At 41.3% G+C, this 143,691-nt stretch overlaps 9 protein-coding genes, 1 long non-coding RNA gene and 3 other non-coding genes across 16 annotated transcripts in view; 5 read left to right on the forward strand and 8 right to left on the reverse strand.

Annotated features, from left to right (window-relative positions):
• Positions 1-11,733: 11,733 nt before the first annotated feature.
• On the reverse strand, positions 11,734-18,358 carry rhoub (ras homolog family member Ub). The gene is made up of 3 exons (XM_086216254.1): positions 17,915-18,358; positions 16,037-16,095; positions 11,734-13,752 (listed from the first exon to the last, which is right to left on the reverse strand). Exons 1-3 carry the CDS (start codon positions 18,132-18,134, stop codon positions 13,297-13,299), a joined length of 735 nt encoding a protein of 244 aa, XP_086072380.1. The 5' UTR covers positions 18,135-18,358; the 3' UTR covers positions 11,734-13,296.
• Positions 18,359-19,398: 1,040 nt separating this feature from the next.
• On the reverse strand, positions 19,399-37,501 carry rtn2a (reticulon 2a). Of its 3 annotated transcripts, none has more exons than XM_086216251.1 (10): positions 34,698-34,834; positions 33,766-33,819; positions 32,777-33,370; positions 31,078-31,293; positions 26,672-26,879; positions 25,810-25,948; positions 23,678-23,747; positions 23,536-23,582; positions 23,391-23,449; positions 19,399-21,160 (listed from the first exon to the last, which is right to left on the reverse strand). In XM_086216251.1, the coding sequence occupies exons 1-10, from the start codon at positions 34,726-34,728 to the stop codon at positions 21,085-21,087; spliced, it is 1,494 nt and encodes a 497-aa protein (XP_086072377.1). In that variant the 5' UTR covers positions 34,729-34,834; the 3' UTR covers positions 19,399-21,084. The 3 variants fall into 3 exon arrangements, with proteins under 3 accessions (XP_086072377.1, XP_086072376.1, XP_086072378.1); XM_086216250.1 differs by having other exon boundaries at positions 31,078-31,296; XM_086216252.1 differs by lacking the exon at positions 34,698-34,834 and adding an exon at positions 36,997-37,501 and having other exon boundaries at positions 19,400-21,160; positions 31,078-31,296.
• On the forward strand, positions 37,455-45,100 carry ppm1na (protein phosphatase, Mg2+/Mn2+ dependent, 1Na (putative)). Its single transcript, XM_086216253.1, has 6 exons — positions 37,455-37,974; positions 38,997-39,568; positions 42,050-42,167; positions 42,259-42,373; positions 42,469-42,532; positions 43,150-45,100. The coding sequence occupies exons 1-6, from the start codon at positions 37,566-37,568 to the stop codon at positions 43,180-43,182; spliced, it is 1,311 nt and encodes a 436-aa protein (XP_086072379.1). The 5' UTR covers positions 37,455-37,565; the 3' UTR covers positions 43,183-45,100.
• Positions 45,101-47,426: 2,326 nt separating this feature from the next.
• On the forward strand, positions 47,427-52,232 carry LOC147254594 (amino acid transporter heavy chain SLC3A2). Its single transcript, XM_086216249.1, has 10 exons — positions 47,427-47,509; positions 47,589-47,955; positions 48,411-48,572; positions 48,667-48,767; positions 48,854-48,931; positions 49,011-49,069; positions 50,579-50,771; positions 51,341-51,448; positions 51,539-51,604; positions 51,715-52,232. Exons 1-10 carry the CDS (start codon positions 47,462-47,464, stop codon positions 52,102-52,104), a joined length of 1,572 nt encoding a protein of 523 aa, XP_086072375.1. The 5' UTR covers positions 47,427-47,461; the 3' UTR covers positions 52,105-52,232.
• A 1,056-nt stretch (positions 52,233-53,288) lies between these two features.
• Positions 53,289-73,186, reverse strand: ptgir (prostaglandin I2 receptor). The gene is made up of 3 exons (XM_086216255.1): positions 73,021-73,186; positions 71,810-72,849; positions 53,289-55,364 (listed from the first exon to the last, which is right to left on the reverse strand). Exons 2-3 carry the CDS (start codon positions 72,644-72,646, stop codon positions 55,077-55,079), a joined length of 1,125 nt encoding a protein of 374 aa, XP_086072381.1. The 5' UTR covers positions 72,647-72,849; positions 73,021-73,186; the 3' UTR covers positions 53,289-55,076.
• LOC147254596 (uncharacterized) lies at positions 59,391-60,335 on the forward strand. 2 transcript variants are annotated; one of them, XR_015118178.1, is made up of 3 exons: positions 59,391-59,456; positions 59,909-60,029; positions 60,190-60,335. It is a non-coding gene; the product is annotated as an uncharacterized LOC147254596 (long non-coding RNA). The 2 variants fall into 2 exon arrangements; XR_015118179.1 differs by having other exon boundaries at positions 59,403-59,487.
• Positions 73,187-86,330: 13,144 nt separating the features above from the next.
• Positions 86,331-95,093, reverse strand: calm3a (calmodulin 3a (phosphorylase kinase, delta)). Its single transcript, XM_086216256.1, has 6 exons — positions 94,870-95,093; positions 92,028-92,058; positions 90,777-90,920; positions 90,067-90,173; positions 88,314-88,449; positions 86,331-88,095 (listed from the first exon to the last, which is right to left on the reverse strand). The coding sequence occupies exons 1-6, from the start codon at positions 94,870-94,872 to the stop codon at positions 88,067-88,069; spliced, it is 450 nt and encodes a 149-aa protein (XP_086072382.1). The 5' UTR covers positions 94,873-95,093; the 3' UTR covers positions 86,331-88,066.
• A 2,876-nt stretch (positions 95,094-97,969) lies between these two features.
• kcnk20 (potassium channel, subfamily K, member 20) lies at positions 97,970-103,425 on the reverse strand. The gene is made up of 2 exons (XM_086215016.1): positions 103,083-103,425; positions 97,970-98,808 (listed from the first exon to the last, which is right to left on the reverse strand). Exons 1-2 carry the CDS (start codon positions 103,423-103,425, stop codon positions 97,970-97,972), a joined length of 1,182 nt encoding a protein of 393 aa, XP_086071142.1.
• On the reverse strand, positions 100,328-100,446 carry LOC147254599 (5S ribosomal RNA). Its single transcript, XR_015118339.1, has one exon. It is a non-coding gene; the product is annotated as a 5S ribosomal RNA (ribosomal RNA).
• Positions 100,843-100,961, reverse strand: LOC147254600 (5S ribosomal RNA). Its single transcript, XR_015118323.1, has one exon. It is a non-coding gene; the product is annotated as a 5S ribosomal RNA (ribosomal RNA).
• On the reverse strand, positions 101,281-101,399 carry LOC147254601 (5S ribosomal RNA). The gene has a single exon (XR_015118338.1). It is a non-coding gene; the product is annotated as a 5S ribosomal RNA (ribosomal RNA).
• A 2,013-nt stretch (positions 103,426-105,438) lies between the features above and the next one.
• gemin7 (gem (nuclear organelle) associated protein 7) lies at positions 105,439-108,341 on the forward strand. Its single transcript, XM_086215187.1, has 2 exons — positions 105,439-105,591; positions 106,990-108,341. Exon 2 carries the CDS (start codon positions 107,003-107,005, stop codon positions 107,384-107,386), a length of 384 nt encoding a protein of 127 aa, XP_086071313.1. The 5' UTR covers positions 105,439-105,591; positions 106,990-107,002; the 3' UTR covers positions 107,387-108,341.
• A 34,343-nt stretch (positions 108,342-142,684) lies between these two features.
• Positions 142,685-143,691, forward strand: part of bmp16 (bone morphogenetic protein 16) — a 9,434-nt gene continuing 8,427 nt past the window's right edge. The window contains exon 1 of the mRNA XM_086216257.1: positions 142,685-143,275. The gene's annotated coding sequence lies outside the window, so the exon portion shown is untranslated. The remainder of the gene's footprint in view (positions 143,276-143,691) is intronic.

A 143,691-nucleotide genomic window follows, 5' to 3' on the forward strand; every position in this document is an offset into this window, starting at 1 on the left:
TCTCTGCTGTAATGAGGCAGAGAAATGGAGCATTGTGTAGGTGTTATCTCAGTTACTGATAAAGAGATTTAAGCGTAGTGTGGCGTGAGACAAGGAGATGGGTTGCTTAGGAAGAGAGAGGAAAACACTTACATAACTGGCCTCGGAACTGCTTACATCTGGCCCAGTTTTAGATTTTGTGGGTCCAGTTCCAGATGTCATGTGTCTTTCAGTAAGTACTTTAGAAGAGGGAGAGTGACTGAGAGTCTCAGGACATGATTGGTTCTGTTTTCCATCAGGATGCATCTCTTGTTGATTAAGAGCCAAGAAGTGAGAAAGAAACCAGAGTCACCTCAATACACCCATCCACTTATTCATTTCAAACAGTCTGGATCAAACTGATGATGAGGGAATTTAACACCTCCCAGCTTCAGGCAATGAACTGTTCTTAACATTTATCAACATGAGGTAAACTGCATATCTTTGATGCCATTGCAACATGAGAAGAGGAAGATGTGAAGAAACCTGCAGGATGGAAATACGAGTCTACCGAAACCTACAAATTTTGATATCGTCACCTTCTTAAAATAATCATTAAAAGTCAGAATAAGTCGTTTGTTTGTTTTTTTTTCCAGTTTTTCAGAAAACACAAAATCTGGAGACAAAACATCATACGGAGTTGATTCAAGCAAAAAAAAAAAAAATCGTGGTCAAAAAATAACTCCGGCAATTATTTAAAGAAGGTGACGATATGCATTTTCATCACAAGAAAAGTTCCAACTACAAACAGCTTAAAATAGCTGACTTTCCATTAAACTTTCTGAAAAGCTCATATACGTGTTTTCTTTTGTTTTTGACTGTTTGTCTTCCAAAAATTTTCACATATTCAAGGGAATTCAGGGCTTAAAGGGCGAAGTTTGTCCAGGGACGCACTCACACTGGTTGCCTTGTACCATTCTGAAGCACGATTGTCCCCCTCCTCCTCCTCCTCCTCCTCCTCCTACTCCTCCTCCTCCTCCTCCACTGGCCTGAGCTCACAATGCTCCAGACCTGACCCAGCTTGAACATCATGGCTGAAATGTACACACCGATCCTCGGGGTTCCGATGGAAGAGATTTGCCTTCCCGAATTGAATTCCGAAACTGTAGGTTCACGATTTGCTTGAAGGCCGATCATTTTGTTAACAGTGTCATAAGACCAGCACTTATTCTTTCCAGTGAACTGTTCGATTGTCTCATGCCTGTGCTCATACATATGCGCTGTCCTGAAACCCACCTCTTTAAACCATGCCAGGGCCCATTATGGGCCAAATGAATTGGACTTTGTTGGACAAGCGTCCTAGATTACAATACTATTGTTCATGTGAGTAGGCCTTCGGGCACAATAATTAGAATAAGATAAAAGGAGCATTACGAGTAAAGGATCAAATACTGAATTCTTAAGGCTAAGATTGTCATGTGGTTAAAATATCATCATGATTGATAATAGGAACCATCACAAATTGGAGCGGTGGACTGCTCAAAAAAAGGTCTCTTTCTTTTGTCTGTGTGTCAATAACAACATCTCACTATGTCCATCTTTGGTGTTGGGGAATGGAGTCATCATTCCACCAGCTGTTCAACCATTTTCCACTTGAACATAAACCAATGAGTTTAACACATTTTCTGAGAACCGATGCTGCTGATTTTCCTGAAAGGGGGATGTTGTCGCTGCTTAGAAGCGATAGCCGCAAGCTCAGTCAATCATGTCATCAGTATTTACTTTCCCAATGAGGAACATTTTAGTCCTCCGGTCCTGTTGAGCTGGTCAGGCCACTTAATGAGTCAAATGGGTGGGTAAATAATCAGCTTCCAGGGCTGGTATTATCTGTGATTTCACTATTTCCATGAGTTTGTTTTTACTGCGAATAAAATTGCACTTTTTTTGATTGTGTCAGTCACGGGGTGCGATGGACATTAAAACCTGTGTGTCACTTGAATTATCTGAGGTCTTTGTCCTGTGGAAATTAAACTGAAGGCTACTGGATTTACAGTCCAAACAGTGACAAAATCAAGGACGGGTTATAAATGTGTGCGCATGCATATGGATACAAGAGTACAAACACACGCACACACTGGCCTTATCTGTCCCACATGAGAGATCAAAGCACCACAGGCTGTCAGCAATCAAACAGAGAATGAGGGAACGCCAACAAAATACACTGATAAAAAGAGAGCAAGTGATAGAGGCAATGGAAAGAAAGAGGAAGAACAAGGTAAAGAGATATAAACAAGAGCAGAGCAGAGAGAAAATATTCCCATGTGTTCAGACTGAAAGGAGGTCATGATGAGCCATTTCTACATGGAGAACATGTCTCTGGAGGCTAATCAGGCATAAACTAAATGTGCTGCAGCTGCATGGCTGTCACTAACATTACACATGCAGCTGGATTCAAACCAGGAAATATGATCCATTTAAAAAAAGATGGATAAATTAAAAAGGCGGTTCCATTTGTTGAATAAAGCCTTACTGAATCTGTACCTAAAGTTTAAAGTTTACTGCTCCAGTTTCGCCAACAATACCAGAGAGAAGGAAGGACTATACTTTTCATCCCCTAAATACATTTTGGCTCTTAACACCAAAACCAAGCAGAGTGACATGCAACTTGAGAAGCTCTGCAAACAGCTCTCTTATCTAGAAACCCGGAGCGTCTGGTGAATATAAAACCAAAGATTTTTCCACTGAACCCTTAACAACATGTGAAATTCTGACATAACTCAAGTTAGTTATTAACTTCAATCCTCAATGGAGAGGAGTTTCTATTGTGGCAGAGTTGGAGATAAGGAAGATGTGGAGCAGTGCAGTTCTGTTTCCTCAAACTGTTTCATGATATTTTCAGTTGTCTGCTCAACCAGAGTGAATTACAGAACCTTTCATCTTGTGTATGTCTCAAAATACCAAAGGACACGTGTGACAAGTGTACACATGCTGGTCTGTGTGCATGTGAATGAAGTTATAAACTGCATGTACTGCCAGCAATGGCAGGTTTTAAGGCTGTCACACCTAACAACTGTGCTATATTACTGACTGTTTCCTCTATTTCAATCCCTGAGATTATACTAGGTGGGGAAGAGCAGGCTGGTGTAGCTTAAAGATGCCTTAAGGCGGTAACCCTAACCTCATCACAAGGTAGAGCACAGAGGCAAAGCGGAGGGATACATTAGCAAAGCTGCACAAAGTTTCAAGACAACAAAAAAAACAGATAACTTAAACTAAATTACCTTCAGTTTTAGATGTGCCCAACTTCATAAACTATCTATTCATAGCCCATTGATGCATTTTACATTTCATGCCAAGATCATATAGTGTCAGGACACCCTGATGCACTAAGACTTAGCTTTCATCCCAATGCTTGTGTCACTACATCAAATGCAGATGACATCTCATTGTTTGTGTTTTAAAGGTCAGTAGTAAATTAGAGGTCAAAATTGAAATAATTTGAACTGTGAGCACAGTGAAAATTTCAGTTGCGCTTCCCCCATAGGAAAACAACAGCACAGCCAGTGAGAAGTGGTTTTATCATTGATTATGTGGGGGTTTCGAACGGTGGTAGGTTCAGAGGTAGTTGGGCTGCATTGCAAGACTGCAGCTGATACATGGTAGAAGAACAAAGATGTTGAGATCAGGACTGGCTGGTGACTGTCTGAACGTACTTTAGTATCTACAGCTACACAAGTGGCTCTGATAGGCGATATGGCTTTCATGGAATAATTATACGATGTAATTATTCTTAATCCAAGGTTAGACATGGTGTTGGTTTTATGAGAAATTCCACCAATCATTCGTTGTAGACAATATGAATTGTTTTGCATGAATAGTTGCATGAAATTGTATGGCAATTCAGCAAAAGGTGTTGACATTTCACCTATGGGGACTATTTTACTTTACTGTTGTGGCATGTAAGGTCATTTGATCAGAAAATTAAAATCATCCAGTAACTGAAATAGGGTGGCACAGTGGTGCAGTGGTCAGCACTGTCACCTCACAGCAAGAAGGTTCCAGGTTTGAGCCCCGGCTCGGGCACGGGATCGTTCTGTGTGGAGTCTCCATGTTCTCCCCGTGTCTGTGTGGGTTTTCTCTGGTACTCCAGCTTCCTCCCACAGTCCAAAGACATCAAGAGGGGACGAGGCTGATTGATACTCTAAATTGACCGTAGGTGTGACTGTGAGTGTGAATGGTTGTCTGTCTCTATGTGTAGGCCCTGCGATGGACTGGCGACCCGTCCAGGGTGAACCCTGCCTCACGCCTGAAAGCTGCTGGGATAGGCTCCAGCCCCCCACGACCCTTAACAGGATAAGCGGAAGAAAACGGATGGATGGATGGTGCTGCCCCTTGACCATCAGCAGGAACAGTGGCATCTCTCATCATTTTTGCGCTGATGATATCCATTGGTATTGTTCCTTTGAAACTGGTGAGCATGATCGATTCTTTATAAACTTTTGAATAAATAACACATTCCTCCTGTCAAAAGAAAATAAGACAGAAACTCTTTTAATCACTCTGGACAGTGTGGTTCCTGCCATTAAGCAGAATTAAGGTTTTGTAGATGATCATGTACTGCACAGCCTTCGTAATTTAGCTGTGTTCCTAGACCAGGTTCTGTCTCTTGAGAATCAGTCAACTTATCTGTTCATGTTTCTTCCAGTTGAGGAAAATTGCTAAGTTAAGATCAGTTACAACTAAGGTTTAGATGGGAATGATCATTCACGCCTTCATTTCCTCCCACCTGGATTATTGCAATGCTCTGTTTACATGCCCGAATCAAACTTCTCTTAACTAACTCCAATCTGTCCAAAAAGCAGCTGCAAGTCATAAAGTAAATAACAAGATATCACACATCATACTTACTTTATCTTCCCTTGACTGACTCCCACTTAACTCTGTTTTCATTTTAAAATACTGGTACTGATTTTCAGGGCCCTACATGGTCAATATATTGCAGACCTCCTCCTTCCATATTAGGTAAATCAACCTTTTACCGTAGGTGTCTGTTGCACCCATTTTAAAAGCAGAGCTGACTGCCTTTTAGGCAGTTGCACCTGAACTCTGGAGTGTTCTCCCTTTACCTTTAATGCCCTTAGACACCTGTGATGCTTTTAGGAAGCAGCTTAAAACATTCTAATTTGGACAGGCTTTTGGTTCAGACAGGCTCCAAACCGCTGCTCCATGTTAGTTATGGCACTCTGCCTCAAAATTGACTGCCGCTGCTGTTGTCTGCCTGGCAAGTGCCAGCAGTTATGCTGTTATCCTGTTTATATCATTCTCTTTTTGGGGGGTTCTAATTATTGCTGTAAATCACTTTGTGATTTTGTATCAGTGAAAGGTGTGATACAAATACATTTTACTTACTTACTTTTCTCAAAGACGGTGAATCAGAGAATTAGATATCGTACACATAGAATAAAATAAAAGCAAGCTAAATAGGTAAAACACTTGGGCAATCAGACATGGGAAAAAATTAGAATATCGTACTTTGATTGCTCTGAAACCTGTCCAGGGTGTACGCCGCCTCTCGCCCGTTGATGCTGGGATAGGCTCCAGCCCCCCGCGACCCTTACTAGTAAGGAATAAGCGGAAGACGACGATGGATGGATGGACGATTGCTCTGAAGATGTGACTGTAAATCAGTGCTACAGTTGAGGTATCAACATAATTACATTGACAGAGAATTTGCATTTAAAAGTGCAAAGATGTGGACATCCAAGCTGTCTCCCTGAAGGAAAGACACATGTTCCACAGACTGTAGGACAGATGTTCTGAAGGCAGAGATGGGCCTCTTTATTGCAAAACATGGAGCTGTTCAAAGAGGCCTGGCTGACCCCGGGACAGAGTGACTCAATTAGCTTCCCATAATGAGAGCGAGCTAAGGGGGGTGTTTATATAAGCTTATTAAAACATAATCCTGCCAGCCGGGCCATACTGCAGCAAGCCAGACAGGCCACTCCTGCCACCATAGTGTTAGCTAAGAAGCAAGCTAGTAGTTTTGCTTCAAACAATAGTCTTGATTCTCATTTAATGTTGTTTTTATTCATGTATTAATCAACATCTCAGTAGACACTGTACCAACAAAAAAAGATCACAATATGTTCTTTTAATTTGAGATGATTTCCAGCATGCCCTTCATTGGACTGAGTGTGTTACTGAGCCTGCTGTGAGTCAATGTTTATACCAGGGCCTGGGCAAGTAAATGTGATGAGTGTGGCTGTTGGGTGTAAATTAATTCCTGATAACTGGACACCTACTGAGTAGTTCCCATCCTGTTAACCCTCTAAATTAATGTGCTGGGATTTGTTTTAAACCAAGCTAAGCTTTTTCATTCATAACTTTTGTAAGATTTGACCTTTTTTTCAAGCAAGAATATTTGGATGCTCAAAATGTGGTTGATATATCCAACTGGCAGCAGCTTTTAAATGAGAGCTGGTCTCAGATTGACCTGCACCCTGACTTTGGGGAATGAGGTGGCAGACACAGCAGCTGTATCTAACTGGCAGCCTCAGTTCATTAGCTAGCAAGCAGCCAGTCTCCAAAAACTCTACAAAATAGCTAAAAAGTTGACATATTGCAATAAAATGAACGACTACAACATTTCTTTAAACTGAACAGGCTACTCCAAGACCAGAAACTGGCATCTTTCCACCTATACTTGGACTCTGCAGGAGTCACGTCTCTTGAAAACGATGGCATTTGTTAACTACAACTTGTGGGTTGGGTTTGAACGAGGGACCTAAGAATAACACAATCCCTCCAAAAATGATAAGGACATTTGAAGGACGCAGAGCAAGAAAAAATCAGCACACAACCATACAGCATAGAGGATGCAGGAGATTTAAACTGTATCCCTCTTCTATTATTGCAAACAATATAAGGTTACTGGATGATGAACAAACTTCTGAGAAATCTGAGACTTCCATGAATGCAGCAGGATGAGGATTTAGACTCCAAGCTATCCTACCCTAACTACTATCCCTGTAATCCTGTAACCACCATCAACAGCTTTCATAAACAAATCAGAAAGCAGACTTCCTACTTCACAGATGGTGCCATCCTGGTCACATTAGCATCAAGGAACACTTCTGCAGGCCAGACATACATCTGTTAGTTCTGGGGCTACATTCATACTACATATTGATGGACCTGTTGATGTCTGCATCCCCCCTTGGCTAAAATGGTAACCATGTGTGATGGTGATCCATTCTGTGACATCTATCATATGAGACTGGATCATTATTTTATATTTCCAAAGTGTGTATGAGCAATAGCAAACAAAGTAAATTCCCTTGTGGGCATTCAATTTTTATTTTTTGTGATGCTGGTTTGTAATAAGTGGTCGCGGGTGTTGGCTAACCCAGGTTTTTGAACATTTGAGAACACAAATAAAGGGAAACAGGTGAGGTGAGGGTTTGCGGTCTGCGCCATCTTTACTGGATGTCACACTGGGGCTTTTATCTCAGAATTAAAGCAACGAATATTCTTTCAATTAACTTAATTCATAACCTTATTCATTTCAAGCAAACTATAATCCATTTACGCCATTTGTAGCCAACAGTAAACCTGTCTCATAATAATCACATACCACTTAATGATTATCAGACCAAATCACTCCAGTGGAAACGACTTTCTTATAGGAGGCCTTCAATGGAGGCTGAGGCCTAAAACATACTTTGAAAGCTGATTTATGTTAAGAATACTGAACTGTACTCAATGACAGGTTAAGTTGTATGTGTGGGTGCCTTTTAATCGGGGCCCCAGACATATTGCATCGCATTACAAGAGCTTGGGCAACAGTTAATCCTAAAGACAATGTACAAAGTGGACCACAGTCCACTGGTTGGATACCTTCCCACCCAGCAGAGCTGACTTGTGCAGTTAATGTCCATCTGTAATCCCACCCAGCAGGCTCAGCTCCACTTATTATGGCAGGCGGCAATTATCTGACCAGAGCGGGAGAAGTCCACCAACTTTCAGACATCCACACTGATTACAGAACTGGTCTTTCATGTGGAGTCAGGGTTCAGTTGTTACCTAAATCATTCTCAGAAATTACGTAAGAAAATGGGTTTACAGGAGGAAGAAGTTCAGTGACCCTTTTTTTTTCCCCCAGCTAGAACAGGTTACAGCTGACTGGGTCACCCCTTTCACACAATGATCTCCTCCTGCTTTAGTGTATGTATATCAGATCCCACCCAGGTAATAACTGTTTGAGGACACTGAGGTCGTGTCCATGGTAACACATGGAATATTGGGGGGGAAGGGGGGGTTGATGATATGATGCTAGATTACACGTTTCATTTTTAATGAGATGCACTGATATGTTAAAAGCATAGTTTTAAGATTTTGGAACTAAATTCATCAACCAGAGTCTCTCCAGCTTTTAACATTTGATAAATTGTGACTCGTTACGCCTCCACGCTGGCGAAGCTGTCGCCCAGAGGCTTTAGGTTTTTGGGTTGTCTGTGTTATTCTGTCAGTGTGATATCTTTGGAAGACCTTGGGGATTTTTTTCAAATTTGGCTCAAATGTCCACAGGGCCTGAAGGATGAACAGAAAAGATTTAGGTGGTAAAAGGTCAAAGGGCAAGGGCAAGGTCACTGTCACGTCACTTGTCTATGATACCTTTGCCATTAACACAATATCTCAGGAACGTCTTTAGGGAATTCTTCAAATTTGCTGCAAACATCCACTGGGACTTGGAGATGACCTCAAAAAACATTGCAGATCAAAGGTCACTCTGACAGACACATATCTTGGAGATATTTCTAGTTTATTTCAGGATTTAAAAAAACTTAAGTGTAACAGACAATTTATGGGGAGTTCTGCTGAGCCAGCTAAGCTGTCTTTGGATATACTAATAGCGCATTACCTGAATCATTAAAACATTTTAGTTGTTATTTGTGTTATAATTTGTTTTGTTTTTTTCCTGGAATAGAAAATTTTGAAGTTTGGACTCATGACATCATGCATCATCAACAGACACAAGAGAACTGCCCTAACAATAACTGAAACTAATACCTCCCTAAGTGGAAGCCATTTGGATGAACCGCAAAAAATTATTTTAATGTCGGTTTCACCCGATGACCCTGTGACCACATTATGGCTCCAAGTCAGATCACCACTGAATGATAATATTTTGTCAGTTTCACTGTCTTCAAAGCTTTGGTGATGTTGGCTCTTCAACATATTTGTTTTAACGTAGAGTCACATAAATACTGCAAGCTATGCTTGAACATTTATGTTATATAAAACTGATTATTTATTCTTGTTTCCACGGAAAAGACAGTTTTAGTGTTTGGAGTCTAATTTGACAAAGTTTAGACCCGTTCCGGCTCTGTCAACGATGTTTATGACTCTTGGTTTTATGACTGACAGCTGAAGATTCTTACAACAAACAATAACCTGTATTTCTAGCAGGAGCTTTCAAAATAAAGATACACAAGAGACAACAATGGAGCTTCTTGCAGAAATATTGGTGGATAGTGGAGCCTCACTGACTATCATAATTAGGCTGCTTGGCATTGCTTCTATTTCAGCCTCACCCACAATAAGGCTGGGCAGTATAATCATCTGCAGTCTGCCAGACAACACAGACTCTCTTTAACCCAATCATTAGCGTGTCTAAACAAGGAGACGATGCCTAGCTAACTGTCATTCCTGGCCTATTGTTGTATGTTGTGGTGTAGACACATCGCTATGAATAGGAGGAAAAAACCTATTTTAGACAATTATAATCATACGATCCTACATAGTTAAACATCTTGGTGCCAACAGAATCTCTTGAGGCAAAACTTTTGGCTAAAGATTTAACTGTTTCTCAGCTCTGAACTGTTGTGTACTGTAGCTCTAAGTGCATTTTAGTAATTGGCTTTATCTGATGTTTCACAGGTCATTATTAACTGTATGGAGAACAATAATAAAAAAGTGTGCAGCATTTGCAATGGATGGTCAAATATTGATCCTACTGTGTTTACATAGTGAATGGTTTTGTAATTTTCGATATGCATCTAGGTTTTGATTAAATGTCCGCAGTCATTAATCGTGCATCGCCAATAAAAAAAAAATTATGTGTGTTTCTCTTTAAAAGCAGGACAAAGTTTTCTCAGGCGCATACTTTTCAAAAATTTATTAGTCAGCGTTGTTTTTTTTTAATTCTCAGACAGTGGCAGCTTGCGAATCTGTCATCAAACATATCCCTACACTAATAACAGCAAACTTAACCAGGTGCAGTTAATTAAAAAAAAAAAAAAGCAACTTTTTTTCACAATGTGAAATGGATCTGCCCCCAAATTTAACAGGTTCTTCCCTGGCTGGTAATCCTGCTAAAAGACAGACAGAGGAACAAACACCACCCAAATGTATTCATTACTCTTAGTAATAGTGAGATGAAGTAACTTTCATAAAGGCGTAGCCCTCCGAGAGCTGTCACTATGGGGTTCACCCCTTGAATGCATGCACAGTCATGAAGATTTTCTTTCACGCTCTCCAGTATCCTGCACAGGCTCCTGCTCGGTACTGCCTCTGTGGTATTTAGTGAGCTTCAATTTAATCTTCAGCATCAAGCAGTCAATCCTGATGTTTTATCAATATTTCCAACAGGATGCCATTAATCCCATATTTATGGTTTGGTGGGCACACGGCGTGATTCCGTACATAATCGCAAATCCCTGTCTCTGATACAGAACAGGGCTGTGTAGAGCATTTAGTCCTACTTTTGGACGCTCAGGGCTCGTGTGGTGTTTATCATGTTGCAGCCATACCTCTCTCCGTCCTTAGAGCAAGATCTGATGTATCTTAACTGTATGCGGGCCACGGGGTCATAGTGGGTGCCTGATGTAGTGACGCAACGTTACGTAACTAATGTTTTATTTCACACAGCTGTATGAGATAAAAATGTGGTTTATTGAGTTAGTGCTGTTGTTATGACATATTCTATGAGAATTAGGGATAGAGCAGTTCATTAAATCCATAGATTGGTTGTTATGACAGTTTTAGAATTATGGTTTTGGTTATGTAAAATTTGAACATGTATATGGTGTTTCCCTTTACAATTTACTAAATAAAAGCCACACATTACTACACCTGCTTAGAAAAAAAAAGAAAAAAAAAAAAGGAAATGTAAGCGGCTGAATGGTGGTGCAGTGGTTAGCGCTGTCACCTCACAGCAAGAAGGTTCCGGGTTCGAGTCCTGGCTTAAGCATGGGATCTTTCTGTGTGGAGTTTCCATGTTCTGTCTGTGTGGGTTCTCTCCAGGTACTCCCGCTTCTTCCCACAGTCCAAAGACATGCAATTGGGGACGAGGCTGATTGGATACTTTACTTGAGTGTGAGTGGTTCTCTGTCTCTGTGATGGACTGGTGACCTGTCCATGGTGAATCCTGCCTCTTGCCCGTAGCCGCTGGGATAGGCTCCAGCCCCCCCCCCCCCTCCCCCCCCCCCCCCCACGACCCTTAACAGGAATAAGTGGAAGAAAATGGATGGACGGATGGATGAAAATGGCAGAAGAAAAATCATAAAAGTCTTATTTCTTTAAAAAAAAAAGATTTATAAAAGTCAGTCCTAATCTTTGAAAGACAGAGGGGATTTGCTGTAGAGGCTGATGATCGGATCCAAAACAGACCATCACAACACTCTTATTGTCTAATAATGTTCTCCCTAGAGTCAAAGAGAAGATACAGTACCTACATGGAAGAGTCATCAGACAAAAAAAGGTTAAATATTTCACATTTTATTTCATTCCACCCATACAGCTCAACAAAATTGCTCTGTTAAGTACCATTCATGTACTGGGCATGACTGAGTCATGTATATATGTACACAGATTTATCCTGATGACATTACAAACATCATAAAATGAGTACTATGTAACATACATAATGACATACCGCATTCATACATCTGCTCTGTATTGCTTTTTGATCAGTTATTGGCCCAGAAGGAACAGATAAACAGAATGACAGGCTTCTGAAAAATAAGAAGCAAACATATAATCAGTCTCTTTGGTGATTTCACCTCATTTACTGTGTAATTTCAGAAGAGAAGAGAGCCCCGATATAATGAGTGAAAAGGTGGACAATTATCTGTTTAAGGCCTCCACAACAATGACATAGAGAGAGAGAGATAGAGAGAGATAGAGACCCTGTGATCACCTAAACCGCTGGTGTGGTGCCGGGAACACACGGGACAGCCTCTTCAGCTGCCTTATCTGCTGCTTAAAGGACAGTTCAGGAGGTACACCCAATGTTTTCACACCACTGGTCCAAAGACCATTGCATGGCAGGACTTGTGTTTAACTGTGTGTAATAAGTGCAATTTACAGTGGCACCACCCAATTTATCGCAACAACCTTGTAACAGTAATGGAAAGTTCTAGAACACATTGTCTTTCTTTTGGATTTTTCGGTTAAATTTACAGCAGCTATAAAGCTCTGGCCCTTTAATAGTTTTGATTCTAGTTTTGTAGCATCAGTGTGGTAGGTGTGTTTTGGCAGAAAAGGCTTACAGACCTCTAACTGCGTGGTCGACTGAGTGTGTGTGACAGCTGAATCAACACTTCAGAATGTGGAACAGACACAGAACCCCCGACACAATTGAATTAAAGTGAATGGCCATGCTTATGCGGCCTCTTAAACCAGCTGCACACACATGCTTAATAAAATTCAAAACTGTATACATTTGATTGCAATCCAGATTCAATCTGATCATCCGCAAATTTTCTCAAGAAGTTGTCACTGGAGAAAAAAAAAAAGGTGCTTTGATTTTGAACAGTCTGGAATCTTAAACTTGAAGACTTAAAATGATTAGTTTATAGGTCTTGACACTTTCAGTGAGATTACCAAAAAGAGGTGGCAGGGCTGAATTTCAGTGTAGATACTTAGAGAAGGGTACCAAATCAGAAAAGAGAGCTCAGTTCATATCAAAATCGCCTCCACATCAGCTCACATTTCTTTGGACAAGTCCAGTATGACGTGCAGTCCATGTGCCATAAAACTTTACTAGCTCCATAATTTTTGGTTGAATGCTGGTCACAGTCATATTAACAGTTCAAATTGGCTCTGAGGAGCAGACAGTGGTTACAGCTTCGCGCTCTCGGTCCTTAAGGCATAAAAACATCAGGAGGGGAAACTCTGCCCAACGTTCAACCACCACTGATGAGCGCTGCCTCTGCTGAACTGTTGATCCACTGATTCAGTCATTTGGACACACGTGAGTGTGAAATATATCCAACTCAATCTCCTCACACCAGTTCCAGTTCTATTGTTAATCATGGAAGATCGTGTCCTCCTCCCCTACTGGACGCAGACATACTTTTTCCACCAAGACTTGGAGAGCATCTTCATCTTATCAGCTGTGCTGCGAACTTTCCTCTCACGCCGCGCTCTTCTGTCAGAGTGGCGCAGCCCCACGGCAATAGCTGCATCAAACACCTCCTTCAGATTCTTTTGTGTCAGTGCCGAGCATTCAACATAAGTCACTGCCCCGATTTTGTCTGCCAGGGTTCTGGCATCTTCCTCAGCTACTGGTCTCTCCTTTCGCCTTGCCAGCTCGATTAGCACCTTGACGTCCTGCCGCAGGTCACACTGCGTGCCTACAAGGAGGATGGGTGTGAGAGGGCAGCGGCGACGGATTTCTGGGACCCACTTCTCCCAGACATTTTGAAAGGAGGCCGGGCTGACAACACTGAAGCAGAGCAGCAGGGCATCAGTCCGACTGTAACAGAAGTGGCGGAGTTTGTCGAATTCATCCTGATAAAGAGAGAAACAAATGCTGAGTGATATGGTTTTGTGCTTGAAAAGGTTCAGCAAATAATGTTCATATTGTGTTAACGTATACATGAGCCCCGTAATTGAAATCATCTGAAGTGAACCTCGTAAGACTCTAGAGCATCGTAACATGCTTCAGAGCACAGATTACACTGATGCTTCTTTGCTTTAACCATCTCCACCTATTTGTGAATCTCCCTGTTCCTGAATCGATGTTCAGTGATAGCCAATTTTGATTTCAAACCCAAATCTGCAGAAATCACCAGCACATGAGTGTTCAAGGTTCAGCAAATACACTGGACACTTTATCAGCTGGAGACTTTGCTACACAAGTTTTGGCGTTGCTGTGAGATGACGTCAGTCCATTTGCACAGTATACACACATATCAACATCTCTGACTAAAGAGCAACTTTGTTTATCAGTTTGAGCAGCAGCTGTTATCATTTTTCCTCAGACCTCCCCTGTCTTGCTCTCTCTCTTTATCTCTCTGTCATCTTTTTTGGCACAGCCCAACCTGTTTCTGGCACAAGTTCCCCTCTTATGAAATTGCATCAGTGTTTGCAGACATTTATCTGCCCATATTTGCCCAGGCTTGTCTGAGTGTGTGTGTGTGTGTGTGTGTGTGTGTGTGTGTGTGTGTGCGTGCGCGCGTGTGCATGTATGCAATTGTAGCGCTGTGTGTAGCTTGCAATATGAGGGTTTACGTGTATTATGGGCTCAAACTGTGGAACTGGCAGTTCCCTCGCAGGGTTTGTGACTATCAAATATGCTGCACCCAGGGCAGGTTTCCACTGAGTTCGATTATGAAACAACCAACCATGCCCCAGAGAAATAAAAACAGTTTCACAAACAGTTCTCCGAAAGACCGCCTTAGCAATACAATAATGAGCCTGTAACTTCACCTATTAAACTTCCTGGAGCAGAGAGACACACGCAGAGAAAAAAAAAAAAAGTTCTATTTTGTTCTGTTGTCTTTCATTTGTTACAGCACACCCATAAACTACAGAATGGCGTTAATTCTATTGTCAGATGACTGACAGGAGACAGACACCAGGAATTCAACTAAATCTACACATTCTGAAATAAGAGCATGAGACCTGTATGACACGCTAAGGAGAGAAATCTAATAACTTAGTTCAATAATTGGCCTCTTTTTTTTTTTTAATCTGTTGAATTCCAAAAGAATGTTCGACATTTTTTTTTTCCAGGAAAGATCGGCAATCCAAAAGGTGTTTGATCGAAGGATTTTTAAATGAACAAATGGCGTTGGGAACAAGCTTGTGCCAGTTTGTCATAACAGGCTAGAGCTTTGTGATAATGAGTCACAGTAGAGGGAGTGAGCACTTGCCCAGGCTAGCTACCCTATTAAGGAATCTCATTTCGCCCACTTACGTTCAAACGTAATTTTTTCCATCACGAGTGAAAAGTTGTGGCCATAGGTGAGTGTTTGAATGCAGATTTACTTTTTCTTAACTTAGAGTTTCCCTCTCTGGCTCATTCTGAGGAAGTAAGAATTACCTCGTTTCTTACAAAGTGTACCTTTAAACAATAATTTGAAAATTCTACACGAAGACATATTCTTTAGTCATACTAGGGGCTCAGGGAGGCTGTAGTGCACAATGGCACACTGATTTTAGCAGATAAACATGCTAGCTAACTCAGTTTAGCCTCTCAAATAGCCGAGTAACACTACATACTATTAACAAACGAGGACAGATACAGATAAACAAAAGTAATTGTTAAGTAAAAAGCTGACAATGTGATCACCTAAGTGATTATAGCTTGTGCTACGGGGAACACCAGTAACCATCTAGTAGCTGTCAAGACATGTTGCAAAAATGTTAACCTCATAGTGGCAGCAGATGAAACACAGAGCGCTAAAATTTTATCGCAGTCCATCCAACTGATTTAAGATAGTTCGGCCTAGATCAAAGTGGTGGACCAGTTTGACGGGCTAGCTTACCTTTTAGCTACTAGCACAGGTGAAATGTGAAATTGAGTCAGATCGGTTGCCAAGACGGTAGGCTGCTAGAAATACAGCTCACTGTTTGTGGTACGACTCTTCAGCTGTCAATCGTGTAATCAACAGACAGGAAACATAACTGGCGAAGCTGGAACGTGTCTCAACTACCAGCGAGCCTGTTTGATTGTGTGTAAATGCCTTCCGGTTAATGGTGACAAATCCAAATACCAAATTAGGCCTTTCAATGGAAACTTGAAAATATAATGTGCTTTATAAAACATAAATGTGTGTGTAAAACTCACCTGTCCTGCGGTGTCACACAGCTGCAGTCGGACTGGGTTTCCGTCCACCTGAACCACAGCTGTGGGAACACAGACAGACAGCTGTCAGCTTCAAGGCCCCTCCTGACACACAACTGCCCACCAGCATACTATTCTTCAGAATAAACAAAAAAACCTGCCAGTTGAAAACACAAAGACCCCCTACTCTGCTCTTCCAGCTCAGACCGCCTGCTCTGTCTCGCCCACCCACTCTGCCAGTTACCGTTGGGACCACAAGGCTTTACTGTCGCTCAGACCACTCAGAGAGCTTTGTTCCCTGTTCTGTTTTGACAGAGGCCATTCCAAGGTTGTCTAATGAGGGGGGTAAAGACAAAGAAGATTTTTGGTTTGGTCAGCTACTATCATTCAATCGGCCTATTTCCAGTTTGGAAAAGTGGATGAGTCATCTTACAGCCAGTTTCATTATGGGGTCATTTATTCTTTTCAGAAGAGTGAGCACAATGCAGAGCACCAGGCACATGGAAACATTTACAATACGCCTGGAGTGTGTGGTCGGTCAAAGCACCTGATCAAAGAGTTAACTGGGACTTTTCATGTAATAGGACAGGCGTCATAGCGCTCTGCTTTAACAAAAGCCTTGAAAAAGAGGGGGTAAAGAAAGTGGGGGAGAGCTGCCATTGTGTAATCATTCCCTAATCCCTGACATATGATAGGTCTTTGATATTTTTTTTCTCTTTCCAAACTCCCTCTAATCATCCCCTCTCCCAGCCTGCATTTGTGCCACCTGTGGCATTGCATAACTCCTCAGAAGTCAGTTTTCAAGGGGGACGCTGTGATTCCGGGCAGAAAGAAATGACATCACCAGCGAGGGCCCCAAGTGCACAATCCTTCTCTGTCAGGCAGGGCGAAAGACAATCTTTGCCTCAGAGCCACTGCAACAGATGTGCCCATTCCAATACAGAGGAGAGGGCTCGCAGGTCAAGGCTGACAACAATAGGCACAGTTGTGCAATGTAAAACCTGCAAACCGGAGACTCTCTTTGCCTCGTAGACGAGGGTTGGACCAGCGCTTGTCGGATGGCAGAGCGTGCTTTATACGGTTATTGTTAAGGTTTACTGCCGGGAGAGGATTACTGACACAATGCTTAAATTTACAAGTAAGTTTGCAGGATAACGAAATTTCCTTCATCCTTAAAAAAAAAAAGGATACATGATTTTAATGTTTCACTACTATTAGTTTACAGCTGTTATTGAAAGCTCCGGCAGAGATACAGTGAAACAACTAACAGAGTTCCAATTTTCTCAAAATAAAGTAAATGACTGTGGTTGGGAAGATGAGATGGTGAAACAATGAAGGTGGCTTTGAGGTCACATTAATCAGTTTCCTCTTAAGTTGCAGTAAACAAAGTTGCAGTAAACAAATCTTGCAGAGACAATGAGTTTGGAAAGAGTTACCATACCAAATGGAAACCTGGCTACATCATGGAGGAGAACAAATGTGCATTAACCCTGATGGAAGACCGTTAAGAGGAAACATAAACATGACTATGACTGCACGGGCAGGTGCTGTCTGGATGGGAAGTTGAAGAAGAGCAATAAGTAAAAGCGTACAAGAGCACAAGTGGGACTGTCAAGCAGGAAGGAACACATGAATTATCTTTAGAACTTTGAATGTAATGAACGGATTTCATCGACACTCACATTTAAACACTCACGTATCTTAGACCTGTACAGTTGTGCAATTCAGAGTTTTCTCTATATGATCCATTCAAAAATTGCACCGAGTTGGTTTAAAAAAAAAAAAAAGACTAATCTGAGGTAATATGCTGTTATAACACGTCACGTGTCAATATTTCCTGGGACTGTTTCTGCACTGTAAGTCAAACAAGTCTCCACTTACCCGAGAAGTCATCAAAAGCGGTCGGGACATATTTTGTCGGGTAGCCGTTCGTTGTGTAGCTGACCACCAGGCTGGTTTTGCCCACCGCTCCGTCGCCTAACAAGACGCACTTCAGCAGCTTCTCCTGTGCCAGGCCGGGTCGGTGGCCGGGTTGAGGATTGTGCGGAGGCACCGGGGGAGCCATGGTCCGTCCGTAATCCATGGTGACTGGAGGTGACATTCAATCAGCCAGCCAGCACTTCACCGCGGGCTCCTCGACAGAGCGATCGGACCCACCATGAGAACAGGTTTCTCCTCCAGTAACAGTTCTTCAAATTTCCAACGATCGCAAGCAATATTCTGGCGTAAAACCTCCCCACCTGGGCTGAGCGCTCCCAAACCCTCTGGGCCAGTTTACCATCACGACCTCAGCCTCGCTAGGACTCGGCAGTTTACTATGCGAAGGCGGGTCTGAGGCGTTTATATGTCCAGATCGATTTGACTAATCCCACCCACTTCACCTCTCTGGAGTTCTGAAGACAGTTAGGAGAAATCAAAGCATTTTTTTTCTTAGAAAATTCTTGAGGAAAAATACGATAAAATAGCACAGCGCATACATCGCGAATAGCTCTCAAGCCTTCCTCGAGGCACAATTTATTATATTTGATATAATAAGCCCCCCCCCCCCCCCAACCATCCCTCTACCGTTTCCTAAGGCCAATTGATTCTGAAGTTGTGAGTTCAGTGAGTTTGCGCCCGTGTAGACAGGTTCAGATTTGTCTGCTCCAGTCACAGGACAACTTAATGTCACTTTTGAACATGACACCTAAAGTATTGAAATTTTAAACCGTCTGCTGACCTATTTCAACAGCTGAGCCGAGACGGAGAAGCCAGAGGCCACAAACTGCTGCTGCAAGTATTAAAACATCAGCCAGCTACGTGACATTAGTAGAGTTAACGGTTCCTCTGACGGTTTGCTTTTCGAACGATCCAGTGTCTGATTAGCTGAACCTAGTTTCTTGTCCTAAATTGACAGACACGTCGGATGGGAATAGTAATTTCTTAGCGCCACCTCGTGGCGTAAAGCATGAGCAGAGAACATTGATGGGGGTTCGTCATAACAAATATGTTAGTCGCGTTTCATCTTGTCTCTTATGGGAATGCATTTGCAACATATTTACTTTTAAAAAAATTCAAGAAACACTGGACAGTAAACAAACAAGGTTCTGGGAACATAAATGACTTTCTTACATTTGAATTTATCATGCAAGATGGCAAATGGAGAAGAACTTGTCTTGTTTGAGAGAGTAGAGAAAAAGTCATGGTTATCATTTTTGTGACGGTTAAAACATGAATCCAATTATTTTCTGTCAATTTGATGAATCTCTTTTGACACGAGGGAGACTGAAGATCCACGCTGGTAAACATGGAGCCCATAACTTCCTCTACTTTTGATATAATTGGTGTAAAAGGCAAACATACTTGAGCTATATTGGAGAAAAAAATCACGCTATGCTCATGTTGTCTTTTCAGTGTATTTATTTTGTCAAGATTAAAACTCTAGTTATTTTCAGGAATACAAAATAATCATTTTACAACTATAATGTATGTAATGTCTGATTGTAAAGGAACTAAATCTTCTGGGTAATTTCCTCACAGCCAATCTGTCATCCACACAACACATATACAAAAACAGAAGCACATCATAGTCAAGACTTAGTGAGGCAGCTCAAAAATGAGGACTACACTGGCAGCAGGTTTATTTCAGTGTTATTTGGGGAGAGAGATCTTAGCCAACAAGCTTTTCGTAAGTGACAGCTGTTCAGCAGGATGAGGAGAGAATCACTGAGGAAGTCTAAGGCTAATGTGTTTCATGGATCACGTCTGTTAACGTAAAGCTTTCAGAGCAGGAGACATTAAAAAAAAAAAAAAAAAAAGGCCCATAAGAACTTATTTGGTGTCAGTTAAAAGCCACAGCGGGAAAGGAAATGTGACATTGCTGCACAAATCATTTTATTATTCCTTTTCTACTTACAATTTTGTAAGAGATACCTTGTCATGTCATCATCAAAGAATTCTACAACACCTCATTCTTAGGAAGGCAATGCTCGGGTAAGTACTTGAAGTTACGGGAGGAGAAGAAAGCTATTGTCAGCAGTAAGTAATGAATGAGATCATGCACTATATTATAACCTGCAATTAGAAAGGCACCTGCTGTGTTTCCCTCTCCCAAACCTCTGAAAATACATTAGAAGCTCAGAGCTCAGCACTTTTTTTTTCTACATCCATCATTGAACTTGTTGAGAAGTTATTTCGCTCTCTGAATATCGGGGCTACGTTTCAAGTTATGGCATTGATGAATGATGGCTGAACTGGTGAGAGAAAATAAGGACAAAACCCAACTGCATGAATGGTAATGACTGTGCAAATTAAAAGAAAGAGGAAGTTTGGAAAATAAAGAAGAAATGTGAATTTAATTGCTTGTAGGTAAGTTTCATTTCCACGAAGCTGTACGTCAGGATTTTTACACACACAAATACACACTTGTCTCATACTTTCTCACACGCGCGCGCACACACACGCCCACACACATCCATATACCCACATACACACGTAAAACAGTCATGAGAATGAATATGCATCCAAAAATGTACATGTGCTGTCACATAGACTCATGCATCCTACTTATCAGTTATATGCTGCCATGAATAAAAAAGACCTGTTCTCTGTTCTCTATTATAAATCACCTGAACACTCACTTCCTCTTTCTCAGGAGTGTAGTTGTTGGTGTGGGAACTCCAGATGATCTTATTTGGACAACAGCTTCCAACTCACACACCATGAGACATTTTCAAATATTAAAAACAGTGAATATATCCCAAACGTAGTCACATGTCATCGATACGTACGTTCCGTCTCCAGTGCGAGCAGCAATAGTCTCATCCAGGAGTCGCACCTTGATATCACCTTGATTAAGAATGAACCCAACCCCAAACCTCTAAACCAATACAGTTAGCGGTACCATGCACGACCCCCAACATCTTCATGTGTTTTTAGTAACGTCCCATCCCTTCCCTAGTCTCTGGAGCTCTGTTCTGTTGAGCTCCTGAGTGCAGACTGTAGGGTAAGACATCTGAGTGACAGTCTGGAACTCCGGTAGCTTCTCTTTTAAGTTCTTGTCCATGAGTGTTTTAATGGATTTTAGGTTTGGCACCACCAGGGGTTGGGTCGGGAGGAAGGCCACCACCGTGGACAAGTCTTCGTAGACTGCAGGAGGGAGACAGAAGAGGATGTTACAGAGGTACTACTGCAGGGAAGCAAATGTAGGGTCAGTATCGGGTCGGGGGGGGGGGGTAACTTCTTGGTTTTATTGCAATCTCTAACCCTGAACGAATGTTGAATTACAACCCAAACACCCTGCAGTGACAATATAACCCTCCATCAATGTCCCGTCATACCATATTGACCCACTTTTACAGATGAAAATAGACAATTAATGAGATTATGAACCTGTGAAAAAAAATGTTTATGTTTTCACTGGAATTTTAATCTTTAAATCAAAATTTTAGTAAAAATGTGTAGCCTCTTTATTTGCGATTTTGCAGCATTTGATGCTGGGCAGTATTAAGCGTTTTTTTGGGGGTTTTTTTTCAACAAATGTTTGTTTCTTCTCACCTCAAGTCTTGGCACTGCTGTTTCCATACTGTAAATGATATCATTACTGCAAAAAAAATCCCTGAAATAGTGTGATATCGCCCCACCCCAACTAAGCTGCTTAAAGACACTCTACCCCTAGTTAGCACCTCTCTCTTGGACGTGATCAATGTGGTTTCTGGTATCTGGTTACGTCCCACAGTCTTTTAAAGTAGCAGTAATTAAACCCCTTCTCAAAAAAAGCAACCCCGGATCCAGAAGTTTTGGTCAACTGCAGACCGACGTCGTCACCTTATTAAAACAATGGCCTAAGTCATAATCTCAAGTTTTTGGGAAAACACAAAAAATGTAACCAAATGCAGGGCGTATGATATTTATGAATCATTTCGAACAAAAAGGCCTTGGCAGTGGACACAGAACGTTGTGTGTCAATTATGTAACATTAAAGAAAAAAGTGACTTGGGCCAATTTCGAAACATTCGAGTGTGATTTAGGCAACTTTAAACTACTCTTTCGTTCGATAGTGCAAACTCAAAACTGAAATCACCCTGAATTAAATTAAACTTACGTCAGGTATTCCCTTTCCTCACTTCTCCACTTCTTCTTTGTTGGGATTATATTATATTGAATTTAAGCCATTTCTAACATCCAGTTTTGACAACTTTTTGAAACCTGACTATTAACTGTCCTTTAATTCCATAAAGCAAACTCCAAAATTAAATAACTCTAACCTAAACTGAACACACATCAGGTAAATCAAACGCTGAGGAGGCATGTCTCTCTCCTCACTTGTCCAGCTCTTCTTTTTACTGGGTTTGTGTAACTATCCCAGTTCCATTCAGTTTATTCCCTGAATCTTCATTCTCAGCCATCTTGATTTGCCCAACTATGTGGCATCATCACATCACCAGTAGAAACTGACTCAACAATCATGTTTAGAGCTCCTTCTGCACTGTAGATTCTGTTGCTTCTTGAAGCAGCCGCCATCATGAAAGCTTGTTAAATTGCCCAAGTCAGACGTTTTGTCCTAAAAATCAAAAATATTGACTATAAATAAGACTAAAAATAAGATGGCCTACGTAAGTCACCCTCTTGACATTGGCCATTGTCCTATAGGGCATCAAGAGCATGATCCTTTCAACTAAGGATTTAGGCGATTTTACCAGAGTTGGCCAGCATTTATCAAGAGATGATTTAGGCCAAAAACTCATTTTCGTCAAAAAATGACTCAGGCTATTATTTTAATAGGGTGACGACATATTCTGTCTCTTCTCTCTCCTCCTCTCTTTCCTCTCTGTCCTCCTATATGTGTCATATATAAATCATACTCATATGTGTTACTAATTCTTCTTCTCCGGAGCCTTCAGGCTCCCCTCATCCCAGATCCTGGGTGCTGCTGGAGGAGGCTGCAGACCTGAAGAGGCTCAAGCTGCCACCCGTAGCACCACCTGCTCACGTCCCCGTCTGTCTCTGCCCTTTTTCTCTCTCTTTATCTCTGTCCCTCTCTTTCCTTCTGCATATCTGTTGTCCTCCATGATCTGTCTTTGTCTCTGCCCCAAAGCAAAAGGCCGCCCCCATTGAGCCTGGATCTGCTCGACGTTCCTGCCCATTTAAAGGAAGTTTTTCATCACCGCTGTTGCAGGATGTGCTTGCTGATGGACAATTGTTGGGTGTAAATTCATTGGAGGAGTGTGGTACTGGACCTGCTCTACTTGTAAAGTGTCATGAGATAACTTTTGTTGTGATTTGGAGCGATACAAATAAAACTGACTTGACTTAAAACTGACTTATCAGTCCAGGGAACCTATGCTCTCATGGAGCCAGAAGATGGCGCCATACTCACATGTCCTTGACATTATCAACTTTGGCCTGGGCATTTGCGAAGAAGCCATCCACCTGCTCCTGAGGTACAACAGAAATGCCAAAAATATAATAATTTTTTTTTAATTTAAAGTGACAGCATAAAGAATGAATGTAAAATGCGTTACCTGATGTTGTCTGTAGAAAAGTGGCAAAGAAAAGAGAGCAATCACACCTGGGGAAGGAAGAAGATTGAAAAGTAAAGATTGATTCACACAACAACCAAATAGTACGTCAGCGGAGTCAATATTTCTAGTGTGGTTATCGTACCGACGATGAGCAGAGTAAGGCCATTGCACAGTTCTCCCAGGTACGTCACAAGGTACATCAGGAACAGAAACTAAGACAAAAAGAGTGGAAGATCCACTGTGAGTTACTCTAACTTCCATGAAAAAAAAAAAAAACCTGAACATACTTAACATACAAATGCACGGATCAATTAAATGATCTGCGGGGAATAAAAAGGAATCCAATGGCAAACACATACTGGAATAAAAATAAAGGTGTGGGTGTTTCCCCTTATATCTCACAGTGTCACTGGGACTGTGTTGGGGATCCAGTGTTGCCCTGATATGGGACACTGTCTCAGATGGAAGGAGACTCCATCGTATCCTCCGGCATCTCCTGTGTGTCATGTCACATACCAGCCAGGTCAGGGTTGACACTGGGAGGTCCTGGGACTTGAGAGGCTCAGTTAGCTCACACTCACTCGCCATTTACTGTAAATGTCTCCAAGCACCCCTAATTATATAACAGATGCATTTTTGCTTGAATCACAACACATTTTCAAGAAAAATGAATTCAGGGCTAAACACATCTGCCAAATAAATATGAACAAAAGCCTCGTATTTTTCTTCAAGTTTTTTTTTTTTTTTAGATAATTATGAAATATTGCTAAACGTTTAGTTTTTGGACAGAGCACGTTGCTTTGTGATTAGGATTTTAAAAATGTTTATTAAATATGAACTATCAAAAAAACATCTTCATAATAAAATTGATTACAGTGTTAAAACAACCTAAGTTAAATCGATATTCCAACGAATGCACACAGCACTTGAAATAGATGTGATACCTGCCCTTAAACAGGATGAGAAGACTATTGATGCTGTTAAAATAAAAACTATTAACTATTAACAAAAGGGTAAAACATGGGCCATGAAAGAATGGAAATGTTACGGAGAATCAAGAATTTATTTTCATTTTCTTTAACAAGACAAGATAGAGTATTACGAAAATCCTTAATTTCTCCGGAAATCCTTCATGGACTTTTGTGAAAAAGGCCAGGTGTGTTTACACTTATATTTACTCATAGGCGGGATTCATTGCGGATCGTGATAGAGGTTCAGATCCAGTAGAGGACGATCTACATTCATTTGGGGATGATCTTGACTCAGTTACTGTACATATCAGGCTGCAAACCTGCAACTTTCACCAATGTGCCTCTGAAATATTTCTAATAGTTTTGAAAATATATCCAGAAACAGTTGATGGTTTCAGCTGAGGGTTTGCATGTTATATAAAAGCAGGTTACTGACAGTGGTGGAAACTCAGGGGAACACAGGGTCGCGCGGGGACACAGGGGAACACGATCCCTGGAGTAAAACTCATGAAAGAACGGCGTTCCCTATTTTATTTTGAAAATCTATTCCGTGTGTTTTGTAGAGTAAAACACTATTGCAGTCTCACACTATTTCTAAAGCGTGTTCATTATGCTCGACCAATGGAGGCCGGGATATTGCTGGGAAGTCAGTGCACAGCATTCTGAGGGAAAATCTAGCCAGCCAAGTACAGGTTGTGTTTTTAGTGATTATTTTGATTTTACTGAAACATCTGAGGCCCAGCGACACCAACTGAGTAAAACCTGACCATTTGACCGCATGGAGACTGTATCAACATACGTCTTAGGTGATAATACAGATGTACAAATGTGATGAATAATAACATAATTCTAATGTTGAACTGGAACAGTAGGAAGAGAAAAATAGCACAGATAAGACAATGAAGACATACTGCCTTCTATTTGTCCTCTGAGTACCAATTCAAGTTCGTTTGAAGGGGTATCTTCTGGATGTTGTCCCTTCCAACATAAATATGTCACTGGAGATGACAGTTGCCGCCAGTTATAGTGGCCTTATTTTGGAGCTGATTATTCAGCTTCGAGCTAGCATAATGAGAGAGGCAGTTGGCAGAGCAATGCTGTTATTTCCACTGATGGAGGGCGATGAGATGAAGGAGTGAGGAGGATGACAGATGAAGGAAATGAGTAAATGTAGAGATGGACTCGAGCTGTACGCTGAAGAGAAGGCAGGGAGGTAAATCCTTCAGGACATGTCATTTACAGACTAAAGATACACACACACACACACACACACACACACACACACACACACACACACACACACCTTGAGGGATTCAAAGAGGGATCCGACAAAGAAGAGTCTCTTCAGACTGTCTGCAGCGGACAGACTCATAACGATGGCTCTCTGCATGTAGATGTCTGCCTGTTCGCCACTAAAACTGATGTCCAGGTCCAAGTATGATCTGAGAGGAAGATATAGAGAACAGATAATATTACAATAATGACAAATATTTAAATTTGCCTCTTGGCAGCATCCTTCGGGCCTTAATATAAATGTCCTTCAGTCACTTCAGTGGTGGTACAGGGGTCAAATGCTTGTCAATTCACCAAGACGCTGTTAGAATTATTTATGTCTATGATACTGCCCTTGTAGGAGACACTGCGCAATACTTCACATATTAAGAGGACATATTATGCCTTTCCTCAATTCTGTCATACATCTAATGTTAGTATGCCATGAGACATGACTTTTCAGGCATTCCATATAAAAAAGTTAACACAGCTTCATTAAGAGCCGGTGTAGCATAGATGAGGATTTCCTGAACTATGAAACAAATTTAAAAACACATTTAAACTGACAAAGCATGTTGTTTACTTGCAAGGAGCTTTATTTTACCAAAATATCAGTGACAGTTAACAATTAAAGTTGTTGAAAGTTATCAATTAACAACAAAAACACCATACATTATTGTTGGTCGCAAGCAGAACAAAAACAAATGGTGATACTACAATGCAGAAACTCTGCTTTAAGAAAAAGAAATAGAAAATGAGAGAGGCTTTTACTGTAATGAATAGTACTTTTATATACTGCGAATGTTTACGGTGAATCCAGCCAACTGTACCCTTCCCCTGTTGACATTCTCTTTTTTTATATAAAAAATGTAAAACTAAATGTTACAACTCACTTGAAGGGGTGTTGTCCATCACCCCAGTTGAGGATGTAGAGGACTTGGTAGTACATGCGCACTGAGATGGTGAAGCACATGACCGCCAGTGAGACTGTGGAGATCACGGTGATGATGCTGAGCTGGAACAGGCACAGTAGGGCCACCACTATCCCTGTTAGCACCATGCCCGTTCGCTCCGTGTCCTTCCAGTAGATCAGGTCCATCACTGAGGGACAGAGAGGGTAGACGACAGGGACGGGGACAATGGCAAGAGCAAAGTAATAATATATGTTATTATCATAGTGCATAGACACATTAAATAAAGCTGGAACTATCAAGTACCATAAGGGGAAAGATAATAAATTGGAGCAGGAAGAGAATAAATGATCAAGGACAATAAAGATAATGCTCTTAGCAATTACACAGTCTAAAGACCAGAAGGGAATCTGTACAAGGAGCTTACGAGACAGTAAAGTTATATTCTGGATGAACTGCCATTTCATTTCTACTTTTGGGCAGTGTTTCAGAAAACTGGAAGCAGGAAATGTGAACGGTGAGTCAGACATTTGTAGTAAAAATGTAAACAAATGTGTTGCCTCCAAATATTCAAGCAGAATCTGAACCAGCTGGAAACAAAGGAAGATGCTGATTGTAGATGTTGCATCCTTCCTGAGCAGTCCCCAAAACAGCAGCCTCCTCAGCTGACTAAGAGGTCTTTTTTTTTGGGGGGGGGGATTATGAAGAGAACGAGTGGCAGGGAAATGCAGTCGTCCTGACACAATAATAACAGTAATGTCAGGGAGCAGCGGCCTGAAGCAGAAGGGGTTGTTACCCTCCAGCATGGTAAGACACACAGCAGCCATGAGGATACGTCAGAATCCAGCTTGGGCTAAATTTAGTTCTCGGATGAAAGAGGGAAGCAAGCGGTCGAAGAGAATTTAAATACGGCCTTTCACAGCACCTGCTGACAGGCGTCAGCTTCTTTTCTGCACCCTACTGGTTTCCCTCTCTGTCACCCAGCAACAGCTGCCGCGGAGATGTCTGCTGTATCAAGTCGTGCTGTACTAGGTCTAACTTCAGCATATACAGTAGAAGATACCATTCTTTCATCTCCATTTTTATTTCTGTATTGACAACTTATGAACTTTATGGATGACCATGTTGTATTACTATGCAAGATCAAATCGGATCATCTGATTGACAAATTGAACACTGTGTTTTCTTACTCAGGGTTTGTTGTATGTTGATGAACCATTAGTACCATTGGTACTTGTTATTTATTGAAAGTCTAATCCTCAATATTATAATAAATGAAAGTCTCTTTGAATAGAATGAACTGGTAGTAGATGAGCTATTTATAAATATCACTGAACACAATTAATACCAAATAATACCCCGGTCACACACCTGTCCACCGTGTTTGTATTCTGTCACTCAGAGACGTAGTTACTATACACACAGGCTCAGAGAATAATACAATAACCCAATAATGCAGTACAATATAATATATAACAAACATGCAGATGACACTATCAAAAATTTACATTTATCTTTCATTTTTTTGGTTTTCCTGGTGTTGTTGGAAAAACACAATAAATATGAAGTTACATCAAGTAACCAATTAGCTTAGATAAGCATAAAGACTAGAAAACATTGGGAAAGAGCTAGCCCAGCTGTCCCAAGGTAATACAGAGAATACAAGTGACTTCCTGGATCGCTATTCATGTAATACACACTTTTCACAGTAGCCATCATCAGTTATGGCCCTGGTCCAAGTACCAGGGTCAGGACCTGGGCTGGTTCACTTGAATGGCTGGAACACATTAAGGAAGGGGCGGGCCCATGATTGATTTAATCTGTGACACCTTTGTTTACCCTGCTATGACGTATCAAAATGGCTGCTGTTAACAGGCCTTATTTCAATCTCTTCAAGGAAGATCCAACTACTTGTTTCCTCCTGTGGCTGAATTACACAGTAAACTAAGCTACCGGGCTAGCTTAGCATATAAAAGTGAAGCCAATGCCGAAGTGCCTTAAATGTGCATCCTTTTAATGGCCAACAGGGGGTGACTCCACTTTTAGCAAACAGTTCTGATTTAATTAACATTTATGAGAAAATTACCCACTATTTTCATTTCGTAACTCGGTAAAATGCGGTCACATTATAAACTGGCTCAACCCACGACAAGCAGGGTAACAGGCAGCCCAAATACCTGCAGTGTGAGAAAGGTTTTTAGCACTTTTGGGATAGGTGTAAAAATACTACATGTACATTTAAGGCGGCATCAGCTTCACAAACTTAACTTGCTTCAACTGTTTATTGCTGCACACGTGCAACTGTATCATAAGATACGAAGCATCAAATGACAGTAATAATGTGGCAGCAGTTATCAACCCCACTACCCAGGTTTCTATATCTTCTGTACCATCGTAATGTAATTAAAATCAGCAACATACATTTTACCGACTAATCGTATTAACAATCCATGAACCAATCAAGAAATGAACTGATAATGCAGTCATCTGTCCAGTTTCCCAATAAATGGTAAAATCCCACTTTCTGCCATCGCTTACATCATCTCAACATTCATTTATTCCAGTATAGGGCAATCATGTGACTTGGAGATCTTATAGTACTACAGTGAAAATATCTCTGCTCATGCCAGCTCTTCAGCTTGATGAGGAAACACTAAAATGTAAGAGAATCCAGCTGGCTAGGTTATCACACACACACACACACACACACACACACACACATGCGCGCACATACGCGCGCTCTGTCAGCATACCTCAGCAGAACTGCTTTGTGATGCTTGTTTGAATGGAAGGTGTTATTTTAGATCAAAATTATCTGATACAGGGACTTGAATGAGGAAAAAAGTCAAACAACAATAGAAAAAAAATGCTGAATTCACCCCTGACAGACATAGATTTTCCCCAAAAAGTCTCAAGGCTAAAATAACCACTACTTTGTGACTCAACTCACACTCACAACAAATATGAGCAAATGTCCATCTGCCCAGGTGGAAACTGCTGTCCCGTATTGCCCTTTTATCACATTCTTACCTTTGCTGGCCATTTTGGTTGCCGCTTCAGTGGTTCCTCTCACACCCTCTGTCCCTCTCCCTGTTCCACTCTGTTCCCCTCGCCCGTCTGAGCCGTTTTTGGCCACCCCCTGCTCACTCAGCAGTCCAAAGGCCTGGCAGCCCAAAATAATCACGTCCACAGCACCGCCCACCCCCACTTCAACACCCTGAGAGGTTTACACATAAAGAGATGATTCATGCTCATTCACAATCATGAAATACTCCTTAAATATATATAAATATTCCATAAATCAAAAATCCACTGGAAAGCAGAATACAATAGTAGTATTTGAACGTAGTCCTCTGGTTATAGAGGTTAATGTTCTTACGTCATCTGGCACCTGAATCAAGAGAACCAGGTTTACTTTTGGTTATTTCACCATGTCCAGCCTTTGAAGTACTGTACATGAGTGTAATGTTTACAGTACTTAAGGTATGTCTGGTTTCGGGTTGTGGCAGGAAAATAAAGCTTACTTGCATTCCACAGATGTGGTGCTCTTTAAGTGTTATTAAATAATCACTATAATCTATTTTCTCAAATTGCTTAAAAATGGAACTAGGATAAGATCTAGGTCTTGTGCATTCTCTGCATTTACAAAACAGTAACTGTAAAGCAAATTAAAGGGCTGAAACACACTGCACCAGCTTTTTGTTCTCTTCGATATTAGCAAATCAAAGCACTGAGGTTTGATACCCAGCCACAAAAGCAAGTAATAAAACCAGCAGAAATATGACACTCCAATAGATTACTGTGTGCTATTTATTCAGGACACCCTAAACTCTGTCATCGGCCTGACCACACATCTATCATCCATCTGAGGGTCTGCTGCCCCCACACATCCCCTAAAATAAGACTGAGCTCTGTTCTGAGCGATAGTCCACTTAAAGCGCCATTGAGCAGGAAGACAGGACATAATCTCATGCTCACTCTTCTTCTCGCCTTCTTTCACTCTCACCCCCCTAAACCTGCATGTAGATACACGCCCACATCTACTTCCCTCTGTGTCAAACAGTGATGACATCAGCTGTGATGGTGTCTATCACCGAACCGTCAGCCAATGCCAGGAATGCTTTCTGCACAATTAGACAATCATTCCTGAAACCCAGAGAGAAAGGGTTACTATGGAGACACAATGAACGGGCAGGACAGGCTGGGGTGGTTGTCTATCTTTGTCTGACTGCTCTTTAAGGTTCACAGTGAAATCGGATATTTTTTTCCTTTATTCAAAGTATCGATTAACAAGCTAAATGAAAGCATCGCACTAAGGCTGACAGAGACAAAAAAGGCAGGACAGAGGTCAGAGGGGTACGTTTCACATACAAATGTGGCTCTTGTACCTGCTATGTGGCTGCATACTGTGAAGTCCTCTGATAGGTTGAGGGCTGAAAACCAGTTATCGCTGACCAGTTGTTCCTGAGAGTTTTGGCCAATCGCAGCCGACGGTGTAGATGTGGGTCGCACAGATGTGAGAAGTTTGACTGATATGGTTTCTCCAGTGACAACAGATTCTGGCTCAGGGGTCCATGGGGATGATACTACTGCTTCTGCTGCTGCTGCTGGGAAACAGAAAATGATGTCATTTTCACGACAGCATCATCATCACCACAATCTTTTATGTTAAGCTTGACTTAAATAAAACTAAAAGCCACGTTAAATTAGACCCCAGTTCTTTTCATAAGTGTGTGCACTGCAGCATTTTTGGCTCCACGTTGTGAATCCTTATTCATAGATATTAATTTCTTGCACAAACATGTACTAAAATTAAGCTTCAGGGATAGACTAAAAAAGCTGTTTTTAACCAAGCCATACTTAAATTATCAAAAATGTGATGATTAAAGGCCAGTGTGACACTACAAACCTATAAGATGGAAGACGTTTGATGATGGTTCAGCAATGTTTTGTTGCTACACTCTTAAAGCTGCAATTTTGGAATGAAACAACCAGGACAATAAGCTCTTTAAACACTACAGTAACAGAGCTTTGACTTCCTCTAATATCAATACTTTAATTTGAGCTAAAAACAAATGGGTTCTAACACTGTTGTTGCCATTAGCTTGAAGCTACATAGGTGTGGCTCCTGCATTTGAGAGTCACAGGAGGGAAATTTTTATAATTCATTTTGAGGGATGGAAAAAAATCACCTCTTTGTGAGCACTAGAGAGGCAAAGTACACTTTTTGGCACGAAGCAGCTGCATAACACCATCTTTAGATGATCTGACAAATAAATCGTCATCTTCCGCTTATTCCTACACATTAAGGGTCGCGGGGGGGCTGGAGCCTATCCCAGCGTCAACGGGCGAGAGGCGGGGTTCACCCTGGACAGGTCACCAGTCCATCGCAGGGCCAACATAGAGAGACGAACAACCATTCACACTCACACTCATACCTACGGTCAATTTAGAGAATCCAATCAGCCTCGTCCCCAATTGCATGTTTTTGAATGGTGGGAACCCACGCAGACATGGGGAGAACATGGAGACTCCACACAGAAAGATCCCGTGCCCGAGCCGGGACTTGAACCCAGAACCTTATTGCTGTGAGGCCACAGTGCTAACCACTGCACCACCGTGCAGCCCCTGACAAATAAATATCTCTCATATTCAAACCATATTCCTGGGTCCTCCTCCTAACCTAGGACTAATTTTTTTGGCGCAACTGACTTGTCATCATGATTCATCACATGAAAGTCTTTGTGACACATCACATTAGGTCTGCCTCAGGCAAAGACATTTAATTAAGATCACTGTAAATGAGATTATATAATCCTCCCGTCATTTGACACACACTGCCTCACTATTTTAGAAAGACTGAGCTTCACATTCACGGCAGATAACCATGTTGACACATCTCTTACTGTATCGAACAGCCATTTGACCCAACTGACAAGACAGAAAAATGATTTTAGTTTGATTATAAGAAGTGTTGTTATCACACAAAGCTAATATTTCTATTAAAATACTATTTGTGTTAAGGCAACATGATCTGTTGCAGACTCAACATTCATTAGTCATCCAGAAATGTAACAATGTCCTCACATCTCTCTGTCTTTCTGTCACCCTGAAGTATCTGTGAGGGACCCTGTTGCTGGGGCGACGGAGAGGGAGGCTGGACAGTCATACTGCCCTCCTCTCTTTGGATTCCTGAATCCTCCCCCTGAGTCCCTGGGTCTGGCCTGTGGGGAGAGGGCTGGATTGTAATAGTCTCAGTTTGTCTGTGCAGCTCCCTGTCGCTCCTACTTGCAGCACTCGCTGTCCTTCCCTCCATTTGCTCTTGCTCGCTCCTTTCTGATGTGTCCTCCTCTTCCTCCTGACTTAGAAAAGCTTGGGGGTCCCAGTCTACATCAGGGGAGTCCAACAGTGTCTCCAGAGTGTCTGTGTGAACTAGAGGGGTGCGACTTCCGCGTGGGCCAACCCGCCGCCTGTCACGAAGGGTTCGCGAGGCTCCCACAGCCTCAGGCTCTGCAATGGCGATGTAAGAGAAAGTAAGCTCGAAGGAGTTCTGGCGTGGTGTGCCCCAGATGGATGGGGATGAAGCCAGTCCATCATCATCATCTGGACCACCTCCCTCCTCATCCTCGGACCACTCCCTAGCTGTTTGCAGCTCATACATCTCAGACTCCTCATTTCCACCTGGAAGGAGATGAGAGCAAAGAAAAGTACGTGAACATACAAGACAGGGCAAAGGAGCAACTTTCATTAAGCAGTTTAGCAAATAGCACAAACTGCTTCAAACGTGAATATTAGTGTCATGAAAGGCATGTGATGCAATAAAAAGATTTGAGAGTTGTAAGCACCCTGAAGTGTCTTTGTGTGATGTCTCAGAAAAGAAGGTGTCACCATCTAAAGAGGAAACACTCTTTGATAAATATCTCTTCCTCTGAAACGTAGAAGAGATCAAAATGCATGTTTGTGTTCACCTGTGGATCTTAGCGTGAGAGTATTTAGACATCAGAAAGCAGAGCGTTTTTTTTGTTTTATCAGTGCTGTGTGTCAAAATGCTTCAGTCTCGTATTCCTGCTTCGTACCATCGGTGCATGGAGGCGTTGAATCTGGAGTGGACGCCACGGAGCCATATTCCTCTGTAAGGAAAACAAAGTCAGAAAATGCAGTACTTGCAGTAGAAACCCTGTCTGAACAAAACAGACTGGTGGAGACAAAGCTAAATATGTTGTTGCTCCTTTCACATGCCTGCTAACTTACAAGTTATATGAGGTCATTAATAACGTGAAATCAACAACGTGCACAGCAATATCTTCTGTTAGATGTTTTCTTTTGATATTTTCTGTGTTTCAGGACAGACCAATATTTCACAATGAAATAATGGTTATCAATGTAATCAACGAGCAAAATATCACTGAATGCAAGACTGTGTTCACATTCTAAGATTAAATGAATGTGGTAGCTGTGTAGGTCATTGAATATGTGTGTGTGTGTGTGTGTGTGTGTGTGTGTGTGTGTGTGTGTGTGTGTGTGTGTGTGTGTGTCCTCTCAGGTCTTAACCAGCAGCAGAGGCCTTTACTCCATTAGGTTGCCAGAATGACATTAGCTAATAAATCAGGCTGAGCAATGACAGCAGTATGTATATCATCTTGTGTCCATGAGACCATGTTGGTTTAACAGTAGAAAATATCAAGCGGATGCTAAGAAAAGAGACATATTGCCTTCAAGGATCTTGCATTTGTGACACGCCTGCCCGCAAAGCGTGAGCAAACACAGCAACGTAAACATCTGCAAACAAAACGGGTCTGCTTCTGCACTGCATCCACCCATTCAGCCATGAGGTTATTAAAGGTAGAGAGAGGAACAGAGAACAGGCAGGGAGAGGAGGATGGGATAATACAACATAACGATCGTAGCCCTTAGCAGGGAAAGATGCTGAGCTGGAATATACATATGAGACGATGATCTGATGTGATAACACACACAGATGGAAAAAGCAGAAGAAAGACAGACTCACGGCAGTGGGAGAATCCAAAAACCTGGCCCATACTCCATCAAGGCATCGCTGAGCCCATCCAGTCTGGAAGCCCCCCCCCTTCATCTGCTGCCGGCACTCATGTCCTCTTGATCTACTCTCTCTTCTTCCTCCTGCCTGTGTTTCTCAGTGGTCTGCTGAGCAGCTTCCTCCTTCTAGCTCCTGCCCCCTCCTGCTCAGTCACTCAGCAGCCCCGCCCTGCCTCACATCCTCCCCTCTGCACTCCCTACCACCACCACCACCACCTCTTTTCGTCTCCTCTTGCATCATGATGACTGCATGCAGTGGCAGTAGAGTATGCTACAGTGAAGCATGAGTGTGTGTGCTTCTGTCTGTCAGAGCCTGTCGTCATCTCCCCATTCATTGTTAGCTGGATCGTCTTGGGATCTCATACATGACTGCTGCAGGGAACCAGTAGTCAGTCTACACAGAAAACTGTCATGTGTCAATTAATTTATTATAAAATCATACAAAAAAATAGACTAAAATTAATCATGATGGTGAATAGAGAATAAATAATTTAAAGACTTTTTTATGACGAGAGGTACAGCAGGGGGCAGTGTGGGCCAGACACTGCTACAAGATGTAGGCATTCAGTTGATAGAGCAGAAAGCAGGTCGTGTGAAACAATATTTAGGCATAAAGGATAATAAATACAGAAAAAAATCAATAGATTTATGTCTCAAGGAAGTCCAATAGATTACAAAAGAAGAAAAATGGAGAGCAGGATTCTCTCTCTGGAATTGCTTTAATGGATTGATGCTATCAAAGAACAGAAATGCTTACAATGTCTTCTTTTCATATTGCTACTGTATGTAGAGAACTTGTATGTGAACGTCCCCACAGCTCAGTGCTTGGCAGCTGTTTTAGCTAAACCTACATGAATGCAGAAGGGCTTTCAGACAACACAAGCACAGCTAAAAAGTGAGAAAATATTGGGTATCGGAAAAATATTGGCCAGTTGGTCAAAATGTGACTCTAAATGCGCCAGTAAGAGGATGCTCTATACCTGATGGATGTGTTAAGAAGCTGGTATTTACTTGTGTTGTTTGTCAGAAACGGTTAGATTTTGTGATTACAGCCATTATGTTCTCTCGAAAAAAAAATAACGGACACATTGAAGTTCATTCAGTCTAAATAAATCTAATTACAATGTTTGTTTGTTTTTTTCCCCAAATTTTAGCCTGTTTGACAGGCTGATTGGGTTTATGTTTTTTCCATTATAAAACTGTGAGAACACATTGATCATCAAATAGCTTGGAGGGTTTCACAATGGCGAAGAGAGAAAAGACGTAAGAGATAGACATTAAGGATGAGCGGGTTCTTTCCTCATTTTGAGAAGCAAAACCTTAATATCTCTAAAAGCGGTCGGACAAAGAGGCCAAAATTCAGACAGACAAATGATTCATTTAATATTTGTACCCCGACATTTAAAACTGCTGCAGGACAGTCACAGGGATCCTGTTTCCTGTGTACTCAGTCTTAAAAGGATCATTGCAGGTAAGACACACCTCAAACACTGCCAGCATCCAGCAGAGACACACATCAGCTGATAAAAGGTTTAGTCCTCCTAATAGCCAGATAAGAATCACACACAGTTCTTCCACCACAAATGTCTCTCCAAGTAAACCAGGTCAGGGTCCTCAAATAAACAGAAGCTAATGAGTTTAACAAACTCAGTTATCATGACTTGGGGCGACAATCAGCACAGTCACCTCAGGGGCCAAAAAACACTCTGCTTTGAGTAACAGTGTGAATACAGCTACCATCGCCTGAGCACGCAACATTCAGCACAATGCCTTACACTTACATAAGAACTGGTCCATCTGCAATCAAAGCTCCAAACCAGTTGTGAATGGGATCTTTCACACCTTTCTATCTGGGTTCCAACTCCTCCCAAACACTGAAAATGCAATCCAGGTTTTCTAAGTGATAGATACCCTTGACCACAATATTCTTTTGTTTGTGTTTTATTCATCACAGTTTTAAGGATACGGCACTAAATACCCTGATAGCAACTCTGGCATGGATGTGGGTCTGATAAACAGTGAAGATGTGGTGACACTTGGAGTTAAATGATGGGTCAGATATGGTGACATTTTGCTACACCCACAACCTGTAGCCCCGAGCCTCATCTTTGTAGTTTATTTAGCCCATGTTCATGCAAAAGGACATGTATACAATCTTCATCACTGGAGTGTGGAAAAACTACAAGAAGGACCTTGATGTACAGCTGACCCCTATTTCCATTCTGTTTTCCCACAATGGTAGAGTTCCTTACCCAGACGATGGAAACAACTCAAGATTATTTAGGTCAGCAAAACTAGAGTTGTTTGGGTGGATTTGGTCATGTAGGACAGGTTGTGGTTCCCTCTGTGTTGTGTAAAGTGTCGTGCTCGTAATCCATGTGTGCAGACACACGTCATCCTGGTTTCCTTCAGGCCCAGTGATTATCCAGACTGAGAGCAGAGGGATAAATCAACAGAAATAGATGGGCCAATAGAGGCTCAAGGATAATACAGGAGGAGAGGAAGGGTGACAGATTCAGTACACAAACGGACCAAGAGAGAGTCGTTGTCAAATGAGAAGGACAGAGGAGATATTATCAACAGGATGGCAAAGGATGCAAAATGGATTTGATAATATTTAGTACAAAACCAGCTCCATTTTTCATTTAAGACAGATATTTTCAATTAAATAAGGAATTTTGTGTTTACCTGGCTGGAGTGACACTGTTCAGCTGTTGCCCTGGACCTGTTGCGGAAAACACAGGGCCGGAGGAGGGGCACCAGGAGGAGACGGGCTGCAGCCAAGTCCAGCAGGAAGCTTGAGCACAGGCTCCGAGGAGTGATGAGGACAGCCAGGAGGGCGAGTAATGTGGAGGTGCCCTCCTTCCTCCGCCAGCTGGTCAAAGAAACAGAGAAGATGGTCACCTTCTTCTTCAAAGGGGGGACCAGGGAAAGAGGCCAAGAGGAGGAGGAGGAGAATTTGGATGAAGAGGACACAATGCCAAGCCCATACCTGGAGCGGCCCATCCTGGAGAAGAATGTGTCAGAGGGGGGCTCTCAGTCAGGGATGAACTACGCTGTGGCGAGCATGCAGGGCTGGAGGGCTCAGATGGAGGATGCCCACACCTGCAAAACTCAGCTGAGAGGAGAGCTGATGGACTGGGCTTACTTTGCTGTGTTTGACGGACACGCAGGCACCACGGTGGCCCAGTACTGCTCTCAAAATCTGCTAGACCACATCCTGGCAACAGGTACTGAAAACCTCATCACTCATTGAAGTTAACATGCTTTTCAGAAGTGAACACTTTTTTAGCCTACTTGAAATTTTTAATTATTGGGTTTTTGTTTTAAACTGCAGCAATTCCATGTTCCAATTTAGTGTGATCAGCTACTGCAAATTATAAAAAAAAAAGTTCAGTGCTCAGCAAAAAGATGCAATTTGGATGTCATGGAAAGCGAGTAGGAAATTCCAGATTTTTTTTTTCTCGACAACAGCATTTTTGTCCAAACTTTGACTTTTAAACATCAGTTTGTCTCTTGAGCCATTTTATTTACATCTCAATGTTGCCTGGATGAAGTAAGTACTATTTTGTCTTGATAACTGAATTTCTGACCCTAGTTTGAAATCTGCCTTTCTACGGTGATGGCCAGAGTCATTGTGTGAAGCTGTTTTTGATTCCTCATGGGTCGGACTGCTCAACAAGATCATGACTCGCCTTTGGTGTTCAAATATATGAGTTCCTGTTCTTTATACAGTCCTATCAAATTTTCCCATCTTCCTCATCAAAATGCCCAGCTGTGACACTCAATTCTGCAGCAGCTACAACTGACATTTAAAACTGTGGTTTGTCATCTAAGACAGGATTAAAAATCACAGCCATAATTCCATGAACTGCTCTGACTCTTAGTCAGTAACTGTTATTGCTACTTACCACTGAGACTCCAGGAAAGGTGATTTGTTATGTCAGTGGCTTTCCTGCATAAATATAGATAAGAAAACAACCCATAAACTGAATTCAACAGGTAAACAGCCATTCACGTTGTGTTATTGCTCTGACCTGCAATGAACACTGCAACCAAATTATGTCCTAGCAGCCATGAATGTTGGGGGGGGGGGGTCTTTTACAAACAAAAACACACCTGACCCAGGTCATATGGTTCATTAATCCATGTGTATCAACATCTACACAAATGAGAAGATCTCAAACTAAACCACAGTAGTACAAAGTGTATACTATCATCTAAATCTGAATGCCCCCCCCATTTCTTACAGATGGAGTCAAAGCAAGTGAAGACCCCGAGCAGGTGAAGGAGGGGATCCGTCAGGGTTTCCTGGACATAGACACTCACATGCACAAACTAGCGCGCCAGGACAACTGGGATCGCAGCGGCTCAACTGCAGCAGTTGTCATGATTTCACCACGTCACATTTACTTTGTAAACTGTGGGGACTCTCGCACTCTGCTCTGCCGTAGCAGCCAGGTGGTCTTCTACACAGAAGATCACAAGCCGTTTAACCCCAGAGAGAGAGAGCGCATCCAAAACGCTGGCGGCTCGGTGACCCTGCAGAGGGTGAACGGATCCCTGGCTGTCTCTCGAGCTCTTGGAGACTTTGACTTCAAGGAGGTGGACTGGAGGCCTCAGACTGAACAGCTAGTGTCTCCAGAGCCAGAAGTGTATCACCTGGAGAGGACACCCGAGGATGAGTTCCTCATTCTGGCATGTGACGGCGTTTGGGATGCCATTGGCAATGAGGAACTGTGCGCTTTTGTGCGCAGCCGTCTGCAGGTGTGCGATGACCTCAGGGAGATTTGCACTCAAGTCATCGACCTCTGTCTCTACAAGGTGAGAGGGCGTTCAATTACACCGGCAAGCACCTTAAATAAGAAAACATTTACAAAAGAAAGAATTTAATCTATATATCAATATTTAATGAGATGGTAGATAATGATCCTCCACTTGCACCTCTGAATGAAGGGGGTTACAGGGGTAACCATTTAATGACACCAATGATTTTATCATACGTCAGTTGGTAAACCCTGTTGCTCCTTCTGTGATATCTTGCTTTGAAGTTAATTCTTGACCTTCAAAATAGTCATAATTGCAACTTCATCACGGGTCATTAGCTGTTAGCGATCTTCCTGTCTGTTAAAAGGGAAGATCAAACACTCCAGAGCAGCTAAATAAATCTGACTCCAAGGTCAAAAATTAACTTTCCATCACACATTCTAATCAACATGGATGAGAACACTTTTAAGTGCTCAAAATAATGAAGCCGTGACAGCTGGAGAAGAGTGTGATTCAGTCTCTTTTTGGAGAGATTTTTGAAACACAAAAAAGCATTAAGATTTTTTTTTTTTTTAAACTACAACAATAAAACTGTTCCATGAATAAATGCTTGACAGCTTTCCTGAGCCACTTATGCATTGAGGGTCAATAACCAGCATTAATTATGAAAGTCATCAATCTACATTGTTTTGTTTTTTTCTTGTATGTGGCTATTGTACAATATGCTCAGTGCAATATAAAAGCACAGTAGATTCAAAAAAGAGGGCCAGCCAATATGCAATGGATTAATAAAGATGGAAAAGACCATGTGGTGACTATAAATAAAACATTTAGATTCAAAATGTGTCCTCAAAAAAAAAAAAAAACACTTTGTTATTCTGCAAGTGATCCGTCTCCTCATATTTGCTAGAAGCTCGTAAAAATGTTACTCGGCAGCAAAACAAAAACTGAGCTTCTAAATTTACTGCCACACGCAGCAGCGCACCCTTTCTCCCGACTCAGCTCATCGGATTCCCACGGCAGGTGGATTTATGAATGGAGAGCTTTACGTTAAATAAGGAGGTGTGGTGGTCACGGTGTGTGAAGACCAATTACTGTGATGATATGTAAGTAGATTTGCCCTGTGGGTCTTCCAAATGCTTGCTTGTAACTGTGAACGCTGACGTGCCCTGAGCTGGCGCTATAAATAGGTGTATTAAGGCATCCTGGGACACTGGAGAGGAGGGAAGAAAGGCCACACATGGCTCGGATTAAGATTGAATGTGAGAGTGTTGGCGGGGGGGCTCAGTGTTCGAGCTCAATATACACCGGCTCAGAGCCTTTATCCTGGTCGACATGGGCTTCTATTTATTTCACTTGAAAAGCTTACAGTTTCTTCTGAAACACTGTACCAGTACACGCTGATCCTCTCTCCTCAGCCCTGTGACGTCACAACCTCCATGGTTATGACAATAAAATGATGTCAAGTTGTTCAAAAGGTGTAAACTAAAGTCAAGTGTTTACAAAGAATTATCAACAGACAGAAAAGATTAACACAACATAATCAATGTCATAATACATATTTAAGTGAGACTTGTTAATAAGATATTGCATTTATATCCAGGCATTGATTTTAAGATCAAAATATTTTTCAGAATTTTTCCAATCAGCCAATCAATTTCCAATTAACTCCAATAAATCAACAAATAAAAATAAATAAATAAATAAATCAACACAACATGAAAAAAAGATCTTTCTGTGTGGAGTCTCCATGTTCTCCCTGTTCCTGCGTGGGTTCTCTCTGGTACTCCTGCTTCCTCCCACAGTCCAAAGACATCAAGAGGGGACGAGGCTGATTGATACTCTAAATTGACCGTAGGTGTGACTGTGAGTGTGAATGGTTGTTTGTCTCTATGTGTTGGCCCTGTGATGGACTGGTGACCTGTCCAGGGTGAACCCTGCCTCTCGTCATAGCAGCTGGCATAGACTCTACCCCCCCCCCCCCCCCCCCCCGCGACCCTTAATAGGAATAAGCGGAAGAAAATGGATGGAGGGATGAACAAGCAAAGTATTGGCAGTAAATATGGGATATCTAACTTTGTTAGTACTTGATCATATGTAGGCAGGTGGATAGTTGCAAAAAATAAACGGATCTCACAAGATAAAAATGACTGAAGGGAAGTGGCTTCAAAATAATTTAAAGTCAAATTTAAATCAAAATGTAATTTTTATTAAAAAAAATAATAAATTGAATTAAATTTGGAACAGATACCAAAAACCAATTAAACTAATTACGAAGTGCAAATCAACAGTCCAAAATGGACAGTGGCATTTCATTGTTATATCCGCTTGCATTAGAATCCATTTGTTTCACTGAAGTACTTGAGCTGTTGATTAAATCTAAAGTATAAAACACATAGCAATATGTATGCTCAATATGTTTGTTTCAAAAGTACAATAATCCCAAATGTGTTGGTGAGAGCATTAGTTGTACTCTACCGTCACAAACCTTTCATTGAAACTCATCTGTAATGTCACGTGCTCTGTCTCCCTCTACAGGGCAGCTTGGACAACATGAGCATCATCATCGTCTGCTTCCCTGGCGCCCCCCAGGTGTCACAAGAGGCACTGCAGCAGGAAGCGGAGCTGGAGCAGCAGATAGATTTGAAAGTGGAAGGTAATTTTCCCAGAGCTGCAGAGTTAAACCAAACATAAAACTAATCTTCGTGATAACCTCATTTCCTACCATAATCTCTTTCTGTTTACAGAGATTATCCAGATGATGAGGTCCAAAGATGAGGACCCTGATCTTTTATATATCATCAAATATCTGGCTGCAGAGGAAATGCCAGGACTTCCACCAGGAGGAGGCATCACCAGCAAGTGAGAACAAGTGCTTGCCACACACGCACCCACGTACGCACCCATGCATGCACGCAGGCAATAAATGTCAGTGTTTTTTGTCTACGTACCTGCAGGCGAGACTGTATCATCTCTGCTTATCAGAAGCACATCATGACTCTCAGGAATCAGGAGCCTATGGTAAAACACACAAGTCATCACATTACATTTAATACATACTAGGGCTGGAACAATTATTTGATTTGTTCTTTTTCTCCAGGTTCTCTTGAGATTTTGCTGCATTCCTTTGTTATGAGTCCCTAAAGTACTGAACTCATCCAAAATTGGATAATTTTCCTCATACTGGTCAAACAAATTTCAAAATGCCACCTTGGACTTATGAGTTTCTTAATTCATCATGAGTTCAGTCGTCAGTGAAAAAGATTTGTTTTTACAGTGTTCTTGATCCCATGTTGGACTTATTCAAATCAAAACGAAAAGATAATTGATTTGCCATTATGGAAAACGAGGGCCAACGGCAAAGTCTTAGATTGATCATAGTACATTTTTATCTTAACAGATTTAGGATCAAACTAATTATCATTTATTCTTTGTTTATCACACAATTAACATTTTAGAGCAGCTCAGTTTTAAAAGCAAATAAAAATGTAACGAACATATCAGTAAGTAACGAAAATACCAGTCCAAGTTTCTGGAATGGTGAGAGTAAGTCATGACCCTTGATTGTTTGAGGCACACAAAAGTACTTTGTATCACAGTTATTCAGAGTTGGAATATTATGGTTTTATGTCTTTCAGGACATTGAAGGGTCTGAAGAGGACTCAAGCTAAACCTGTTCCCATGGAAACAGAATCTGCAACAGCTTCTTCATCTCCTTAGAGACCAGTTTAAATGAGAAACTTGACTTTTAGATGAGCACAAAGCGAATTACAGCTCTTTCTGTAACATATTCTCTTTGATATTTGGTCTCCGGTCGATTTAAGTGAACCAGTTCAGACACGCCACTGGGCTGTTTGCTGAATTATGGAACCAGAGCAATCCTGTATTACTGGCAAGACAGTTCATATCTTAACAATCCACATACTCTATAGTTTCCTGCATAAGGAAGCTAATTTTATATTACTGTGTTACTGTATACAGACTCTACATTGTTAAAATAATTAATCTGGCACTTCTTATTCTCGTCATATAGTCTCAAAATAACACTGCTGCCCTCTTCAAACAAAAACAACCTGGGCATAAGGAATATATGTTCTCTGCACGTGTGCTGCATAGATCATGAGGGACTGCAGCATCACAGTAAATAATTAGTTTGCACAATGCTGTCAGGGAGCAAAGGGTGCGGATGTGTATAGCAATGACTTGTTATAGCAAGAACATAAACGTATACAGTATTGTACCATAGGAAGCCAGAGGGGGAGACACAAATGAATTTGTAAGAATGTTATGAGAGTGCTGGAAAAGGGGTGAATTGTTTCCAGGAATTAGCACACACGCCTAATTAAACGGCCACTCTTTGGCACGTTGAAGGGGTGTGTGAGGAGAAACAACACTGTGTTTTAAAAGTTCCTCTGCAAAACATTTCTGTTCAAGATTCGTGCAATATGATTAAGCCCAATGATGATGTATGTTAGTAAAACACATTAATGAAGTATGGACAGAGGCTATTAAATGACAGTAAAGTAGCGTTTGTTGCATCGGTATGTGTGAGTGTGAGTGTGTGTGGGCGCGCCTGTGTGTCTTGGTGTTTTATGGTGTTGGCACCAAAGAGCTAAATTGTAAACATTCAATCTCAAAGTTCAGTTAGCAAAAAAAACAAAACACACAAAAGGTTTTTTCTTTTCCCTTGACAATGAACGACCTGCTTGATTAATTTCCTTAATTCTAAAAGGAAAAGTTTCATTTATTGTCAGTTTCTAAACTGACTACTAACAAAAAACACACACGCGAGAGGCTAAATACTGTAAATGTTTGTGCTTTTGGATGACAAAAAGTTTTGATATTGAACACACATTATGGTTGGGAGATTTGGCTGGAACTATAACAGATTAAAACTGTAATCTAAAATCATGTCTTGACTCTTAAAAATCTGGAGGTGAATTATAGCAGCAGCCTTTCAATGTCTTTTGTTTAGATTCTGTGGACCTAAATTTAGCCATAAATAATAAAAGCTGCACGTAAAATCTTGCATGAGTTAAACAACATGATCACAAGTCTTATGAACACCTTTGCAAAGAATAACAGGACAAAAGTTCAAGTCAAATTTCAAATGAGGATCATAAGAGGGCTCCCGGTGGAAATCACGTGTCTTTCAGAATGTGTTGGGAGGGTGCGGTGAGCATCAGCACCTCTGTATTAATTGACTCAGCAGAGCTATTAAGGAACGGAGGGTCCTTCTCACCTCCTCACTCCTGTCAGGATCACTCAAATACTCAACTTCACCAAGATCACCCGCAGACAAAGTGAGACAGGAGGAGAAGAAAAGGACTTCACGGAGACAAAAGTAAGTCCTGAATGTGTGTGAATGGTATTTAAAGGTGTATGTTGCTGCGGCTTTTTGGTCGGCCAGTTAACTGTTACTGAGTCATACACAGCGGGAGCTGCCAGGAAAAACTGCAAAGAATCAACAGGTTTAACATGCCAAGTGAATAAAAACAGTCTAAATCTACATCTTAAAAATCTCTTACAGGTGTGTACAAGATAACATGTCAGCAGCATTTAAGAAAAAACAAGGGAACCAAAAGAGTTAACATAATTAGAGTGAATGAATGGAAATTAAATGAAATTATTAGTAATGGTTTAACATTGCAGTGTATTTGAACATCATTGAGATCGTTTTTACAGATACCGCAACTGTGACATGTGATCATTTTCAATGAAATAATATCACATTTATGTCATTTTTGCTGGGGTACAAACAAGCAGGTCCTCTTATAGCTGAAGAATAAAATTACAGTCTTCAGTTGGTTTGTTATATTTTACTTTAATCAAAAAAAATTGCAGTTGTAATTCAGATATTGCACTTGGTCATATTTTAATAACAGCTTCCTACTGTGCAGCTACATGATTAATCAAATCACAATTGCAAATATAACCTCAATACCCCCATTTTACTCTATGCTTTTTAATAGCTATCAATTCAATGTGGTAAACTATTTTATTATTGTTATTTTGATGCTAGTGTAAGTTTATACTAGGGATGCACCGATTGCCCGGTATTCCGCGAGCCTGACCGGTAACCGGTGTTTCTGATTCCTTACCGGTCACCCGCCACAGCGTTACTTTGCAGCGACTGTATTCTGGACGGCGCGTCAATCTCCATAGAGCACATCAAGACAGACAGGAAGGCTTCACGGGAATGGCAGTATATCCGGTCACATTTCAAAATAAAACGCCAAACGCACGCCATTAATCGAAAAAACAGACCTGAAAGGACACAAAATAAATGAAAGGACACAAACTAAACACGATAGCACCCGATAGAAACGGATAAACCAAGAGGAAACGACCAACTCAGCAGAATATGACCAAATTAACAAAGCAGCCGGAAAATGCCCCTGTGTGAAGGACCGACGTGATCCGGCTGGCAACCGGAACATTGAGGAAATTCGGGGTTAAGCGCGTTACATGTAAAACATATTTGGCCAAAATATTTTGTTGGAGAGCAACAACTAACACGTCCCGAGCTGTAACCCCAATCAGACGCTTCTTCAACTCCATCAGCCCAGTTTCGGAAACGAACAAAGGGACAGCAGCTAAGGCGAAGCAGCCTGCAGCCTCCTGTCTTTCACTGGCTGCTGCATTCAGCTGAGAGCAGAGCCAGCCCTAGGACTTTGGTGGCCCTAGACAAGATTCTGTTTGTGGCCCTAAAACACATCCAGCACAGCCATCGAATTACACGCACTGCTCATAACTGTAGGAATACCAACAAACACACACACACAAAAGAGACAAATGAATTAACAACAAATATCTTACTTTATTCTAATGTAAGCCTGCGCTGAAAATAAAAGCAAAAATCTGACAAAGAACAAAAATAAAAAACATTAACAATCAACTGGAGTGCAATAATTAAGCGCAGTATTCAGAATGATAAATAATTAAGTGAACGATCAACTTCAGTGCAAAATATTCAAAATAAAATGAAAACTACAAAAGTGTGAACTATACGCAAGATACTACTGTAGCCTGTGGCTTTTCATCATTTCACCTTCCAATATCAGATATTTTCCTCCTTGATTTTCTTGAGGCAAAATCATCAATGACATCATCCAAAGTTCCAAAGAGTTGTTCCAAAGATGGGCTGGATGAACAGAAACTCATTTTCAGAAGAATGTAAATTGTGTCCATTTGCCGTAAGAGAGCACTTTTTTTTTGAGTTAGAAAAAAAAATCCAGTAGCCTAGCGATGTCTGGGAGAAACTGTAAGAGAAATATTTTTCTGTAATTATGAAAATGAACATTTTCATTGAAGAAAAGCTGTTTCTTATTATGTATTCACTAAGGTTTTATAGACAGAAAAAATGGAATCGGCAACAATCGATATCGGAAGATTCCATCGACAAGAAAAACAACAGTAATGTCCAAGAAGAAACCCAACTGGTGCATCTCCGTGTCTGATTTAAGAAGTGAACCATCACTAGTCAGTAATTTGTGTGTGTTATTCTTAACAGCCAAGCAGGTAGATTCATGATACCACTGGTTTTCTGTAACTCTCCATCCATCCATTTTCTACCGCTTCTCCTGTTGGGGTATGGTGGGTTGCTGTAGCCTATCCCTGCTGCCTTCGGTGAGGCGCGGTTCACCCTGGACGGATCGTTTTCTGTAACTATTTACATAAAATAATTTCTTTAAAAGTTTTTTTTTTTGGAAAGTGGAATAATCGGCCTAACGAAGCAAAAGTGAATAATCGTACTTACCTGGTTCAGCGATAAAATAAAGTTAAGAAGATGAGAAGATAAATCAGCCAAGCTGGAAGATGAATTAGCCAATCAGACGGCGGTAAAGCTGGTACGTCATTGATTTCCAGTGAGTCGAAGCAGTGGCGTCATTAAAACACCTGTGTGTGGGGGGGGGGGGGGGGCAGTAGAAGGTAGAGGTTCGAATTCGTATGGAGCAAAGTGACGGAGAGGCAACGGGGGTGACAGGCAGTAACACGGTACGAAAACTAAACCGAACAACGGCATGTCACAATGCGCCGATGTTAAATGGCTAACCTGCGTGTCACTCACCTGCAGCCTCGCATCATGCCCCTGAACGCCGGAGACGCCGGTTATGGCAGCGTGGCCAGTCCGGGTCTGTCGGGCAATGTAGGCGCCACTGAGACGGCCCCCCTTCTTATACCTGAACTGGAACCAGTACAGCCATGGCGGCCCATGAACAAGGAGGAGCTGGAGTCGATAGCGGGGGGCCCCGGATGGAGGAAGGCACGCTGCTACCTGGTGCTGCTCTTCTGGTTGGCCTGGGTGTCGATTCTCGCCACCGCCATCGTCATCATCGTGAAGAGCCCTCGGCCGGTTGTTGCCTCGCTCAAGTGGTGGCAGAAGTCGCTGTTCTATCAGTTGCAGCCCGACTTGACGGAGGCCCAGACCCGGGGGTCAGAGGGTGAGAGCCCGTGCATATATAATTTATTTATATATATATATATATATATATATATATACACACACACACACACACACAGTACAGACATTTTGTTAATCAATACAGACGTAATTATCTTAAAGGCCTTTAATCAGACAATTAAGTGGTAAAATAAGTAATCGCACACTCACTGGAATGCTTCTCCAGCTTGTCAAACTAAATATGAGGAAAATGTCTTGATCTATCTGCCATTATGGGCTGCAAATTGTAGAGCTAAAAAAGCTTTTAGTGCAAATGAATTGTGTTTAGTAGATTTGTAGGCTTAAATAGAGACGTAGAGGTATGGAGGAAGAAAAGCACCAATTTATACTCAAATGTAACAAGGGCAAAGTTGAGTCAATATACACGTGGAAGTTCATGGAATTGACAAAGTGATGAAATACACTCTTGCTCCTCATGTTGGATCTTTTTTGAAGAGTTGTGCCAGCAACTTCCCTACCTCAAGTCCTTGGGTATAGAGGCTCTAATTCTGGAGGGCTTGTTTGCGAAAGATGGTTCTCCGTCAAACGCCACTGTGACGGGAAGCTCGGGGACGTTGCCTCAGATCCAGCATCTGCTCAGAGAGAGCAACAAAGCAGGTGAGGAAGGGCCCCAGTTTGTTCCATTGCACTGCTATGTGAATGTTTCCCAGCGTGATGTGATGTTTGCTGTGTTCATGGCTGGTCCTCAAAGGTCTCAAAGTGGTGTTAGACTTCTGTGATGTGGAGCTGTTTGAACCGCAAAATGTTACAGGGGCCACAAATGAGCCATCAGAACCCTCAGCTGCAGCACAGGTTCAGTAACTCCTACTGTCTGAGTAAGTTACTAAAGTTCTCAGTGATACTGGACGTCTTAAATCTTGAGATCTGCATTTCCCCAGCATGCCCTCCGGTTCTGGTTGGAGCAGAATGTGGCGGGTTTTGCCATCTGCGACACGGATGCAGCCTACTCTGAACAGGTAAATTGGTCGCGAATGTCGGGCTTTCCGCTTGTGGAACTGATTTAAACATGGTTCTAATGAGACATTTAAATTTCAGACTCTGCTGATGTGGAGAAGTGTGTTAAAGGAGTTCAGCAATCAAGAAGAGGAGGAAAGGTATTGTTTGAGCAGTTACAGACAGATGGCTTCCTGCTGTCGTAAATCTGTTTCCACGGAATGATTTCATAATAACTCAGGATAGCATCACAAATCTTTTAAAGAGAGACGATTCTCGCAGGGCTGCTGGCCTTGACTCCGTATGTGGATGCGCTCTGCGCTGACCAGCTCAGCGAGGCTCTCGCAACACTTTTCCAGATGTGTGTCCAGTGGTCAGATACCTGCTTAATGGTAAAAATCCACCATAATACCTGTCCAGCAATCCAATGATGCGTGAGAACTGAGCAAATTCAGAGCAGTTGCTTTAAAGTCATGGTAAGGAAAAACTCAAGAACACAGAAGGGGAAAAAAAAGGGTCTCCCTGATTGCTGGAAAATTAGATCCACGACAGTTTGCTTATCAAGTTGGAAAAGGTGTGGACGACGCCGAGATTCTTATTTTAGACCGATTATATGAGCGACTTGGGGATTTTTTTTCCCATTTGAGACTTTTATTGAAGCACTTCTATTTTAGCACTTGTTTAGTTGCTTTTAAACTTTTTATCAGACAGAAATCGCCAAGATTTTGTAAATGGTCGCATATAAGCATGTTTTCATTAAAAAAAAAATGGAGTGAATTGTTGTGGACAAAAATGGATCATTTGTGGGCGGCATGGCTCGGGTGGAGTGGCCGTCTAGCAACCAAAGGGTCGCTGGTTCGATCCCCGATCCCGGTGACCATGTCAAAGTGTCCTTGAGCAAGATACTGAACCCATAATTGCTCCTGATAAGTAGGTTGGCGCCTTGCATGGTAGCCTCCACCATCAGTGTGTGAATGTGTGTGTGAATGGGTGAATGAGATGACACTGTAAAGCGCTTTGAGTACCGCTAAGGTAGAAAAGCGCTATATAAAATTGAGTCCATTTACCATCATTTAATGAGGAAGCTGAATTCTGTTAATCTCTCAAAGACCAACTTATGTGGCTTTTGTCATTCGTTCATGAAATTCTTCTTTTTAAAATGCCCGTTTTGTGGAATGTCTGTGAAGGACAAGAAGAACCTCAGCAGCGTCGTCAAAGTCTCCAGCATCATTTGAGTCCAGCTGACAGACCTGAGCTCCCTCTGGGAAAAACTGTGTGGTCCAGAAAGCCGGACTGGTCATGAGTTGTTCTGACCACGTTTTGAGTCAGGAACTCTGTTTAATGTCCTCAGCTTGGCGCTACCTCACCCCCCAAGGAAAGTCAACAGATATCCAAAATCTTTCATTCCTTCTGATGATGGTGGCGACCAAACAGGCCATCCGCTGTAAACTGAAAACCACTGCATGTGTTCATCGATCATCGATCAATATGTGTGTTCGCTGCTTTCATCTTGTGTCAAGTGCTGATCTGTTGCCACTGACGAGCTGTTGACTGATCGCATTCACTCTTTGTCTTTTTCTAACTGCAATAGAATAAACCTGCAGGAATGAATCAGTTGAATTGAAAGCTACATTGTGTCTGTCTGTCTGTCCATCCGTGTTTTTCTTCAGGATCCTCATGGTAATACAGACGAGAGAGGTTCTGCCCCCACCTAACAACTCCAGCCAGACCAACGTTACTTTGGTGGATGTGGTTATGAGGTCACTACTGCCAAACTCCTCTCACATCCTGTCTGCCCAGGAAGTGACTGACGCTGTCGAGACACATCTGCAAACCACAGAAAACATATGGCCCAGCTGGACAGTAAGGCCCCATTAAAACCACTGAACTGTTACAGACACAAGGAGATAATGTTTTCACCTGCACGCGTTTGATTTTCATGACACTTGGGGGAGGGGTTGTACCCCACACCGGGGCAGGCAGTACAAAAGTAGTATTTTTTGTACAGTAACCTAAGTAGCGAGGTACTGCATCTGCTCAAGAGAGCCCTTCCACTTCCAGTAAATTTGGATGTACATGATGGATTTTGACAAGTTGCCTTACACATGCAGGTGATTTTTAAATGCATCCTCGCATACATAATTTGATATAGGTGATCTATAAAGAGAACTACATGCACATGTTAACATAATTCTAATTCATGATTTCAATATATTTTATAGTGTGGAAATGATGCACAGACAAAACAAGGCTAAAATTGTAATAAAGCTTCAGATGTTATAACACACATTCCTGAGGTTTGGCAGCCACAAAACTTACATAGGTCAAGTATACATGATGTCATCAGTTATTTACTACGTAATCTCAGGGGCCTTTGGTGAAGTTTTTTTGTTTTTTTTTCTTAATGATGCAGTTGTTTTCTGTTGTGGCAGGTTGGAGGTGAAGCCTCTCCCGAGCTGAAGAAGTTACTGCTGGTGCTGATCATGACTCTGCCGGGGTCACCTGCAGTCCGCGATGACCAAGAGTTTTACAAAACTCGGGTGGAGTCCAAGATTTCTACTCAGTTTATTCAATCCATTTGAAAGTTGTTTTTTTTCCCCTGTTAAACAAATTCTGTTTTTGTCCCACAGAATAATTTTCGACACGACGCCTCATCACAAAGAGGGCAGAGCAGCGAACCACCAGACTCCCCTGCAGTGAGTAACAAAGGCTGCAGAAAACAGAGATGTCATGAACTCCAACTAAATATGCAGGTCACGTGAAGTGTTGGTTTGGAATATAACATTTATCTCCATCTCCGCTGTAGGACAAAGACAAGAAAAGACATTTAGCTGTAGCGCTCTTTACCTCTCTTGGTCACTCCAGAGCCAGAGAGGAAGCTCTCCTCTACGGCAGCTTCACCTTCCTCCCATTCAATACCTCCTCCAGCTCCAACTCCTCTCTTTCCACTCCCTCATCTCCCCCCATCTTGGCCTTCCTGCGCTCCTGGGGTTGTGTCCACTTCCTTGTTCTGCTCAATATTGGGCCTGTGCCACACACCCTTGACCCCGCCTGGGCCCCCAGCCTGCCTGAGGCTGGAGTGTTTGTGACCAGTACAGGAATGGACCGACTGGGATCAACATCTCTTTACGCGCTCACACTGCAACCCCATGAAGCCATTGTGATCAAACTGTTTGAGGCAGGAAGCTACTCATAGAGCTTTTGTATCAAAAATTGTGTCTATCTTTTTCTTTTCTAAAAGACTGTAAAAATCTCTGACACAAATGAATTGTTTTTATGAAGTACGACTTCAGAGGTCAGTGAAAATAAAAAGATGCTCCTGTTTTCTCTAACTACGGTGTCAGCATGTTAATTCATGGAATGTTAGTGAAGCTCTTTGTAACATGATGGGAATTCTTACCAAAATGTAGCTCACATTATGACCAAATGAAAACCTGGTGTCATGAAGTTGTAATCAGTCTTTTATCTTTGCTGCAGATAAGCCACAACCTACTCTGGAATGTTCCCTCAACTTGTCTGAAACCTTTACATGATCTGTTGAGTAACTCAAGCTTATGAAATTTTGGCAGGAAAGTGATATTGCATAATTTAAAACTAAGTGCTTCACCCACTATTCAGAGTCACAGCATTTGTGCCAGAGAGACTTATTACCAGAGAGCACGACCCGTTTTGGACCTGAACTTGCTGAGAATGTAGTTCACTAGGCAACCACAAGGTGGAATCAAAGCATTTATTGTCAATGAGGTTTGTGTGCGGCTTTGTTTTCGTGAACTAAATCCTTGAGGTCCAAAGATGGTCGCATCAAAGTTTAATCCACCCCTCTAGAGCTGAATTAAAGTTGTTGTTTTTTTTTAACAGGTTTGTTACCCCACATCAATTAGATGTTTCAAATGCACGATCAGTATCCGTGATACTAAAGACAGTTTAAACTCTTATCTGTTTCAGTTCACTCTGCAACTGATGAAATTACTTTCACATCAGCCTTTTTCCTCGCACTGGCAGTTTACATCCTGTACCTTCATCTCAGATTTTCTGCTGACATGATCTTACAATTTCCTGTTTCAATCCAACCTGAAATTGAAATAACGTGTCTTCAGAATTCACTGTAACCTCTCATAGCTTGACAGCATGTAAAACCCTTTAATTTTTCCTGCAAAATTATCTGTACACAGGAAGACGTAACAGTTATTTGACTATTGCTGTAACATCTCCAAATACCTCAAAGTAAGACGTTAAAATTTTTTGAGGAAGTTGCTTAAACTGATGCGTATACCAAGAAATCTAACAACAACTACTCAAGTGAGTACATGTGTACAGTAGCTTAATGGAATATGAATAATTTTTTTTTATCTACAATCCAAACCCACACAATTCACATTTTAGAGCATCTTTTTTCTTTAATATCTTATTCCACATAAACAAGAGTGCCACAGAATGTCTACATTCTTTTAACAATCGCTCACTTTAAAGTACAATGTGAATACCCTCAGAAGTGTCTCTTAAGTTAGGCAATGCAGGGAAGAACATCAGTCCAATGTAAGTGAATGTGCACCACAGCCACAAAAAAAAAAAAAAAAAACACTAATGTATATCTGCACCCCACAGCAAAAATCAATACAATTTTTCATAATATACATCAGAGGCATAAATACACCACATTTTAAATGCAGTTAAGGCATCAAAGTCACAACAACAGTAGAGGACACATTGCAGTGCATTTTGCAGCAAACGCAGAAGTCATCAAAAGCAAAAGTGGACCTGACGGAGAGGCTCTTAAAACATTCAGACATTTATAGGTAGTTTAGACTTAGTGGGTAAGAGGAAAACACATGGACTCCAATGTTCATGCAATGAAATTATGTAATGGGCTGGATAGAAGCATGGATCAATCCTTTAGCTGCAGACTGCAAGTTAAATTCTTTTAAACCTGACAGATTTTTTTATTTATTTGTGTTGCGAATGTGTGTTTGTTCATCTGGTTGGTACATGAGGTAAACTCATACTGCAAGCCACATAAACTAACTGGACGTAGCTAGCATGACCCATTTGAGTTTGGCACTGCCGTCTTGTCTTCTTACAACTGAAGGTGACCATATTTGGACTCGGAGGCTGGAGATTAGGAACTGAAAGAGAAGGCATCCTGCTTTATAGCCTATTTTACTGTAAAATTAGTCTTCCTTTGGCCATCTGTTGCTGCTTCACCGGCTGGCCATTAGAAAGAATGCAAGTTTAATAGATTTAGACTCTTGTTTGAGACCAAGAGGCTTTGTCCACTTACTTTATCCAGCCTAAGATTAAATGACAATTTTCTTACCTTAAAGGTTAAGTTTGAGGATTCCTTAATATTTCATACGCCATCATATGTTAAAAAAAAACATGTATTTGACCACTGCCTCCAAAGCATGCTGACTAACATGCTACACAGGTAAACCCAACTACTACATACATGAATCTTCCTGTTACTATAGTGTTTAGTTGAATGTACAGTTGTGCACAGGCAAACAAAGCCGTAGTCCTGTCTTTTGTTGTTGTGTAACTCATCGATCAAGACCTATGGTGGTACTTGTATGCATAATGTACCATGTTTGAAAAATACACCCCTTTCAAATGCATTATCAGCTGAACAGAGTGGGAAAAACTCTCTTCTCTTGACAATGATATCTTTCTTTTGCATTTTGTCAGAGGTCCAGTCAGGTGGATAAACATGTTATTGACACGAGCAACAGTTACTGGAATGAATTAGCATAAACTGCAACAAATGTCATACAGGATCTCGACAAGCTTCAAGAGTTACCCGGATTCCTTTTATAGAGAAGGTTGAATGATAAGTTGGAGAAAAAGAAGAGCATACATTCAAGCATTTTGTTTTTACTCACGTAGCATTGCTCGAGAGCACATTCTTATTTGTAATATATTATTCATAAAATGATTTGATATGTTGCTTTGAACTACATTGCAGGGTTGTGTTTTTTGTAATGAAAGATTAGTGAATGGAAGTTTAAGACCTCGCCCAACTTTTATAAAGAGGTTAGTTCATGGAGACGCTTTGAAATATTTCCATTTTCACTTTTCTCCAAAAGTCTCTGTGCATTTTGTTGGTCAGAAAAACCAAGGAAAGTGTTCCCTTTCGCCAGCTCACCACTCACACATAAGAGAGTTCCTGGCAGGTCACTGGGGTAAAGTGGCATACATATTATTTTGTGGTACTGTCCCATCTGGAGGGTTCCGCTGTATATGGCCGTCCAGGGGTAAAGATAGAGCACAATGTGCCGTAGTCTTCACGGCTTGTTTGCTGAAGCAGCAGCTGAGCAGGGAGCACAGGTGGCGAAACACAGATTTACGGCATATGATGAAGACCAAGGGATCCACGATTGGATTGAGAGCGTAGAAACGGAACGCCGTCAGGTTCTCCTTGTCACCACAGAACGGTTGGATGGCATTAATGAAGCCTGCAATCTGAAAAGACAGAGAAAACTGAGGTTAGACAATGGATTTACTGTTCTTTTCTTAGAATTAATGAAATATAAGAAAATGCTGGTCCTGCCTTCAATAAAATCATTCATCTTGATCTGAAGGAAGAAAAGAGAAAACCAGCAGAGACAAACATTTGTGTCAAGCTTCTGTCACAGTCACACCCTATGGTGCTGAAATGTTTTCCTCTTTTTTTTAAATTCTCATAAAGAAATTCCAGAAATTCTTCTCGGCTCAGGTAAGATCCCACTAAACTCTGGAACGATGCCAGTTTGAAATGCAGATTCATGATTTTTTTTTTTCTTCATTTTTCATTTTGGGTACTTTCATTTATTTGTCATGATCCGACTCTTACTTCCAGATACCGATTTATGATCAGAATGTAGTAAAAGAGTGAGCAGCGAGCCTTCACTTTCAGCAACACCAGATAAAAGACTGTTTTAACAGTTACAATTTTGAGCATCTGGTTTTATTAAAATAGTTCACATTTGAAAGTCACAGAGTGACTCTAATTCTCCTATTTTTTTTTCTACTTTCTACAAGACAAAATATTGCAAGGTTGATTATACTTTGGTGTGGATTGTTTGTTATATAAAAGAACAAACTGAAGACATCGGGCAGTGGGAGGTGGTGATAGAGCCAAATGATGAAACCCTGATTAAAGCCACACCACAGCCAAACACGACGGAGCGTTTATGCATTAAGACCAGATGAGAACGTAAGTGTTTAACATTAATGTCCACTGAGACTGTGATACATGTTATTATGCTAGGGTTACCCACATGTTGTCAAGATCTCTCTTTAAAACTCTCACAGTGCGAATGTACCTTGAATGAAGTATAAAGTATCCTGAATTTAGGCGTGCAGAAAAAACATTATTTCCCCGCAGTGGTTTTAAAAGTATGACAGATGATCCTCTAGCAGGCAGCAGCCGGCTGCTTACTCATCCTGGACACAGACGCAGGCAGCAGCTGGCCCAGGAAGCATTTTTGACACCTCACTCTTCTTCTCTATCAACAGTTCTCCATTTCCTCCATGAAATATCCAACAAACAGTGGCCTAATTAATGGCTTGTGTTGATTGGGTGTTTTTGTACATTGGTGTAAATGTTTCCCTGTTGCTAAGGCCTGGACTGACAAGAAATGAGCCAGAGACAGAGAGGGGCCAAGCCAGACTATCGGCAAGACCAGACACTGGGTTCACAAAGTGCTTTCAAAACCCATTAACTGCCTAATCCCAAACAGATGTGGTCACTCACGTATTGATCGACGGATACACCAACAAGAGGTGAAGAGGATAGATGTAAAACCCAAAACAATGATGATGCATCTCAGATGATATTGAGCTCACTGTCTTGTTTTCAAAAACCACATCGTCATCTTCAGTGTGTCAGAGGTGGTTACAGCACAAATGCTGCACAAAACAGCATCCAGATGTTCTGGAATTTTTAGGAAGTTCTCATACCTCCTGAGGTTGTGAGAAATTTCTTGAATTTCACAACTTGTGTTGTCAGACTGTTGTCAGGTACTGCTGGGCTCTGACGAATTTAACAAATTCATTAAAATTCTTGCAAAAACAAAAACAGAATTTCATCTGGGAAACTTCAGTTGCATAAAGCCTTTAGTGGTGAAAGTTACATGCTTGAACAGAGGTTTTTGACAAGAAACACAACATACAAGGTCTCTGCCTCTGCATGTAATTTGAGCTTTTTAACAAGTTGTACCTCTATCATAATAAACTCACACAACCACACTACTAAAAAGGAGAAGGAAGGTTTTTTTTTTTTTCCCCAAGTGTCAAAAGAAAACATTTCACCATTCAAGCAAATGCAACATGTTCCCCACAGCTATTTTTTTGGCACAATATCACAAAATAAAAGTGATAGATTTGAAAAACAACCATAAAATGAATCTACTTTTCATATTTTGACGAGAATCAAAACAGAAATTACTGCACTGGCTCGAGAACAAACAGCTTTATTTTGACAATAACTTATTTGAATTCAGACTAATGAACCCTACAGGCATAAACACACTAACAAACACAGTGAGAAATTTCTCTTGTCCTCCACACAAAGTATTCATGCACTTCATCTTCCAGCGCTGCCAGAAACATTTCAAACAGACAAGCATCCTCATGTGCTCTGCCATCACCCTCACCCTCTTCATCTCCCCCCTTGTTACCACCCACAACCGCTGCTTCTGTTCCTGCATGCCACCCTGCCTCTTATGGTCCTTGCAGCAGACTTCAGGCCCCGCATAGAGGGACACAAATCAGCAGCTGTCTGCTTCAAGAACCGCAGGCTGTGGGGCCAAAACAGATGAGATGCCAAGCTCTCCTTAAACAGGAGCATATTAATGAATCAGTCTGCGGTTAAGAGCAGGGCAAAAATGGTAAACAGAAATTGCGAGAGAACAAACACTAATTTTTCAATGCAGAGAGGGATATAGCAAGAGTACACTCTTATGTTCCAAAGGAAATACTGTATGTTCACGTGTTCTTTATAAAATATTCACAAGGATGGATGGTTGTACACATGCCAACTCGCTGTTTTTGAGGTGAGGCTGTTCAGCTTTTGATGAAGTCTGAGACTAGATATCCTTCCATCCATCCGTCTACTTTCTTCCGCTTATCCTGTTAATGGTCGTGGGGGGCTGGAGCCTATCCCAACAGCTTTTGGGGGAGAGGCAGGGTTCACCCTGGACGGGCTGCCAGTCCATCACAGGACCAACACATAGAGACAAACAACCATTCACTCTCACAGTCACACCTACAGTCAATTTAGAGTATCAATCAGCCTCGTCCCCTCTTGATGTCTTTGGACTGTGGGAAGAAGCCGGAATATCCAGAGAGAACCCCAAATTGCTCCTGATGGCCCTGGAACAGACTTGGATCAGTCCAGGGTGAACCCGCCTCTCGGCCAATGTCAGCTGGCTCCAGCCCCGCCCCGACTCTTAACAGATAAGCAGTATAGAAAATGGATGGATGGATGGATGGATGGATGGATGTATTGCCATGTGACTCACTGATCCCTTGATGCCTTTAACACCTGGAAACAGTTATGTATGCAAGGAAAATGTCAAAAAGATAAAACCTAAAACCAAAGATATGTAATGTAATTTTCATTTTTTAATAAAATGCTTTTTAGTTGTTAACAAGAAACAAAAGGATGGTTTGGGAGTCAGTATTGAAGATAAGGTATTGCTCATGAAAGTTTTTGAATGACAACAATGCCCCAATGAAGGCGAACTTGATCATTCAGTCATCCAAGCAACTTCTGTAGTAAATGAATGCAAGAGTTCCATCCATCCATTCTCTATTCCACTTCTCATTGAGGGCCACAGGGGGAGCCTATCCCAGCTGACACTGGGTGAGAGGCGGGGTTCACCCTGGGTGTGTCGCCAGTCCATCGCAGGGCCATCAGGATAAATTCTTGATCAAGGATACTTCAATGTGGTCACTGGGGATCGAACCAGCAACCCTTCGGTTGCCACTCTACCTCTGAGCCATGCCGCCCTAATGCAAGAGTTGCAATCAACAATTGTGTGTATGATCAATTTATCAGCAGATTTATTGATTTAAAAAAAATACATTAAAATGTATGGAAATAGTACAATACTTGAAATAACATAAAAAAAAATCTTAGTATATGTATTTTATTGTATATGTAATTTAATAACAAAAAAGAGACAAAACCCTGCAAATTCTAACAAGAAGCTAGAGCAAGGAAATGTTTGGCAATTGCCTTGGAAAAAAATCTCTTTACTTCCTGCTTCCTTAGTGATGGAGAACATTCAAACACCTGGACCCAGGCTGTCTGTTGTACAGTGGTTTTGTTTTTTGTTTTTTTTTCAGAGACACATCAGATGCTATTTGGGCAGATGAATGCTGAGACTTTCAGGAAACAGACCACGTAATGGATGTCTACACTGAACGACCCAATTATTTTCCATCTTGGGTCCTGGAGGACTCTTCAGCCCTCCCTTCCTGCTCCTGTTTCACTGCAGGATTATTACACAAGGATGAGAAGAGGCAGCACGGATGTTACGGGCCTTTCAGAGACGACTGTTTACAGTGGTGAGCAGGGAGAGAAGATGCAGTCTTACAAGTATTATAAAATTCTATGATTAAGATGAATTAATTACTCACTATTTTGAAATGTGAAATTTTGAGGATTAGACTCATGTCTTTGTGTTAGGTTAGAATTTTGGCAGACGTTACGGACTTCACAGTTTATTTACCCGTGCTTAGCTGTGTCCTTCCATTCTAACCTAATATGGCCAGTCCCGTTTTTTTCAGTTGGTCCATTTCCGCTTTGTGTCCTTCACTTCTAGTTTCTTTGACTGGTTACAGTTCACAAAAGTAAAAGGCCCTCAGCCATTTCACAAACTTACATGAATTGTTTACTCTTTGTTGATGTTATTTGTCTTGCAGAAGTAATTCTGCAAGACGTGTAATGAGTTTTATGTTATGAGCATAACATTATTCCAATTAAAATGTGTCACTCTCATATGAAATATCCACCTCAGTTATTTACCAGGTGCAACAAAAACAATATTGTTTCCTTAACTCGTGGAGTTGTGGAAGTTGGGGATCTAATGAGTGAATGGACAGACCAACAGCCAATCATTTCCTGCTTTCACAAGACAGGTGAGTACTGCTGCTTTCTCCTGATATGTTGCCCCCCTACTCATTTGGAATGAACTATGAAGCACTAACTTGTCCTGGCAGGGACGTGTATAACACCAGTGAGTCACATACCAGTGAGTCACATCCATCCATCAATTTTCTATACTGCTTATCTGTTAAGGGCCGGGGGGCTGGAGCCTATCCAAGCTGACACTGAGCGAGAGGCGGGGTTCACCCTGGATGTGTTGCCTGTCTGTCCCAGGGCCATCAGGAGCAGTTAGGGGTTCAGTATCTTGATCAAGGTACTTCGACATGGTCACCAGGGGAGGTGAGGTTCAAACCAGTGACCCTTTGGTTGCCAGTCACTCCACCTCTGAGCCATGTTGCCCCACCATGGCAATCCAACTATTGCAGAAATTTGAATCCATAGGTGTTTTTCTGACAAACGTGATACATATCGTTCATTCAGCTCTGCTTAACTCACAAACCAAGATTCAGTTCCTGGAAGATGTTAGGCAAGCCACAATTTAGACATATGTAGAGGTTAACACAACATTTCACTGCAAGGAAGCATGTGTGTGTGTGTGTGTGTGTGTGTATGTGTGTGTGTGTGGCGGGGGGGCAATGTAATGTTTAGTATGTTTGCACACATTTGGTGCAAGTAAATCCTTTCTTGTTTAATTGTTTCACATCAGATGATTCATCTTTGGCTGCATGAACATTCTTCTACATCAATGTAGATATATTATAGATCTTAGACCTGAAAACTCCCTTTGTCTTTGTCTTCAGACTCGATCCACCGGAAGAACAATTCTGAACGTACTTTGGTGCATTTCATCTCTAAGGCAGTGCTGAAGCTGTGGACAGTTACCTGAAGCCATCAGCCCAGCAACTGACAAAATCATTGAGTGACAAGAGAAGAGAAGTTGCTGCAATCAAGCAGACCGTTGTTTCCTGGTGCGATTAATGCATGCCAGGTTGATAAAACATGTCAGCCAAAATCCAATCTGTAGATCACAAAAACATTTACCTGTTTACACACCATATCACACAACATCAGCAAGACTGAGGAAGTGGAAATGCCTGGTCTGAGTGAAACATGATGTTGGTCCCGATGTTTTAATAATATACGATAAGAATAACTTGTTGCTGCTGCAACAGAGAGATTAAACAGGCATTAAGTGCAGTTCCTCCTCTATACACACCGAGTTACAAAAGCCTTATGTTGCCACTGAAACACTAACATTTCTGGTGTCTGGCCATTTTTCCTGAGTGATAAATTATTTTTTGATCGTGTTTAGTTCTGACTCATGGAAAAATCACCTAGTCTGTGTTGCAACATGGTGGACTGCAATCTACTTTTATTGTAATTAAAAGGCATACAACACAGCACAGTAACTTTTTCAATATCCAACACACACACACACACACACACGCATGCATGCACAAACACACACAGAAACTGTAACTACTACTTCTAGTATAATAATCATAACAACAACAACAACAATAATAATAATAATAATACATTTGTTTGTGTTTAAGCAGCTTTAAGTGAGAATGAGAGACAGAAACGTGCACGTTTTTATTGAGTCCTACTTGACATTAACATAAAAAATCGTTGTGATTAAGAAAGCCAAGTGCAAACAAGTATTTGCTGCTCTTGGCAGTTGACTCCATCACCTATGCCAGACACCACCAGTTAGCTTGCAGGAATTTCCTTTTGAATAAATAAATCAAAGAGATGTAGTTGGTCTCAGGAATTACAGACCTGTTTTTAATTTTTCAGACACCTCCTGAGACAGCTGAGCTGAGCAACCACCACCTTCTCATTCTACCTTCCAGATGTGGGCTTACGCCATCATATAGTCCGTCAACAGTTCAGCACAAATAAACATCAGAAATGATATCTTTTTATTTCCACTGAGAAAACAAGCACATACATCATTTTGTTGTCTTAACTCAAGGTCTACTTTCATAAATTAATCCATCATTTAGTCATGGCAACAGCATTTGTACAAGATGTGATAACATCTGTGATAATTGTGTTCACTGAGCAAGCAAAGCAGACAGCCAAAAATCTGGAGTTTATCCCTATTTTCCATTCAACAGGAGGTGAGTGAAAGTCCATATATTCCTCTATAATGAAACAGATGTGCAAAATTCACTATCCGTTTATTGTGAAAAGTTCTCTTTTAAGTCCACATCAGTAGCCTTGCAAATTGGAACTAAACCACATGAGACGAGCTGTTTCCTGATCATGTTATTGATCATTTGACTGATTATTGCTCGTTGCTGTATCTTGAACTTTGAGGTGGTAATGTCACTGTAACGCCAATGAAAAAATGGCTCTGAATTAGATCTGCTCTGTTTGTAAAGTGTCGTGTGATAAGATTAGCGGTGATATGAGTGTTATATAGATAAAACTGACCTGAAATAAAGTATCGATTACACATACTATTTATTTATTTATTTATGGGGCTCCCTGTGTTCTGGGGGTTTCTTGGTGCCCTGGTGGCTTGGTCCTGACCTGCCTGCTATCCTGGACCAGGGGTGTGTTGTTCTGGTCGCCCACATCAGCTACAGTCAGCTACCCACAGCATCCAAGACAAACCGTAGCATACACATTCACACACATTCACACACGCGGTGCTCAACTGATACATAATCACACACTCAGACATTTATTTTAAATTATATTCAACCAAATGGTAAATTTGCACTGGAAATTCTGCAAAACTGTTGTTGTTGTTGTTGTTTTTGCTATTGTTGTTTTTGTGTCATTGGAGATATTTTAAGGAAAGGGAGTGTCTGTCAGGTCTGGGCGCTGGTTACAAAGGAGGAAATTGTTATTCTGCGTACAGCTACTGATCATAAAGGGTTCACATCAGGCCCTATGATCCCAAACTCCAAAATCTGCTTTAACAGCCTGGTTGTAATTATCTTGTTGAAAACGTCACGTCCCTGTTGCCTACATACTTTGGTTCTTTGAAGGCTAAACCATTATGCTTGACCAAAAAAAAAAATTTTTTTTTAAATAGTTGGAACAGAAATAAAGAAGATTTCATGACTCTTTGTTCCAAATACAAAAACAAACAAACATTGTGTTTGCGATTGTCTTCACATGCAGGAACAATCACTGACTGAAATGAGTGATTCATACATATAAAATCAGTTTTTCTTAATAAATTTGTTGTCTGGTTATGACAGAGAAGTGAACGCCCAGCACGGCTCGATTGCTCATCCAGTGTTTTAAAAGTGAATACCAGGAAAAATAATCAAGCTGGTGCCAGCAGAAGTTGACTTCATGGAACTGAAGTCAAGCCCAAGAACACTCGTAACGTCTTCACTCCGTTATCCTGTTACAACGTATAAAAGGCAATTTTATGCATGAAAGCAAGAGGCTGAATTCTTATTACCCCTGTCTGCCAGGGAGGTCGTATTTCTGGGCTTTAGGATTATACAAAAAAATAAAATACTGGGTCAATTGTCACCAAACTTGGTGGATGGGCGAAGCAAGGGCCACCAAAGAAATCATTACATTTTAGGGTAGATCTGTTAAACACACAGAAATGAACTAAAACATACGTCCACCTGGTAATTCATTAGATACACCTACATGAAATGAGCGCAAAACAATACAACAGCCCTAACAGCCATAAGCCCTCCCCTCGTGAGGATTATGATGTCACAATATATGGAATCTGTTTGAGAAAACTACTGATTTCATTTTTAAGGAACTACACAATGTTCCTCATGTCTTTGGCCATCTAATCTATATGAATCCACATTGTCAACTTAATCATGTTTGTTCTCAATAACCCTTCCTTCATTTTATTGAACTGGATGTCAGCTGATTGCTATCACATGTCCCTCCGCATAACAGATGATGACCCTCAGCTGCGCCGATGGTTTATTTGATGGCAGGGTGTTGTATTTCGCCGCTACGTGTTTTATTGGCTCGTATATCTCCTGAGAGTATTAGCAAGGTGGAGGATGAAACAAAAATCTTACTGTCCCATGTTGCTATATTTTCTAGAGGATGTCATGTTTTCATTCAAAAATGAAAAAAAAAAGATACTTTTAAAAGATTTTTGATTCCGCATATATTCACCAATGAAAATATTCAAAGGATTATACAGTGCTACCTGTTATTTCTTTGTCAAAAATACTACATTACCTAATAATTATACACTCTAACGTTCACCAAGGCGAGGAAACATAATACGTGGGTGTGGAATACATGTGAACAATGAAAGTGCTGCTAGACAAGTAACTGTGGACATGCATGGCAAGAAACCAAAAAGATAAATACAAAGAGGTATTTCTGCGGAATAGCAAAGTAAATGAGCGCATGAGAAAATGTGCTGATCTTTAGCTGCACGTCTTAGCAAGAAGTGTGGATTTCAAATACTAAAAGGAAAAACGTGATAAAATCTATCTAATGGGCGGCATGACTCAAATGTAGAGTGGCCATTTAGCGATCAAAGGGTCGCTGGTTCAATCCTCATTTCCGCTGGTGACCATGTTGAAGTACCCTTGAGCAAGATACTGGACCCCTAATTGCACCTGACGGCCCTGCAACGGACTGGTGACCCGTCAAGTGTGAATCCCACTTCTCGCCCCAATGTCAGATGGGATAGGTTCCAAAACCTAGTTTTATATCCTAAACAACAGAAGAATAATGGAAAAGGACAAAACAAGACCTTTCCGAGTCACAAAACAATATCAATAAGCAGGTTATAAATTGTCAACTTCAATACAACACTGAAGCCTGATCCATTGCGTAGGGGAGCGATATGAAGATTCTGGCTGACACCAATGACCGTTAACAGGAAGAAAAACAAATTAAGTAAAAACAAAATTTGGTGCGGTGGTGCAGTGGTTTGCACTGTCGCCTCACAGCAAGAAGGTTCTGGGTTTGAGTCCCGGCTCGAGCGCGGGATCTTTCTGTGTGGAGTTTCTCTCTGGTACTCCACTACACTGCCAGTGTGAATGGTTGTCTGTCTATATGTGTTGGCCCTGTGATGGACTGGTGACCTGTCCAGGGTGAAACTCTCGCGCAAAACTTATGGTTACAGGAAGTGTGTCAATAAGAAACACAGACATGTTATGTTATGAATGACTCTGTTTCAGAGAGGTTTATTTTGGTGAGCAGGTCTTAAGATAACTTGAGGCCAACAATATACTGGCTGTTATGATCTATGTTAGTTGGCATGACTTGCAGCAAACTATCCAATAAAACTTTGTTGACAGAACAAACACAGATCAGGGAGAGGTCACACAGAGCAGATATCAAATGTTGACCTAAAACTCCCGTCCTACTTGTCAGATCCATGCATCATTCTTGTATTGAAGGAATAACACTGATTATGATCTTGCTCAGAGCCTGCAGATCCAGAGTTCAGAGGGAAAAAGTTAGAAAATATCAAGTCACACATTCTGTTTAACTGAAAAATGTGAACATCATCAAAATTGAAAACAGATTCAGCCCAATGAGAAAAATAATTTCTTGAACTGATGATGTTCTGTCTAAAGTAGATCTTCTGTTGGTGTGTGCTTTAATTCTAAGAACAAGTCAGAACACTACGCCTTCGTCACTGCAGCCAGACATCTGATCTGTATCTTGGAAGTTCAGGCGTTGAAATAATTTCGTCCTAAGAGTTGACACCATGTTGAGAACAAGATTCTCAAAGTGACTAAGTGTTTAGTATCATCATTTAACTTGAAACAGCAGAAAAATGTAAAAACTTTTGTTTTTTAAAGAGGCCATAAATACGATTACAAAATAGCTGAATTTAATCCAACACTGGTTGTATGTCTTCAATAACATCTCCTCCTGAACAAAATGTAAAACCCAATAAGAGCTCGTGGAAATAAATCTGTCTGGAAACAGAATCATTCGCAGAAGACAAATTGACAGTTCCTTGTCCCCTGAAGAAGCAAGCTAGCCCACAGCTAATATAATTCCTTTAAGATCAATAAGATTTTATTATCTTTTCAACGTGATAAACAGAACGGGAAGATGGATTCTATGGGTATACATTGAATGTGTTGCCATACAATAGTAACTTTGATTATCTGTCACAGATCATCAGGAATCACCTCGTTAAAGGGAAACCACAGTATTGTAAGTCACTTCATGTTTAGCAACATGAAGTAGGAAAGCAAGCAAAACTTAAGGTTATGCGGTAAAACTGTATGCCATGCTTCCTGCGAATAAACAATCTCTTCGAATATGATGGATGAGCCGCGAAAAGCTTAGAAAACCAGCAAATGGAGACAAAACCACACATTCGAGAGCGTTGCCACGTATTCCTAGCAGTCAGCCAGTCTCCACGGGTCTCAGTTCCACTCTGCACACATAGAAGAGAGAGGGGCATCCATCTTCTTGTCTGAATCTCAGTAAGACTTCTCCTCTAAAGTTGGCGTTTTCCTTTAAGTAATCACTAAATGTAAGTGAATGTATATTTTCGCCCTCACTGTAAGGTTTCACCGACGTTTCCTCTCAGTTACTCTGCTTTGAAGAGGGTGATGATGGCCAAGCCACAGAGTGAGAATCAAAAATGCATGAGACAGGAACTCTTGACCACTCTAACAGGGCATTCTTAACTGTTGCAGCGTCAGCATTCAGTTAACGTTGAATTGATTTTGAATATTCAATGATTTCATTTGGCCACAGGGTGAACATTATAAATAATCTCCCAAAAAGAGCTTCATTCATACCTTTCAATTCTAGAGCACAAAGGAGCTAAAATGTAATACCAAGTGAGGGGATGAGTCCAATTTTGAAAGGTTTAAGTTTTAAAGAATCCATGATATATCTTTGAAAATAGATGACTAAATTACAGTAAAAGGGGATGTTTATGGGAAAGAGCTCATAGTTACCACCTGACTAACTGACTACACTGACTGACTAGTAAATGAACATGAAGAGCATTTATCCAAATCTCAAAGTTTCACAAAAGGACAACGACAGAGCACGACTACTGTGCTTATTTCCAGAAATGTGATTAAAAAAATAAATGTTTTTTTTTTATTCCTTTCCATTGGTGATTTTATTTTCAATTGATTCTTTTTATTTCTCTTGCCAGCCTTTGCTACCTTTTCTAGATGTTCGTGATGCACGATATTTGAAAATTTAACTCAACTCAAGACTCAACTTTTTTTTTGAAAAGGATGGAAAGATTCATTGAATGTATATTTACCACTACATTATGATGAGCAGAGAAGGAAAGACTCCTGGCTGATACGAAAATCAGCAACTGGCATGACAGATATATAATAAAAAATAGTCCATTTAAATTGATACCTCTGGTGTGCTGATATTTTAATGCAGCCTTTATCCTGGTTTAAAGATAAATGAGGTTTAGTTAATAGGGCCAGATATAAGATCTATTTAAGACTGAAGAGATTTAAATGGATGCAAACTACAGCATGCAGAAAGGTCCACCATAGTTCGCATGGTGAAGTCCATGACCCGGACAACTGGGTCCACAAGGACAACTCAGCTCCTGCTTCTATATGTTTTATATCTGCTTTCCACATCTGTCCTTTAAAACCATCCCAGCTCCTGCTCACCTCCTGCCCTCTGTAACTGAAGCCTGGGGCTATGTTTCCTTCACACATTAAAGCGGGACAAACTTTATTACATCAAGCATCATCATCTGTTGTCCAGTTTTCTGTGTCACGCGGATCAAAATTGAGTAAAAGGTGACTACGTACATCAAACCTGGACAAAACTAGCTTTCCGATCTTTGTATAAAGAGCAAACGTATTTAAATGCGCGTTTAATTGCTGCTGTTCATGTCTATGCAGCTGCAACGTGTTGTGTGTGTATGTTGAATGGAGGATTAACTATCAGTCCTCTGAGAAAGGGATCCCTAATTGTTCCATCCACAAAGGCAGCTGTTGACCATGAAGCATCATCTTTCCTTCTGGAAACCTTTATGAAGCTGACACGTGGTTTTATCTCCCAACAGCACCTGCAGCATAATAACAGTACAGGACTCGAAGCAGCCTTTTAAACTAAACTCTGTCATAGGATGAGGATCTCTACCTGTGCTCAATGTGCTCCCACCATGTGGATTTGTCTGATACTAATGTAAAGGTCATGGTACACTGGAAAAATTTAACCAGTGTCCACATTTTGTGTGAGAAAACATCTGAGTTAGATGACAGCTCTGAGTCATCCTGAATACATCTGTAAGTGGGGGGGTTCCCCCTCCTCATCTACACACACTCCCACTCCAAATGGACCTGGATCCATTTGGAGTGGGAGTGTGTCTGACTAATGATCACACTGCAAATTTTCACTGATATCCAAGCCTGGGGCCTGACTGGGCCTGTCAAAGCACTGAAGTGCTCCAGGCTGTTTTGAAGCCATTTTGCTAAAGGAAATAGTGCTGTGGGGAAATGAGCTGTCACATCTTTCTTAATGTTCTTTTTCTTTCTTAATGTTTTAAAGAAGAAAATATCTTCAAATGACTCCGTTCTCTGTTCCCACAGACCTCATTTAACATTTAAATCCTGAATATTTTTGCAAAAGTCCAATTTCCTACCTTCATACTTTCCTTTGACGTCATTTTGCTTAATTGCTCATGGACTCAATTGAACAGAGTGCTGCAGGAGTGATGTGATTTTGGTCAACCCAGAAACGATCTTTACCATGAGTTCTCTCAGCGAAAACCCAATGGGAGAACTACATTAGACTTTATATTATTGCCAAATAATATAAAGTCTAATGTGCATAATCTCATCAGCGCAGCTCCTCTTGTGTTCTAATGCTGTCTGTAAGTCAGTGAATCATATTTCTGGAAAAGATGTTAGTGCTCCATGTCATCTAATCCTAAATACTGAAAGTCAATACAAGACCCGGACGTAGTAGCTCCTCCTCCACTAATGGAACCGTCTCCCTTGCTCAAATGTGTTCTGTAGTGCTGCTCCATTCTAAAATCTTCTTTTAGGGGCCGCGTAAAAAACACAAGATTGCAAGACATTGTTGTCTAAAACAATGATTGATATACTGGTGGTGGTGCTGGTGGAGGGGGGGGGGGTACATACGTAATCATGTGAATGGCTGAAGTGCGGCACTTTATCGACCAAGGTATTGATCAGTTTAAAAAAAAAAACTGGCCTCTGGCACTACTGCAACAACACTAATGAAGGGATATTGGTATACCTGCCCCCCCCGGGATGACAGCTCAGACCATTTAGGAGCTGGAAGTGGGAGCACAAAGAGGAGCGAAGAAGAAGAAGAGGGAGGGGTGATTTCCCTCTCTTGTCCAAACAAATGAATTTCTAATCCTAAATACTCCCACAGTCAGCTGACAGAACAAGAAATGATGATTTTAATTCCTAATTAATCTGTCGATTTTTCTGATTAACTGATTCCCCCTGCAAGTCTAAAATCCCCTTTACATTCTCTTATCCTTGAACAATTATTTGGCATTTGTACTTGACATTTAAGCAATGAAGTCCTTTTTTAAATGCTGATTCATTTTCACCACTGAGACAGCACAATCGGTGTGAGGAACATTCAGTGCTCAGGTCAAATTTAATGTTTGGTGATAACACCCAGGGTGTTTTATGATATTGGAAGAGGAGGCTTTGCATCACACAGCCAGCAATAACCATATATTCTATATAGCACTAAAGTGGCGTGTCAGCAGTCCTGTTTGATCATGACACAAATCAAATGTTCTTTCGTGATAACAATCATGACATCAGATTCTGTTGGTTAATGGCACTGCACCTTTGTCAGCTGTCCGCTGTAACAGCACCCTAAGTACATAATTTCATCCATGTCCTGTTGGTTTTGTGAGGTGATCGATAACAGAGGCCAAGGCTGTGGAGTGACAAGCACGGGAAGCAGGGGAAACTTTCTCAGCCTATGGCTTTCTCTTGCAAACAACAGTGAAATAGAACTTTAAACTGATGGGATTTTCCGACATATCTTCACATCTCTACCACTTCCCCCACAGGCAACCACAAAAAAATGAACTCATAGAATGAGACTGTTGTTGAGGCGATACAGTCACATCATGGGAAATGTAAAACACAAATGCACCCATCTATTTTTTTTCCCCACAAGCCTGACCACAGAATACAAAGTCTGATTTTTCTTGACGATTTTTTTTTCTGCCCTGCTAAATATACATTTTCTTTTAGAAGGGGCATTAATTGTTAAGCGATCCATGAACCACATTAACCACAATGCACATGAGAGAAATTGCTGAAAATACAATGCCCACTACGGTACAATTACAAGAAACGGCTTTGTGTAAACAAAGACTAACTGGAAACACATGTAAGACAGTTTGGGTTGGCAGATCATTGTGTGTGTGTGTGTGTGTGTGTGTGTGTGTGTGTGTGTGTGTGTGTGTGTGTGTGTGTGTGTGTGTTTATCAACCAGTGATATATGTGTGTGCAAAAAAAGAGTTGCAATGAACAGTTTCAGTCCTACCAGCTGCATCAACCTCCAACATCTGCTGCGCCTGGGGTGAGTTGTTCATTGTTAATCATGAAGTCACAGCTAGAGCGAGGCATTTCGTCTCACAAATTTTGGTTGCAACCACACGGATATGCATGCACATGAGGAAACAAGCTCTCGAGATTCTCCGACACCCTCACAGTCGTGTATTCATCTGAAGAGATGACACATTCATTATTCATTCCTTAATAACCAGTTTTCAATTTATCGGCATCATAAAAAAGAGGGATCAAGCTTGAAAGGTTGGGCTTGTTTGGCAGAAAAGATTTATCTCAACTTTGGGTTATAAAATAATCAGTCTTGGATTAAAAATATTCATTTCATAATTGCCAACTGGGGGCGGCGTTGCTCAGTGGTAGAGGGGCCGTCTCTCGCCCAGTGTCAGCTTGGATAGGCCCCAGCCCCCCCCCCCCCCCCCCCCCACGGATAAGTGGTATAGAAAATTGATGAATGGATGGATGGATGGATAATTGCCAACTATAAGACCTGCAGTACACTTCAACAAATGCTCTGTAACAGCTGGACTTAAATTCCCTCTGGTGTTAATCAGGCGCACTGACACGTATACAGCATCATCACAATGCTTTTGACACATCGCTCGGCAGATATCAACGCGTGTACTGCGGCTTAGTCAAATCTTGAGGCCAAGTTTTACCACCAAATTATCCACATGCAGACTGTGAGTGACTGGTGCATGAACAAACAGATTTTATGTCTTCCTGTAACCTACTTGAGCACCAGACTACGTGGGTAAAACATACCTCATATAAATCATGTCCTCCAACATTTCTAGCTGTTAATGTTCAGGGAGACAGGAGTATAATCCTCTGCTTAAGGCAGGGCCAGACCAGTCCTCCGAGGCTGTCAGGTTTGGCAAATGCCATTAAATAAGGTTAACTCAGTGCCTTGTGTAGTGAGGACTACACCCTCAGGCACACCTTTAAGTAAAAAAGCCAAGTTGGAGACTCCAGTGCCAACACATACCCCAGCAACAAAAACAAAAGCCACCATTCCAGCTAGGCATGTATTTGACTTTTTACAGAATAATGGGACAGATTATTTTTAAATTGTGACACACTGCAGGTCAGGAAATGCTTGAAACTCCCCCGTTTGACATCTTAGAGAAAAGAGAATCCCTTTGAATCTCCCTTTTACTGTTCCCTATCACAAACTCTGTTTGGCTTAAAATCTGAAAATAGTTTGAAATGATTACACAGATACACAAAAGATGGGCAGCAGGGGAAACACGCATCCCGGCGACAGACAGCCTGACATATACACAGGTAGAGAAGGTCAAATATGGACTCACAGTGAGTGGCAGGGAGCAGACTACAAAGATAACAGTGATGAGCGCGAGCAGCACCAGGTGGTCCATCTCCTCTTCTCCCTGTAGGAACCAAGCCAGGCTCAGCTTCCTCCTTCTCCCCGCTGAACCAATGGAGCTCCGCCGCATCACATGGTTCCGGTGCATCTGGCATAGGCTCACTATCACTGACCCATTGCACACGAACACAGCCAAAATGAGCAGTGCCATAAGTGAGGAGTAGGACAGAGAGAAGGCCAACACCAATTTGCTATTTTGGTCCCCTGCTGAATCCATGTCAATGAAACACCATGTCCCAGGACAGTACTGTTTGAACTGGCCATAGCCGCTGTACGGCAGGAGGCAGAAAGCCAAAGAAAAAAGGTATATAAATAAAAGTGCCAGCTTGGCAAAGCTGCGTCGGATGTGTACAGAGTAAAAGTAAGGATGGCTGATGGCCAGGCAACGTTCCACGGCCATGGCGCACAGGATGAGTGTAGGTGCCAAACCAAAGAAGCTCATGGCAAAGCCAAAGAGGTTGCACAGGCTCTTTTCACCCAGAGCAATGAGGGACATGTTGCGCGCGTAGCAGATGAACACAGGGGGACTGAGGAGGCAGGTGCCCAGCAGGTCAGTGAGAGCCAGCCCAGTCACAAGGATGCTGAAGACAGATGACCTGGAACGATGCTCCTTCTGGTGCACGCCGAGGATGAAGAGAGCCAGGAGGTTTCCCACCACTCCAGCCAGAAACATAATGATGCTCGTGGCTGGTTTGCCATCCCCCTTCACAGTCAGACTGTCATTGCAGGTGATGTTGTGGCATAACTCATCTGACACCATCATGTTTATTGAATAAAAAGCCTCAGTTCACAGTGACAAGAATAAAAAGGTCCCGGTAAACAAAAGAATCCTTGAAAAAATTCTTGATATCATCATTTGGGAACGCTTAGCGCAGGAATGTGAGGAAAGAGCCATAATGCCACTCAGAACATTGTGTGCAGCTGTTCCCCTGGTTGTCTTTCATGCAGACAGTTGTTAAAAGTTTTCTATGGAACCAGAAACAAAACAAAAACAGCTTAGTGATCAAATAGACAGACTTTCATCAAAGCAGAGGAATCTTTAAAAGCATGTTCAACATATTTGATGTATCATAATCTTCTTAAATCTAGTAATAGGAGTGTTCTCACGTCTTATCACAGTAATCAGAGATCACTCACCTTTCCTTGCTCTGCGTGTGACCGAGTGCCCCTCTTTCAGTAAACACTTGTACTTCTTTCTCCACGGATTCAAATGTTTAACGCTCTGGAATAATTGTTGAAATATTCGTAGTTTAAGCCACGAGCTCAGATTCATGACCACACACACAAGTTCTCCCCTGCTCACTTGGACTGTCTGACGCTCTCAGGCAGCATCGGATCGAGCTATAGAAAAAGTCCCACCCACCACACTGAAGCGCTTTAAGACGCACCCACACACACGCCAAATAAACACGAGGTAGAAACTATTTTCAATGTTAACTTTGTCTTGTTCTTCCTGGTTTAATTATCGACGTTTATGCCAGGAAAGAGGAAGCGCTGCAATATGTGAAACTGGTTATCCTATAATGTTTTATTCTTAAAAAAAAAACTCCGAACGTGATTTTTAGACACATCGAACGACTTTATTGCAGCTTACGAATTGAAATAAATATAAAGATTTAGGTCCCACTGCATGACATTACGTTATCAGGGGCCCATGAGGACTTGTCTGTGCTTGGATTGTTTGCCCTGTCAGTTTAGAAATATGCAATCCCTCTTTTTGGAAGTATTTGGTTTGGCAGTGTCCATTCCTGGTCTCTAAAATGGTGTTCTGGACAGTGCTTATATTGTCTAATTTACATGTTATGCAGCCTTTTGTCAACCTTTGTGGACCAGCCCACTTCTTCAAGATAAAAGACAAGAAAACAAGTTGTTCTTCCTCCATGCACACAGCATTATTTAAGCAGCCTTTGGCAAAATACCTGCATGGTAAATGCTTGAACAGCGTGTGTATTTATGAGCTTTGGAAAGGACTAGGCTCCAAGACATCTGAATATTCCTGAATATGCTGGGGAGAGTGTGATGAACAAAAATGGAGCGAAAAGATGTCAAGGACACCATCAGGGAACCTAAAACAGCAGGTGCGACAAAATGAAATTGATCTCCGGCTAAAAGAAATACTACAACGAAAAACGTATTTTGACAAAAGAGGGAGAGTGTTATTGTAATTAGTCATGCAGAATGTCGACATCCACAGTGCTGTCGATCATTGGATTCATGTTAGGCCGGTGGAAAGGATGCTACTTCATATTGATTAGGAATCATAAACAGATTTTAAATATGTAAAGAATTGATTACCTGGGTTTAGGTAGTCATATTGCTCTCTAACTCTTGCTCCAGACACCTCACATCACTACACGAATTCATTTACCAAAAAAATTGGATAAAAAAGACACAGTAGCCCAATATTGTAATGCTTGTGTTTTCCAGTTTTTAGTGACAGTTTCATTTTGAATTTTTTTTCTTTTTTGTCCCACCTGCCTTAATTCCTGCCTTTGTCAGTTTCCTATCTTCTGTTCTACAATCTCAATCTCTTCCTGCTCTCTTGTTAGTTGTAGGTTCTTCCCCGCCCTCCTGTTCTCTTACCTCTTTGTTGTGTGATGGGTTTAGCCTGTAATTTAATTTGGTTTCATCTCTATGTGTTTTGCTCCCCCTGTGCCTGCGTGGGTTCTCTCTGGTACTCCAGCTTCCTCCCACAGTCCAAAGACATCAAGAGGGTACGAGGCTGATTGATACTCTAAATTGACTGTAGGTGTGACTGTGAGTGTGAATGGTTGTCTGTCTCTATGTGTTGGCCCTGTGATGGACTGGTGACCTGTCCAGGGTGAACCCTGCCTCTCGCCTGAAGGCTGCTGGGATAGGCTCCAGCCCCCCCTCCCCCCCCCACACACACACTTTTGCTAGATGTTTATCAAGATCCTTTATTTGATTCTGACTGAAAAATTCTGATTTCACATCTACTAGTCATACTGTCTATATTATTGTAATGTGATAAGGGATTTACGTGGTGTATTTATTTAACATTCCTTGTGACATCAGACTGTGCCTAAACAGTTTCGCAAACTTCCAGTAAGTCATCGGTGCGTGTTATTTCACGGTCATCATCATAGTTCAAATCAGGGAAAGCAAAAATCAATCATCTGTATCCGTCATCTGAGATGAAATACATTTTTTCGACACTGTCACCAAACAGGCATATTCATGACACCGGCCTATCAGTGGCAATATTTGTCTGTTCTGTACATCTCAAATAGAAATCACGAGCACCACAACTCTGCCAAAAAAAGCCACAGCTGATTTGTGGCTTTTCAGAAATAAGTTGGTCCAACAATTTGATGAACTTGTGGGAACAAGTGTGGGGGTGACTTATGGCTTTCCTCCATGGCCACTCTGTTGCTCTGTGGCAGCTGTAGCAAGGAAGTGATGGCACATAGTGTGTTTATAGTGGTACTGCCCATAAAACAAGCCAGGCTGGCAGCTTAAACACAACACACAAATGTTCAAACACCAACATGACAGCACACATTCCTATTACTGTTTGTGAACTACCAACTGAGGCACAAACACTTGGTACATTAACACACATCGATTGGATACACAAGCACGTTGCAGTGGCAGCACACTCTCAAATTACAATGCAACCTGCTTTATTGTTTGTATTCATGTGTTATTACATTTTTTTAAAGAAATAAAAAGGTGTAAAGTATTCTGAAGGGATTTGTAAAACACACTAATCTGGGCCTCGTGGCACCAGCCAGGACTTAGAAAAGCAAAACAAAAAATGAAAATGTAACACAATCTAAAATATAAATGAATCAGCAACCAGATAATCCAAACACACACACACACACACACACACACACACACACACACACACACACACACACACACACAGGTTACATAATGTGACATAATATTGGAAATATTCTGACCTGTGTTTTATCTTTTAGCTCCCAAACAAAAGTTTGGATCTAAACATCTTACTGGAGATGTCTGGATCCAAACTTTTGTTCGGAAGCTGATATATTTCCTGCGTAAATATAACAAAGGCCTTGCTTTGACAGAATGAGTGAACACGATTCAACTGTATGATAAATGGAATAAAAGTGTGTGTGTGTGTGTGTGTGTGTGTGTGTGTGTGTGTGTGTGTGAGTGTGTGTGTGAGTGTGTGTGTGTGTGTGTGTGTGTGTGTGTGTGTGAGTGTGTGTGGGCGTGTCTCATGTCATCATCTCCTTCCTTCAGTTGAATTCCAGAAGAAAATGAGGTTTCTACTGACTCACTGTAATTATTGTGGGTGTCTCATGCTAACCTCTGGTGGTTTTCCGTCAGTAAAAACATCTGCGTTTAATTCCTGGATTGAATTTGAATGGTGTCTTTTAATTGGGAGCAATTGAAGTAATTTTCAAAAACAGCATCCAAATCATTGTAAGAAATAAAATTGAATCTAACTCCTCTTCAAGAAAATTTAAAAACAAAAAAAAAGCTGAGACAAAATTCTGTCTTGACTGTTTTTGTCTGATTCTGTCAATCCTTTATGAAAGAAGAATGTTACCAAGGACACAAACTTGAAATTCAGATGATTGCAATCAAAAATTTGGAAACGTCCTGGTACATATTTATTCATTGCCAGGGAGGTTTATGTTTTCAAGAGTGTTCCATCGTCTGTCTTTTGGCAGGATTACTCAAAAAGCAAAGGACGAATGTGTCAAATGTGACCCATGAGTCCAAAGATGAATGTGTCAAACTCTGGAGCAGATCTGAGTCATTGGGCAGATCCAGGATGGACCACTTTCACTGATGTTTTGATGAAGCCAATTGGGAAATTTACAAAATGAGGTTTGAGTAAGCGGCATTACATCCAGAGAACGAGAAGGATGTGACAGTCAGTGGTATAAACGTACTATTTACACTCAATTACTGTCAAGATATGTACAGGTATTTGCATTTTGGAGGACTTTGTAATTTTAGATGCTGGAATCATTAGTCCGCAACATGTATCTGATTACTTAGCGGCATGGCTCAGGGGTGGAGTGGCTGTCAACCGGAGGGTCGCTGGTTTGATCCTCAACCCCAGTGACCATGTCAAAGCGTCCTTGAGCACGATACTGGACCCATAATTGCTCCTGATGAGTAGGTTGGTGCCTTGCATGGCAGCCTCCACCATCAGTGTGTGGGTGTGTGTGTGAATGGGTGAATGAGATGACACTGTAAAGTGCTTTGAGTGCCGCTAAGGTAGAAAAGCGCGATATAAAATTGAGTCCATTTACTTTCAACACCAATTTGCTTGCGTCATAAAACCCTTTTTACTTTCAAATTTGAAGTCTAGGTGGCACGGTGGTGCAGTGATCAGCACTGTGACCTCACAGCAAGAAGGTTCTGGGTTTGACTCCTGGCTTGGGCACAGGATCTTTCTGTGTGGAGTCTCCATGTTTTCCCTGTGCCTATGTGGGTTCTCTCTGGTACTCCAGCTTCCTCCCACAGTCCAAAGACATCAAGAGAGGACGAGGCTGATTGATACTCTAAATTGACTGTAGGTGTGACTGTGAGTGTGAATGGTTGTCTGTCTCTATGTCTTGGCCCTGCGATGGACTGGTGACCTGTCCAGGGTGAACCGCACTTCTTTCCCAAAAAGCCACTGGGATAGGCTGGGTGAATGACATGACACCTTAAAGCTCTTTGAGTTCCGCTAAGGTAGAAAGGAGCTACATAAAAATGAGACCATTTACCTTCTTTTCTTTTTTTTATTTATGCCCAAGAATTTGAGAATTCCTATGATTCATTTAAGCATCAATTTAACCACCCTGACACACTTGCTTTTACTAAAACACTTATTCTGAATTCCATCAGAATTTCAGGTGGAAACTACAGGTGGAAAACTCTTTTTATGCACACAAATAGAAGCATGAGAGGGTTCCCTTTCACTTTGTACCCTTTCTGTTAGTCAGAAGCGGACATCTGACCTCATGAAGACCAAAACTGTCCCACTGAGACAACAAATATACCTTAACTTATAAGTAGTCAAACTGTGCAGTGTTGCATTTTGAAGTCTGACAAAGGCATGAAATCTATACTGTATCAAAACATTTTTAAAAGGGTAACATTATTCGTTCAACTGTGACATTTTAGCAAGACTTTGTACATCAAGACCTTTGCAATATGATTAAAAAAAATGATACATTTAAAAGTAAAATCCATTATAAAAAACACATTTTCTCGGTTAGGACAAAACATGTCAACAGATTTGAAAAAATGTTAGGTAAATCTTTGTCTTTCCAATAACAACGATGCATGCATTGCATTTTATTGCATTGTATTTTTGAAAACGTGAAAAGAACATTCAGTAACACACCCACATATTACAGGAATGGAACATTGGAAAACAAACTGGCCTTCCCAATTGTGCAGCCAGTACACCAGTACATATGAGCCATGCAATGATCCAGGCCTGGGTTGGTTTATTGTGACATGATGTAACTTGATTCATCATGGAAATCTTTGCTAACATCTCTGTTTTTGAGGCATTTTGCTTGCAAAAAAGTGAGAAAAAAAACTCAGCCAACATTAGGCAAGGATGTTTTTCATTCTAGTCTGATTCCAACAAATCACAGGAAAAAAACTAATTAAATGAATGGAGAGACAGTGTGACAATGCCCCCATCGATGAGGGGGCCGCTGCTTTGAGTATGAAAAGGAATGCGATCTCTGTTATTGCTGATATGGTCTTCACATCTCAAGTCAATGAAACAACTATTGCAGAATAGGGACGTCAGACAGCACCATTATAATCCATATTAGAGTGTGGTGGGGATACATAAATGGAGCTATGAACTAACTGGTGGGAAATTGCTGCAAAGGTAAAATCACTATTAGCCAACATCCATCCCTCCATTTTTAAACGCTCATCCTGTTAGGTCCATCACAGGGCCAACACATAGAGACAGACAACCATTCACACTCACAGTCACACCTACGGTCAATTTAGAGTATCAATCAGCCTCGTCCCCTCTTGATGTCTTTGGATGGTGGGAGAAGCTGGAGTACCAGAGAGAACCCACACAGGAACAGGAAGAACAAGCAGACTCACACAGAAAGCCCCCGTGCTCGAGCCTGGAACCTTCTTGCTGTGAGGCGCTAACCACTGCACCACCGTGTCGCCTACTATTAGTCACATCTAATTAAAATATTTTAATATTCCAAGAAGCTATATACAATTGGCAAACCGCTTCAAAAACAATAACACAACAAAAAGCTGATGTGGGTCATTTATGAAGTAGCATTCAAGGAAACCATCTCAGTCTGACAACAGTACACAAATGCATCACGTACGTCTCCTTTCATCTGTTTTCTGTTATTACATACATAACTTTTCCCATCAAGTTGGACAACTAAGTGTGAAACCACATTTATACAGTTTGTTGTATCGAGCTGTGCCAGTGAGCTTTCACATTTGACCCTAAGAATGAACCAACACATGAACTGTGAGCATTTAAAAAAAAAGACGTACATCTGCTGCATTCTGAGGGAAATGTTAGTTATGTGTCACAAGGTGAAACCACCAAAGTGAAATATCACTTCAACTGTTCTCTTGTCTTAAAGAAATAGTTGTTGTAGATCCCCTCCCTGCTCGTGCTGAAAGGAAGTTCTCACTTCTCTTTCCATTCTGTTTGCTTTTTCCTACGAAATGCTAAAGTTCAAGACACGATCAAGGGAAGTTCCCTGGTGTCTGCTCTCAGGAAACATCAATATTCTTGTCTGACTCACAATATGTAGAAGTCATGGTATCTGAAAACGGTTATTTCCAAGACAGAAAAAGTTTATGGAGATAAATAAAGCCACAGGTTTTCTGATAAAGTATTGAAATTTGCTTCATGTGGTTCGATTAAATGACAAAAATCCTCCTTTGGTTAATGTTAGTTTAGGTTTGTAAATGGTAACGTGGTATAAAACCACATAGCTTGTCACTAATTTGAGGTTAATTCATGCATTTAGATTTTAGAAGATTTCTCTCATTATTGTTTATGTGCTAATAGATTTTTGAAAATGTGGTCGTGAGATTTCTTTACAAAACAATGAAAACTTTGGGGTTGGAAAGAAAGTGATTAACTCGGGGACTTACAGTATCATACACAATACGAACAATAACAAACATTTAATGCAGCGACCATTGAAGTTATTGTACATATTATATGTTCCATAAACTTAGCAGTTCATTAATGACCTCAGAAACAACATGGATTTGTTTTCTCACTTATATGTCACAGTCCTCATCAGCAGATGGAACTGAGTTGTCATGAAGGCTGTTAACTTCATATTATTGTGGGAACTTTTATGTTGACCACTTTGACTTGAAGTTTGATCTTGAAGACTCAGACTTGAGACTGCAGAGCTTGAATTGAATTCACTTTACTAACATTTAAACATGAACTGCACTCAACCAGTACATGTTTTTGACAGTTCTCAAAGTGTTGCTATAACTTCAGGATCTTGTATTCTTAAAAAATATGTAATTGAGAAATGATATGGTGGTATGAAAGTGGGGCGGCATGGTGGTGCAGTGGTTAGCACTGTCGCCTCACAGCAAGAAGGTTCTGGGTTCAAGCCCTGGGTCATCTTTCTTTGTGGAGTCTCCATGTTCTCCCTGTTCCTGTGTGGGTTCTCTCTGGTACTCCAGCTTCCTCCCACAGTCCAAAGACATCAAGAGGGGACGAGGCTGATTGATACTCTAAATTGACTGTAGGTGTGACTGTGAGTGTGAATGGTTGTCTGTCTCTATGTGTTGACCCTGCGATGGACTGGCGACCTGTCCAGGGTGAACACCGCCTCACGCCCGAAAGCTGGCCCCCCCGCAACCCGTAACAGGATAAGCAGAAGAAAATGGATGGATGGCATTAAAGTGCACCCTGGCCAGTTCGATCAAGAAAATTTGGAAACCATTGTGGTCTGCAATTCTAAAAATCCCCAGAGGAACTTTCTCCCAATCAAAAATAATAACATTTGTAGAACAGATTAAGGCCACTGGAGGATTTGCTGTATCACCATTGTTCTTCTCTTCCAGCTCATCAATTCCTTTTATTGATCTAAGAAAATGGTTTTCAGGGGATGACTTATCTACCTTTACTAAGTTAATTTTAATGTAGAAATGTCTGTGCAAAACACTCACAAGTAATCTCACAAGAATGCCTGAAACACTGCAAAGACAGTTTATAAAATGTAATAATTTTATTCTGACAGAATACAAATCTTCTAACTCAAGATGTGGAATTAACTCATGACTGATGACTCAGGAAGACAATGATTTTTATCAGGCATCAAGAAGGTCTTTATGTCTTAATCTCTAAACTGACTCAGAAGAGATAACAAAAAACAGAATCTTTGTAACCAGAAATAGAAATAGCCATCATCAACTGGAAATCGGTTTCAAACTATACTGAGGAAGTGAAACAATGAGTTGCTCAGCTGAAGTGAGATAAAATCACCTCACATTTACTTTCACCTCTGCAGTGAGCAGTACTTCATTCAAATGACAACAAGAGGAGATCCGTGTTGCGGTTAAGGATCTGATGGTGTTGAACCATGAGGGTTTTTTTTTTTTTTTTTCCATTTTCATCGGTAAGTATTGTTAAAACCATGGGACAGATGCAAAATATAAACTGAAAGGATATGAGGTAACCACGGTGAGAAGAGTCAGACAACTGATTTGGACACATTTAAATGAATTAACATTATTTAAAGCTCAACCATACAAGTTATTTGAACTGTGAAACATTTAAATTACTTTCAGATTCCAATTTTACGTTGATCATATTGTCATACGGACAAAGACTTAAATTATTAACTGTTGTTCTTTATGGATCGAGCTATGCAGACATCAGTGACGATATACCAGCGCCGAGCACGATTACATGTGGCTTCAAACAAAAGGCAAGAAAAGTGATATTATTTTTGGAAGTTTTCCTCAGTCAGTCTGTCAGTTCTTAAAAATGTGTGTATCCTTCTCATAAAATGCCCTAAAAGTATGCGTTTCCTGTTTGTTTAAATATATTTTTATGCATCAATATCACCATATTCCCATCAGACATTTCCACGATCTGATTAAGCATCCCTGAGCTGAAGTTTGTACCCGGTGAAAACATAAATCAACAAAAATACTCATGAGAGGTGTGAGTAGAGGCTTGTAGATACTGTCAGTCTGACGGAGAGTGGTAGATGCTTCACAGGACAAGGCACGACAGCAGTTTTGTATTAGTAACTCAAGTATTTTTGTGTGTATATAACTGACTAATCATATGTATTCAGACAGCCTTAACAGTATCTATTATAAAAATTCAGATGGTAAAATCTTTTCTTTTGTCAACATCATAGACGTACCTGTAGAAAACGGCAAACTAGACTTATCTAGCTAATAATAGTTGAAGGTGTGTATGACATTTTGGGCAGATATTACTTTATAAACCACTCTGTATGTTTGTTTCCACTGATTAAGTAGCCTGTTCTGTATCTTTTCATTTTAGTTTATTTCTAGTCAACTCACTGCTGCCAAATGTCATGTGGTAGTTTATTCTGAGCGGCCAGAGAACAAAGAAAGAGTAGATATATGGTGTCCAGGATTGAGCAGTAGCACAATGTTCAGACGCGGCATCATGGGATGGTGTGAGGAGTGTAATGCAAAAGAAAATGCCTCACACGTCAGAAACCACAGTGTAAACATTGTATTCAAACATATGAATCCTAATATAGGTACAAAGCTGGGGATTTTGAATTGCGCAATGTGGTTTACATAACAGCCCTCCCAACCCACCGCCCATCCACCCCCACTCCACCCAGATGGAGCCGGAATGAAAGGAATAGTCTGGATTTCTCAAGCAGATGGGTGATTGGGTTACACTGCAAATTTTGCAATGCAAAGAGCACACAACTATGGGTGATGGGTGTGGTGCGCCCAAACACAGGAATGGCTTACATACATTTTATGCAGACACATTCATTCCTACTCTTTATTTGAAAATGTAAATTTGTAAATAATCATATTTGTTAATTATCAGGAATCAGTTACTGGTTATTCAGCTGCCTTCAATTGCAGACCGGAATCAAAACCTTACAAGTTTGAGTTTGATTTAACTGCACCACCTGGTGTTGAAGGGACTATACAATTAATGGCTACAATCGTGCATTTTCATGTTGTATGACTCAGGCTTTAAAGCGGTGTTCCTTAGACATGGAACTGTGCAGTAGGTGCTCTTTGCAAACTCTCCACCTTTTAACTCTACTGTGTTATTTAATAATAAATGCTCTCCACTATTCCCTTGTAGTCAACGTGTATATTTACATTTGTATTTTTATTATATATGTTTAAAATACATGGAATGAAGAGCTTGTTTATTACATGAAGTCTCACCCTAAAATCAAAATTCAAAATTCACGAACGGACTGGAAAACTATCCAGAAGTAGCGGTTTATCCACGCCAAATTTATCTATAACAACTGCTTCATTCTCCAAATGGCAGGTCAAACAGATGCAAGGTTGCTGTCCAGTTCTAAATTGAGCTGGATACTGGTGGTGGTGGTGATGGTGACATTTTTGACCCAGGACCCGTTAAAGTAACAGCAGTGGTGTGGGAGGTTGATTTGTCCCGGCTGCTGCTACTCTTAGTGGAATGTCAATGCTAGTGCCAGAGTTGGCGGATCCTGATCCTGCAGCTGCGCCTGTCAAGTAACCTTTGTCATATTCATCACCTGATGTAGGTGAGCTTTCACTGGTATTTAATCTTATTTAAAATTGCACAGAAAATCATTTGATCTTTTTAATCATGCCAGCCTTAATCTAATGAACGTCAGGTGATTTACCTACTTTTTAACACAACTTGTTACATGGCACCCAAGGAACCAGGTCCAGTGGATGACTCCCGGGCCAACATGGACCACAGTTATCCAACTCAAGGACCTGTGTTTTGTTCTTCAGCACTGGGATTTGTGGTTTTGTGTTATTTCAACATACATATTACTCTGGCAAGCTTGTCTTCCATCATCCACATCACCCGAGAGCTGCATATGGAGAGCTTTGTCATGCTAACTGTTAGCTAAATTGATGAGCTTTTTAACTGTATACCAAAGTCAAGGATGTTATCATGATGGGAAATAACTAAACTAATTCCTGCTGTTTCTTTTAACAGCATCAGTGACAGACAGAACTCCCTGGAGGTCCTTGAGTTTGATAGTTGTGGTCCATGTTGGCCAGGGAGGATCCTCCACTTGACTTGCCTGGGTCCCATGGCAGCTGTGCCAGCTACAGTGCAACTGTTTTATTGTCACTTTCTTAAAATAATTGCCTCAGTCCTTTTTTGTTGTTGTTTTGTTTTGCCTAAAACAACTCCTTATGATGTTTAGTCCCCAGTTTTTTTGTGTTTTCTGAAAAACTTGAAAAAAAAATTATTGAGGCCATCATTTTAAGTAGGCGACAATATTAAAAAGTTGTTTCAGGTCCTATTGCTATTTTATAAAAGTCCAAACACAGCAATAGAGGCACATAGAATAAAGATGAGTAATGCGGAGGAGGTGGAGGAAGTTAGTCACAGATAAACCACCAATCTGGGATACTGAGGAGCAAAAACTAATGTAACAGCTCATGTGAGGAACTGTCGCCTCCTGCTGGTACGGAGAGTAACTGCACCTAACTTGTGGAAATCTGATACCAGCTATGCTAAGAAAAGGACAGAATTCCAAAAACAAATAGGAGGGACATCAAAAACTTTATGTGGCCAACAAACCTATCAACACATGTGCAAAACCTGTTTTATCCACAAACGTGTAAATATCATTGTACACGTGTTTGTCATGGTGAAACTGTTTACGATTTAAAAACCTATAATCTTTTTTGTAAAATTGAAATACACGTTTACAGATTACATTGTGTGTATTTGTAAATCGTTTGGTATTTTGTTGATATAACTTTACAGAACATAAATATCAAAATATGTGGGTTTTTTTTATCTATGGGACAGTGAGATATTTGTGGGTCATTGTACGCACAACTAAGTCCAATAAAGTCGTCCGTAAACTGAGAGTGCTGCTCATGAGGCCAACACACCAATGCCGGTGTGAGCACCTCCACCAGAGAGGGATAATCATGCCTGCGTGTGTGATGCTGCAAGTCTAATTGTCCTGCTGAGTGTGTACCCACTTCCTAATTCGTTTATCTACTTACTCGTAGCACACAGGAATAGCATGTAGACACACATCCAATCACATCTACCCATATAGATACACCCTCGTCTCATTGGCTCTTGATTTCGCCTGTCAGCGGGAAAACGATGGTATCTGGAGTGTGTGGGTAAGAGGTCATGACCCCAGCTGACCCGGATTACTACTGGTTCCTGTAATGATCCCATGAGTCACTAAATATAATCTGGGCCTGGTACAGTTTCTTTAGTTAGGGGGACTTGACCCTGACCCAATCTGAGACTGTCTGCTTCTGGATGGGATTAGCACACCTTTCTGGCACACTGTATGGGAGACATTCTGGTGCATATAATTGTTTGTTGTTCAAATATTAATGTTATTTTTCTTTTATGAAGAAGGAATGGTGCACTCATATTTAAAGTGGGCAATACTCGTAAATAAACCATAAATGTGGAAGTTTGCATTTCATGTTCCACTGTATTTTAATGCTCAAACTGTTGAAACTTTTTTTCTATTTTTCTCTAAAATGAAAGTCTCTACATTGTGGTTTTCCTTGTCTGGTGTGAGATGCTTTAAATTTCGAATATGCTCAAAAGGTGCAGTGTACCGCTGAGTTACTAAAACTCATGGTGCCATGTAAAAGACTTATTTTAATCCATGAATAAAAAAAATAAAAAATAAAGGTTGGCCGTGTGTTGTATCCCCTCCAGATATATTTTAACATGACAAACATTATCTACTCAGAGTAACAGTTTCTGTTAATGGTTTAAAATCATTAAAATGACATCTTTTCATCTGTAACGGGAAGTTCTCTGAATTTATTAGAGCACAAATATTTGTCATTGTATAACAGCAACTGCTGTATACAGCGGGCTTTATTCCTATGTTCATTTGCACAAATGTGTTCTCAGTCACTTTATTTTACACCGGAAAAGCAAAGCCTGTGGCTGGAACTCCACATCTGACATCTATTGTGAACTCTTTGTAACATTCAGTTTACAAGCTTGAAAGCCTGGAGCAAAAAGTTCCATTAAGCGATCAGGCTTTGCTTCCTGTCTGTAAAACTAAGCTGAGGGTTTGAAAAAAAAAAGGCCAATTATGTCCTGAATGGGAATTCAATTCAAAATTTTACGTGCAAAAAATGTAATACCATCAGAAAATTGCACAGCCATTTATGGTCAAAATACACTAAAACGTCATTCAGATATTAAAAAAAAAAAAAATCAAATATATTCATGTTAAGACTCTACAAATAACATGGAAATGCAGGTGAAGTAAAGCTCAGTTAGTTTATTGATTTATGGAAAATATATCACATCTTTACATTTTTGAGACGCCATCAGAAGATAACAGTCCATCACCACTTACTTTCCAATACCTGAATCAAAGGTAACCAATTCATAAGCCTCAAACACAGAGTATTATTAACTTTTGCTCTTTGAGGAATCAAATAGATATCCCCAATAATCTGAAATTTAGCAAACTTCAAAACCCAAAATCTGAAACCAATCTCATAATCTAAAGCAGAATTTATCGCTACAACCCCATTTCTACCCCATCTGAAGTATCCATTCTAAAAGCCCTAATGAAACACGTCACCCCAACCACATGTAGTATTTGTGAATATACAGTATATGTATTCTGTTCAGCAAAACAGCAAGCGGATTGAAGTTGGAATCACTGGACTACAAATAGAAGATCAGACACCAACAAGGACGAAAAATAAGGGAAACACGAGTTGTTATAGCAGCAGCAGCAACAACAGGAAAATTTGGTTTCTTTTTCTTCATTCAGAACAAAAACCTTTTGTAATATCCACATAAGTGCAAATATGTTCATCTGCATGTATTCTAATATGTTATTATATCAAGTAGATTTATTATTTTCTAATGAACTACGAGTCTTGCGAGAAGGTTGAGGCGTTTTTAGAGTAATTATGGCACATTTCAAAAACTAAAAGAGAAAAACGTCACAGGTCATTTACTACAACAATAGGCAATGCAAACTTTACGACACACTAATATATAGAGATATATTTTGTGACCAAAGTTTGTCATCAATACATTAATATTTGATAACACATTTATAAAGCATTACATCAATATTGTATCATCAGAATATCTGTTTGCAGAACAAAATGTATTAACTGCAGTCCTCAAGTGTGTCGGGACAATAATCATCCTGAAGCAACACGTCACACTACTGCCTCTGGTGTTCCAGGCCGTGTAAAGCCCACCACTCAATTTATCATCCCACAGGGGAAAGAAACAAAAAACAAACAAAAAAAAAACAAACAAACAAAAAAAAACCTTCTGCACTTCTCAGTCTTGTTCTCATCCAAACTCTTCAAGGTATAAACGACGCTCATTTCCAACCAAGCACCAATGAACACCACAGACTGCAATTTGCTATTTGCTCTTGAAATAATCAATAGTGACACATATTTTACAGATAATATAGCTATATATTATTGTATATACCTCCACTGTGTACACAATCTGATCTCCATTTCTGATGGAATCAGATCACCTTGTCCAGACAGGAGACCACCACAGTAATGGTGCATGCAAGAGGAGTACATCAAATCGGTGTTGAGAGATTCACCACTGGTGCAAAAGAGGCAATTTTCTTAGTTGAAGAATTTTCGGAAAGAATTTAATAGCCAATTTCTCTAGACGAACTGTGGCATTGGTTCATATCCCCTTGACGTTTCAGTGCTGCGCTTTCCTCTAAATTAATCGTGAGCTGGGTGACTCAGCAGAATCTTGGTCGGAAGTGTGGGCCTTTGGCCCTCTTAAAGCTTGGTCCAGTAACTTCTTCAGGGATTATTCTGTCTGTGTATGCTTAACAGATACCTTAGAAGTAGTCGGATGTTTTTAAGCACAGATTGCAAAATTCTACAGATATTAGGGGGAAGTTTGTTTACCATTTGATAATTGTTCCTTTTTTTGTTCTTAAAGACAGTGATCTTAGGAGGACAAGCAACATTAAGAGAAGTATCAGTGTTCTCTTCACTTGGCAGTCATCATCTGGACAAACTCTGCGAGAAGAAGAAAAGAAAACCGTTACATGACAGCGAGGAGATGGTGGAAAACTGTCGACTGGTTACGATTAGTTTGTGGTATAGTTTAGCCGAACATTGCCTGAGAGTGCAGCATGGGTGGACAGTGAAAACACAAACACATTCAATTGTTGTGGTTAGTCACTGGCATCTGTTGGCCATTAGCAGATGTTTGTGTCAATAAAAGAAGATCTCACCCTCATAGTTGACCTGACCATCGCCATCAATGTCAGCTTCACGGATCATTTCATCCACCTCTTCATCAGTGAGCTTCTCTCCTAAGTTGGTCATGACGTGCCGTAGCTCTGCTGCACTAATGTAGCCGTTACCATCCTGCCGAGGTCACAGAGAAACATGTCAATGTCTTGATGAACCGTTTCGTTTTTTTTTTCCTCCATGACTGCTAAAAGTAAAATATCACTTGACTCTAGGTTTCATGTTCAAGGACAACTTGATCTCAGAGTTGCTGTGCTGACCATGTGAAATCAAATTTAATGTTTTGTTTTGTTTTTTAAAGATATGTTTAAGACACTCGGGCACGGGATCTTTCTATGTGAGTCTCCATGTTCTCCCTGTTCCTGCGTGGGTTCTCTCTGGTACTCCAGCTTCCTCCCACAGTCCAAAGACATCAAGAGAGGACGAGGCTGATTGATACTCTAAATTGACTGTAGGTATGACTGTGAGTGAATGGTTGTCTGTCTCTATGTGTTGGCCCTGCTATGGACAGGCGATAGGCTCCAGCCCCCCCGTGACCCTTAACAGGATAATCGGAAGAAAATGGATGGATGTTCAAGACACTGAAAGAGTAAACAAATCTTTTCTTCAGAAAAACAAGAGAATTTTAGGGCTGATAATGATTTCACCCAGTGACATGATTCTCTTCATTTTTCAAAGTAAAAGGCCGCAAATGTATAAGGAACTATTGTTTCTGTATATATATGAACACACCTGGCATCTCATAATATCAGACCTTCCCAAATTTAAAAAACTACTTAGATACCTCAAAATCTTTAAAAAATTAAGAACTCTATTCTATAATACACCAGGCATGTATGTGGTGTAGGAGGGTGGAGTTGTCGGGTTTTTTTGTTTTTTTACCAGCTACACCAGCTCTTTCTCTGTTGTGTACAAAGGGTATTTTCAGAGGTGTTTTACTGGGAGATTTCAGGCAGGAAAATAGGTCAAAGCACATCGATTTGACTGGATTTGATAGAGGCAGGCAACATAGATAGTCTGTGGCCATCATCTCTGAGGAGCCATCCACAACTTCATCCCTTTAAAACTTTCAAGCGACCTTAGGATTTTGTTGTCTTTGCACATTACTAATCCCTTTTACTTCCAAATATTTAATAGATCTTTTCGGCTATTAATGAAAGCACAAATAGCCCTGTATGCCATTACCATTCACTTATGTATCTTATTTAGATTATTGTTGCAATGTTCCATGAAAGCTCTAAATGAATTAAGCCTTGCACCGCCTCGGTTAGAACAAGGTCTTTCTTTGAACCAGGGTCTCCTTGTTTTCTTTTAGTCAGTTGTGTGTAGTTTTTGCCAAGATAATATACGCTACACTACACACTGTAGCCACACACAGCATAGGGGGAGAAAGAAAGACAGGCTGCAACCAAACAGAGATGTCTGTGCCTGGTGGATTTCACCACTCTTCGCAACTGCCTCAGTGACAGAAACAAACAACAAATTAAATCTCTTCATCTGTGAGATGTTCCTCATCTGGCTATATTTGAATTCTTGAGCTGCCTTGGTAATGAGACAGGAATACACAATACTAGACAACAAACAACCACACATACAACCGTGAGCTGAATCTTTTTCTGAAATAAAAAGGAAAAACACATTCAGTTTGACCAAAGGACAAACCCATCTTTGGCAAAAAAGAAAATAGTAGTTAGTGTGTGCCGTTATTGTTCCAGTCTGCTCAGTATGTCACACCTTGTCGAAGACTCTGAAAGCTTCTCTAATCTCCTCCTCGCTGTCTGTATCTTTCATCTTCCTGGCCATCATGGTCAGGAACTCTGGAAAATCAATTGTTCCGTTGCCTAAACAAAGTCAGAGACACAGAAGTCAGTGTAACTTGTTTTGTCACAGAGTGCTTTTTAAGAAAAAAACTGACCATAATAAATTAGGCAGTCGTTGGGAACAAAACAGGAAATTAAAAACATACATTTTTAGTACTTAAACAGATACAGTTAAAACTGCCTGGCCCACTTGGATAGCTAATCAGATCCACCACAAATGATCTACCATTACAAAAATAATGCTGTTTTTAGTTACTAGTATAGATTAACTAACCAACAAGTTTGTTTTTTTAACTTGAAATACGCAGTTGTGTTGTTTCACTGGACTGCATTACTACATCTTAAGCTCCATATTACCAAACATGTGAGGGGCAGAATAAAGAAGAATTATTTCCCTTGTGACAGTGACAACAACACTTAAATATGATAGCTTAACAAAAACAAATCAATGTCGAGCTTTAGCACTGAATTGCAGGTGTAACTGATGATTTCTTTTACATGAACGTGTGGTGATTTACAGCCAAGCGTTGGTACTAAAGAGCTAAATATCTAAATACTGCAAGTATTTGCAGTTCAAGCAGGAACAGGTAGAACATTCTTGCGCTATGAGCTTTTCATTCTCACCATCAGCATCCACCTCATTGATCATGTCCTGCAGCTCAGCCTCAGTGGGGTTCTGTCCCAAAGAACGCATCACCGTGCCCAGCTCCTTGGTGGTGATTGTCCCATCACCATCCTTGTCAAACAGTGAGAACGCCTCCTTGAACTCTGCACAATTACGCAAAGAATAAGGTTGGTCACAATCATTATAAACTTCATTGACACATCTGAATCTGCGTATGAAGTGTATCCCATTAGACGAAGGGCATACAAACAAAAATCTTCAGAAAAACCTCCAACACGTCTGATGCTCGCATGTTTGTTTGTTTTTCCTTTTTTGAGATAGAAACAACCTAACCTTCCAAAAAACAAAAACAAAACAAAAAACCAAAAAACCAACTGCCACACAATAGCAGCGTCACAGAATCACAGATTTGGCCGATAGGCTGTTTTGCCAATATTTACCAATGTTGATATCGTTTGTGAAGTTAAATTTTTCAAACTAAAAATATGTGCAAAAGCCCATAAATCATGTGTTTTTACAGCAGGGTTTTCGAACACTGATAAGCTAAGACAAACAAACTTGGGCCATTACTAATATGATCATTTTTTGCTGATAACATGCACCCATATGAACACGATGTAAAAGCATGGATTTTGATTCTGACTGCAGGCCTCGGGTAATGGCTTTGCTATGAAATGTTTATTAATTCTCATATCTTTTGGTAATTTTCAGAAAAAAAAGTTAAATTTGCAAAGCATTTCAATGACCAACAGCTCCACTTTCTTTCATCTAACCCATGCAAACGAAAACACACACACACGCACACACACACACTCTACTATGCATTAACATGGCGTGTGCATGACTGATCCAATTTTAAGATGGAAACAAAACATGCTGGACTGATAAAGTCTCATTTATACGGCAGCATAGCCTGAGAAAATGAAGGGGAATTTGTTGCGGAGTTCCAGAACATGTGGCGCTACATAAGGATCTCCAGGATCTGCCTGGAAGCGCTCACACATACTATCAAACACTTTTCTCAAAAACCCTGCTGGTTTCCACTCTAGCTACATCATTTGGGTCTGATTGATGCCTGAGGAAGTCGTATGAATGTAATTACCTAGCTGGTACGACTGGAAACCACTAGCTGACATCCTTGTACATTTTTGGCTCTTTCATCTCTCGGTCACATCTCTCCTGGGTTTGATTACGTACCAAAGAGCTGCGACACCAAAAACCATCCAAACACAGACAAGCTGTGTACTCACCAGCAATCTGCTCCTCAGTCAGCTGATCTGCCTGTCGACAAATAATAACCCATTATTAAAACACTGAAGAAGAAAAAAAAGTAACAGCTTGATCTTGTTTTTTGTTTTTAATATTTTTTGCAACTGCAGAATTTAGCACAAAATTAAATCTTTAAACAACTCCATCATATTAAATTGAAGTGGTTGGTTTAAGTGACTTTATCTGAAAAATATGAACGAATAAACAAAACACATTGATCTCCTGTGTATACTTGTACCTCAGAGGGTATTTAAGAGTGTATGTGATGCCTCTCACAATGCTACATTGATAACAGTCCACAACAATTAGTGATTTCTCACTCACTTTCAACGGAAGCAAGCAATATCACTGTAGTTACAGGTTAACTTTTGCATTCAGTGCATAGAAAGTGTAAAAAATACCATACTGTGCATTATTTAAACATGAAGTGATTTATAAGGCAAAGCTTTGTATGTTACTGAACTTTATGATCCAATTTCAAGCCTACACAGACTGGGTGTTACACTTAAAATACACATTTTGTAATTAAAACCAGACTGAGGATGATGATCCAGCTAAAGATTACAGTTGCAAGGCTCAGGCGATCAAAACAGCTCATATTATATTGCTGATTTAGTGACATGTTTATTACTAGGCAGAGGAATTAGTTGCTGGGTCCAACATTCTATTTCAGACAACATTATATAGATAAGGACATGAAGATGAGCCCACCATGCTCAGAGGCGGGTGACAGCGTTATCTGCTGCTGGGAAATGGGGTTTGCCAATTTTTTTTGCCTGATTAAATAACATAAATAAGTGAGCTGACTACATTCATGCACACATTGATCCAACATGTCACTCTGCCATCCTTGTGAGGTCTTAACAGGCCTGTCTAAGTCAGTCAACATGCCTACTTAAAGCTGAGAAAGTGTGATGAGGGACGGGTATAAATACTCCACCGCCCAAAATACACATGCCTGCTATAATTAGTGAGACACGAACAGGGTCGCCTATGTAGCACACTGAATATACCCACAACTAACCACCTCCTGGTTTTATTGAACAGATGTGAGGCTCATACTATAACCGCTGGGCGAACTGTTGCTAGTCTGTCTTTACTCCTCCATATTATCAGAATGTGATTATCAGACGACTGGGCTTGATTGATGACAACAAGAACTTAACTGCTGTAAGAAACAAACCCTGCAGGCCAATGCTAATACAGCCAGCACAACGGTGAAGTTAGGATAGTTTACACTCTATTGACTTACAGCTAGAGAACTCCTTAAATCAACTGAGGAAGCTCAACAGCATCAAATAAAATGTTTTTTGCATGTGCTCTTGCAGTGCCATGACTGTTGAAAATGAAAGAGATTGAAGCCAACATTTCTGTAGCTGGAGGTGCCGGGTACGCCATGTGTTCTTCGAGTCAATTTCACTGAGTCATCGTGGTGGTGGTGGGGGGGGGGGGGGGGGGGGTGGAGGGATAAAAAAGAAGGGAGCAAGACAGACTGCAGAGTATCTGCTCTGTCCACTGACAACCACTTCCATGGTGCTGAAACAAGCTGGTTGACTGTTAGGGAATGAGTACAGCTGCAGTGCACAAATTGCTGATTTTCTACACAACAGTACACCAAAGATCATATAACCTTTTTAGTGTGTCAACAAGAAACTACAGGGGTTACTGCAGAGAATTTAACAATCATACAGTCAAGACACGCAACTTGTTAGAGCAGCATGTGACTGCATTGTTGTAAGATCCCAGTTTCCACACTAGGCAGATGACAATATGTGGTTGTTTCACAATAAAGAACGACATGAGACACTGAGGGATGGATTTATTTGGGATTTTCGTATAGTTAGTTCCGATTTTGAAGGGTGCACTGCGGATGCTGACAGCTTAATGCACCAAGCATGGTTTGGTTCAATGCGGGGGGATGGGAGGCGCGTAAGGAGGGGTGGCAAAGAGGATCATTCAGCAGGAGCAGAATGCGGTTCAACGTTATGGCGCAATACGTAACGGAGCAGATGCTGTCATGGTGTTTAGTCATATTGAGAAAAACGTTGCAACATCACTTTCCCACACTCCGTCCACGATGATAAACCATCTTTGCTTACTGTGAGCAGCACACAAGTAACTACCTGTGGGCAGTATTCTTATGTAATCGCTATTGGTGGTGGTGATTTCAACGTTTTTTCGCTTGTTGCGCATGTCACACTCCATTCACAACAGCCTGCTGCTGATGTGCCTGCGAGAGGCGCTCACCATGTTGCAGCAACTGGTTATGCAGGATGTATCAACGACATTTCGAAAGACACATACTAATTGCCTTGCAAGATTAACGAGATGGGTTTCAAGATAACGCCGGATGATCTATTTTTACACAGCAGCCCTTTGACCACCACCACGCCCACTCGCAGCAAGCGATAAAAACGCTGCAAGCCTTGCATGGAGCATGACGGTTCCGACCACAAAATTAGCCAGAGACGAATATTCATATTACACAACCTGTTTCTTGTACAAACACGACGCCAGTTACATGCTGCGCAGTCGAGGAATACAATTATCTTTCCTCGGCGACAGAATGCATTACAGACTTCTCATCAAAGAATGGCAAGCTGTGATTAATTGCAATTCCATTATTTGAAAAAGTAATGCTGTTTTAAACTCCAGTATCACAATGCTGCTTCCTGGTGTGGATTTTCAAGTAGATGATACGAAAACAATTATATATTGATGAACAAGAATGGATGCAAAAATGATTACTTGGTTTCAGAGACCGCTTCAACTAGCTAACTATACGCGATAATGTTAACTTAGCTAGCGCTGGCCTGTACTCACCATTGTCCTGTTGACTTGTCAAGCTCCGTGCAGAAGAAAACCGGCTTGAGTAGGATTTTATGTTTAAATTACTGAAGAGGCGGTTGCTCGACTGGAACAGTAAATTAAATTGTATAAAAATCTATTGCGATATATGTTAAGGAACAGGTTCAGACTGAAAGCTACACCGGTGTTGCAGTAGAGTTGCCCGGAAACCCCAACCAAGCAACGCCAGCCTGTCATGCTCCATTTTGACGACTGTATCCCTCCGCCCGTACATATTTTGACCTCGGCGAAGTCTGGATGCATTACCTAAATACTGATTACCACACGCGTAACATTTCCTTAATTGTATGTTTATTTATATTACACGTTCAATGTTTTGGAATTTATAACAAAGTGCGCACATTTGACGACTTAACCATGAGCAAAACCACAATTTTGTTGCACTATAACAAGGAAGCGCGCAATGATACCACCCCCACCACTCCGTCTCGAGCATGGAGATGTATGGAGGATTGACAACGACTATTAAACCGTTGAATCTAGGGCTGTCAGGGGATTAAAAAAACATTCAAATTAATTCCAATTTTGTCATTAATCAGTAGGTATTAATGGCATATACAAATAATGTGGCAAGTATTTAAAATATTTCACATCAAAAAGATTTTGGTAAATGTATGGACAAATGGATAGCCTTAAATATAAAGCTTCAGAGATAGATTTTTTTCCCCCCATTGATTTAGAAAACCTATCACACTTTGTAGGCAGTAATGACCATAGCAATCACAAATACAGTCTAAGTCTGCCCTATAGACTGTCTCAGGCTACAATGATAGTCAGTCTTAGTTAATGTAAAGTGAAAAAGCAAAAACTATTTAATCCTTTTTTATTATTATTTGCAATTTTTAGAGGGTTAGGGAGATTCTATGGATTTTCCAGGCAGATATACAGGAATGCATCCAAAGGGATTGACACGTATTGACAGATATAATGCTGGAAAGGGGAGAAAACCTTTCTGTCGTTCTTGCATCACTGCTTAAACACCATCAACTGCTGCTGAGTCATTTGACGTGAGCATGAATGTGGAGCTACAGGGTATGTTACCCATAGAATCATCACGTGATTTCCTCAACCAAAAGCCAGTGTGATTTTTACACTGGATTTTTGGTCACTGCAGAAAATATATTTTATTTGGCAAACTAAAGTTACTTGTACGTTTTGCTCAACAAGATAATCTACATTAATGAGAAAGGAACATCACTTTATCACTTTATATAGATGCAGTTGCCAAAAAAAAAAAAAGCTACTGTCATGCTAGAGACAAACTGTACCACTCAGGAATGACCTCATTGTCACCGCGACGAGATGTCCTGCTTTCATGTTGTTTCTGTGTATTTTGTGTCTTATTGCATTGCATGTGACTTCACATTCTGGAGTACAGTTCAGCCCTATTCAGGGCAGGTAATTAGAATTATTGCTTAACACTCTCATCACTCTTATGGCTCTTGGCACACACACACACACACACACACACACACACACACACACACACACACTATCTTCCCTTGTATTAGTTTCATTAGGTTTAGTAATGTCACTCGGTGTAATTGTGTTTAAATTGTTTGTTTTTTTCCATTGGTTTATTTCTTAGCTTGTATGCATTTAGATTCGCTTGTGTTTTGCTGTATATGTTGTTTGTTCCAGGTTTTGCCCAGAGCTCGACTGTGTTAACACATCATTTAAATAGTAATTTTTGTTAATTCTGCTACTTCCTCTACTGCAACTGAGTTAGGGTCAAAACAACCATTAATGTCCTCATCACAACCTCCCTTTGTAAAGATCCATCAGCTTTGGAATTAATGAATGTAGGATTTTTTTTCAGCAGAGGGAGACTTGGTTTATGTCCACACAGCAGGCCCAAGTGACCCAGATCTGTTTTTGTTTGTGTTTTTTTTTTTGTTTGTTTTTTTAATGACAGTGTGAACAGCACAGATCCCGTGAAATCTGATCTTTTAATTCAGATTTGGGCCCCTTTCATTATGTTTTTTCTTTTTTTAAATCAGATATAGGTCTATTTTTTAAATATGATCCCAGTCTGAAAAGCCATGTTAACTGTAATAGAATTCAATGGGATTCTTTCTTTTCTTTCACGTGTCAGACACACTCCTGCACTGAACTAGCCGCCTTTGCTCCACAAAGAGCTATAAATATAAAATACATCCTCTATGTCTTCATTCCTCTAAGCATTATTTGCCTCAACATCCACCTGCTTCCACAGCACAAGAAATTAAAAATGAAATTGTAAACATTCACATCTATGGCATCCATGTCCCCATTTACCTCTGGATAGCGAGTGCTATGTGTGATGTTATGTTGCTCTGTGCGTGCAGGTCACTTTAGAACTATGAAAAGTTCCCTCTCTAGAAATAAGTCACATTTTTTAAAAAAAAGAATCGAACAGCCACACAAAACAAATGAATCTGAAAAAAAAAGTCTGGTTTGAGCATCTAGACCTGCAGCGTGACTATCGTCCAAGTGTTGCTCTCCTGCTAGCAACAGATGCTTTCAGAATTGTTGACGATGAAAAATCATTTAATATTGAAGCAAACATGAGAATATCAAAGAACAACAAAGGGTTGAATATTGGAGATAAATTTGGTTATTTGATGCCAGTTTTTGTACAACCTCCACTGGTTCAGCCGTGGCAGTCTGCAAGTAACAGCCAGCTCGTTGCTCATGTCACTAGCCAGATATGTGGGCTTCACAATGCTGAATTTATACAGAATATCACAAAATAATGACACTCACAGAGGATAAGAGTAAACATTTTAATGTCATTGGCATCACTACAGTTTGTTTTCCATTGCCACAGACTGTGGAGATAATAGTGGCATAACTTAGAAAACAGGAAAAGCTGATTTGAATGTTTGGTCTGAACATGACAAATTAAAACCTCTTTGATAGGATATAATATCAAGGTCAGGAACAGATATAACTCTCCATTAAGGTGGGTCTAATAATCATAGATGATGTCAAAATATGCCATGAGGAGCCCGTTACTGCAAGTAACTCTTTCTTTATTTACAAAAAAATAAAATAATTTCAGAAATAGTTGCATTTAATTAGTAGGAAGGGGTCTGTCATTAACTACATTCTCATCACCATCTTTTGTTTCAGTGGCTTCTTTGATTGTGTTTCTGTGACAAACTATTTCTACTTCTGCCTCATCACAATGACATTTATCAGAGGTTTTAGTAATGCAGGAGCACCACAGGCTGATGCGTCCTGGGCTGGAAACTGGTTGTGCCTGCTGTCTATGAGTGTCATCATCACTGTGAAATACAGGTGACCCAGAGTCAGAGAAACAGAGTTTGAAAGATGGTCTGAGTTCCAGCTTGTAATGGGAGATGCTACTATATACCCAGACCAGTGTCCTCATCAGACAGTTGAGCCCCTGTTTGATAATCACAGAGATGGCGTTGAAGAGGGAGTAAGTACAGCACACACCCAAGAGCATCAGGAGGCAGTTGGCAACCTGGTATGCTCGGGTGTGCTCGTGGTCCTCCCTCTGGCCGCTCACTAAGTCACCAAAACCTACTGTACTGAAAGCCACAAAACAAAAGTACAGAGACTCCATGTAACTCCAACCTTCCATTGCTGAATAGAGAGAGGCGGCCCCACATGCAACCACCAGGACGGCGGCAAAAAGGACCAGCATGACTTGGCTCACCGATGGTTTCCATTCTTCTCTACCTTCATCACCTTCATTGTCTCTGCCCTCCTGTCTGCCTTGAAGGCGTCTCTTCTTGTGGCACCAGAACATCAGGAGGCTCAGTAGCGTTATGACTCTCTCCAGAAAGAGATTAAAGAAGAGAATTGTAGCAGAACAGCCGAGCAAACCGTAGAACACGAGCAATACCTTTCCTGTCAAGGTGGATGGGGCTGACACTCCAAATCCTGTGAGAAACACATCGGTGATTACATAATATCATTTCTAATAAATCAGTTAAATGACCTCAGCATTCTGTTTTTACAAATTTGCCACAAACATCAACTGAGACTGAAGGATAAATTGAGAATATTTTGGTGGCAAAGGGTTAAATGACATTATGACTAGCACTCAACATGGGGCATACAACCACAAAGTAGCATTTCTCGATGGAATTTTCTTGAGTTGTTCTGATTTAAACTGTGGGTCTGTTTTGCTGCTTTAATGTGTAGTTTTACTACAAGTACCTGGGGGTGTACTTGGACAACAAACGGGACTTTTCTAAGAACTCTGAAGCGGTCTACAAGAAGGGGCTCAGCCGTCTCTACTTCCTCAGGAGGCTGAGGTCCTTTAACATCTGAAGGACCATGCTGAGGATGTTCTATGAGTCTGTGGTGGCCAGTGCCATCCTGTTTGCTGTTGGGTGCTGGGGCAGCAGACTGAAGGTAGCAGATGCCAACAGACAAAACAAACTCATCCGGAAGGCCAGTGACATTGCAGGGGTAGAGCTGGACTCTCTGACGGTGGTGACAGAGAGGAGGATGTTGTCTAAACTCTACACAATCTTGGACAGCATCCACCACCCCCTCCATAAAGTCCTGGTTCAACACAGGAGCACATTCAGTGCTAGACTCATCCCACCTAAATGCACCACAGGGCGCCACAGGAAGTCATTCTTACCTGCGGCCATCAAACTCTTTAACTCCTCCCTCTGAGTGATACACACTTTCTTCAGTGTATATAACTACATTCAACTGTGCAATAATGGACAAATCGATCAAATCATAACCCAAATCAGAAACATGATAATAACATGTCATTATTAAAGTGTGCAATATTGTTAAACTGTGCAATACTCTTTTTCTTTCTCACTGTTTTTTTTTTACTGCTGCTGTACATAGTGTGTCATAAACAAACAACTGTGCTTTGTAAATAGTTTATTCTTACTGTTTATCTTATTTCTTAAAGTCTGCACTTTACTAATTATTGTAATTTGTAATTTCTTATTTTTATAGTACTTTCAAGAGCAAGTTTAAAAACTGTAACAACAGAATTTCCCGCCCGGGATGAATAAAGTGTTCTGATTCTGATTCTGATAGTTTTAGTCTAAGCACTAGCCAGAGCCCTTTGTGCTTTTAATACTTCGCAGCTCTTACTGAGTTGTCTATAACGGCTGTCGTGTTGTTCCAGCACAGATATTTGTGTAATTTCCCCTCAACAGAAAAAAACTTTGCTTTCAAACAAATTGACCAACGAGCTTAGATGACAACTTCCTCTCTGCATTGTCTTCATTTGTTTATTCTTGGCACAAAATGGGCGGGATTAATGAAAAATCTCCCCAAATGTGGAAGATAGGAGGGGACAGAATCAAAAACCTTCACTAATACAAGTCATGACTTGTCCAGTTCCTGTGGCATTCAGAGCTCAAGCTTGGCCGCTAAAGAAGAACAAACAGCGCCATCTGCTGTTTGAGGTCAGAAGTGAAAAAGCTTACAACACCTGGTATTCCCAAGCGGTCTCCCATCCAAGTACTAACCAAGCCCGACCCCGCTTAGCTTCCGAGATCAAACGAGATCGGGCGTGTTCAGAGTGGTATGGCCGTAAACTGAAATTTGTGGCACATGTGGGAATTATATAGATTTCACTCACGTGACCTCATCACAGTCAGAGTGATGAGTAAGAGTGTCAGGGTCTTTTCAAAGTTCAAATATTTGTCCTTGTCAATGCAAAGTGGAGTATGTTTATGTCGTCCAGAGCAAAGTACTGCATCGGCCATACGTCTTCTCCAAATTTGCAAAGATTTCTCCAGATGTACGCTGCTTGACCTTCAATTTGAATGCTGCGGAGAGGTGTTTCAAGTTGAAGTGTTTCAGGACGGAATGTTAGATGGAAGCCAGCTCAAGCTGGGCCCCAAAAAGTCAAAGCTGCTGTTTCCTTACAACTGTCTCCCTGCTAAAAAGAACAAACAGCACCATCTACTGTTTGAGGTCAGAAGTGAAAAAAGCTTACAGCACCTGGTATTCCCAGGCGGTCTCCCATCCAAGTACTAACCAGGACCGACCCTGCTTAGCTTCCGAGATCAGACGAGATCGGGCGTGTTCAGAGTGGTATGGCCGTAAGCGGAGGACTGCCACTCCTGCGGGCCTTATATGCATTTCGCTCACTTGACCTGGTCGCGCTGGTCCTGACGCGCCACAGCGTCGGGGTCCCTTCAAGGTTCAAATATTCCTCCTTGGCGATGCAAAGTGGAGTATGTTTATCTCATCCACAGCAAAGTACTGCATCTGTCATTTGTCTCCTTCACATTTTTGAAAGAGTTCTGCGCATACACGCTGCTTGACATTCAATTTACAGGCTGCGGGGAGCTTATTTTCCCTGAGGCCAGCTCAAGCGGGTCCCCAGGTCCTCAACGCTGCCCTTTCCGCCCACTGAAGTGAAAAAGCTTACAGCACCTGGTATTCCCAGGCGGTCTCCCATCCAAGTACTAACCAGGCCCGACCCTGCTTAGTTTCCGAGATCAGACGAGACCGGGCGTGTTCAGAGTGGTATGGCCGTAAGCGCACTTGGTTCACACGTATGGGAGTTATATAGATTTTTGTCATGACTGACGTTTCCATTTTGTTAAAATGGTTTTACAGAAATGGGGGCCCGTTTCAGAAAGCAGTCTGTTAACCCTGAAATGAGGGACAGTTTGGGTTTTCCGTCTCAAAGAGGGAGTTCATGAACTTACGTCGCTTAATATGTTAACTGAGGGTCGTAGCGCACGCGTTCCACTCAGAGGGATCCTACCGGGAGTTGGAGTAGATTGATTTACTGTCATTTAAAACAGATGTTGTGAAACAGATAATTCAGAGTTTCCCCAGAGAAGATACATCAACTCACGAGGTTAAGCTCAGAGTTGGTTGAGCCTTTTTTTCTGAAGCGGGCCCCAAGTGTTTTTAAAGGTCACAAGAAAGGGAGAGATGGTCTTTTGAAGGAAAAACTCATTCAAACAAAGATTTAATAAATAAATACATACATAAATAACATTGGGCTGAAGTAGCTGTTGCTTTGAAGCCCAGGAGAGAACCACTGAGATCTAACATTCTTGAACATTCTCTTTCATGTCGGGAGTACGGATGACTTGAATGCCCCCCTCTGTCTCCAAACCTCCAAACACACTGGCTTGGACACGTAAGGCGCGTCCAGGTCTAAGAGGCAGAGGTGAGTCAGCCATAGAAGGGCCACGTGTTGAAGGTCCATCAGTTTGGGCCGCCCGGTCTGAATCAGCCCTATCTCATCTGAAAACTCTCAGATTTATTTTGGTTCTCTTACATCCCACATTAAAAAATAGTTGAAATAACTGACAGTGGGTTGAGAAGAAGGAGGGGAAAAGCGGCACATAGTGTGGAAATACAAAAGTGGGAGCCAAATCCCACGTGTGTAGCGTGGTCCTTGGACTTGAGCTGGACTGGAGTCACCAGTTTACTGACTTCAGGACTGAACAGACAAAATCTTAATATCATTGATTTAGGACTTCATTTGAACCAGAGCCTTCTTACCAGAAAGACTTGCGCTCATACAAGAGGAATAAGATAAGCATGTGATTCTGCAAAACAATGACTTAGTCCCAGGTTTGCTAGTTACATCATTAAATGACTGAAGTCAGTAAATATGGAAGCTGCTGTAAAAAGGAAATTGACCCGGGCTCATTGCTTTCTCTCTGTTTCCACAGTAACAGGGATTATCTAAATAGTGGACCAACTTGAAAGGCTGTAAATTTATCTTCAGAGATGAACTTTTTATCTAGGAAATGTGTTTGCATCTCCAAATCAATATGGCTTCATATTTTCATCTAATTAGTTTCAAATGATCAGTGAAACTGTGTGCAGATCTGTTATATCACGGGCTGAACTGAATGGTCATTACCAGGTCCATATCAGCCTCTATCTCATCTGTGTCTGTATCATTTTGGATGACAATTTTTGTCTGCAGAAAAATTCACATCAACATTAAAACCTGTGCTTAAAGTCAGAAAAAAAGGATACGCGTTAATTTAAGTTCATTTTCAATCAGCTGGCCAAGGGCATGCATACTCAAAAATGCGTCCAGCACAAAAAGTACCTGCAGTGAACCGAAGGGTCAGCAGCCGTCCTTCAAAGATTTAATAGTTGTGACAATTCTAGTAAGGATTCAGATGTTGTGCAGCTCAATTAGGGCATGAAAACAGTTTGTGGTTGATATTCTGTTTTTCTTTACTTACCGATAGTGGACAATACAGTTCCCACAAAGTAGAAAGATCCTGGGAAGTCCCACAGTGCTCTTCCCGGGACTGTGCGGATACCTGCAGTCCTGGCCTCCTCATAGTGGCGCAGCAGAGACTTGAGGTCCTCACAACTAATGTTATGCTCATAACCGAAGTCACTGAGCCTCTTCGCCCACAGCTGTTGGGCCTGTAGTTCTGCAGATCTCTCCAAAGCAGAAAACATGGCAGCACCAGCCAGCATGTAAAAAGCGATGAGCACACCAAGGAGGTAGAAACAAGAGGTTTCCGTGCTGGGGAAGAGGGATGGGACGCCGCACAAGAGATCTTTCTTCAATGACATTTTGAAAAAGTTTGCAGACCGATTTACCTCGATGTGCTGTAAGTTAAAAAAAACAAAAAAAACAAAAACAAGTACAACTTGTTGTTTGTAACAACACAGGCTACACATTTGTTAATCCAGTCAGCTTTTTTCTCTAAGTTTCATAATCTGCAAATTTCTGCGCTTATCTATCTCATTCTATAAATTCCTTAAAATCTCAAAAGGAAACTACTTACAAAACAGCAGGTTTCCCCAACCAAACGTGGGTTGGTTATGATAGCCTCTGAGTCTACAGGCGGCTTTAATGATCTGTGTAGGCTACTGCTTATCACCAGCTCAATACTCAGTCTTTACTCTCCTTTTACGAGAAACAAACATATGGACTTCCTCTGTCCCTTTGTCTTTTTTCTTTTTTTTTGGTTAACATGGATACACTGACATAAAACGTATATAGCTGTAGGGACCTGGATGAATCCTGTACTGGTGATTATTTGTGGATAACACAATTTTCACCATGATTACAGGTTCAGTAACATCCTAACATACTTATTATCTTTTTTTTTTAATAATATAATTAGAGCATGTTTACATGTTTCCAAAACCTGAATAGGCCCCTAAAAGTTCCTGATTAAACGTCCCAAAGAGGAATTGTGATTTTTTTTTTCAGTGGTATTTGTTTGTTTGTGTCTGTTTATTATGATGTTTTCATGTCATCCATCCATCTGTCCCATTCTTGTTAACAACATATCTCTTTAGAGAATTTCTTCACATTTGAAGAAATGTCCACTTGGTCTCAAGGATGAACTGAACATATTTCGCTGTGCAGAGGTCACTGTCACACGCTGTCACCTTAAATTAACTCACACTCCAGCGTAGCAGGCAGCGATGCATCTGTGCAGTCAGTAAACCGATGAGTAAGCAGTAAACCAAGGGAAGATGCTGCCCAAACATACATAAAAACCTCAGTTTCTTAGAAGTAGAAGGAGAAAGCGTGCATGGGTGAAAAAAAAATGCAGCAAGCATTGGGATGAGGAGTTCCAAGAAAGACATTTACATTCCACTCACAACAGAGTTGGCACTATGAGAAGAAGAGGAGGAATCAGTAGAAGATATTGCCATAACAACTACAGTTCACTTCATGTCATGGGGAAACATCAAAATGGTCCGTGCAGGTATTGTCAGGACACCGAAATGGGAGGATGTATTATTTAAGTGTGGAAAATGTGCAACAGAGAGAAAGGAAATGATGGAGGAAATGAAAGGGTTAGGACTTCTCGGAGGAGGAGTATCCAGTAGAGCAGGAGTGGGGAACCATGGGCCATGGTGGGCCGTGTGTATGCGGGGTTTCCTTCTAACCAAACACTTCAATGGGTGATTTCACTGATTAACACATCTTTGATCACAGAGGAGTGTTAATCAGTGAAATTACCTGTTGAAGTGTTTGGTTAGAAGGAAACCCTGCATACACACGGCCCTCCACCTGCATACACATGGTTCCCCACCCCTGCAGTAAAGGCTGGTTAGCTAGGCAAGGCAAGGCAATTTTATTTGTATAGCCCGTTTTCACCACCAGTTTGTCTCAAAGGGCTTCACATGGCATCATAACAACATCCTCTGCCCTTAGACCCTCACATCGACTGAGGAAAAACTCCATAGAAAACCCTTTTAACAGGGAAAAATCTGAGAAACCTCAGGGTGAGCAACAGAGGAGGGATCCCTCACCCAGGACGGACAGACGTGCAGTAGATGTTGTTACAGACAAGAAAACAGTTTACAATACAAAATGTGAGAAACACGGAAATGTTAATAACAGCTGAAGAAGGAAGCTTCTGGTAGGGGAGGCAGGGAGAGCAAGCCAGCTTGATGGGGGACTGGATGGCAGACTGGTTCATGGAAGGGGAGCGCAGGCCAGTGTAACAGTAGGGAATAAGAGGGGGGGGGGGGCGATGCAGGCGGCGGTTGGGGCTCTGGTGGATCTGTGGAAACACACTTCTACTGGGCTGATAAAGAGAATCAGACAGTATGGAGATTGTAGATGTAAATAAGTCCTGAAGGTGGCAGCAGTGAGATGCAAGCTGCTGCTGCAATTCTAATAATAAGTAGTAGAAGAAGTAGTAAAAGAAGAAGAAGAAGAACGAAAGAAGCTGCTGCGTTCTAATCGCAAACTTCCAATAACAAGACAGATTTGTAAGTTTGGAACCTTCTTTGAACGCGTTTGTTTGTTTTTTTGTTTGTTTTTTGGCCATTTTTTAATTAAACCTTCACATTTGTTGCCCTCTGTTGAGACGGAGGAAAATGTTCGCTAGCTGACACTCCAGGTTTTATCACTCAAATACTGTCATGTTGTCATGCCTTTACTAACGTTGACCGAGCAAACATTTAAAAAACAACGTTTACGATTTGTGGACTTCGTTATTGACTTGATTTATTATCAGTCTACGGGTTTGTTGTTTGCTAAACGTTGCATTTCGAGCCATGAAATCTGTATAATTCTATATGCTTTCCTGAGAACTGACACAATTGACAAGACGTTGATTTATATACTCTGGCCCACACTTCCACTGACATATCTATGCGAGAGTAGACTATGTTATTCATACACATATGGACCGGTGTTATCGTCTTTTGAAAATTTCAAATTTTGAAAGTCCGATTTATAAGAGGCCGACTTATGAGAATGTTTCTGACATCACTAATATCCTGAAAGCTAACCCTGGTTTGATTTTAATCCTGTTCACAAATTATGAGAACCTTTTTTTTTTTCCCCCAATCTATTTTAGTAATGATCAAGCAACACCCCCACAATTTAAAATGGGATTTTCATTATGAGTTATTTCTTGAATTTAATACACTCAATATGAGATCATAATCATAATGATTTGATTACAAATGAGGTGTTCACAGTCCTCATCAGCAGATGGAACTGAGTTGTCATGAAGGTTGTTAACTTCATATTATTGTGGGAACTTTTATGTTGACCACTTTGACTTGAAGTTCGATCTTGAAGACTCAGACTTGAGACTGCAGAGCTTGAATTGAATTAACTTTACCAACATTTAAACATGAACTACACTCAACCAGTACATGTTTTTGACAGTTCTCAAAGTGTTGCTATAACGTCAGGATCTTGTATTCTTAAAAGATATGTTATTGTGAAATGACATGGTGGTATGAAAGTGGGGCGGCATGGTGGTGCAGTGGTTAGCACTGTCGCCTCACAGCAAGAAGGTTCTGGGTTCAAGCCTGGCTTTGTCTTCTGTGTGGAGTCTCCATGTTCTCCCTGTTCCTGCGTGGGTTCTCTCTGGTACTCTGGCTTCCTCCCGCAGTCCAAAGACATCAAGAGGGGACGAAGCTGATTGATACTCTAAATTGACCGTAGGTGTAGCTGTGACAGCGAATATTTGTCTATATGTGTTGGCCCTGTGATGGACTGAGGACCTGTCCGAGAAATTTTCATTGTACTTAGAGACCTAGAAACCCCTGACTTTGTAGTCATCCGTTGGAATGTAGTCCAAGCTTGATGTGGTTTAAAAGATTTTTACTATCCTGAGCTCTGGTTATAATTCTTTTTGTTTTCTTTACTAGGTGTTGAATCAAAATGGCGACACCTGTGCACGTGCTTCGTCTGCCAAAAGGACCTGACCCTAACAGCCGTGGATTTGACCCCACATCTCCCCGCTTCATCGCTCTCTGTCGTCCCTCCATCTCCTCCACTGCATCAGAGTTGGATGCAGAGGAGCTGCAGCGCGAGCAGCATGCACGATCGGTGCTGAGAGAGACTTTCCTCAGGTGCCTCCTCTCCATGGCTCACAAGAAAGTTCAGTTCAACATGTATGAGAAGATGAAGGTGGAGGCAACGTTTGGAGCTTCTGATATTGACATGCTGAATTTTCAGGTGTCAGACCTGCACACGCCCATTGGGGTTCAGAAGGAAGCGCTGATCCGATGTCACGATGTGATTTCATATACGTTTGATTTATAAACACTTCAGTCTCCAATTTGAACTTTCATGAAGGACACAATTGGGAGTCTCACTATCTCAGGCTCCGTTCAGTTGTCACCAACAGCTGTATATACATATATATTTTTTATTTTTGCAGAAAGGGTTAGCTGTAAAAGACGATTTTTCACTCTTGGTTGGTGATGGTATCCTCACCCTAGACATGTGACTGCATTCAGAACTCAAACAAACACTTCCCATTTTTTACCACAAGAGGGAGTCATAAGCCTTTTTTTTGTCCGATAAGCGATGTCAAAACTTCATAGTACTTTAGTTGGGTGTTCAGACCGGACTATGTACAACCATGTACTGCACAAGTTATCAGCGTTTAATGGAACCGTTAATATGATGGCTAAATGCTTGTATAAAAAAGGTTCATCATCTCTTTAAAGACAAAGCAAATTAAATGGTGCACTGTTCTGCAGGGTGAACTGTTTTAATGTCCATTTTTTTACTTCTTTTTTGAAATATGATAAAAAATTTAGTACTTATAAATGATGTTGGGTCAGTAAAAAAACTTGGACAGTATTGATAACTTTGATTGAGGCACCAGATGCTTTAAAGAAGATGAAAGATGTTGGTTGTCAAAAGATCGACTCAGTCCTTTACCAGAGGGAGGCGTGTACACACACCTGTGTCAGCAGGTAACCACCGCACTGAAGGGATGTTGAGCAAGGCATGTAGGAAATGATGCTGACCGTAGGTCTCCTTGCATGATGACGCCAGCTCTCCTCTTGAAGTTAATCACTTGTTCTCTCTCCCCAACAAATTTAATCAAATTCAGTCCATTAGTTTTTGAGATATACTGGTTACAACTCGACACAGGTGATCACATGACCTCATTTGTGAGGGTCAAAAGAAACAGAGATGTTTCCAATCATTTCAGCTCTTTGATATGAGCGTGAAGCTGTTACTCCACCTGCTTCAAATGATTAAACAAAAGATTAAAATACCAAATAAGCTCCTGTTCTCTGGAGGACTTGTTTCTTTTAATGTGCAACAGGTAACCACTGTCATGTAAAACATATGCAACACATGAACAAAACCCATCAACGGTTACATGTGTGAGTTGGTGGATTTTTTTCTCTGATTACCTCGCAACTACAGACATCAAACAGTGCCACAATGCAAAATAACATTTCCTGAATTCAACTTTAATGCTGCGTCTTGAGACTGTATTGCCAGATCATACTACTGCAATATCATATTCAGAAATATCGTCCATCGTGCTATTTATTGCTCATTTTGGGTTTCAAGTGAACACTGCACAAAAACAAACTTTTTTTTTTAACTCAAAGGCAATTCACCTCTGTTGAAAATTCCGATTTGAATTGCTTTCTTTGCCTTTTAATGATAATTCAAAATCATGTTTCAATTCTCTAAAGTAGGTTGCTGTAAAGATGTTCAGCCCCACTTTTGGCTCAAAGAACCCTCTCAAAGACAGTGAGTATGTAATATAATATGCCGATTTTAAGTTACATGTAACTGACTAACAGAAATTCTTAATTTGGTTTTGTACGTGTAGTGTAGCTCTTTTAGTACAAATTTGGTAATTATGCCACTATCATATCACTATCATACCACTGCAAAATTCAGTTATGACAGAGGAACCTATACAGTGAAATCTGCAGATCAAGTGCACTTCAGGTTCTTTGTTCCTGTAAGGCAGCCAGCACAATCAACGCTAAATCCAGGTCTGATGACAGCAAAGAGATCAGGTATTCAAATCCATAAATGTAATTCAGAGGAGCAGGATTCATCATTGTTTAGCACCAGCCCAATGGGGTGGGGGAGGAGGGAGCATCAATACTATTTAATCTCCCTAAAAGGCGTATTTTGCGAGTTCCCAATAAGTCATTTTATTTGAGTGCCATTAGGCGTCCGTGCTCTGCTTGTGTCTCTTTTTTTGTACCTGAATTATCTGACCACTCAGTGGAGACAGTCATCAATGAGGCAGTGACTCATCCCCTCTCTCTCTCCCCCTCCTCTCTTCCTCTTGCTCGCCCTCCCTAATCCGAAATATGACTTAAATGACGTCATCAAGCCTGTGTGATTCAATCAGGAAGTCCTCAAGGACGAGCAATGATAATTTCATTTAGACATGCTTGTTGTGTGACCAGCAGCCCACAACTCTGTCAGTCCTCACCTCTGATAAGTGTTTATTTCCATGGCATGAAAGGCGTACAGTACATTATCATATTCATCGCTTGAATCTAACCGTGTATGTTATAGAACTCGTTTGGTACTGCAGTTTCACATCACAACAACAAAGGTTTTGTTTTACTGCTGCTTTTTCATGCATGTATGTCAATGCAGGTATGTTACTTCTGACCCAACAGACCTATATTCGATACGCAAAATGTGTTAGTTTTATAAATAACAATGGTGCAGGTTGGGAAGCTCAACAACTGAATTTTGCAAAGAGGTGACGACCCAGGCGTTGACTATGCAGTGTCTAAGGCACTTCTTTTGTCCACCGGGTGGTGCTAAAGAAGACGCACTTACTGTACATTAAGTCTTATTGCACATGATGTTCTTCATCAGGTGAGGAGAGCACAGTGCAGTTTTGATGACGATCAGATGATATTTGCTGCATTTGACTGACTTCCTTTTATCGCGAGGTGGCACTTTGAATGGGGATCAATCAGAGCCGTATATTGACAGAGTCCGGCCAACTCAGGGTTCAAATGTTCTGTCGTGGGATGGTTCAGAGGCGTTCACGTATTTTATGGGCACCATGTTCGCTATCATTAACCAATATTTATCCAATGATACACACAGCAAAGTGAATATCAGAAATCAATTTTCAATTTTAATGAAGAATCAACAATCCATCCATCCATCCATCCATCCATCCATACATACATCACTTTTCTACCGCTGCTCCTGTTAGGGGTTGCAGGGGGGCTGGAGCCTATCCCAACAGCCTTCAGGCGAGAGGTGGGGTTCACCCTGGACAGGTCACCAGTCCATCGCAGGGCCAACACATAGAGACAAACAACCATCCACACTCACAGTCACACCTACAGTCAATTTAGAGTATCAATCAACCTCGTCCCCTCTTGATGTCTTTGGACTGTGGGAGGAAGCTGGAGTACCAGAGAGAACCCACGCAGACACAGGGAGAACAAGCAGACTCCACACAGAAAGACCCCATGCTTGAGCCGGGGCTCAAACCTTGAACCCTCTTGCTGTGAGGCCACAGTGCTGACCACTGCACCACTGTGCCACCCTTTATCAACAATCAGCTTCCACAAATAATCAGAAATGCCAAACTGCGCAGCTTATGGCTACACAGCAAGAACGACGTAGAAACAAATTCATCGTTTTCCCCGTGACAAAAAACGGAGGGGCTCATGGGAGCTGAAGGTTGGGAGAAAACTCAGGACACCAACTGATTTCTGAAGTTTCTTGTATACGTGACCAAAACTGAAAGAGAATCAGCTGAAACCTTATAGGATGAGTTTGATAAAGTATGAAGTAAGAGCAGTAAGTACCAGGCTTGATTCAATGATTCAAAGTTCAGTGATTCAAAGTTCAATGAGTTTTTGAACATGTTGAAGCACTCAACAATGTGACTCATTGTGGAGAAAGAGAATAAGAATTCCTTACATTTCAAGATGGCTCTTCTGACACTGTTCAGTGCTCGTGCCTTAATAATGAGATATTTCAACTTCGGAATCAGGAACTTAGCCAGAACTACTTTCCTGTCTGTGCGCTGTGATTTGGGTACCTGAAAAAACCCGTTGTAGTTGTAGCCAACACAACAAAACCTTTGCTGATTTCTAGTCGAGCAACTGCTGCTACTTAGAATTACTGCTGTCTTTGTCGGAGAGGATGATTGTTATGGAAGGTCTGAACTCTTCACTTTTACATGTGGAGTTTTAGTTTTGGACCCTTAAGTTTGCATTATTGACTGATTAGTGTAGTTTTTCTGAACCAAAAGGTGTTTCTTGGTTTTTCTGAGTGTGTTGGTAGTATAAATTTCTTGTGTTTTCATGTTTGTGTTTCCATTTTGATTTCCTCTGTTTTATTTTGTAGCAATTTCTGTAAATGTCCTGCCTTTTGCATTGGGGAACTAGAAATTATGTGACTGCTAGTTAGCTTAGCTCAATGAGTGGTAGTGGATGGGAAGTGTTAGCGTTCCTCCATCAAAGCCATCATAAGGTTAGGTTTTGATGTGAATCAGGACCCAAATCCTGACCATGAGGATTCAGGATATGGAGAACTTAAGGTTCCTTTAAAATGACACACTTACGAATCCAAACTCTGTCTTCAAACTTAAACATTGGGCTGCCAAAAAATATATGACCCCTCTGTTTTGCACAGATAATATTTTTTAACACACATCATGATGCTGTGTATGCGTAAATGTATTTTAGACTGTACAAATGTTCTAAATGAGAGTTGTGTAGCAGTGCTGACACTTCTTTATAATAATGCTGGGAAATTGCTTGTTTCCTTCTTTAGCTTTCCTTCCTCTGTGTCAACATTGTGTAATTTAATGTTTTCTTCATGTATAAATACTTGCTTGTCATGATTGTGGTGTAGAGGAGGCGGGTGTAAATGGAGACATGATTGAGGCAGGAATGACATACTCAAAAATGATGAATGTAATGAAGCTTTATTTCAATAAGATGCATAAAAAATACAAAACATTGTGGTTTTTTTTTTTTCATGTTTTTCATATCCATTGTGGAGCTTTGCCGTTCCATTTAAAGTGTTAATGATGTGGCTCAAAGATCCTCAATGGATTATCAGCCAAATCGCTGGAATATAAATTTATGAACATTCTGGACCCGATGAAAAATCTTTAAAGAATTATTTCACCACTGTAACATTTTTTTCAGGAAAATTTAGATTTGAATTCTGCAACATTCTAAAAGTTCGATGGATGTATCATTTCTCAATTATGTATTTTCTTATAATTTTTGTTTCCCACACATTTAAAATATATTTGGTATCACAAAGGTGTAAAGGATTCCTCTTAAAAAACATTTGGCCGAGTTCAGACTTGACCTCCAGGTTCTCTGACTCTGTCAGTAATAACGCTCCACAACATGCTCTGTTTCCGGCTGGCTGGGAGAACTTGTGGCCATCGGCTTTTCCTTCTCTGGAACAGAGGCCGTCTTTACTGGGCTCTACTCTCTATATTGAAGTTGAAGACCATGGTGCTGTGTTTGACTAAGGTCCCAAAGTTTTGATCATAAGCTTGTTGCTTTAAGACCTTTGATCCCAGATTTTTCACTTTGATCTGACTTTAATCTCTGCTGGTTCCCCCCTGAGTGGCTGATGAGTGTGGAACAATATTAATCTGCTTTCTCAGAGACTTAAAAGTTTGGTCCTTTTTTTCCCAGTCTCCTCTCTATCTCCTGCTGCAACCACCTGTTGTGCTGTTGTTGCTCCATCGTAGTTGCTTTTAACATGGTCAGAACGCTCAGCAACCGGACAACACATTGCATTTTATGACAGAATATTTCCCAAAGAAAAAAAAAACGGTACGCAATGTAAAAAAAACTTTTAGAGTTTCGGCTCTCTTACATCTCTGAATGCAGCTCTGCAAGCCAGTAACACAAAACAAGATTAAATAATAGTTATAATGGTTATACAAACATAACAAGCATGTACTATTACGTTAATATTTAATAGTATGGGTTACATTTTCTGAAGACCCCGTGTTCCAGCTAATGAGCGCTCTCATAACTCATATCCTATAATCTCTGTTACACTGGTTATCAAACCTTTTTTATACTCAGGGTGGTAACGCTGCATATAACTGACAAAAAGATGCATTCAGAAAGGCTTTGTCACGATGTGGGCACTAAAACAAAATAAAGCATGTATTAATAAAACACCGTGTGCATTATTGATAAAGAGGGCAAAATGTAAATGTGGTCAAAACATGACACAAATGAAAGCTCTTTGGTAAAACCACCCCCAACCTGTCTGACTGTCAGTGATAATCCCACACATCCACTCTGCCAAGATTTCACCCTGTGTCCTTCTACACATAGACTGCCCATGTACACTAAGAGCTTGGTGCCATACAGCCAAATAGTAAGTTGTATTTAAAAATACCTGTGACTGTAGAGAAACATCTCATTCCTCTAACTCAAAGTAGCTTTAAGATTATTTCAGTTGTCACGTTCTTAAAGGAGACGGCACAGTGGTGCAGTGGTTAGCACTGTCGCCTCACAGCAAGAAGGTTCTGGTTCAAGCACAGGATCTTTCTGTGTGGAGTCTGCATGTTCTCCCTGTTCCTGTGTGGGTTCTCTCTGGTACTCCGGCTTCCTCCCACAGTCCAAAGACATGCAAATGGAGACGAGGCTGACTGATACTCTAAATTGACTGTAGGTGTGACTGTGAGTGTGAATGGTTGTCTGTCTCTACGTGTTGGCCCTGTGATGGACTGGTGACCTGTCCAGGGTGAACCCTGCCTCTTGCCCAAAGGCTGCTGGGATAGGCTCCAGCACTTATCCTTAACAGGATAAGCGGTAAAAATGGATGGATAATTGTAAAGGATTGATGGAAAATGACAATTTTTAAAAAGAAATAAAAAATTGTTTTTATTAGTGTGTGTGGTGACTAGCCGCCAAGAGAGAGTTTAATTTGACAGCAGTATCATTGATACGTCTGTCCCTTTTTCACCAAACAGGAACTGCTGGGTGTGAATGATGTTCTCAACCTGGTTAAGCTCTTGCTTGTAAAAAATGTGAGCCAGCAGTTGCTTCTGCTCCCTTTTGGCAACTACTGACTCATCTTTATTTGCTTGCAGTTTGGGTTTCTGATTTGCAGGCTGTGGTGTAGCCTCTGCTGTGAGATGGCCCAGGATGGGCATAATCAAGACTGGGTCTACAAGGCCCTGACAATGCTGGCAGCTCACTCCAAGGGTGCCCACATCTACCTCGCACACCACCAGGTCAACGTCTACAGAACTGATGCCTTGCCAGTCTACAGCCTCCGCACGTGCCTGGAACTTGAAGGAAGAGGCTGCAGCATAAGGGCTCTGCATGTCTGTTGTCAAAATTCTAATCAAAATGGCAGATTTCATGTTCTTTTCATGTAGAAGTGTGTGTTTTTGTTAGTCCTAACTTGTTACATGCGCCGACATAATATAATTTCATGCATGCTGGTGAAACACAATGCCTGGACTAAATTTTTGCACAGTTCAGGGGGGAATTCAGGGATTTTGGCACATCCATGAGCGAGACCCAAAAAAATACATTTTCATAAGGCCTGATGCACATGCAAAACTTCATGAGTTTCAAACATGTAAAGGCCCTAAAAAAGGCAAATAATTTACCCTAAGAATATTAATAATTCCTTGCATTTCAGTAGGGCTTTACACTGGTCAGTGGTCAGATCCCAACCACTAGTGCACTCAAAGCCCAGACCTCTGCCAAGGTCCATGTAATATTTGCCAAGAAACTACTTAAGATGTAACAAAGTGTCATTTACTTCTTTTCTGAAAATTAATTAGTCATGACCCAATGTATGATTGACATATGCTTGAGTACACTCTGTTCAAAACATACAGTTCTTTTAGTCTCCCCATGAAAATCCTGACTTGACCTCAAAAGAGAGTTGCTTTCACAAAATGTGTCAATCAAAAATAGATCGTATAAAGAAACAGGCAGAGCAATTGTTGGTTTTAGTTGTTTGTTTGTTTTTTTGAGTTGATAGAAACCGAAACAGAGCTAAAACTGGAAACTCTGCAGGCAGTATGCTTCCTGACTGTGTTGCCTATCGCAGTTACCTTAACCTTTGACATTTAACCTTTCAATTGTTACATTATATGGTGTTCATGTGAAATGACCTTGACCTTTTGAGCACTAAAACTACTACTATTCAGTTCATCCTTGAGTTCCAGTGGATATTTCAACTTGAAGTTGAAATTCTTAAGACATTCCAGTGATATTGCATTAAAGATAAATGGGTCGCTATGGACCAACAACCTGAAAACGTTATACCTCCCTTCTACAGCCATGCGAAAATATACTATGAAAAGTAATTCTAATATTGCTACTGGATGACCAGCATCTACCAGTTTCCTTCCAAAGCCCCCCCAAAATATGCAAGTTAATTAACTGCACATGGTAAATTGTCTGCAAGTGTGAATGTGAATGGTTGTTTGACCTTGTCAGCACTTTTTGACTGGCAGTATGTCGAAGGGGAAGCCCCGCCTCTCGCCCAGTGTCAGCTGGGACAGGCTCCACCCTGTGCTGGATAAGCTGCAAAGAGAATGAGTGAATGTGTGCTAACAACAACCCCACATAGCAAAATGTAAGCTCAGCAAGTGCCATACATGACAAGAATTTCAGCACAAATGCCAACTTTGTGTCATGGACCAGATTAGTCCTCACTGTAGGAATCTGCTTCATTGTCTAATAAATATAACATGTCTTGTGTCTTACTGTACATGCATCACTTCACTGCTGAGGCAAGTCACCTTCAAAGCTCGCACAGTCTTGAAGGTGACTTGTTCATCTCCTGTTGATGAACTCAAGCTGAATTCATGCACTCAAGTGTGTAGCAGTGCACAGGGAAACACTGTCTCAATGTTATCTGCAGTAACTGTTTGTCTTTCCTGACCGTCTGCTTCTCCCTGATTTCAGTGGAAAAACATTCCTGCGTCTTAGTATACACGTGTGTGTGTGTGTGTGTGTGTGTGTGTGTGTGTGTGTGTGTGTGTGTGTGTGCGCACGCGTGTGTGTGCGCGTGCGTGCGTGTTGGCGTACAGTGTGTCAGGCATGATGATACAAGGAATCTGCCTCATACACACCGCCGGCCAACAGGAAGCACATTCCGCTCCTTCCTGTTTGTGGCCCTCTCTCACTTCCTGGCAAGTGTCTGATAACTTACAAAACCACTTCATCATCCTTTGCCCAAAGCTCCTGCCAGCAAGGCTGAAATCATTTGGCAATGACCTCATGATAATGTATTTTTAGTGTTTCATTGTAGACATTTCAGCAGAGATGATGACTCATTTGATAAAAGTCGTCATTTCCATGAAAGACCTATCAGCTCAGCTGTTATTATGTATATTGTCTAACATCTATTATCACACAAGTTGACAGTGATTCACAAATTCGCCCAAGTTGTCCCTAAGAGAGCACTCTGAGCTGGCATGAATTCATGAACATGAGTCAAACGGCGCCATCAGGAATTCACACAGCTATAGCAGGCAAAACAAAAGCGAAACATCTCTGTCCTCATCCACCAGCAATTCTACTTGACTCATGTTTTTGTTTATTTACAGCAATGATATGGGTTTCAGGACTTAATTTCCTTCGTTTCTATCCATCATGATTAATCCTGTCTACAGCTCCCAAAAATAAACAAAAGTAAGGAATAAACAGGTGAACTTGGTTTCTTTTCTGCGTGTATCTTTTACCGCCAGTACTGCGTGTGGGCTCCAGACAGAAATATCAACAACTCTCAGTTTTGCTGCCATGGAAGTTATTTCACAGATTTATATTCCTCACAGGAGAAATTGGATCGACACATTTTTTTCAAGCACCATCATCCGTCCAAAATGTCACTGTCAAGTTTTAGTTTACGACCGAAAACCTGTAAAACTAATACGATTCCGTTCAACCTTAGTGTTCTGTGCTACTGGTAATTATCGGATGTCTGTAGATGTGGCAAAGGCTATGAAACACGTTTATGGTATCACTGTGAGGGACGCTGACTGAATAATGCGGCTTTATTTTCTTTTATTGATTCTTTTTTTTTTTTTTCTTGCCTCTCACCATCAGAACAACCTGAAAACAGATTATCATATGAGAGCTAAGATACACATCCAGCAGATACTCGTCCACGTAAGCAGTCACTCATGTATCTGAGGCTAATATTCACTCTTTTCTTAGCAGGTAAAGTTCCACGTTCAACCGCTGTAGCGAGAACATTTATTTGGGGCTTTTCTAGTTGCATACAATGAGGTTTAGTGTTTGTGTTAAGCTGATAATAGCAGCCTGCTGTGTTCGAAACAACCACCACAACCACCAAACATTAGGTAGGGTTAATAGGAGTTATCAACATTAATATAGTGTGTTGAACCATGGAATTAACAGGCCCATCCTGAAAACACAGCTAGTGATGAACTCAGTGACAAATACCGAAATTGCAGGCCAGCATGGCTCCTTAGTCAGAATGGCTATGTAGCAACCAAAAGGTTGCATGCTCAATTCCCACATCTTATGCAGAGAATGTCACAGTGTTTTTGACTAAGTTACTGAAGCTGTAATTGGCACTGATGAGTAGGTTGGCACTTGCATGGCAGCCTCAATCATCAATGTGTGAATGAGGCAACATGGTAAAGTTTTATATAAATCTGTCTTTTCAATATTATTTTTTTCTTCATTGTGCATTGTCATATCTTATTTGGCACACCCAGATATCCATGGCCCCCCCTCCCTGTCCCACTACTACCCCTAAATAAAAGTAAACTAACTTTGCTATCGGCTTGCTGTGTACTAATCTTTCTTTAAAATACATATAACTTTTGTCTTTATCTCTCAGATTGACAGTTTTAGCATTCAATCACCTCCATGTTGTTGTTTAGGCTCTTGGATATAGAATTTAATATAGGAACAGACCCCTGTAATACAATCACTTATCAAATTTCTCCAAGCACAACTGCATGGTGATATTTCCTGTCAAGTGGCCATTGGAGGTGTTTTCAAGGCAGCAGCCAGACAGGCAGACACAATAGGAATGGCTGAGTCACCATCAGTCCCCAGGTTTGTTTGAGTGGCCATTGGGGAATGTTGGAGGAGCTCCAGTGATTGTGAGAGCCAAGCGCTGTGTGGCAGCCTCACTTCCCGACTCAAGTGGCCAGGGAGATAAAGAAGGAGACGGGGGAGCATGCCAGCTGGACCCTGCTCAGCAGCCATCAGCCCCCACATATAAACAACCTCAATATTTGAGTTAAATCATTTTTTATTTGTGTATTGCATAGGTTAATATGAATTCAGCAGCATATTCTGGTGGGTTCATGAGGCTCGTTATTCAAACTGACAGCTGATTTAACAGTCAAAGAGGTCAGTGCAGAGGGCAGCATGGCTCAGAGGTTAGGGTTCCAGTCTAGAAAGCGAGGGGTCGCTGGTTTGATCCTCACACATCTCCCTGACTATGTTGAAGTGTCCTTGAGCAAGATACTGAATCCTTAATTGCTCCTGATGGCCCTGTGATGGATTTTTAACCCGTCCAGGGTAAACCCTGCCTCTCACACAATGTCAGCTGGGATAGGCTCCAGGCCCCCCCCCCCCCGACCCTTAATGAATAAGGGAAATAGAAAATGGTGGTAGATGGATGGATGCCCAAGTTTCTTGTTCTCATCTTAGTGGTCAGTAGTCACAAAATGTCATGTTCAGTATAAAGAAACATGGGACCTTTCTGATCAAGATGAAGGTCACATATGAACAAGTCTAGACAGGAAGACATACGTGGAGGAGGGAGGGGATGGGAAGTGCTAATTAGAGTGAGATTAAAGTTATCTTCATTTATCTATACGTCTGTAGACTCCATCATGCTCCACTCCCTTTCCCGCAGGAGTAAACACAGGAAGATGATGCTAATTAGTGTCTGTGATGCTGTTGAGGGCACACTCATATTCACAAACATCTGTGACCGTACCTGATCGTAGATGGCAGCGGTCTCATTCTGCCGGCTGCTCAGTGAGTTGGATCGTGTTGATATTTTTGATTTTGTGTTAAAAAAAAGTACACTGGTCCATCAGACTTCAATATTGAAATGTGGCTTGGCATTCACAGTCTCCTATTGATGATTCAAAAGGACTTTGGGAAGCTCCCAAAAGATTTTTCTTTGTGATCTTTATTTAACCTCCTCTAGTATTCTGCTTGCAGGTTGAACACTAGCCGAGAGTTCCAAAACCATTTTACTGTTAGAAAACACTAGAATGCAAATGAGACCAACATCAGGTACCCCAGTAATTTAAAAGATTGCAGTTTGAATGAAACATTTATGACAGTGCTTTAGAACAGGCTTTAGTTCATGCTCCCTGTCATCGTGTTCCCCTAGTACCTTTCAAAACACAAAGTAAGCCAAGTAACACGATGAATATTTCGTGTTTAGTTGAATCTGTGTACATCCATTTTTTTCTTTGCATAAATCAGTGCTGTTGATCTGTAAGGTTTTATATACATTTACATTTATACTTTACACTTTCCCTCCACCAAGATAATGTTTTCAGATTCAGTTTGTTTGTTGGTTTGTCAGAGGGTTTATACAAGAAGTGGGAGGCAGATTTTCACCTAACCTGATAAAGGAAGTGCAGTGTTGGACAAGGGAGAAGCTTTTCACCCGTTGCACTGCTGCATATTTAAAACAACCAGTCTTAATTTATAACATCACATCATGTTTCAGGATAAAAAACCTTTAAGAACAAGAAGGTTTCCTGCAGTGGTTCCCCTATTGAAAGTGGCTACAGCCATGGACCCTAATCCCTGACTTCTGTTGTGTGTGTCCACTCTCAAAAAGGACAATTTTTTCATTATCTAGATCCTTTATGAGAAAACTGGGCCCCGTGATCAGAAATTCATTTAAAGACACTTTTTGTGTGTTTGGAGGACAATTTTATTCATTTCTTTATTTGAAGCAACCCCTGGCAGCAGAAGCGATACTCCACTGTGGTGCCATTTATTCAGGAGGAAGTTCGCATACTTGTTACCTGTCAACTTCCTGTGATCATTCCCCCAGCCAAGCAACTTCAACAACCTTTAACTGACATCCACAAGGTTGGATCTGTGCACACTCCCTCCTCCTGTGTCATTCCTCAGCAGCTTACATCTTTCCCAAACGCTACATAACCCACTAAATGCAAAGACTGAGTCACTCAAGCTTCCCTTCTTCATCTTTCTGTCTTTCACATAATCAAAGCAGCATTTCAGAGAGCAGGCTCAGGGACTCAACTAATCGCTTTTAATTTTACTTAAACACACCCTCATGTTCAACCCAGTGCTTCCATCCTCCAGACATCCAAATCTCACTTGTTTCTTCTCCTCTTCTCTTTCTTTTATTCTTTTCCCCTGAGAGACATGATTTACTTGTGTCAGGGACAAGGACATCTACCTATTAGGAAGTGCCACTGACGTAGGCATCACCGCCCTCTCCTCCTTATTATCCCTCTTCCTCATCGGCCCTCTTCTGCTGCTCCTCCTCCTCCTGTCTTACTCAAATTGGGGTCACCAACCTTGATCATGCAGGCTGGTGAATCATCAGTGGGACTTGCACCGCACTGGGAGGGGGGATGCTGCCCGCCCAGGATACTTCCGTCCTCCTACCCATATTAGCAGGGTAACCCGACATTGTCTGCTCTCTACTGTCACATCACTCTGTCGCACAAAGAGAGTGATAAAGAGATAGAGAGAGAGGTGGAATGTGAATGAGGGACACAGCATGAAAAGGGAGAATACGGGGCTTGTACAATGCTCAGTCTTTTTCTTGCCTCATCAAATGGCAGCATGTTTTAATATAATGAGACAGTAAGTAGTCATTCTATACCCGAACAAAAAAATACGAGATGTCAAATGGCAAGATAGTTTTGATTTTATTATGTGCCACAACCTTAATACAGAAGAGGTGAGCAAAAGATCCAAATACAAGACCCCACATTCCTTCCCACAATACCTGCACCTGGTGACCTCAGCGCAATTCTGTCTTTACTTGCCTGCTTAATAGTAATGACATATACTGTATATACTGATGTCACTTAAAGGCACTGGACACCCCCATTGATTGACCTCTGCTCCAGTTGCAGCTGAGTGCTGCATGTTGCATGTTGCATATTACTGTGTATCTCCAGAATCTATGATTTATTTGGACATGATGAATGTGTGCATTTTGGCGCAAAAATGTTACATAGTGAAACACAATGTGTATGTGAACACACAGCAGAGGTGGGAATTTGCACTTGCAGCTTTGATCCAAGTAGCACTTAAGATGCACGAATGTGACCTCACACTTCAAAAAATTTGAACTCTTAGGAATTTCAGACTCAATTCAGAGTTGAGTCAGACCTGACTCTAAGTGCAGCTGTCTAACATTAGTATGTTACAAACTTTATAGCTAAGGAGGGAGGGAGGGAGGGTATTGGTGTTTTGAAAAGATGAGAACTGTTTTTTGACCACTTGGCTGAATATAATATAGGTGCTGGCTTAGTTGTCATCAAATTGTTGTCTTACATTGTTACAATTGCAAGTGATTAACTTTAAAGTAACATTTTCATTAACACAGCACATGCTTTGAATTGATGCTGTGTTCTGCAGACTGGCAGCAGATGGTCATTCATTGCCATCATAAGAGAATTGAGGTCAAAGGCATAAGGCCTGGGTGGCACGTTGGTGCAATGGTCAGCACTGGCGCCTCACAGCAAGAAGGTTCTGAGTTCGAGCCCTGGCTCGGGCATGGCGTCTTTCTGTGTGGAGTCTCCATGTTCTCCCTGTTCCTGTGTGGGTTCTCTCTGGTACTCCAGCTTCCTCCAACAGTACAAAGACATCAAGAGGGGACGAGGCTGATTGATACTCTAAATTGACCGTAGGTGTGACTGTGACTGTGAATGGTTGTCTGCCTCTATGTGTTGGCCCTGCAATGGACTGGCGACCCTTCAGGGTGAACCTCTCGCCCAAAGGCTGCTGGGATAGGTTTCAGTCCCCCCCTGCGACCCTTAACAGGATAAATGGTAGAAAATGGAAAATGGCTGGAAAGTCATTAATATATTGGTGAGGGAGCACACATGTATGTGTTGAAATTATTTGCCACAAGTTATTGTTGAATGTAAGTTGTTCAGTTGTAAAACCTTGTTTGGACTAGAGGAATCAACTACAAAAGCTAGAAGCTGCATTAGCATGGGGGAAATGCGTTCAGTTACTGTGTAAATACATCACACAGAAAAAGCGATTAACTGACACTACATACTATAACTTATACAAGCGTTCAGTCTGTGTGTGTGTGTGTGTGTGTGTGTGTGCGCGCGCGCGTGCGCGCGCGTGCATGTGTGTGTGCATTCACTCTTGCTTGGTCCAGCAGCACGTCGGCAGCTTATTTGTTGATGTTATCTGTGAGTAGAAATCTGAATAAACAGTGACAGGCGATAACAAGTACAGCGCATCTTCTTCCCTCTGTCTTAGCTCTGCATGCAGACTTTGATGCTCACCAAACCCGCATTGTCCTTACAAACACCAAAGTATCCTAGCCCCTTCACGATATCTTTATTTGCTCAAGATCAGCCGAGACCACCACCACCCCCCATCTGTTTATGTCTTAGTCTTTTACTCGCTCCATTCCCTGTGCCTGAGAATGTAAGACTTGAGTGCCCTTTTCCTGTTGTAAAACTGCCAGATCTCTGTCCTTAAGCTTGCTTCTGTTCTCCTTGCTGAAGATATCAACGGACACAGCTGTCCAGACTGGATAGACAGCCACATCCTGCCAAAGATAGTAACAGAGAGATGAATCACCAAAATGTTCATTCAACTTATCACAAACTAGCATGGAGCAGCCTATCAGCAGGGCATAGAAAGTTGCTGGAAATCTTATAGTTAGTGTGCTACATGCTCTAAAACTCTTCTGCATAGATAGTCAGAGAATGTAGAAATGCATTTGACCTTACAACCTGTTTTGTAGTCTTAGGGGAGTATGGGCTGTGAAGCATGACACTGCATGCCACAGCTGGACATGTGGACCACAGGCAGCCCTGCTCTGACCCAACACATCTGGAACTGACACACTCTAAGGCAGCTCAGAGATGTACAGTAGGCTCTTCATGGGAGCTACACAACAGATACGCAGTTCTACATCGACGAACAAACATAAGTCTGAATATTTACATTTAAATACACGCATATGATGGAAGTAATAGACACCGGTTGCAGCTGGTCTGCGCTGCCATATTCAGAGCTGGGATCTGGCCACTTATGAGAAGAGAATTGTGTGTTTCATCAAACTGTCTCATGATGAAATACGAGCAGGTGTCTGTGGGGCATTTTGACCTGCCGAATTAAAACTGAGAGCCTTCCTCAGGTGCATTCCACAGGTACAAAATCAGCAGTGCTGTAGAATACATGCGGAGTAAATTATCTGCTAAATCACAGCAACTACATGTACACACATACTTTCTGTATATACATAACACGTGCACACGGTAAACACAGGGGTGTACAGTTTCATGATGATATGTCACAGGGAGCAGAACTGGTCAGAGATCTGTATCTGCAACCTGATGGGAGCAGTGTGAGGAAGGGCTGAGCGGGTGTTTGGGGTCATGCACAATGTTACTTGATTTGCGTGTGATGGCTTTGTTGCTCAAGGTCTATTTTGGAGGCATTGTGCGTGATGTACAAGAGTTAGTTTCTTGAAACAGAAACAATGACAAATTGTCTCTTGGTTTATGTATTTCTATTATCTGCATGTAGAGTATGAGATTATATTGTGTCCTTTTCTGTCTGAATTTGTGATCATGATTTTGCACAGTGTTTTATTTTGAAAATTGCTCAGATTCCTGTCTGACTTGATCTTCTTTGTGACGATTGATCTACCTTCCATCACAGTTATGTGGGGGAAAAAAAGAAATTTGTGTGCAAACAGACTGACAAACAAACAGGCAACAAATGTCTCCAAAAAAGGAATAAGGAGTAAAAATAATGTGTAGAGTGAATCTGTAACAATTTTTTAATACAGTAGATCAGGCATCAATTTGCGTAGTAACAAAAATTTTGACCTAAAATAGAATTTAGCCCTTTCTCCTGTATTTTTATTGAACCAGACACATCTGGTCGACAGGAAAGACCTTAGGTGGTTTGTAGTGACATATTTTGATGCACTCAGATTTTTCTCCATGACAAACAAATTGAGGCTGCCCAAAGTTCATCATCTGATCAGCTGATTCAGACCATAACAAATGAAAAATGGACATCCAAATGCCCTTACAAGTTCCATTTACAGAATACAAATGGTAGTTGTAAGGTCACCCTCTATTGTGATATCTGGTTTCACCCCTGTCCAAGTGAAACATACCAAGAGTTTGATCCAATAATTTAATTTGAAAGTATTTAGAATTTTTCTACATTCATGCTAGCTTTTTTGAATTACATTCTCCTACTTTTCCTCTCCCTTGTTGTGTTTCTCTCATGACCCGTCGTGTAGATGGCGCGCCGTCGTTTACCACAGAGCTATTTATTTACATCTAAGGGAGGGCCGTTGACCATATAATGTACACATGCCTTCCTTTATCAGCTGGTGCTGGACCACCATCTGCTGCAACCTGAACCAACAAACCACATCCCAAACTGTCTGTGAATTTCTCATTTCGTAATCCCAATACTTTTCCCTTCTGCTATTCTTTTTCTCTCTGATTACATCTCCCCACATTCCTCACCCTCCCTGCATTTATTTCATCCTTTGCTGTCTTTTTTCATCCACTATCTTTGCTCAAGTGCTCTGGCATCTGTAAAATCCCTCCTACTCCTCCTTATTCTACCATAAACTGTTTGTCAGTTATATTGGTTGTCATGACGACAGGCCAAGCAGTGCTGCAGGTGTTCCTGTTTGAGTTTAAAAGCATTCGGTAGGCAAGGTTTCCTTATTTTTAGTCTTGTGGAGAACTCTGCTGCTTGTGGCTCGTGTGGGTCTCACGCGTGTTTGTTTACTTGTTTCAAATGACCAATCAGAAGGGTAGCTTTGTGTCAACATGGAGGCCCAGCTTCCTGTTATAACTGACCACACACGCACACACACACACACACACACACACACGCACGCACACACACACACACACACACACACATATACAAAACTGTATTACATGGACACTAATTGTGTGCCGGCATGCAAACACACCGCCACACATTCTCTCCTCAAGTGTACTTCTCTCTTAAGTTCACATATTTAGAATAGTTTTTCTTCTCAGCCAATACTGCCCTTAAGAAATAGTTTATAAATGACTTATTTATTTACTCTAATTTGTTGATGTCTTGATAGTGGGGGTATGAAGTGTAGGGCTTGGATACAGAAGACTTGTTTGCATTATGCAACAAAACACTTTGGATAGTTTTATCAGAGAAAAAAAAACTTGGTAATGAGGGTTTTAATCCTGAATAGGATACTTTACAGCATGTAAATAAAGTAGTAGTCAAGAAGTGAAGTGGTGATATTTGGGAATCAGATCCAAGGAAGGAGGGGATGTGGCACAAACCCCTGCGCAAGTAACCAGCAGCAAAGTTGGCCAAGTGAAAGCAGCAGTGAGATGAGTGAAGGGAGACAGTTAAAAAAAAAAAGTTTCCTCTTTCAACCGGAGCAGCATGGCAAAAATGAGCTCTGCAACCATTAGCTGAATTATGAACGAATGATAATAATAATATCAATATAGGTGAGTATAAAAGAAGATTCAAATCAACCAATGGAAACAAAAAACTACAACACTAGTGGTGATGAGTGAATGAATGGGAGTGGTAGAGTTTCTTGCTCAGCTGCAACAATCAGAGAAAAAGAGAAAATGGCTTATTTTTCATTCAAAGAGAAAACACTTGCTGAGAACTGCGAGATGAAGTGAACATTGCTAATCACATCCGTCTGTGTTACTATGTATACGATCCTCACCATGGAGACGTCTGGCACATGCATGGTCACAAGAATATACACAACTGTGTATCAGCTGGTACCAGAGCTTTAAAAACAGCTGCTCAACACACCCAAAAAGCCAGAAGCACTTACAGGACCAGATAGAGCTGAAACAGATGTAATTTGCATTGTGTAAAATTTCAACATGTGCAATAGCTGGCTGCAATTCATTTATGAACTTTCATCAATGTATACCGTATAAAACCATTAAATATTATGACATGACCAGACTGGAGGCAGTATACCGTATTTAAAGAAACTACAAAAATGTAAAATGTCTTCTTGAAAAGTTAACAGAGGACAAAATCTATTCTGTTCACTCTGCTATATTTTAAATATGACCTCCAAGGTTCTATTATGACAGCTGGAAATGATCCACTGCTCACAACCACAGTTGATGCATGTGGTTTATTCTACACAGGATGATGCATGAGAATGTAGCTCTTAAATTAGAAACCTTAATTAAATGTTTGCATTACTCTCCGCTCTGCTCTACCTACTCACCAGATTTATACAAACTGAGTACTTGAAAGATCTGGTCTGTGTTTACTGTCCAGTCTGCTATATGTGTCAGCTAAGTATTGATGGTGTATCTTATAAAATGTTGTAATAATATAGGACAGACTGATCTTTGGTAGGATTAACTCCAGTTTGAAATAATTTTCCCCCGCAAAAAGTCATTACTCGATATTAGTAGAAGAAGTAGTACCTCATTACTCTTAATATTAAGACAATGTGACTCATGTTCAGTAAACAACCTCCAACTAAACAGCACAAAAAGCAAGGAATTAATTCAAGGAAGGACCCAATCCCACTTGACATCCAATGGGACTGAGTAGAAAGGGTCCACTTCATCAGATTTCTGGGCATGCAGATATCTGACAACCTCTCCTGGACTGATAACAAAATGACAGTTTTAAAGAAGGCCCAGCAGCGTCTTCACTTCCTGAAAGAGCTCAGGAGTAACGACCTGGAGGAGAAGCTGCTGTTGACCTTCTACAGGGGGCAGCACAGTGGTGCAGTGGTTAGCACTGTCGCCTCACAGCAAGGATGTTCTGGGTTCGAGTCCCGGCTTGGGCACGGGATCTTTCCAGGGTGAACTCCGCCTCACGCCGCTGGGATAGGCTCCAGCCCCCCTGTGACCCTTAACAGGATAAGCGGAAGAAAATGGATGGATGGATGGATGGACCTTCTACAGGGCCACCATAAAGAGCATACTGGTGTATTGCATCACAGCATGATACGCAGGGTGCTAAGCAGCAGACAGGAAAGCACTGCAGTGGGTCATTACCAGAAAATCACTGGCTGCTCTCTGCCTTGCCTGGAAGACATTGCCAGTTCTCACTACCTCAGCATCAGCATCATCAAGGACTCCAATCACCCAGCTATCACCTCTGGGCCAGCGCTGCACATCACACAAAGCGAGGACAAACAGACTCAGAGATACCTTCTTTCCTAGAGCTATCACTCCAGTCAAGAACCACAATACCAAATAACCTGCCTCTCTACATTTTTTACATTGATCATATTGTTGTTCACCTCAGCCATGGGATCTTTCTGTGTGGAGTCTCCATGTTCTCCCTGTGCCTGCGTGGGTTCTCTCTGGTACTCCAGCTTCCTCCCACAGTCCAAAGACATCAAGAGGGGACGAGGCTGATTGATACTCTAAATTGACCGTAGGTGTGACTGTGAGTGTGAATGGTTGTCTGTCTCTATGTGTTGGCCCTGTGATGGACTGGCGACCTGTCCAGGGTGAACCCCGCCTCTCGCCCGAAAGCCGCTGGGATAGGCTCCAGCCCTCATGACCCTTAACAGGATAAGCGGAAGAAAATGGATGTACGGATGGACGGATGGCTGGATGGATGGATGGATTGTTGTTCACATTCAAATTTAGAAACTGCTTTATCAAAATATCTAATACATTTCCATTTCTTGTGGAATTTCAGTATCACACTACTGTTTTTACACTGACTTTTTTTATTTTGCTGCAATTGTATATCTACTGTATATCTATACATAGATATAGATATAGATATATAGTATATTATGTATAGTTTTCTTCTAAATATTTCTATTCTTATAACTGTTGTACTTGTCATTCTGTTAAATTACACTAAAGGAGGTTGCACTCCAATTTTATTGTATGCTACAAATGACAATAAAGGCTTTTGATTTCTTTTTATTTGATTTGAATTCAATTCCATTTAAATAGATTTTCAAAAAGAGTGTGTGCATGCATGCGTTTGTATGTGTGTGTACCATGAGTTACTGAATGAATCTGTGTGGCAGCATCAGTAGTAATTTTTGGAGTGTGTCAGCAAGTGTGTGAATGAAAGAAGACTTCATCGCTGTCTGTGAACAAGACAATGAATGCATATCAGCTGATATGATTCTCTTTCAGCCTAACACACACATGCACACACACACACACACACAAATACACAAAAAAAGAACCAGTGCCTTGTCATTGACCTTGTCTTTATCTGCAAACATGATATCAGGTTCATGTGCTGCGGAGGAGACTTCCACCTTCCTTCTTCATTGACAATTTTTTTGTTATTCATTCATAATTTATCCTGTGTTTAGGATCACATTTACAGTTTCTCTATTTCAGTGTTTTCTTGTGTATCACTGAATAGCTAGTTCTGTTTTGTGTTGTTTTGTTTATTTGATTATCTCAGGTTTTGTTAATATATTTTGAAGACTGTTCAAGAAAGAAGCTACGATTTCACACAAGAAACGCCAGGCTCCATTAAAGAGATATGTGAAGGATACATAAATTTCATCAAATATCTAAAAATCAAGTAAAAAAACTCTGAAAGGTATTTAAAGTCTTTTGGCTGAAAGACATTATCGTTGCCATCGTCTACCGCTTTATCTGGTTGAGGGAGGCATCCAGGAGGCATCCTTACCAGATGCCTGAACCACCTCTACTGACTCCTCTCGACATGGAGGAGCAGCGGCTCTACTCTGAGCACCTCCTGAAAGACTGAGCTTCTCACCCTATCTCTAAAGGAGAGCCCAGCCACCCTGTGGAGGAAACTCATTTCGACCGCTTGTATTCACGATCTCGTTCTTTCAGTCATTACCCAAAGCTCATGACCATAGACGAGGGTTGGAACATAGATTGAGTGGTAAATCGAGGCAAGGCAAGGCAAGGCAATTTTATTTGTATAGCCCGTTTTCACAAACAGTTTGTCTCAAAGGGCTTCACATGGCATCATAACAACATCCTCTGCCCTTAGACCCTCACATCGACTGAGGAAAAACTCCATAGAAAACCCTTTTAACAGGGAAAAATCTGAGAAACCTCAGGGTGAGCAACAGAGGAGGGATCTCTCACCCAGGACGGACAGACGTGCAGTGGATGTTGCTACAGACAAGAAAAGAGTTTACAATACAAAATGTGGAAAACATGGAAATGTTAATAACAGTTGAAGAAGGAAGCTTCTGGTAGTGGAGGCAGGGAGAGCAAGCCAGCTTGATGGGGGACTGGATGGCAGACTGGTTCATGGGAGGGGAGCGCAGGCCGGTGTAACAGCAGGGGATAAAAAAAGGGGGGTGGGGGGGCGATGCAGGCGGCAGTTGGAGCAGAGAGATGGAGCTCTGGTGGATCTGTGCGAGACACCAAGGCCAAACTACAAAGTGCAACAAGTAGTGGTAATGACAGTTCCAAAATGTGCGGGGAGGAGAGGAGGAGAGAGGGTAGAGGAGAGGAGAGGAGGAGAGAGGGTAGAGGAGAGGAGAGGGCTCCATGTAAGCTGATGTGTCCCCCAGCAGTCTAAGCCTATAGCAGCATAGCTATCAATGGTTCAGAGCTACCTGAACCAGTCCTAACTGAAAGCTCTGTCATAGAGAAAGGTCTTAAGCCTGGACTTAAAAGTAGTCAGAGTGTTTCCCTCTTTGACCCATGGAGAGAGCTGGTTCCACAGTAAAGGAGCCCGGTAACTGAAGGCTCTACCTCCCAGTCTGTTTTTAGAAATACTGGGAATCACTAAAAGACCAGCATTCTGGGAGCGGAGTGCTCTGGTAGGACAGTAGGGACTAATGAGTTCTTTCAAATAGGATGGGGCTTTATCATTGAGAGCCTTATAAGTCAGCAGAAGGATTTTGAAGTTGATTCTAGATCCTACAGGAAGCCAGTGGAGAGAAGCTAAAATGGGAGAGATGTGTTCTCTCTTTTTAACTCCTGTCAGAACCCTCGCTGCAGCGTTCTGGACTAGCTGGAGACTCTTTAGGGAGTATTTAGGACATCCTGACAGGAGAGAGTTGCAGTGGTCCAGCCTAGAAGTGATAAATGCATGCACCAGTTTCTCAGCATCACTCTGGGAAAGGATATTCCTAATCTTAGCGATACTGCGCAGATGGAAGAAGGCGGTCCTAGTCACATGCATACATGTGGGAGCTGAAGGAAAGGTCCTGGTCAAAAATGACTCCAAGGCTCCTTGCAGTTGTACTGGGGGTCAGGGTGATGCCATCTAGAGTAGTGATCCGATTAGAAAGCATGTCACTGAGGTGTTTAGGTCCAAACACGATGACCTCAGTTTTATCTGAATTTAGCAGTAAGAAGTTAGAGGACATCCAGGATTTAATGTTTTTCAGGCAGTCTTGCAGATTAGTAAACTGGCTATTGTCGACTGGCTCCATCGACAAGTAAAGTTGCGTGTCGTCCGCATAACAGTGAAAGTTGATCGAGTGCTTCCGGATCATGTCACCTAATGGGAGCATGTAAAGAATGAAGAGAATCGGTCCTAAAACTGAACCCTGTGGTACACCATATGTAACTCTGCTATACTCCGAATGGTCATTATTAACATTAACAAACTGAAACCTGTCAGATAGGTAGGACATAAACCATTTTAGGGCAGGTCCTTTAATCCCAATTTCATGGTCTAAGTCTCTGTAGCAGGATGCTGTGGTCGATGGTGTCAAATGCAGCACTGAGATCCAAAAGTACAAGTATAGAGACGAGACCTCTGTCTGAAGCTATAAGAAGATCATTAGAGACTTTGACCAGTGCTGTTTCAGTGCTATGGTGTTCCCTGAATCCAGACTGGAAGGCTTCAAAGAGATTGTTGCCGTGCAGATGTTCATTTAGCTGCTCCAGGACAACCTTCTAAAGGATCTTGGAGATGTAGGGGAGGTTGGATATAGGCCTATAGTTGGGTAACACATCTGGGTCAAGAGAAGTAAAAAGCTATCAAGTAAAGGGTTAATGACAGCCACCTTAAAGGCCTGTGGCACGTAACCCGTGACTAAGGAAAGATTAATTTGGTTCAATATCGAGAGCCTCGCCTTTTGGCTAAGCTCCCTCTTTACCACAATGGTTAAGCACCAGCATCAGTGCGGATGCCGCCCCAATCCACCTGTCAATTTCCTGCTCCATCCTACCCTCACTCATGAACAAGATCCCGAGATACTTAAATTCCTCCACCTGAGGCAGGACCCCCCCCCCAGTAAGCAGGCCACCCTTTTCCGGCTGAGGACCATGGCCTCAGACTTGGAGGTGCTGATTCTCATCCCTGCTGCTTCACATTCGGCTGCGAATTGTAAGCCTCCTCCAAACACAAAGCACATGTGGACTGGTTGGGCAAACTCCCATGCCCCCTCCAGCACCCTAGCAAGGGTGAAGAGCTGACCTATGGTTCCACGGCTGGGATGAAAACCACATTGCTTCTCCTTGATCTGAGGTTCGACTGTTTTACTGCCTCTACGACATCTTCCCCGGCGACCCCCCCCCCCCCCAAGTACTCCCCCAACTCCGTTTCCACCATGGAATACATGTTGGTAGCATTGAGGAGTTATTCCTTCCACCGTCCAATTATCTCCCTAGTTGACGTAAGCAGCCTCCTTTCCCCACTGTAAACAGTGTGAGCAAGTTGCCGCTTTCCCTCCTAAGGCAAACAGTTTGCCAGAACCTTTTCGGAGCCGACCGATAGTCATTCTCCATGGCCTCACCGAACTCCTCTCACACCCGAGTTTTTGCTCCGGCAACCGCCATGATTGCATACTGCTTGGCTTGCTGGTACTGGTCAGCTGCTTCTGGACACCCACGGACCACCTACACCCTGAAGGCCTCCTTCTTCAACCTGATGGCTCCCCTCTCCTCTGGTGTCCACCAGCGGGTTCGGGGATTATGGCTGCAACCAGCCCCAGCAGCCTTACAGCCGCAGCTCACAACAGCCGCCTCAACAATGGCAGAGCAGAACATGGTCCATTCAGACTCAATATTCCCCACTGCCCCCAGGATGCGATCAAAGCTCTGCTGGAGGTGGGAGTGGAAGATAATTCTGACAGGTTCTTCCGCCAAAAAAACCCTCACTACTCGTTTGGACCTACCAGGTCTGCATGGCATCTTCCCCTGCCACCTGGTCCAACTCACCACCAGATGACGATCAGTTGACAGCTCCTCTCTTCACCCAAGTGTCCAGAACATATGGCCACAGGTCAGATGATACGACTATAAAATCGATCATAGACCTACCATCTCGGATGTCCTGGTGCCACGTGCACCGATGGACATTCTTATGTTCGAACGTGGTGTTAGTTATGCAAAACTGCGTCTTAGACAGAAGTCCAATAACTGCACACTACTCGGGTTCAGGTCGGGCCTGCTGTTCTTCCCAATCACACCCCTCCAGGTCACCCTGTCATTCCCCCAGTAAAACAATCGAATCCCCTGTCGGGGCGCCATCCAGGACCCTTCCCAGGGACTCAGAAAAGGATGCGTATTCTGAGCTGCTTCTGGTTCCTCCTGCGGGTGGTGGGTTCACAGGGGGACGAATCCATGTAAATGGTAAATGGACTCAATTTTGTATTGCGGTTTTCTACATTAGCAGCAGTGAAAGCACTTTACAGTGTCATCTCATGAACCCATTCACACACACACTCACACACTGATGGTGGAGGCTGCCATGCAAGGCGCCAACCTACTCATTGGGAGCAATTATGGGTTCAGTATCTTGATCAAGGACACTTTTTGACATGGAAGTGAGGATCGAACCAGCAACCCTTCGGTTGCTAAACAGCCACTCTACCCCTGAGCCATGGCGCCCATGTAACCTTTTCAGGCTGGGCCTGGCCAGACCCCATGGGCTAAGGCCCGACCTCCAGGCGCTCACCATCAGGCACCTACCCCAGACCTGGCTCCAAGGCGGGGCCTGGTACCCCTCTGGGCTGGGTACACAGACTCCTAGTTCTTGTGTCCATGAAGGGTCTTTTAAATCGTTTTTTTGTCTGGCCCTTTGCCTCGGACCAGTCTGCCTTGGGTGACTCTACCAGGGGCAAAATGCCCCTGACAGTAGCAGGGCACTCAAACTCATCCACCATGATAAGGTAACAGTTCCAGGAGGAGTGAAAGACATTATACACTGAATAAATCATATTTAAATAACTAATAATAAATCATATTTATCAAGCTAATTACACCTGCTTCTAGCATCACCAACCTTCTAGTGTCACCTATACAAGCATCTCAGCATCTCATCTCACCCTGTCCCATACACACACACACACACACAGAGTTGCAAATCCAAGTCAAAATTGGATTGAAAGTTGAAAATTCTTTTATAGAATTCTGGGATTTAATAATTTTCTCTCTCTTTCACAAGTTTTTTTTGTAGCACCTTTCAAAACATAGTTACAAAATACCTTCCAATTAAAGTATAAATGGAAAAATAAACATGTAAAAAAAATACAATAAGCATGGAATCAATTACAGATGGAATCAATTAAAGATTTTAGAGAAATTCAGTTAAAAAAAGCAGGAAATGCTTTTGATGGAACTGTAGGAAATGGAATTGAAAATTTAAAAAAATACTCTAGTGCAGAGGAGAACATCTGTTGCTAACAGAGAGGAAATATAACATCTGACATGCTACTACTAACTCTACTACTCAAATTTGGAGAGAGAATTGATGCAGAGTGACAGTTGGCTTGCGTGAATCACTGGACTGAGATGAGCTATGAGGGGATGCCATGAGAAACACACAAGCACAATCACCCAACCCCCCCCCCCACACACACACACACACACACACACACATATGCAATATATATTGTACTCCCAAACCTTTCTGTCCAGAAACAGTGACCTCAGAATAAAGGAATGAAATCTTATCATTGCCAAAACTCACGTTTGAATTCCTCGCCAATGAATGAAAAACATCAGACCCAGTTAGTGAAAGTGTGTATAGGAGGTATGTGTGTATGCGTGCGTGCACACACACACACACACACACACACACACACACACACACACACACACACTCTCCTTCTTTATGCTAGATGTGTGTCCACCTCAGTGAAATAGATTCCTTCATGAGAACATAATAAAATTTTGTCTTTGTCTCCCTCGCCTCTCGCTGCCCTCCACTTTCAATTTGTCCTTCCCAGCACACTCACAAATCATCCTCTCCACTATTTTTTGCAGTGCCACTCCCCTCCAAGCCCCAACTCAGTGAGTCTAAAAACAGAAGAGAAAGTCGAAGTATTCCCGAAAGGAATCTAAATACTTTTACTCATGATGTTGTGTCCCTGATTTTTGCACATATACTTTATATACACATATACACACATATATAGCACATATACTGACCCCAACAGATGTTAGTATTCACTATTACAGCCTTGCGTCTTTCCTAAAAGTGCCAATGAAGCAGAGTTGTTGTCAGCTTTTCTGATTGTGTTCAAAAATGGCAATTTTATCATGGGCCAAGTTTATGCTCATGTGGTCTTAGCATAGTTTCAAGATGCAAACGCTCTTTCTGCCCAATAATCCTTTGACTCAATGTATTCGCGATGCGGTTAAAGTACTGAAGCTATAAGCGTCTATGAATTCCTACCTGAAAATAATATTCCCTGTAAAAATGATGTCATGTGAGATCACTTTGAAAAGAAAAAGTAAATTATTCAGGTTGCGTCGCTACTTAAAATATGTAAGTCATTCTCTCTTCTCATTTAAAGGCTGGGAGTTTTCCTGTTGTACACAGACTTCAAGCTTTTATTGGCTGAGCCAGACAGGGATTGGAAAATAAAATTGGTTAGCAGGAAGAAATGAAATGGCCAAATAGGAACAGCTGGCCTGCTGTGAATTTAAATACTTTGTTAGAGGTGACTAAAGGCATTCAAGAAAAACATGAATGTATTTGACACATTAACATGATACATTTTCTCACAGCTGAATAACCCAACAGATGCCTCCTTTGTCCAAGTGATTCATGCTGCATTCACAGTTAATCTTCTTGCTTTTTCTTTATGATTGTATGGTTTCATGATTGTATGCTTTGTATGTTTCATTAAACATTTACTTAACCAGGTATTTTTAACTGAGCTAAATGATGTCAGAGCAGGCAAGAAGAGCATTTACAACAAACTTTAGATAAACAACAAAACAAATGAAGATCTCAATTACACTTTGTTCTTAGGAAAAGTAATGAACTATAATTCTTAACATGTAATCATGAGCCAGGTGTGAGACAGGTTTTGATCTTTGGTGTTTTGGTGCCTAAACTTAACCAGACCTTAATAACATCATTGTCATGTACTGTATGTTAAAAAGAACTGTTTTTCCATTGAGAGGAAAAGGAATGTCTGGCATTTAGCTAGAGGTTCACACTGCAGGCTGGCCTGAGTCAAGGGTATAATTGAGGTCTGAGGACTCAAGAAGTCATACCTAGTACAGCTGTTAATTTTAAACTGTAGCACTTTGATGTGTCCTACAAATTATTGTGTATTATAAATTATAATATTTATTTTGTATACAAATAATTTTCTTTCTGTCTTTCTGTCTGTCTATCTATCGATCGATCGATCGATCTATCTGTCTATCTATCTATCAATCAGGACTTTTGGTAAAATAGGACAGAGGATACCTCCAATGGACCTATAAAAAATACATCTTCAATAAATAAATATATCTAATATGAATTTTAATTGATCTAATCAAAACCAGTTATATCTCAGAAATGTCAGTACTGTCATGGTTGCACTGTTTGAGACAAAGTTAATTGTGTGTGTGTGTGTGTGTGTGTGTGTGTGTGTGTGTGTGTGTGTATGTGTGTGTGTGTGTGTGTGTGTGGACTATAAATGATCACATATTTTATGTCTGCAAAGTTTCATAATTGGTTGCACGTCAAAGGCATGGAGGAGTTTAACTTTTCCAAAGCAAAACAATGTAACCTCATTACACTTACACTATGAAGATAAAGTCATTACAGAAATGACAGCTCCAGCTCTTCGTGTTCGTCATTCCAGCTTTTTTTGACTGAGGCATCCATCATTTTAAGTGTTTGAACATCAATCTTTGCTTATTTGGGGGTTGTGATGTTTCTCTTTTATGACTCACTCTGCTGTGCTCATCTAAGACTAAATTTGATTTCGGAAAAAGGCTACAAATGAGCTAGTCATTAAGGTCCACTATTTCAATGAGTTATGATAACAAACACTTTACGATACGTTAATATTTATCAGCATCACTTCGTTTCAGTCTTACGCAAGTGAACACAGGGTTACTTTAAGGTTCAAAGAGTATCTTCTTGCAGGTCAGAGATGATATACAGGAAGTTGGTTCAGATGAAGGACGAGCAAAGAGACAAAAAAACTGGAAACATGCAAATGTCGTACAAAGGATGTCTGTCAACATTTCAGGCGTGAAGAAAACCTCCAGAGGAATCTGAAAATAATACAAGGGAAACATGAAATGGCAAGAAAGCTATGCTGAGACTTACAATGGAGACGAACTGGCAACTGGAAGGGGGAAATATTATAAATACAACAAGGAGTTATTACTAATGAGACAGAAACACTGACTGAATACAAACACAAACAAGTGCAAAATAACAATGCCAAAAATAAAGTCATGAAGTTCGCAATAAAATGAAAGTGGAAATGAAGTACCTTCTGGCTCAGGCCCTAATAATTACAAAGAGAGGGGGCATCCGCTGGTCAAAGAGACAATGACAGACTCACACTTTTATTGCAGTGCTTTAGACATTTATAATTGGTTTCCAAATGATCTGCAAGATGATGAAGATATACACAATATTCAATAATTAAAAGCAAATATTCAACAACTGTCACATGTCCTGATGAAACTCATACTCTTTTGGGAGCCATTATAGCGCACGTAGATTCAAACTTTTATGAAGGAAATCTCTTTTCAAACCTTGATTTCTGTACCATTTTTTGATGGAAACAAGAGTCATATCAAACTCAAGTTGGGAATTTTCCTACTTAAGACTAGTCACAAACTAAAAAAACAAAACAAATCTACAGGGAAATCAGCCTTTTGATCTGGCACAAGTCCTTGAATGAAGGGAAATTAAATAGAATGTACAATTTTTCAAAATTTCAACAGTCTGACTACAGCTTTCACAAGCTAGAGGCAGTGGTGCAAGATGCAACCTGAAACCAAAGCAAGAAAGTACCAAAAACTGCTTTTCTATGTATGAACACTTGAGACTGCTCCTAAAATTCAGTCAATTTCCTTTAGACCTTAGACTTAGAGCAGTAATATACATGTTTACATATTTGGTACAACAAGCAATTTTTCCACTTTCATGCCAACTGTAAGGGGAATGATACTTTTTAAACTATCAAGGCCTTGTTGTGTGTCAGGTTCCATCACAGTCAGTAACTGTACCTCGTTCGGATCTACCTATCGCTCCAGTTCATTGAAACACTTGTACCTAAAAGCCGAGATGGCAATAACCTAAAAGGTGAATGTCACAATGGCTTTCCACAATTGCTTCATCTACTTCTCGTGACGTCTTTATAGTGGTGAAATCGATGTAACTGTGGACTTGACACCAACAAAGTGCTGCAAGACAATAACTGTTGTGATGTGTTGGAGCAGCAGATATTAAGCTGAGCTCAGATAATGAAGCTTGTTGGGTAATTTACTGAGCTGATAAAGACACCCATAAATTCTGAAATGATCACCTGGCATTTATTTATGACATAAATAAACACAATTGGAAATGTGTGTACTGATGGCGTGTGTGTGTGTGTGTGTGTGTGTGTGTGTGTGTGTGTGTGTGTGTGTGTGTGTGTGTGTGTGTGTGTGTGTGTGTGTGTGCATCTTCCTAATTGTGGTGTCCTAGAATCGGGAGCCCACTATACTTGTGGGGTCTGACATGCTTTGTTGAGCCAAATTACAGGACCCCACAGCTAAAACGTGCTGTTTGAGGTTGCTGATTGTTTATGGTTAGGGTTGGAATTAGGTTAGAGTTAAGCATTGGGGAGAGACATCATACATGTCCACACTTGGTAAAACACTGATTTGTGGGTGCCCAGGTAGGGCTGCAGTCTTTTGCATTTCCTTCCTACACAAGGAATGCTGGTTTGGTTCCTCACTTTACCTCCACCTTGGTTGGGTGTCCATATAAACACACTTGGTTGCGTCTGCCGATGGAAAACTAGATGAGGGTATGGTACCTGGTCGTTGTACTAGCTCTTTTTTGGTTAGTCAAAGTGTACGTTTGTGGGGGGGATGCTGTGTGATCGCCGTGGTGAAGCTCCTCAGTATGGCTCATATGACAGAGGAAGTATGTAGTGGTCCATGATGCTCCTCAGAGTAGCCAGATCACTGACAGCTTGGCAGGCTGAATTTGCGATGTAAACTTGGGCAGAAGAAGGAGAGGGAACACCCAAAAAAAAAAACCTTTAATTTTGGAATGGTGGTGAAGGTTAGGTTTGACATATACCTATTTTTTTCCTGTCCAGAAAATTATTGCAAATACCTCTCTCTCCCTCTCTCTCTCAAATATACGTGTGTGTGTGTGTGTGTGTATACATCTATTGTTTTGAGGCCAAACAGCCTTCCAATTGCAGTTTACCACTCTCCTTTTCACTGCCACTGAATGACTGATGACGCTGCTGATTGAGAAGTAATTATCTGTATCTATTTGCTGAAAGAGAGTAAGAAGGAGTGAGGTAGTTTAACAGGGAAGACATCTTGGGATCCAAATACTCCGTGTCCAGGGAGGGATGGAGCAGTATGGAGGTGGGAATTCTGGGATGCAGGACGGATGGATGGCTTGTTAAGAGGGCGGTGAGGTATTACTTTAAAATTTCTCTCCACCCCCGTCGGAAGTCAGTGGGACAGGCAGCAGACGGCTTTTCCAGAGGATGGGAAACCTGGAGGCTGGAATTACTTATTTCAAGAGGGTAGCTAGTAAAGCCAGAGTTCAACTCTACTTCAATGTCTGAGGGCTTTAATGTATTTAGACACATTAATATCCATACACTTAATGTTAAATTAAAAACTAAAATAAAACTCTACAATATATGAATATGGAAGTATTGTTCATTTTACAAGTTTAACTTTTGGATGCAAAATGTTCATTCTGTGTTTGTGCATATTAAGCTTCAAGGTTTCAGCATCCAGCTGCACAGCATGGCTTCTAAGATATTTATCATCTCCTAGATCAGATTTTTGATGAACACAGAAGAAATTATACTTCCATCAATGAATGTGTCAAAAATCTTCTCATGTCCACCTTTGCACAAACATCATTCTACACTATAAAGCTCAAACATTCAAGAAACAAGAACATGTTTTTTTTACAGGAGGATGGAATTCAGCCCCTTTTTCTTGGCTCATGTAACTTTAAGACTGGATAAAACATCCATGTTCTTTTGACACACATCCTATTTGCACTATATTTACCCCAATTTCTGTCCGGTAAGTATGTATTTTAATACCACGTCTTAAAAAGCTACTAAAATGTAAAAAGCAGGTCTGTGAGTGCAATCAGAGTTTGGCAGAAAAGCACGAGTTTGTAATGACTGGCGGCTCAGAAAGCCTTACGTCAAGAGGTTAACGACAAATAATGTATTTTATATTACCTCTGACTATATGTTTATAGACTCATTTTATTACCATCCAGGCAGCTTTTGGTTTCAGGTCATATAGCCCAAAACAACCAGAATGACTGAACTTGCTTAAATGAAGCAATCTTTCACAGTAGGCATGAGCTGTTTTTATTGTTTTAGGTGGTTATGTAATGTAGTAGCTGACTCCCTGGTGATGAAGCTCTGTGTCAGATCTACAAAAACAAATTCATTTCATCTTTTCACACCATCTTTGTTAACTTACCGATTGTGTTACAGGTTTGATCTCTAAAACATGATCGCTCACGTATGCTTTCTGGCAACCAAAGCTGTATCAGATGCAGCCACCCTGTAGACACCTACAGTCCCTGCTTGCAAGTACATTGACATTTAACATAAAATAAAAGGTGAAGAACTGCCTATTGCTGAAAGCTTTACAGTTGTTGTTTTTTTCTTCACATCCGTCATTCAATGAATCAAAGACAATTGTCGGCTGGAAGGCAGCAAACTTTGCATTGCTTTATTTACCAAAAAAAACCCAAGATTTTTAATTATAGTAAAGGACCAAAACATGTTTTTGCATGGGATAGGGTTGCATTCATCACTGTCAATCTGAAATTGATACTTCACCCAAAATTAGCGTTTGGTCTCCAAGTATTCACAAATGGGCATTTTGTGCTCTTTTTGTAACCACTGTATCACTTCTTTTGACATCCGGAATCAAGAAAATCCAGCTACATAGCCATCCATCCATCCATCCATCCATTTTCTACTGCTTATCCTGTTATCCTGGGTCGCGGGGGGGGGGCTGGAGCCTATCCCAGCAGCTTTTGGGCAAGAGGCGGGGTTCACCCTGGACAGGTCACCAGTCCATTGCAGGGCCAACACATATAGACCATTCACACTCACAGCCACACCTACAGTCAATTTAGAGTATCAATCAGCCTCGTCCCCTCTTGATGGCTTTGGGAGGAAGCTGGAGTACCAGAGAGAACCCACGCAGACACAGGGAGAACATGGAGACTCACACAGAAAGATCCTGTGCCCTCCCGAAACTTCTTGCTGTGAGGTGACAGTGCTAACCACCGCACCACCGTGCCGCCCCCAGCTACATATATCTAGCTTAAAGCTAATGGTGTCCCATTGCAACATAACCCCTAAACTATCCAAAAATGGTTTGGCACAACAATCAGTGAACTCAGACAAGCATGACTGTAATTTTGGGATGTTTTTCCATTGTGTCTGTTTTGTGGACATGAGACATCATTGGCTTCAAGCTAAAGATGTGTGGCTGGCTCTGCATTCTGGAGTGATACAGCAGTGAAAAAATATCTTTGTGAGCTCAAGGAACCTTTTTGTGAGCAGCTGGACAAGAGTTAGGGTACCCCCTTAGAGGTCACCGGTCAAACCACACAGGAGAACGTGCACACTCCACACAGCGAGGCCTGCTGATGGGTTTGAATCCAGAAGCTTTTTACTGTGAGGCCACAGTACTTACCACTATATCTGAAAAGTGACAGGTGAAAATGAAATGAAAGTAAATAAACTTAAGAGCTATTATGCCATGAAATATCTCATCTTACCACAGATTTTATTGAAAGTGGTCATTTTACATCTTCTGGTAAGGTCAAGGTCAGCAGGAACAAATAGGAGCTCAGATTTGCTGATATGAAAGTTTTAACCTCCATTGAAGGACTAGCGATTGACACTAGAGGAGAAGGAGGCGGAATCCTCCCCGAATGTCCAAATGTGCACCATTTTATTTCGTCTCTCCCATCTCAAGAATTAATTCTCAAAAAATCCTAAACCTCGTAACATCCTGTCTGTCAAGGAAAGCAGTAAAATGATGAAGAAACAACCGTTTCCCCAGAAGCAAATGTGTGTGTATGTGTGTGTGTGTGCAGCACATGAGAGATGATAACGAGTGTGGGTTTGTGTGTAAAGTCACTCTGCGGCGGGACAATTACTCAGCCTTGGGATAAATGAGGTCTGTGGATGAGTTTTTGTGTGTTTGTATGAGAGTGGACGGGAAGAGCAAGTGGAGGGGACAGAGAGGAGGAGCAGAGGGAGGTGGGCAAGTGATTCTCCAGATGAGATCTAATATGTGAGACCATGCATCCTAAAGAGACGTTTTCTCATGGGCGCAACCCATGAATACAAATGCACCCACCACCCGCTCCATGCTGGAAGGACAGATGCACCTTGCCTCAGTCCATAGTGAAGAAGTACTGCCTGCTTTTTCTTTTTTTTTACCTTTATCTTCTTCCATCCAATCACTAAACTAAACTGTGGTGACTTCATGGTGGCTGTTATGAGTCATCCATTCATACCTTTGTGTTGTAAGTGAATCTGTTTGCTCGTATTTAGTGTTATGGGGCAACGTATTTATAATGAAGACGCGATTGTCTGCGAGCATGTTGGCTGAAAAGTAGAATGGTGCCAATGAAAAGCAGCAGGTGAGTTTGTTAGAGGAGGAAAACAGTCAGTCTGTTTGTCTTTCAGGTTTATCAAGGACAGGTCATATACACGTGTCTGAGTACATATGTGTTTGTTTTATTGTTGATTGCATGTGTTAATGTTTATGTGTGCCTGTTAGAGAGAGAGACAGAGAGAGAGAGAGAGAGAGAGAGAGAGAGAGAGAGATATCAGTCTGTGAATGTACCGGAGCTCATCCTGATGACATCACTATTTGGGAGGATCTAAACAGCCAGGAAAGTCAATTAGAGTTTAACTGAGTTTACCAGCTGGACTCTTAGTATAGCAGAGAGAGAAAAAAAGCAACAGCAAGTGTGTGTGTAGATGTGTGTGTTTGTAAAAGAGAGAGAGGGGGAGAGAGAGAGAGGAAAAGGGGAGGAGATACAAAAGGGAGTACGAGAGTGGACAGGACAGGAGAGGGATATAGTAAGAAGGTTGAGAACAAGCAGGAGCTGTTGCCGGTGATTTCTACAGACAGACTGATAAAACTAATATCTGCAGCTTCTATGAAAAGTAGCATCAGCGTGTTTTAAAAAAAGCAGAAGTGGAAGTGCAGGCGACAGTGAGAGGGAGTTGCCTACGAGCACAGGTCAGGCAGGCATAGGGGAAGCCGGTGGATGCTTTTAAGAGTTTGCTTATCTGACACTGACAAACAGGATGAGAAGCTGAGCGAGAGAACAGAGGGGGGGTTAAACCCAGAAAACATGGAAAGAGTGTTACCCACAGTGCATTTGGATAGGAGACGTTTGATAGACAGGCATTGGCTGCCTTGAGAGAGGTAAAAAGAGAGAAGACAGTTGGAGAGAAAAAGAGATAAATAGTCCACCTTGTCCATTCTGTCCAAAGGAGCGGGAGCGAGAGCCGAGGGATCGTAACACTGGAGCTCAAGGATAAACCATGGACTCTGCATACATCCCAACACACCTGGACGTGAGTACTACATCCCTTACACACACACACATACACACATACACACACACACACACACACACACATACATCTGTCTGTCAAGCCACAGGCCACAGGAACTGCACTGCTGAAACCATTAGTCACTCTGGGGAAAAACACACTCATGCACATGCATACAGCTCTGGCACACAGCATTGCTCAATCAAAATCTTGTCCGGTAAGCAACTTCTCCCAGAATAATATGCCCATTATGAGTTCAAAGAGCATAACGTAATTCACCAGTGCTGCAACTGTATGAATCGGCCTCAGTGTTAATGCTCAGCCAGCTTTAATGTGAAAAGCAGAGGTGTTTTTTTGTTCTGTAATTCACATCGGTTTAGCTGTCAGACGCACAACATGTGGAGTCTCTGAGATATGTCAGTATTTCCACTGATGCT

The sequence above is a fragment of the Aulostomus chinensis genome, chromosome 10 (assembly GCF_037954235.1).
Source record: "Aulostomus chinensis isolate RoL2024-O1b breed Wild chromosome 10, RoL_Achi_v1.0, whole genome shotgun sequence".
Lineage (NCBI taxonomy): Eukaryota > Metazoa > Chordata > Actinopteri > Syngnathiformes > Aulostomidae > Aulostomus > Aulostomus chinensis.

What these genes read in the sequence shown, in the direction of transcription:
- ptgir (XM_086216255.1), bottom strand. Translation starts at nt 72,646, where the DNA reads ATGATGGTGTCAGATGAGTTATGCCACAACATCACCTGCAATGACAGT. An exon ending in TCTGCTCCCTGCCACTCACT is followed by an intron (nt 55,365 to 71,809) that starts GTGAGTCCATAT and finishes CTGTCTTTTCAG; the next exon opens with ATTGCAGGCTTCATTAATGC.
- gemin7 (XM_086215187.1), top strand. Translation starts at nt 107,003, where the DNA reads ATGGCGACACCTGTGCACGTGCTTCGTCTGCCAAAAGGACCTGACCCT.
- rtn2a (XM_086216250.1), bottom strand. Translation starts at nt 34,728, where the DNA reads ATGGGCCAGGTTTTTGGATTCTCCCACTGCC. An exon ending in TGACAGAAAGACAGAGAGAT is followed by an intron (nt 31,297 to 32,776) that starts GTGAGGACATTG and finishes TCTGTTTCCCAG; the next exon opens with CAGCAGCAGCAGAAGCAGTA. An exon ending in CCCTCTTTGAATCCCTCAAG is followed by an intron (nt 23,748 to 25,809) that starts GTGTGTGTGTGT and finishes TTTTTGTCTTAG; the next exon opens with TTTCTGTTCCTGATGTACCT.
- kcnk20 (XM_086215016.1), bottom strand. Translation starts at nt 103,425, where the DNA reads ATGTCATTGAAGAAAGATCTCTTGTGCGGCGTCCCATCCCTCTTCCCC. An exon ending in AACTGTATTGTCCACTATCG is followed by an intron (nt 98,809 to 103,082) that starts GTAAGTAAAGAA and finishes TGTTTCTCACAG; the next exon opens with GATTTGGAGTGTCAGCCCCA.
- LOC147254594 (XM_086216249.1), top strand. Translation starts at nt 47,462, where the DNA reads ATGGAGCAAAGTGACGGAGAGGCAACGGGGGTGACAGGCAGTAACACG. An exon ending in AATCAAGAAGAGGAGGAAAG is followed by an intron (nt 49,070 to 50,578) that starts GTATTGTTTGAG and finishes GTTTTTCTTCAG; the next exon opens with GATCCTCATGGTAATACAGA. An exon ending in AACCACCAGACTCCCCTGCA is followed by an intron (nt 51,605 to 51,714) that starts GTGAGTAACAAA and finishes TCTCCGCTGTAG; the next exon opens with GACAAAGACAAGAAAAGACA.
- calm3a (XM_086216256.1), bottom strand. An exon ending in GACTGAGGAGCAGATTGCTG is followed by an intron (nt 90,921 to 92,027) that starts GTGAGTACACAG and finishes GTAATTGTGCAG; the next exon opens with AGTTCAAGGAGGCGTTCTCA. An exon ending in CTTTCAGAGTCTTCGACAAG is followed by an intron (nt 88,450 to 90,066) that starts GTGTGACATACT and finishes TGACCTCGGCAG; the next exon opens with GATGGTAACGGCTACATTAG.
- rhoub (XM_086216254.1), bottom strand. Translation starts at nt 18,134, where the DNA reads ATGTCACCTCCAGTCACCATGGATTACGGACGGACCATGGCTCCCCCG. An exon ending in CGCTTTTGATGACTTCTCGG is followed by an intron (nt 16,096 to 17,914) that starts GTAAGTGGAGAC and finishes GTGTTCCCACAG; the next exon opens with CTGTGGTTCAGGTGGACGGA. An exon ending in TGTGTGACACCGCAGGACAG is followed by an intron (nt 13,753 to 16,036) that starts GTGAGTTTTACA and finishes TCTCTTTATCAG; the next exon opens with GATGAATTCGACAAACTCCG.
- ppm1na (XM_086216253.1), top strand. Translation starts at nt 37,566, where the DNA reads ATGAGGACAGCCAGGAGGGCGAGTAATGTGGAGGTGCCCTCCTTCCTC. An exon ending in TCGACCTCTGTCTCTACAAG is followed by an intron (nt 39,569 to 42,049) that starts GTGAGAGGGCGT and finishes CTCCCTCTACAG; the next exon opens with GGCAGCTTGGACAACATGAG. An exon ending in TCAGGAATCAGGAGCCTATG is followed by an intron (nt 42,533 to 43,149) that starts GTAAAACACACA and finishes TATGTCTTTCAG; the next exon opens with GACATTGAAGGGTCTGAAGA.